General features: G+C 36.9%; 5 protein-coding genes and 1 non-coding gene across 7 annotated transcripts; 4 read left to right on the forward strand and 2 right to left on the reverse strand.

The window, feature by feature from the left end:
• Window positions 1-2,807: 2,807 nt before the first annotated feature.
• On the forward strand, window positions 2,808-3,785 carry LOC115980960. The gene is made up of 2 exons (XM_031103156.1): window positions 2,808-3,185; window positions 3,321-3,785. The coding sequence occupies exons 1-2, from the start codon at window positions 2,808-2,810 to the stop codon at window positions 3,783-3,785; spliced, it is 843 nt and encodes a 280-aa protein (XP_030959016.1).
• A 29,840-nt stretch (window positions 3,786-33,625) lies between these two features.
• LOC115981919 (dihydroorotate dehydrogenase (quinone), mitochondrial) lies at window positions 33,626-50,340 on the reverse strand. Its single transcript, XM_031104357.1, has 12 exons — window positions 50,008-50,340; window positions 49,588-49,761; window positions 49,405-49,487; window positions 46,390-46,713; window positions 45,872-46,127; window positions 39,496-39,576; window positions 39,300-39,407; window positions 39,190-39,219; window positions 36,580-36,717; window positions 35,703-35,740; window positions 35,486-35,585; window positions 33,626-34,139 (listed from the first exon to the last, which is right to left on the reverse strand). Exons 2-12 carry the CDS (start codon window positions 49,708-49,710, stop codon window positions 34,065-34,067), a joined length of 1,356 nt encoding a protein of 451 aa, XP_030960217.1. The 5' UTR covers window positions 49,711-49,761; window positions 50,008-50,340; the 3' UTR covers window positions 33,626-34,064.
• A 19,055-nt stretch (window positions 50,341-69,395) lies between these two features.
• LOC115981920 (probable prefoldin subunit 5) lies at window positions 69,396-78,062 on the reverse strand. Of its 2 annotated transcripts, none has more exons than XM_031104358.1 (3): window positions 77,731-78,058; window positions 77,552-77,629; window positions 69,396-69,708 (listed from the first exon to the last, which is right to left on the reverse strand). In XM_031104358.1, exons 1-3 carry the CDS (start codon window positions 78,025-78,027, stop codon window positions 69,625-69,627), a joined length of 459 nt encoding a protein of 152 aa, XP_030960218.1. In that variant the 5' UTR covers window positions 78,028-78,058; the 3' UTR covers window positions 69,396-69,624. The 2 variants fall into 2 exon arrangements, with proteins under 2 accessions (XP_030960218.1, XP_030960219.1); XM_031104359.1 differs by lacking the exon at window positions 69,396-69,708 and adding an exon at window positions 70,066-70,673 and having other exon boundaries at window positions 77,731-78,062.
• An 88-nt stretch (window positions 78,063-78,150) lies between these two features.
• TRNAT-UGU lies at window positions 78,151-78,222 on the forward strand. Its single transcript has one exon. It is a non-coding gene; the product is annotated as a tRNA-Thr (tRNA).
• Window positions 78,223-84,129: 5,907 nt separating this feature from the next.
• Window positions 84,130-85,734, forward strand: LOC115980961. Its single transcript, XM_031103157.1, has 2 exons — window positions 84,130-84,890; window positions 85,026-85,734. The coding sequence occupies exons 1-2, from the start codon at window positions 84,130-84,132 to the stop codon at window positions 85,732-85,734; spliced, it is 1,470 nt and encodes a 489-aa protein (XP_030959017.1).
• Window positions 85,735-97,099: 11,365 nt separating this feature from the next.
• On the forward strand, window positions 97,100-99,595 carry LOC115981758 (sugar transport protein 10). The gene is made up of 4 exons (XM_031104105.1): window positions 97,100-97,412; window positions 97,597-97,916; window positions 98,153-98,782; window positions 98,993-99,595. Exons 1-4 carry the CDS (start codon window positions 97,280-97,282, stop codon window positions 99,461-99,463), a joined length of 1,554 nt encoding a protein of 517 aa, XP_030959965.1. The 5' UTR covers window positions 97,100-97,279; the 3' UTR covers window positions 99,464-99,595.
• The last annotated feature ends 44,584 nt before the right edge of the window (window positions 99,596-144,179 follow it).

The raw sequence follows: 144,179 nt of genomic DNA on the forward strand, positions 1-144,179 counted from the left end.
GTGTCTAGAAGGTAGAGATCATACCTTGGCTATACATATTGTAGTCAAGTGTGAAGACATGATTGTCACAAGGGTGCTAATCGACAATGGATCAATCCTAAATGTTTGCCCGATGGTCACTTTTGAGCACCTGAAGGTGGATATGTCTATTATTAAGCTTAGCACTATGATCGTTAGAGCCTTTGATGGCATGCATCGAGAAATGCAAGGCGAAATCGAGCTAATGATTGAGATCGGTTCAAGATCCCTCATGGTCAATGTCCAAGTGATTAAGGTTGACTCTCCATACAACATGCTTTTAAGGAGGCCTTGGTTGCATACGGCAGGTGCAATTGCGTCTGCCTTCATTGGAGACTTAAGTTCATCTCCAAAAATCAATTGATTACCATTATTGCTGAAGAGCCCATGACTATCTTCCAAGAGACATCTATTCCTTACATCGATGCTAACGCCTTCCCTAAAGCGTCTTTCCATAGCTTCGAGCTAGTTTCTACGATTCACGATGCCTTTGAGCATGAGTCCAACTAGCCCGCAGCAATTCCAATGGCCATGAAGGAAACGCTTAAGTTTGGCTACAAATTAGGCTAAGACCTTGGAGCCATAGGATATGGGAGCCCTGCTCTCATTAAACTCTCAGATAACAAAGGAAGGCTTGGCTTGGGGTACGAACTCACTCATGAAGAACTCTTTCAAGCTTCTAGAGGCAAGAAGAGGATGTGCGACACTTCAAGGATGTCTATTCCCTATATTAGAACCATTTTTCTGGATCCAGCCGAGGTTATTATGCCATAACCTTTCAAGGAATTGGAAGATGAAGAGCCTGATCTGGCTTGCATTATTTGGCTCTGTCCCGAAGAGTTCTCCGTGAACGCTATCATATCTCCCAAAGATAATCTGACTTCTACCATTCGACCAGGGATGCCAAGTGAGACATCAGGCCTTTGGACCATCAAGCCTTGCTTTGTGGTTGCATCGACTGAGTAAGGAGTATTCCATCATCGAGTGATTGGGCCTCTCGACCACTCGAGAGGGTTAGAATAGCCTATCTAGTTTGTTTTGCATGCTTATGTTATTTCCTGCTTTATTTGTATTCCCTGTTCATTTCCCTAGTTTGTTTTCCTAGAAGAAAAAAAAGGCATTTCCCTTTTATCATTATCAGGCATAAACTTTGTTTTCCCCCTACCCATAATCCATTAATGAAATATTCAGCATATTATTCAGGAAATTCTTGCATCTCTCTTTATTTGCTTTCCTATGAATATGTGTGTGCAAATTATCTTATATTTCTTTGTATATGTTTTGCTCTATAGGATCTGTTCTGATTCCCAAATGGGTACATTGTCCCTTTGCCATAACAAGGATGTAGATGATGTGAATGAGAAAATAGAGTTGGATCATGATGTTGAAGGAATGGAAGGGGTCCCGAATTTACCTCAAGACATCCTAAAAGCTCTGAATAGAGAGGACGAATGGTCCAAGCTTAATATAGAAGAGACAGAGGTGATAAACTTAGCCGACGAAGGCGAGACAGAAAAACCTGTCAAGGTTGGGGTAAACTTTCCTAAAGACATGAAAGACAAGCTCATAGCTTTGCTGAAGGAATTCAAGGAAATCTTTGCTTGGTCTTATTAAGATATGCCAAGAATGGATAAAGAGATCATTGTCCATAGGATTCCAGTTAAATCTGAATGCCCCTAGTGCAGCAAGTCCTTCGAAGGATGAAGTCAGAGATTATCTTGAAAATCAAAGAAGAAGTGGAAATGCAGTTGAAAGCCGGTTTTCTTACTGCCATAGCCTACTATGATTGGGTTGCCAACATTGTTCTCGTGCCAAAGAAAGATGGGAGTGTACGCATGTGGGTCGATTATAGAGATTTGAATCAGACCAGCCCGAAGGATAATTTTGCCCTGCCACATATCAATACCCTGATTGATAACACCACGACTAACATGTTCTTCTCCTTTATGGATGGGTTCTCGGGTTATAATCAGATCAAGATGATTGAAGAAGACAAAGCCAAAATAGTGTTCATCACTCATTGGGGAACTTATGTCTACGATGTCATGCCATTTGGCTTGAAGAATGCTGGGGTGACCTACTAGCGTGCCATGGTAACCCTGTTCCATGATATAATGCACATGGAGATCGAAGTCTATGTGGACGATATAATCACCAAGTTACGCACTCTTAGAGATCATTTGATAGATTTGAGAAAGCTATTCACGTGCCTTGTCAAGTATAGGATGAGGCTTAATACTAACAAGTGCGTCTTCGAAGCCAGTTCAGGGAAATTGCTTGGCTTCATAGTCAGCTAGAGAGGAATTGAAGTGGACCCAGTAAAAGTCCAGGCCATCAGGGACATGCCTGCACCGAAAACCGAGAAACAAGTTCGAAGATTCTTATGAAGGATCAATTACATAGCCCACTTCATAGTGCAGTTAATTGCCACGTGTGATCCCTTGTTCAAGCTCTTGAAGAAGGATACGAAGATAGAATGGATAGATGAATGTCAAGCAGCCTTTAACAAGATTTAGCAATATTTATTGAACCCTCCTATTCTGGTTCCTCCGACGCCGGGACATCCATTGATTCTTTATCTAGCGGTGCAAGAGGCATTTATAGGTTGCATGTTAGGCCAGTTAAATGAATCCAATCAAAAAGAGAAGGCGGTTTACTACCTGAGTAAGAAGTTCACCATTTGTGAGATCAACTATATCGCCATTGAGAGGACGTGTTGCACCTTAGCATGGACCTCGCGCAAGTTGTGATTGTACATGTTCTACTTCACCACGGGGTTGATTTCTCACATGGATCCTATCAAGTACATCTTTGAGAAGCTTGCCTTCACAGGGAAGATCTCCTGTTGCCAGATGTTGCTATCTAAATTTGATATCGCATTTATGATGAGAAAGGCCATCAAGGGCCAGGCCATAGCTGATTACCTAGCAGACCAGCCATTGAATGATCTAGAATTTTTAGAATCCCTCTTTCTAGATGAGGATGTTTTGGCAAAAGAGCTAGAACCAAGCAATGTAGAACCATGGCGTTGGAAACTTTACTTCGATGAAGTTGCCAATAGCATTGGAAATGGAGTAGGAGCAGTTTTATTATCCCCAAAGGGCCAACAAATCCCTGTTTCAGTCAAGCTAAATTTCGATTGCACCAATAACGTCACAGAGTACGAGGTGTGTATAGTGGGCCTGCAATTTGCTTTAGAGTTTGGCGTGAACGATCTAAGCGTCATTGGAGATTCCTTGTTGATCATCTCCAAAATAGAGGGAAAGTGGCAAGCTTGAGACACTAAGTTGATTCTGTATCAGAAATGTCTCAGCCATTTAAACCTAAAGTTCCAGAACATTACCTTTGCTTATTTGCCCCGAGCACACAACCAGTTCGCGGATGCTTTAGCAACCCTGGCTAGCATGGTTAAGTTGGCTGAAGGAGATAATATGCGACAATTGCGCATAAAGGTTTGCGGCGTGCTGGCCTACTACATGAATATCGAAGAATGTATGAATATCAGAGCTAAAGTCGATGGAAAGCCATGGTACCATGATACCAAGGCTTATATCAAGAATAGAGAATACCCATCTGGAGCCACAGACAGTGAAATGAAGTTTATTAGGTGCATGGCGTGCCAATTCTTCTTGAGTGGGGAAATCCTATACAAAAGGAACCTCGACACAACTTTGCTTCGATGCATAGGTGCCCCGGAGGCTAACCATTTGATGAAAGAGATGCATGAAGGCTTGCTTAGAGCCCATGCTAATGGACCCTTGTTGTAGATACCGCATTTTGTACCCATTATGACTCGACCCCCATTCCCTAATGATGCTTGAACTCTGAGGCCCAAGCCAGTTTAGGGCCTAATCAGATATCAAATTGACTTAAGGAGTGTTAAAATGAAAAATATAACCTTTTAAATAAGTAAATATATATATATAAATATATATATTAAAATAAAATAACCAAAGTGGCCTTCAGCTTGTGTACGCAGGTCATACGTGGGTCGCGATCTGCGTATGCGGGCCAAAGCATGCGCATGCAGGCACATTCTTGCGTATGTAGCTAGGGCTTCAGAAGCATAAGAAATGCAAGTTTTCTACAATAATGACTGAGATTTAGAATGAATTCCACATAGTTTGGGAGCCATTCCAAACCCTAATTTTTCAATTATAAAAACCTTTACATGGTACATTTTCAAAAGACATAGAAATCCCATGGGAAAAACCTAAGATTCACTAGAAAATAGTGAATCAAAAGGGAGTTTTTCACAAAACACCCTCAAGTTAGTTTTATTTGACTGGGACCTTTTCTAGCCCCAATCCTTTTAGTTTAACATTGTTAATCACTTTCTTATTGGTTTGTGAATAGATTTAATTGAGGGGAACGGTTAAAAATCAAGCCTAGGAGCTTTTTGCTTTAAGTTATTTTTTCTAGTTTTTTTTTTTTTTTTGTGTCTTTCTTTTCTTGTTTTAATCTTGTTTTTGGTTTGGTTTATGTTTAAGCATGTTTGCCTAGGGTATCATATAGTTCTGTTTATGTTCAGAGCATGCTAGGTTGTTAGAATTAGGTTTTTCTTGCTTATGCTCTGTTTCTGCATTTTTAGGTTTTCTAGGCAAGGACTTGCGTACACATAATCTTGCCTGCGCACGTAGGCCTGTTCTAGCGTGCATGATGCCGTTGCCCAGAAACCTTAATTTATGTTTATTTGTTTTATTTCTGCTTCCACATGTTTGTTATGTTTAGCCTCTTTTTCACATGTTTTAGGCTCTATAAGTTCTTGTTTACTTCTTTCACATGCTTGTTTGCTATCACATGTTTAGATTAGGGTTCGTCTTAGTTTTGAATTCCATTCATTCACATGTCCATGCATTGATGCAATAGGTGCTATGTTGCTACAAGGTAAGTAAAATGTAAGTCATACATTAGAAATGTCCATGCATTTGTGTTTTGATTTTATTTTGATGATATGATGAAACATACTTAGATGTATGATTAGGTTTTCTAATTTGTTAAATGCTTTGATGCCATGATTAGATGAATGCTAGGGTTTTCTTATGTGTGTTTGGCTCTCTTTTCGCTTTGTGGATAGATTAGTATGTTTGTTTAGGGTTAAAGATACCATGTTTTATGCTAGATGCATGTTAGTGTGTGTGTGAGTCTAGGACATAAGTGTTGAGCTAGTTTTTAATAGGGTTAAGGTATAAGGCACAATGAAGGGAGACCAACCTTAAGGTTGGGCGATCTTGGGTGCCTAACACCTTCCCGAGAGCGTACCTAAACTCCGAGCCCATACTCTGGTAGTAAGATGAATGGTCCTTTCTTGAAAAGGACACTATATATATGGTTCCTAGACCATTGCAAAAACTAGGTGGTGACTCCCCCATTGTGTCCACAATGGTGACTCCGCTAGGGATTATGAGTTTGATTCCTATGTATCTTGTTTCTTAACCTTAATAAAAATCATTTCAATACTCGTTTGCACACAATTCACATTTTCTTTTTCCCCTTGACCTTGGTTAGTTATGAATGGGAAGATGGAAGGCTCCATTTGGGCCCAAGTTTTTTGAAGTTCATCCTACCAACTCACAATCAGTGCCATCACCTATAATGAGCTTTGAGTACATTAAAGGTTTTCTACCAATTCACTATGGGGTCCACTTAGGTCCTCGATTGGAATCATAGCCCACCCAGTTGTGAGTGACCTACTTATCTATCCCTTTAGCCTTAGGGAGCCTACCCACACTAGAGAGATCCTAGACCCTATCATCAAGGATATCCTTTACATATCTCTTGTTTGTTCAATCATATACCATGTGTTTACCTAATTCTAAAGGACGAATAAAAGGTATAAAAATGGAAGGGATGGCCCTAAAGTTATGGTATACTCTACGATGTTGTGGGATAAAAGAAAAAAAGTTCTCACATATAAGAGACTTGTCCCTAAATCCAAATGCATATCTTAACTTGAAAGGTTCATAAGACCATAGCTTAATTGCTATTGTAGGCCCAAGTGGGAAAAACCCTTTTGAATGCCTAAGATAACAAATACACTATAGACTTAGCATCCAACATCCTTCAAAGCCAAAAATGAAACTCCCTAATCTTGGGTCTCTTTGTTGCATGCCTAGGCCCAAAATGATGAGAATTTCATAGGCTTTGAGAGGAAGGCTGCAATGTATTCTAGCTAGAGGGCTCTTTCAAGAAAAAAAATGACGAAATAATGAATAAAGATTGAGAAGCCCAAAAGTGATGAATACATTGAGAGCCCAAGTTTGAGACAAAGGGTTGAAAAATTCCTAAGTACATTCTAATGAAATCCCATGAGAGTAAGATGAGAGCTTTATTGTAAATAAACCAAAGCCCAATTAAATAAGGGGCAAGGATCCTTAAGAGGAAAGGGAGTGACATTGTAATTGGGCCTTCATTAAATGAAGTTAATAATTTTCTAAGGACATCTAAAGTTTAAAAGGAACCTTTAATTGGGATATGAACTTAATGAAAATGGGGCTTCTTTTCAGACATCATTCCAATCCAAAAGGAAGATTTATCAAGAGGGAAAGATGGACATTGCAAGTGAGAAGGTCCTCATGCAAAAGATGCTTGAGTGTGTGGAGGCACAAGTTGAGGTCCTTAAGAAGATAATAGGCCACCTCTTCGAGATAGCAAAAGAAGAAGCTGAAAAAGACAAGGCTGATCGTGAACAAAGTGAGTTGACTCAAGAGGACATCAAATGCATGATGGTAGAAGGGAAAGTCTGCCTACTTCTACCTAACTTTAAGCCACAACTAAAGAGTGCTCTGGGACCAGGGACTTTCAAGAAGGCCCATGTCTATGACTTTTCTGAATCAGGAGACACGGGATCGTGGGAAGACCACGATTGGCCAAAATGGACCTCGAAGGTGAGAATAACTCAGGTCACCCCAGCTCGCTTCATGCTTGAACGCAACATGGACCCTTCTTCTAACGAAGACCAATATCTTGTGATGAACAAAGAATAAGAGGGAGATGATGAAATGATTAGCTGTTGGAGTGGGGATGATGGCAACTGGTTCCTTGACGAGGCAAGGAAAGACTTCCCCAACGAGGGCAAGGATCTACATGACATGAGTCGAAAATAACATAGGATCATCATTCCATGTCAAATGATGACCCGAGTGAGTGTTACACATTTATTGCGCGCATTGATGATGAAAATAATGAATGGAGCAATGGTAACAAGTGAGTTGTGTACTTTAGAGCTCCCATTGATGACACACTAGTTGTTGCCTATAAATGCTGAGATTCATTACCCATTAAGACAGGAAATAACTATAAAAGGAAGGGACAACACAATCCAAAGGTACACACAAATATTCACCCAAAAATCACTCCAAGTCATTTTTCTTCCTTTCTAACTTAAGTATCAGAGTGTTTTTGGCAAACACCATACTGGTGTATTACACTTCTTTCTCAAGCTTTTTTGTAGGTTTGGACCAGAGACACGACCCATCACAGTATCATCCATCTAGTGAGACAAGGTCCACAACTTGGTGATTTTTTGCATCATCAGTTTGGCGACGTTTGTGGGGATCGTTGATCATTCAATGCCATCTTCCCTAAGTGATAAAAGAGAACCTTGTAGCACTTCTTCCATGCTATCTCCTCACTAAAATGAAGAGCTGAGGAGATCCATTGAATCCCAAAATGAGGAACGACAGCAGATCATAGGGAACCAAAATGAAGAAGAGCGTCGGAGGATCAAAGAAAATCATAATGAGGAAGGATCAGATAGCCAACGAACAGGAGGACAAGAACACTAGAAGAAAACCCATCCAGAGTGGAGAGCAAGCTTTGCGACATGAGGAGGGAGATGGACAAACTCAGGAATGCGGAAAAAGACAGAGTCGTGGAGAACTTAGATGAAATGATCCGAAGGACGGATTAACCATTCACCACAAAAGTGTTGAGCCGTCCACTCCCACCAAAGTTTCCTCTTCCCCAATTGGAGTCTTTTGAAGGCTCGAGAGATCCCTTGGATCACATTGAGTTGTCAAGACTTTGATGCTTTTATAGATGACCCCAGATGAAGTAATGTGCAGGGCCTTCCCAATTATGTTGAATGGTGCAACTAGGCTATGGTTTGGCAAACTGCCCTTAAGCACCATTGCAAACTTCGATCTGCTCAACGAAGGTTTTGTTCGTCATTTCATTGGCGAGCAACGACACAAGAAGCCAACGAGGCATCTTCTCAACATACGCTAGGCAGAGGGAGAATCACTAAGACAATACATAACGCGCTTCAACAAAGAGTTATTGTAGGTGGACAAGGTGGAAGACCAAGTGATCCTAACGACCTTCCAAGTAGGATTGCTACTAGGAGATTTCTTCTTCTCAATTACCAAGAGTCCACCGAAAACAGTAGTAGAATTACTTCATAAGGCCTAGAAGTATATGAACACAAAGGATGCAGTTATAGCTAATGGAATGGTGACTAAAAGGAAAAGAGACGAAGGAACCAATCACAACCCTGATAGGAAGAAGGAAACATGAGGTACTGGGCATGCATTGGACAAAAGGAAGAACCTTCCAAATCGAAGACCTAAGTTTACTAGCTTCACTCCTCTAGTGATGCCTATCAAGCAAGTATTGATGCAGATAAAGGACGAACCTTCTCTACAATGGCCTAGACCCAATCACGCTCCAATAGAAGTAAGAGACAAACGCAAGTACTTCAGATTCCACCAGGATTATAGGCATCGCATTGACAAATGTAGGCATTTGAAGGACCAAGAAGAAATATTAATTCGTCAGGGAAAATTGCAAAAGTTTGTATGAAGAATGGACCTGTATAAAAGACAATAGAAGGATAAGAAGGAAAATGAGCCAAAGACGGGGGGCAATAAAGCACCCATAGGAGAAATAAGGATGATCTCAGGAGGATTGGTAGTGGGAGGATCTTCCAAATCACTGAAGAAGGTGTATGCAAGAGAAGTAAACAGCGAACACTCGCAGTTCCCACCTTCAAAAACACCTAGATACAACGAACCAAATATCATCTTTTCCGAGAAGGATGCTTGTGGTGTTAGACAGCCCCATGACGATCAGCTAATTATAATGCTTAGGATGGAAGAATTCAAAATGCATTGGGTACTGATAGATAATGGAAGCTCAGCAGACATCATCTATCTACCAGCCTTCCAACAAATAAAGCTGAACAAGGAAAGGTTATAAGCATTCACTTCCCCATTGGTGAGTTTCGCAGGGGACAAGGTTATTCCCAAAGGCGTTATTAAGCTAACCATAATTTCAAGCACTTATCCAACACAAGTCTCCAAGGAGATTGATTTCCTCGTGGTAGATTGCCCATCGACATACAACGTCATCCTTGGACGACCAATGCTCAACAAGTTGAAAGTGGAAACGTCGACCTATTATCTAAAGGTTAAATTCCCTACGGCCCACAATATAGGGGATATCAGAGGAGACCAATTCTTTACAAGAGAATGCTATCAAGCTGCCCTAGCATTAGGGGAAAACCACATATGGATGGTAGACGAACTTGAACTAGTCCCTGAGCCAATAGAAGTGCCACAAGAGGTTGAAGTCGTCCCTTGAGATCCATCCAAAGTCTTAAAGATAGGATCAGCACTTTCAGCCTTAAAGAAGACAAAGATAACAAACTTCCTGAGAGAGAACCAAGACATTTTTGCTTGGAAGCATGAGGATATGCCAGGAATTGACAGAGGAGCCATCTAGCATTGTCTCAATGTTAATCTAGAGTGCAGACTAGTGCAGCAAAGACGAAGAATATTTGCACTTGAATCCAATTAGGCAATAGTAGAGGAGGTTAAGAAACTTCTAGAGGCAGGCTTCATAAGGGAAGTGTTCTACCCTGAATGGCTAGCCAACGTAATGATTGTAAAGAAGAATAATGGCAAGTGGAGGATATGTATCGACTTCACAGATCTCAACAAGGCATGCCCGAAGAATAGCATCCCCTTACCCAGGATCGACTAACTAGTGGATTCAACTACTGGACATAAGCTTTTAAGCTACATGGACACCTTCTCTGGCTACAATCAGATCATGATAGACAAGGAAGATCAAGAGAAGACCTCATTTATCACCAGCCAAGGGTTATACTGCTATAAGGTGATGACTTTTGGACTGAAGAATGCTAGGGCCATATACTAGAGGTTAGTGAACCGCATGTTCTCTCATCAGATAGGAAGAAATGTGGAAGTGTACGTAAATGATATATTGGTGAAGAGCAATGACAAAGCGGACCACTTGGACGACCTGAGGGAAACCTTTGACACACTGCATAAGTATAAGATGAAACAAAACCCTACAAAGTGTGTCTTTGCTGTCTCATCAGGGAAATTCTTGGGATTCATGGTATCTCAACAGGGCATAGAGGCTAATCTAGACAAGATAAAAGCAATGATGTAGGTAAAGTCCCCTAAAATAGTAAAGGAAATACAGAGCCTATTAGGAAAATTTGTGGCGTTAAACAAATTCGTCTTTTAAGCGAGAGACAAGTGCCTACCCTTCTTCAAGGTCTTGAAAAAGGCCTTTTAGTGCACAGACGAATGTGAGGAAGCCTTGACAAAGTTAAAAGAGTACCTAATGAAGCCGAGTATGAAGCCCTTCTAATAGGATTGAGCCTAGCAAGAGTCCTCGAAGCCAAGACCCTCATCGTCCAAGCCAATTCTCAGCTTGTAGTTGGCCAGGTAAAAGGAGACTATGAAGCGAAGGAAGAAAGAATGCAGAAGTATCTGAAGATCGTCAAAGAACTCCAAAAACACTTCAACATTGTTGAGTTCTAGCAAATCCCTCATGTGAAGAATACTAAAGTTAATTTCTTAGCATGTCTAGCCTCGTCAGACGAAATGGCATGTCTCCAGAGTTATGCATGGAAACAAAGGGATAACCCAGCACTAAGGGAGAACAGCTGATGAAGATACAAGAACAAGACGAATGGATGACTCCCATCATCCGTTATTTGAAAGAAGGACGACTTCCAGAAGATAGGAATGAAGCACAAAAGGTACAAATCAAAGCTGCTCACTTTTCCTTATTGACGATGCCCTCTACAGACGAGGACACTCTTTCCCCTATCTCCATTGTGTTAACAAGGAAGAAGCCAACTACGTACTTTGAGAGATATACGAAGGGGTTTGTGGTAACCATGCAAGAGCAAGATCTTTGGCAGGAAAAGCACTTAGTGCAGGATATTACTAGCCAACGCTACAAAAGGATGCATATGACCTCGTCAAAGCATGTTACCAATGTCAATGCTTCGCAAACGTCCAAACGAGACCAGGTGAGCCAATAATGCCAATACTCACTCCATGGCCTTTTGCCCAATGGGGGATCGACATAATGGGACCACTCCCCATAGGAAGGAAGTAGTACAAGTACCTCATCGTCTAAATCGACTACTTCACAAAGTGGGTTCAAGCCGAGCCAACAATGACGATCACAAAGCCAAGATTACCATCATTGTATGGAAGAACATAATCCACAGGTTCAGCATTCCAAACATACTCATATCAGACAATGGGAAGTAGTTTGACAACCCCAAGTTTTGTAAATTTTGCCAAGATCTAGGCATCAAAAACCACTACTCCTCTCTAAGACACCCTCAAGCTAATGGCCAAATCGAAGTAACGAACATAAGCTTGCTAAAAATGATCAAAACTCGACTTGAGGGGGGCAAAGGGTGCATGACTAGAAGAGCTGCCTAACGTTCTATGGGCATATAGGATGACCACAAGAGTGCCAATGGGAGAAACACTATTCAGACTGACATTTGGAACTAAAGTCATCATATTAGTGGAAATAGGACTGACGAACATCTAGACCAAAGCATACGAAGAGCAGAGGAACCACCAAGAACTCAACAATAATTTGGATCTGATCGATAAGGTGAGAGACAAAGCTATGAAGCGGATGGAAAAATACAGGGGAGTAATGGCCAAATACTATGAAAAGAAGGTGAAGGTGAGAAGATTCAACATCAGTGATCTCGTCCTTAGGAAAGCCTCACAAGCAACATAGGACTTGTCCTAAGGGAAGTTAGGCCTAGCATGGGAAAGACCCTACCAAGTCATTCGCCACTCCAGAGAAGGATCATACTACCTTAAGACCTTGGACGGCCAAGAGCTACCTTGTCCATGGAACATAGAACAATTAAAGAGATACTACCAATAAGAATAATCCCCAAATATTACAAAATGCTTACTTTTATTTAGATGTATTTCCTATTTTTATTATTATTTGCCTTACATAGACGAAGGACTATTTGTATCTCTATCAATAAAACATATGCAGAAGTACTATTCAAGAATTATACGTAGCAGATTCTTCCGTCACGAACTATTGGCCAAATCATCATTAATACATGACGTTGAAAAAGTATTAATACGTATGAACAAATACCACTCATGAATGAGAAAAGTTATTAATACATAACAAGATCGTCATTCATACATGACTTAAAATGAAGTTATTAATACATAACAAAATCGTCATTCATACATGACCTAAAGTAAAGTTAATAATACATAACAATATCGTCATTCATACATGAATTAAAGTTATTAATATATAATAAGATCGTCATTCATATATGACTTAAAGTTATTAATACATAACAATATCATCATTCATACACGACTTAAAGTTAAGTTATTAGTACATAATAAGATCATCATTCATACATGACTTAGAATAAAGGTATGAAAACATAACAACTTCATCATTTATACATGACTTAAAATGAAATTATTAGTATGTAACCAAACCGTCATTCAAACATGACTTAAGAAGAGTTGTTAATTCATAACAACACCGTCATTCATACATGACTTAAAGAGAAGTCGAAAGACTTGGGAAAAGTTGGAGTTGTTAACACATAACTCAAATCACCACCCAGGCATGACTTAATCAACATATGGCAATAGCGTCATAAAAACAATTGCCAAACCAATTAAAGGATAAGCATTCATAAATTTGGACAGAGGAGCCCAAGAAATTGCTCAAAAGATTGTTCAAAAGAAAAAGCCAGTGGACATGCTCAAAACAGCGAGCCCCAAAAATAACAATGTTTTTACCTTACAAATTTTTTTTTTAAAAAAAGGAATTTTTCTAAGGCAAAGTAGAAGATGACGAATCAACATGAACAACTTCGTCAACAGCAACCATTTCACCACCTTCTCCAACCCTCTCTGCAGATTAATGATCAGATAACACCTCCTTTTCAACAGCTTCTATATCAAGATCGGCAAAGTCCAGCTCTGGATGATGCTTGGCTAGTGATAGGCCAAGAATGTATTGACCTCTTTGTGATGAATTAACCAATTAATTAGCCAAGTTAATTAATTAATTCAATTAGCATGCAATAAGCATGGTAGCACAAACAAATCACTAACTAAGTTAAAAATGCAGTGGAAACTAAATTGACACGGTGATTTGTTTATGAATGGGGAAAACCTACACAACAAAAACCCCACTGGGTGATTTTAAGGTTACCACTCCCGAGAATTCACTATTATCACAATAAGCGGTTACAAGTAAAGGAATCCAAGTACCTTATACCAACCTACAGTTGAACCCTTATCCCAATACCCAATTGGACTTATTCTGTAGTGACAATCTCTCCTTTTCAATGCACGGCTCCTAGTATGTGACCAACCAATTTGATGCACGGATCCTAGTACGCGGCTTATTCACCAACTTGAGAAAGATGTTGGCTGCAAAGTTCTTCAGTTCATCAACACGATGAAGATCACGAAGCTCCTCGGTTACAAAACCCTACGGTGCACAAACACAGTAGCTTCTTGAATAGAAAGATGAACTAAGGCATATGTCTTCGGTTCGCAATATGCTTGTGAAGAACTTTTGCATTGAGTTGCATTATCTATGATGACTCTTAAAACAATCCTTATATATGTTTAGGGTTGTGAGAAAAGAAAACCCAAACATCTATCCATGGATTGGAGTGAAATCAAATCTAAAAAACTGATTTTCATAAACCTCGACAGATAACCTATCTATCGAGAAGCAATCGAGCATCGGGCTGAAATAGCTTTTTAAAACTTGATAGATACTAGCTATCGAGTTTTAAAATCCAAAATTTTTTCACTTGATTTTTGGACAGACTTGCATGGCTTTAATATTTGAACTTGAAACCTTATTCCTTGAAGCATTAAACACATCCTAGATCTACCCAATTACAAGTAAAGTGCGTTTTGTCAAAGGATTAGCCAATACTATATTGCCATATGTTCCTAACATTGATTCACATATGTCCTAACAATCTTCCCCTTTGGCAATCCGTGACAAAACCACAACAAACAAATTAACATATGAGAGAAGTCATAAATCACTCAACTCATACTCACTTGTTGAATACAATAAAATCTATCCTAACACAAACTCTTGAAAAACTTTGCAAGAAGAGAGTTCATGGCAAGAAGACTTTGACAGCCTGTATTTATGAAACACTTTAAACAAAACTCATCACGGCATTTTAGTGTGAAACGGAAATAAAAAATTGCATACAATATATAAGAAGCATGTGCATAAAGAGAGAAAAGAAACAGCACATGTAAAGATAGGTGAAATAACTGTAATAACAACCTCATCATATATATAACATCATAAGTACAAGGTTTGCTATCACAATGTAAGAACAATATATCTCTAAAAGAAGAAAAGAAAAAAAATACATAAGTCCTCACTGCATCCCTCAAAGTATAAACAATTCCCCTATCACAAAAATCTCCTATGCTAACTCTCCCCCTATGTATCTGACTACTCTCACATCAAAACTACTCCTCCTTTTTGTCACGAGTGACAAAGGGCAAGTAAATCAAGTAGATATCTCATCGTCACTGGGTGAGCTAGCACCATTGTCCTCATCAGCATCATCATTGTCGAAACCATCATCACTCTCATCCTCTAAAGCTGGTGGAGATGGAGAAGTATAAGCAGTGAAACCACCCATGGCAGCCTGTCATCATGCGATACAACCAACACGGGTGTTCACCTGACATAACTCATCACTGAGTGTGTCAAGGTGAGCATCCATGCACACAAGCTGTGCCATGATGGCCTTAAGAGTAACTCTACCTACAAAAGACGAAGGAGTGGAGGTGGAAGGAGCAGAAGAATCTTGAGGAGTCACTATCTCGGTCCGTGGCTACCTCGGTTGAAGTTGGGCCTCACTCTGTCGAATGGTAGCAGTGTCTATGGCACACATAACGGAAAAGTGTGTAGACTCTGGATAGGAGACAGAAAAAGGGCAAAGGATCCGCGTGATAGTCGAAGGAAAAATGAGCTTATTACAGGTTGTTGTATCCTTATAGACATCTATAAGGGATAGAATGAAGTAAGAAGGGAAGTCAATAGAAATGTCCTCTAAGAGCGATAACAAAAATAAAGCACAAGGCACTGTGATAGAGTTATAGTGAGACAATGGATGGAGAATGAAAGTCATCACCATGTTAAGGAATCTCGGACCTTTTGCAAAGCCCAAGCAAGGGTTGTTTTGATGATCACCCCAAGATGAAGGTGTCTCACAGAAAAGAGACGAGAGTTCGTATTTGGACACAGTCCTCAGATACTCACAACTGGGGTAGTCAGGATGCTCTACCCTCAATACGTGTAGTACCTTGGATATAAGATCTGGAGTAACTACAATGCGCGTACCTTAGACACGAGTGACAAAATGAGGTACTGAAGTATTGAATCCATGCATGTTAGAGTAAAACTCCTGTATGATCACAGAGGGACAAGTGACTGGGATGCCACACAGTGACTCCCAACCCCGACTGTAGATGACAATGGAAAGGTCAGTATCAAAAAAATCCAATAGAACGACTTGGCGTTCCAAATGAATGCCTCGTCATGAAAAGTTCTTTGAAAATTCCTTACGGGCTTTATCATTACGGAATCGTACATGAGAAGGAGTGGAGTTAGAAAGTGAAAAAGAAGATGGCCCAGAATGAAGAGGGTTCTGGGACGGAGTGAATTTTCGTTTAGGTGCCATAGAGCAACTAACAAAAAGAAAGAGAGAGAGAGAGAGAGAAACATGCAGAAAAGCACCAACATAGATCAATATCAAAATAAAGATAAATGAAGGTATGTATGCATGGAAAATGCATGAACATGTGACATGCAAACTCAAAAACATCATGGGCTCAGCCCAATCTAAACCTACCAAAACACATCATTGCAACAAAGTAAACATACATCTAAAATGCATAAAACATTGTTATAATGCAAATGTGATGCAATGCATGAACATTTTGGATCACTTAAACAAAAACCATACCAAAAATTTAACAAAAACTTCATCAATTTTGAAAAACCCCAAAAAATTTCAAAAAACCCCAAAAATTTTCAAAAAACCCCAAAAGTTAGGTTAGAATGCATGGAATGTATGATAAAAAGATAAAAAGAAGATCATGCCATAGTAAAAATGCAAGGATTAGACCGAAGAAAGAGTGGGGAAGATGATAGAGAAGTGTTTGGGAGAGAGATGTGATTTTCTGTCGAGAGAGATCAGAGAGAAATGAGAGAAAATCGCACTGAAGCATATATATAGAAAATCATAAAGCTCGGTGGATCAAGAGGTGTTGAGCTTTAAAAACGCGAGAATTAGCTATCGAACAGCTATCGAGGATTTATCTAGAGGTTTCTACAACAAAAGGGGCTCGATGGATCGAAAAGCTATCGAGCATCTAGAAACCTCCTCGATGGATCGAGTAGTTGTTAAGAAGCTATCGAGAATGCGATAAAAAGAAGCTAAAAAGGCTCGATAGATAGCCTAGCTATCAAGAGATGTCCAGCAGCTATCGAGATTGCTTAAAAACAGTTTTTCAAGAAGAGAAAAGACACAGATATGAAAGCAATCAAGCATGCTACCCAACCAAGGATCCAAACAAAATTTTAAGCTCTCAAAATTATCTCTCAACAAGAAAAAAAAAAAAGTCATCCACATAGATCCAAAATACACACACACACTAAACAAGTCTAACCAATTTTATATTTCAAAAACAAGTTTAGACAATTTAGTGAGCATGCATTAACACATGTATTCCTTGTGATGGCCAAATCACATTGTACCTGTACATGTATCAAAAGTAGCAAAGAATATTGCATGTTGTGTGTGAAAAAACATCGCAAGATTGCATAAGTATCTTCATGTTATAACGATTTGAGATATGAGAAAATTACTTTAACTCACACACAATCATAACTATTTGATGGGGACTATCACCTTCAAGGTACATCCTATAACTCTCACATCTTCTAGAAGACACGTTTGCAATCATATATAAAGCATTTTATTTTTCTTGCTTTTATTTTTCTTTGCATATTTTTCTTTTATTAAACATATCATGCATGGGCATATAAGAGAGAGAAAAGAGGTACCCAATGATGTTAAGTTTTTGAAATTGCACTTTTGCTATGCCGAAGCATACAGATGTCATTTCATCATTGGTGGGCAACAATGGTGAGATGGTTATTTATACCTTTCTCTTAGGATTTTCTAGTCCTTCCCGTCAAAAAGAGTGATACGAGTGTTAAGTACAAGAGATTACTTAATCTTACTCATCACAAACACGAGCCATAAAGCTCACTTGCTTAGTTGTGCATAGAGATGCTCATCTAAGCTACAAAAGATACAAAATTTAGAAAACTTTATTTCAATGACCATCTAAGGTACACAAATACCAATGTACACAAACACACTCTTTTTTTATTTTTCTGAATTTTCAAAATTTTTTTTTTATGAAAATCAAAATAAATCAAACCTAAAAACAAACAAACAAAACACTTTAAACAAAACAATGCATAAAACTAGACTGACTCAAAATATGAAAGCAAAACACACAAGTAATGCAAAAATAAAAACCAGAAAGGGGAGAGAGAAAAAAAGTGACTAAATCACTTGGAGCCTTTTTCCTTCCACACCTTGGAAGAACCTTTTCGTTTAGCAAACCCTTGATCCGGTGATGAGGGGAAATATTGAAACCGTTCAAGTTCGAAAGGAACATGAGGGCTTTGAGAAGATCTCCAAGAGGAGCAAAGGAGGATGGAAACTGATTCTGGTTTCCCAATGAGATCATACTGTTGCTCTGTTGAGTGGCTAACCACTTGTAGCAATTAGGTCGAGTATGTCCAGTTGCTCCACAATGATGAAAGAGATGCTCCTTCTTCTGTTTAGGTTTTTGAGTGTTTCCCTTCTTAGTCGTAGGGTTCTTAATCTCTTTCTTATCAAGCTTAAGGAGTGCTCCTAAGATAGATTTACCCTTATCTATGTTCTCACTAGCTAACACATTTTTCACATCATTGTTCTCAGATTCAACATTATTAGTAGGAGAAACAAAAATAGTATTACTAGCAAAAGCAATACTAGGAGAAGAGAAATCATACCCTAAACCAATTCGATCGAAAGTAGATTTTTGAAGACTGAGCATCTCATCAAGCTTTGCACTTGAAGTCCTTTTCAACTGAGCTCTGACTTGGAACAATTCTGCCTCAAGCTTTTTGGTATTCTCAACCAAGAAATTATTCTTAAATCTCAGTGGTTCAATGGTCTGTTTGGCTTCATCAAACTTTGTGGAAATTTCTTCTTGTTCAAGCTTCACTTCACTGAGCTTCTTAGTGGCCAACCTATACAACTTCTCAAGTTTTTCCAAGACCTTGTATAATTTTGCATAAGTTATGTGGATGTCATCTTGTTCATCCATCTTCTCAAATATAGACTCCACTAAGTCTTCTTCTTCATCCACATCTTCAACAATCCTTTCAGTAGGATTTACAGTGGTAGTGAAGGCATTTAGGATTCCATCATCCTCATTGTCGAAATCATCTTTGGGCTCGGTGTCGCTCAAAGTAGCAGCAAGTGCTTTGCTCTTCCCAATGGTCTTAAGATTTGTAGGGCATTCTTGTTTCATGTGTCCGAAGCCTTGACATCCAAAGCATTTTGGTCTTGAAGGAACAGTGTACTAACCACCATCCCTACCATCCTTCTTTCCTTTGTCCTAGCTCTTGAACTGAGACAAGCTAGACTACTTGCGATCTTTGTCAAATCCTTTAGCATTGGCATTCTTCATAAACTTTTTGAATTGCCGAGTGATATAGGATTTCATCTTAGAATCTTTATCGTTTGAAGATTCATCAGTGTCACTACTCTTGGCCTTTAGTGCCTTCCTCTTTCCTTTACTAGATTTCCCTATCCTTATCAAACCTAACTCATAGGTCTGCAGATTACCAACCAACTCTGTTAAAGTAATTTTGTCAATATCCTTTGATCTTGGCATGAAATCTCTCGGGAAGAGATCTAACCACCTTTCTAACAATCTTGGGTTCAAGAATGGTTTCCCCAAGATTAAAGGCCGAGTTCATTATGTCCTTGAGCTTGGCATAGAACTCATCAAATGACTCATCCTCCTCCTCCATCTTAATCTCTTCAAAGCTCATGGTAAGCCTCTGAAACTTTGAATCCTTGACAACCTTGGTTCCTTCATAGGTTGTCTAGAGGATGGTCCATACTTCCTTCATAGTTTCAGTAGAGGATATCTTCTTAAACTCCTCATTCGTGACTGCACTGAATAACGCATTCAATGCCCTACTGTTGAAATTTGCTGCCTTGATCTTAGCATCATCCTAATCGGCCGACGCTTCCTTCAGCTTAGTCCAGCCTATCTCCACAACTTGCCTCACCTTTTCATCTAATGACTGCAAGAAAGCTCTCATGCATACTTTCCAGTATGCATAGTTAGTGCTATCAAAATAAAGGAGGTATAATAAGAGACTTTCCTTTATCCATGACAAACAGGGGTCAATGGATCACACAGTAAGGATTAAAACCTTAATTAATTCAATTAACATGCAATAAGCATGGTAGCACAAACAAATCACCAACTAAGTTAAAAATGTAGTGGAAAATAAATAGACACGGTGATTTGTTTACGAATGGGAAAAACCTATACGGCAAAAACCCCACTAGGTGATTTTAAGGTCACCACTCTTGAGAATTCACTATTATCACAATAAGCAGTTACAAGTAAAGGAATCCCATACCTTCTACCAACCTACAGTTAAACTCTTATCCCAATACACAATTGGACTTGTAATGTAGTGACAATCTCTCTTTTTCAATGCACGGCTCCCAGTACATGATTAACCAATCAATGCATGGATCCAAGTACGTGACTAAAACACCAACATTCCCAGTAATGACAATCTCTCCTTTGCATTGAGTTGCATCATTTGTGACAGCCCATAAAACAATCATTATATATGTTTAGGGTTGTGAGAAAAGAAAGCCCAAACATCTATTCATGAATTGCAGTGAAATCAGATCTGAAAAACTGATTTTCATAAACCTCGACAAATAACCTATCTATCGAGAAGCTGTCGAGCATTGGGTTGAAACAACTTTTTAAACCTAGATAGATACTAGTTATCGAGCTTTAAAATCCAGCACTTCTTCACTTAATTTTTGGATAGACTTGCATGGCTTTAACACTTGAACTTGAAACCTTATTCCTTGAAGCATTAAACACATCCTAGATCTACCCAATTACAAGTAAAGTGCATTTTGTCAAAGGATTAGCCAATACTATATTGACATATGTTCCTAACATTGATTCACAGATGTCCTAACAACCAAGTATTTTCTGAAGAGTTCAAAACCCTCCACGTAGTAGTCTCACAACTTGTCCAAGTACTCGTCAGAAGCCTTGAACTTCTCCACCACCTCTATCCCTACCTTCTTAACCTTTGAAAGAGCCTCATATATTTGCTTATCTTTCAACTTTGAGAAAGCCTTCTCAGTATCAATGCTCTTCTCCAAAACTATCAGACGATCCTTGTCCTTCTTGGCTTCATCAATAAGAGTAGTGACTCATTCTCGGTTAAAAGAGACTTGGTTTTGGATTGAGCCTCAGCCAACTTTCCTTCATAATCCAAGCACTTCCCCGAAATGTACAGGGATACACCTAACACCTGCAAAGAAGAGAAAGAAGCATGAGAAAGCAAAACACAACTAAAAAAGAAGAAGGCCTTCCTTCATAGTTCGTACCTACATAACCTTGTGCACATAAGACGACATCCACTCATGTGACGATATCATCCCCAAAGGAGAAAGACCATTGATTGATATCACTTTATGGGCCTTCAGCACTGCGGCACCTACATCGTCCCAGAAAGAACTTGGGAAAGCCTTGTCCTTTTTCTTGGCTTTGGAAGCACCACTAGTAGAGGCAATCAACTCTAGAGAAGAGGTAGGTGAGGTTTGATGCTGGGGGTAAATGTAGCAACGGGCGAAATCACCATGGAATCGTCCTTAGGTGGCTCCACATCCCTCTAGCATTTTCTCGTCAGAAGGCTACCAGTCAAGCCAGCCTTAGCCTTCTTCTCTTGAACTTCGACCAATTTGGCTTTGCTGAATCTAGTCATCATTACTATAAACAAAGTGAAGGGAAATAAGTACAAGTACATTAAGTCTACCCAAATGACAATTCAATGAACTTACTCTTCTTAACAATCTCAACGTTCCTTTGGACGTACTTGGAAGGCTCTAGTCCAAGGAAATGCAGAAAAAGAGATAGGGGAGAGATAAGCTCGTCAAAATCCTTAACTGTCTTAAGATATTCTCTGACTTTCTCAACACGAGTGTGGTACCTCCTTTTCAGACGAGGATGAGTGGAAGCCACAAAAACAAAAATATTAACATAAGCATCACAAACATCTAGAGAATTAAGTGCGTATAAATAAAATAAATTGAAAGACACACCAGACACAGGAATTTCCCAACTATGAAGCAGCTTGGGGGCATCGTCTAGGCCTTCACCTAGAACGAACTCCTAACCATCGCCAGAGACGAAGAAGATATCCATGTTACCATACAACATACCACTATCCTCCACGAGTTTGGTACTAACTGGGCTGGGGCAAGTTGTAAAAGGAAGAAAAGCTCTCTAATGAAGAAATGGACTAGAAAACAGAGCCCACTGATGAAGTCAGCTTCGTAAAAGCACAATTTGTCAGCATAGGAGTGACATGCCCTATCGTCACTATCTGGTATCCTAATTTTAAAAAGGAAGGGAATTAGAACCTATCCCTAATCCTCTTCTCATCCTTTTCCTTAAGAGAACAACATATACCCCAAGCCTTATATGGAGTAGAAGGAGAACTGACTTTAAGGACACCACGATCGTTGGACAAAGACAAACGCGTCTCGAGCTCGCTAGACCTAACCTTACCTCCCTCTAACATTGTCAAAGATTGGGCGATCCTTATAAAACGATGAACTAAGGGAAATAGAAAAAGCAAAACAGACCTATATGGAAAGTTCTTCTCTACAAATAACCCAACTCTAGGACGTTTTCTACCTACAATCCCAAGCAAATTACACAATCGAGCAAAGAAAAAAGAAACTGAGGGACAGTCTAACCAAACTAAGAAGTAATCTTCCATGAAAAACTTACGAGAAAATAAAGAGGAAACGAAGAAGAGTCAGGAAGAAGAAGAACTCCAAAGTAGATGAAATGCCACAAAGAAAAAACTAAAAAAAGAATGAGAAGAAAAGGAGGCAAAAGACACGAAATAAGTGGGGGTCATGCATGGGGAAATCAAGGAAAACTGACACGACGAGGACATCCTGACCATACACGTGGCACGCGACAGACAAGACATCATTTTGCAATAAATGTGCCGAACACAAAACATGAAGCGACGGACAATTATGTTCCTACCTTATCTCAAAGACAAGAACACAAACAGGGGGGCAGCTAATAAGTCTAAAATAACATGGGATCGTCATTCCATGTCAAATGACGACCGAGCAAGCATTACACATTGATTGCGTGCATTGATGATGAAAAGTAACGGATGGAGCAACGGTAACAAGTGAGTTGTGTACTTCAGAGCTCCCATTAATGACACACTAGTTGTTGCCTATAAATGCTGAGATTCATTACCCATTAAGACAGAAAACAACTACAAAAGGAAAGGACAACACAATCCAAAGGTACACACATATACTCACCCAAAAATCACTCCAAGTCATTTTTCTCTCTGAATCATTTTTCTGCCTTTCTAACTTATGCATCAGAGTGTTTTTGGCAAACACCAAACCAGTGTATTACACTTCTTTCTCAAGCTTTCTTGCAGGTTTGGACCAAAGACATGACCCATCACAAGATCATCCATCCAATGAGACATGGTCCTCAACTTGGTGATTTTTTGCATCATCACCTAATGTAGGGCTCAATAATAATTGGACTTGGGTTGGGTTTTCTGAAAACATGGGAAAAAAGTTTTGTGATGCAAGTTCCAATGTACTTTTCAATATTTTCAATAAGATGAATTCTAATTTGGCTTACTTTGATGTGTCCTATAACATTGAAATTTTGCACTTAAATGATTCAAATGAATTTGAAAATGAAATTAATAAACAATTGGAAAAGAGAATTGAACCTATGGAACCAACTCTTTGAACTATTAATTTGGGCAATGATGAGAATCCACGCTTAATTAAAATTGGCTCCACTCTAAATGAAAAAGAAAGAAAAGATCTTCAAAAACTCCTCATGGAATTCCAAGAGTTGTTTGCATGGTCCTATGAAGATATGCCTGGAATTGACCCCGAGATAGCTCAGCATCACATTGATATTCATGATCACATGGTGCCCATCAAGCGAAAATTAAGAAGAATGAGGACCGAATGGCTCTTAAAAATCAAAGAGGAAGTCATAAAGCAATTAAAGGTAGGGTTCATTAAACCTATGCACCAAGCCAAATGGATAGCCAATGTCATGCTCGTACCTAAGAAGGATAGGAAGGTGAGTCTTAGTGGATAACACAACAGCAAGTGCCTTGATGTCTTTCATGGATGGTTCCCAAGGACATGACCAAAACCACCTTCACTACCGAATGGGGAATCTATTATTGTACAGTGATGCCATTTGGCCTTAAGAATGATAGAGCAACCTACCAAAGGATGGCTACAACCTTGCTACATGATATGATGCATAATGAGGTAGAGGTGTATGTTGATGATATGATAGTGAAATCCAAGGATAGAGGTAGCCACACCATAAACTTGAGGAAGTTTTTCGAGTGGATTAAAGAATATAGATTGAGGTTGAATCCACAAAAGTGCACCTTTGGAGTAACCGCCGGAAAATTGCTAGGCTTCCTAGTGAGTGATAAATGGATAAAAGTTGACCCATCTAAGATTAAAGCCATATTGGAGATGCCTCCACCCAAAAGTGAGAAAGAGATTAGGGGTTTCTTAGGTTGATTGCAATACATTAGTCAATTCATTGCCAAGCTCACCTCTACTTGTGAGCCCATCTTCAAACTCCTAAGAAAGAATGAACCATATACATGGAATCATGAGTGCCGAAAAGCCTTGGAACTTATCAAGGAATATCTTCTCCACCCACCTATCCTAGTGCCTCCACAATATGGAAAACTCATACTCCTATACCTCTCTATCATAGGGGATGTGGTTGGAAGTATGAATGCAAAAGAAGACAAAGACAAGAATTACAAGACTATTTACACTCCCATAGAAAAGTCATGCTTTGCACTTGTTTGGGCTATATAGAAATTCAAACATACTGTCTTACCTTTCCAAATATGGGTTGTAGCAAGAATGGACCCATTGAAATATCTCTTTGTGAAAACCGCTTTGAGTGGAAGATTGTCAAGATGGTTGATCTTGTTGGTAGAATTCGATTTGAAGTATGTGGCTAGGAAAACTATCAAAGGAAGTGTCGTGTCAAATTTCTGTGCCGAGAATCCTATAGAGGGGGAGAATGGTAAAGAAGACTTTCCAGATGAGGACATTTTGAATGTTGAGTTAGGGGCATATAAGATGTACTTTGATGGAGCCGTAAACCAATATGGGAATGGGATAGGAATACTCTTGATCACTCTCGAGGGATCTCACATACCTTTGGCAATCAAGTTGAACTTTGAAGTAACAAATAATATGGCTAACTATGAGGCTTGTATTACCGGAATGGAAGCTCTTCGAGAATTGGGGTAAAGGAGGCTGAAGTCTTTGGAGATTCAACTTTGGTTATAGCCCAAGCACAAAAATTGTGGAAACTGAAGGAGGAACACTTGAAGCCTTATCAACAATACTTAGAGGACTTGACCAAGACCTTTGACAAGATTATGTACACAGTCATCCCTAGAGCTCAAAATCAATTCGTTGATGCCCTAGCTACCTTAGCCTCCATGGTTGAAATACCCAAGGGAGTATGGACATGGCCCTTGGAGATTGAGAAAAGTTATGAGGAAGTGCGCAAAGGGAAAACCAAAGTTTAAGTAATGACCGTAGAGGAAGAGGAAGTTCCATGATACTATGGCATTATGAAGTTCTTGGAACTAGGGGCATATCTGGATGGTGCTGACAAGAGAGAATGTCGTTCCATTAGGATGATGGCAACTCAATACATCCTATATGGGGGACAAATCTATAGAAGATCATATGATGGCATACACCTTCGTCCCTTGAAGAAGGAAGAAACCGAGAAAGGAATGGAAGAAGTTCATCAAGAGATTTGTGGCCCTCATATGAATGGGAGAATGTTAGCCAAGAAAATCCTAAGGATAAGGTACTCCTAGAATACAATAGAGACCGATTATGTGGACTATGTGAAGAGTTGCTATAATTTTCAAACACACGCCAACTTGAACCATGTACTGCCAAGTGAGTTGTATAGCATGGCTTCTCCCTGGCCGTTCTCGATTTAGGGCATAGATGTGATTGGAAGGATAGCCCCTAAGGCTTCAAATGGGCATGAATACATTTTGGTAGCAATTGACTATTTCACCAAGTAGGTAGAAGCAAGCATCTATGTCATGGAACATTAGATTTGATTAAGCAATCAAGTCATTTTGGTAGTAATGTTCCTAGTGCTTTATGTTGATGATATTCTACTTATTGGAAATGATGTAGGGGTAATGTCATCAGAAAAGGTTTGGTTGTGAAGCCAATTTGATATGAAGGACTTGGGTGAGGCTAACTTTATTCTAGGGATTAAGCTTTGGCGAGATCGCAAGAATAAGATGTTAGGCTTGTCACAAGCTGGATATATAGATAAGGTTCTGGAATGGTTTAGCATGCAAAACTCCAAGAAAGGATTACTTCCTTTCAGACAGGGAGTTCCTCTATCTGATGACCAAAGGCCTAAGACTATTGAGGAATAAAATATGATGAGACAAATTCCCTATGCTTCTAAAGTGGGAAGTCTCATGTATGCCATGCTTTGTACTAGGTCAGATATATGTTATTCAATTGGCATGGTCAGCCGATATCAATCAAATCCAGGACTAAAACATTGGCAAGTTGTAAAGCATATTCTCAAATATCTACGAAGAACGAGAGATTATATGCTTGTTTACCGATGTGAGGATTTGATACCTATTGGCTATACAAATTCAGATTTTCAGTTAGATCTTGATTTTAGAAAGTCCACTTTAGGTTGTATATTCACCTTAGGAGGTGGAGCCATAAGTTGGAGGAGTGGTAAGCAATCTTGTATTGTTGAATCCATCATGGAGGCTAAATATGTTGCTGCTTGTGAGGCGGCAAAGGAAGCTACTTGGTGTTGTGAGAATGGAGCAAGTTCCTATCACATTGTTTTGCAACAATAGTAGAGCAGTTGCACAATCCAAAGATCCAAGGAATCACAAGAAAGAAAAGCACATTGAAAGAAAGTACCATATCATTCGAGACATTGTTGCTCGAGGAGATGAAGTAGTAGCAAAGATTGATAGTGCAAATAATCTAGCAGATACCTTTACCAAAGCCTTACTCCAAAGGATCTTTGAGTCACATTTGGAGGGAATGGGAGTTAGATTAATGCACAATAATCTTTAGGGCAAGTGGGAGATTGTTAGGATTAGTGCCCTTAAATCTTATTGTATGATGCTATAGATGACATTATGTATGACTTAATGTTGTGATTAATAAAGTTGTTTTATTATTATCTAAAATAATGGTAACATGAATATTTGGACATTATCATATTGTCCATGAGATGCATAGTATGTGATTTATGTGATTTAATCACAGAAGATATAAACCACAAGTTCTTTGTAAACTCAAAATTTTAGTTCGTAGTCGGTGATGAAATTCGACATTTCATCTGCGAAGATTATAACATATCAACTAGGATGATTTGTCTTGATCATGGAAGTGGAGACTTCTAGTTGATATGTTGATATATGCTTTAAGAGTTAAGACATATTAAACTAGATCACTGTGAGATTTATTATTCTCCTAATGATTGTCAAATGAATAATAAATTTAACGACTTCTATTTACATGAACTCTTAATCTTGAGAGAATAATGGACCTGATCATGAAGTGTAGGTTGCTTTGATATATCAGGAGTGAGATCTGAAGTCACGATCAAAACCTCAATATGTTGGGCAGCCACATTTAGTGTAGATGGAACATATATTCTCAAGATGGAATTCATAATCTCTTAACAAAGATATAAAATATTCCTTTGAGATAAGTTTAGTGGGTTTGGTTATTTAGAATGTTAGGCCTAACTACTTTAGTAAGGAGTTACTAAAGCATTTATTTATGAAATTGGATTTCATAAATATATGATGAATAACTTAAAGGATTAAACCAGGTACTCAAGGATTAAAATGTAGTAATCTTCAAAGTGGCAGTCAACCTACATGACTTTGTATTACTATGAATGTTTTATGAAGGGGTTGCATGTATAATAAAGTCTTAGGATATAATTTATTAATAAGGTCTAGAGTGCAATTATATTTACATAGTAGCATTAAATATAATTAATGGTAACTTTGGACTTGTCAAGAGTTGACAGAAAAGCCCAAAGCCCAAGGCCCATTGGAGCTAGAGTCTTATTTGTTCCATTTTGGTCCCATTCCAAGCCACATACTAAAGTCTAATTAGAATGGCCCAAAAGGCTAGCCCAATTAGATAATCAGTTATAATGAGAGAAATATACAGAATTAATTGAGTGAATGAAATTATTTGTATGTGAGTGTTAGACACTCTCTTATTCTCCCTTGAACACACACATATAAACTGATTGAGAGATAACACTTCTTAAGCACAAGTGGAATTGGAGTGAAGATTAAAAGTGTCCCTAAATACTTCTAATCTTTGGTTTTGAATTTCACCGCACCAAGGTACACTTTCTTGTTCTTATATTTTGAAATTTACATAGTACATGTTATCAGTTGCATATGAAGTAGATCCGTTATTTTTCCCGCTGTGTATGTTTTGTATGCAATACAAACATGTATTTTTCCAACATTATACCTGAAGAAGAAGAGGACTTCCTGCAAAGAAGCTTCCTTCCTTCCTATGAAAGGCATCCAAACCATTAAGGGTCTCCACCAAGATCAAACTCATTAGGTTACCTCTCTTTATCTCATAAGCTTTCATGCAAATCCGAAAGTCCACACAATACGAGTTTTAAACCAAGAAATACCTTGCAAGAGCACTCATGCAAAAGGCACGAAGAAAGTACGAGCGTGGCCTGTCACCCACAGTGAGGGTTAAACCGGATAAGTACTCAAAAACTAACTTAAGGTTGAGCTTCCTAAAGACACACCACTTATTTGCCATGGTGGAAGGAATGTCCGACACGACTTGCGGCAAGGAGGTGAGATCCCCGCCCATGGTAGGGAAGATAAGATCATCAATCTCCAATTCACCCATGATAGCAGCAAATTCCTCGATATTGGGGCATAGTTCTATTTCGTTGAAATGGAATACATGCTGAGAAGGAACCCAGTAGTTAACAGCAGCACAAAGAAGAGGCTCATCCACCCTAATTTGATGGTAGGGGAAGATGCAAGAAAGACCATAAGGAGCAATGGAATCCTTGAAATCGGGACCAGGCTTCCTAATCCAAGTAGAGACATCAAGAGGAAAGTTTTCTGCTAATAGGAGGCCTCAAAAAGTATTCTCTGGATTTGAAATACGTGGGTGAGGGTTTTGAACTCAAACGGCTGCTTTTATACTTAAGTGAGTCAGCTAAGGTTTTTTTTGATTTGCGTCTGATGTACACAAATTCAACCTTGCGTATGCAAAGTCAAAGCTGTGTACGCAGGCCCATCCCCACGTACGAATAGTGCTTGGCAGAAGCCCATTCTCCCCTGTTTTGAGCATGGTTTTCACTTCAAGGCATTCCTAGGGTTCCTACAGCCTAAAAGAATCATTCAAGACACATTCCAAGCACAAAATTGCAAGCATCCAAGAAGAAAAGTTGTATTGAAACATACAATTCATCACATATCTTGTAAATTAAGTGCTAAGTTTCAATCAAAAGCATAAGTGTAAAGAGATGCTGTTAAATACAATCCTTTGTCTCAAACTTAATTCAAAATGTTTTCTAAAGGGAATAAAAACAATTAATAGCAAAAAGGAAGAAAAAAGCTTTGTGTTGTACGCCTGTATGTGTCTTGAACTGCAGGTAATCAACAATGCTGCCTCTTCCTTGGTTGGTAGCTAGGAGTTGCCTCCGAGTCCTCCTCCTCACCATCACCATCATCATCACCACTGCATGGATGGGCCACTCCTCCAGGACCGTACAGCTCCCTTGAGTAGTTGGTCACCTCCAACTTGAGATTCCTGGCCAACCACACCAATTCCTCATACTCTTGGATAGTGGGCTACAAATCAAAGAGAGAAGGGTTAGTGACTGAAACAAAAGGAGAGGAATGGCAAAAAGAAAAGGACAAAAAAAGAAGAAGAAAGAACTCACTGCCCGAGTGTTGGGAGGGAAGGGATAGCCCATGACATTAGGATTACAAGGCATGGCACGCTCTCGAGCAAAGCCATCAGGGCCATAAGCATAGACCGTCTCGGGGAGATGTGGAGGGTCAATTGGCTCACCCCCAGCCGATACCCCTTATTACAATTTCCCACATTAAAAGTCATGACCAAAAAAAAAAAGAAGAAGAAGAAGAAGAAGAAGAAAAGGAGACTGAGCATATACCTGAACAGTAAGGGAAGGCATGAGGTGAGTGATGTTGAACTCCTCATAGTCCAACCCCTCAAGAAGCCACTCAGCATAGGAAACATCACTCCCTCACGAGTTGTGTTCAGCATCAATTATGGAGTGTAGGGTAAGCATGAACTCAGGAGGGTCCATCGGAATCTACGGGTCATCCCTACCCACCAATTGGCACCTCACCCGCTCCGCCAAATTCAGCACCCTTAAACCCGTTCCTTCAAGGGTTCGGGTAATCTCTGAATCAATGAGAGTGGCAAGCTCCAAGTTTGGAGTTGCAAGAAAGGGTCGGCCGGCCCATGGGGCCCAATTAACCTATAATGGCACAAGGTTAGAAGAAGAGTATTCTAAAGGAAATGTATGAACAACTAGAACTCTTAAACTTACCTCATTCGAAGTTAACCTAGCAAGATGGGCCCTTACTTGAGGAAACCCTCTCAGAACTAGATCAGTGCCTGGAGTTATGAGGCCATACCTAACAACTCACCACTGCAAAGGAAGCACAAGCCATAAGTTAGATACAAGATGACAGTTTGCAAGACGATAGATACAAGATGATAGATTTCGAGATAACATAGTTTGCAAGACTACAAGCTACAATTGAAAGTAAAAAGAATGAAAAGATAACTAACCTTGTGGAACTTCCAAGGCCCCACAAGTTGTCGCAAGGTGCCCCGACTAAAAGTATCAAAAGTGGAGTAGAAATAGGCAAGACGTGCCTACCCCTAGTTGGCCCTCCGTGCCTCTCCAAAGTCCTAAAAGAGGGTCAACCACCTCAATGACACCGTTTGCCCACCATTGGCAAAGAGATAAGCCCTCAACAAGTGGAGAAGGAAAGCCCTAGCCATACGGACACACTCCTCCATGGTCCTCTTTGGGAGGGACATGTAGCAGATGGTCTCAGTGGAGTATTTCCTCCCCAACATGTCGAGACCCAACTAGATGCCCAACACACCATCCAAACTGATGATGGCCCCTTCGAAGCTATGATCGGTCATGCGGAAAAAGTCGTAGGGAGTAACCGTCATCTCTCGCTCAGCGATATTAAAGGTGTGGGTAGTGTTCCACCACCTCTCAATGAGGCACTGCACCAAAGTAGCACTTATAAACTACTCCGAAAGAAGACCAACGATAGGCTCGAAGCCCGCCTCCCGGATATAGCCCCTGGTTTTGAGGACAAGAAGGTTGTACCACTCCACCACCTTATTGGTGCTTCCCCTAATAGCATGCAGGGATGATGACTACAAAGAAGAAAAATGATGTTAGATTCCTAATTGAAGTGGAATTCAGAAAAGATGATGTTTTCAAGCAAGAATGAAGATGAAAATAGGGATATAGTGATATTCAGATGCAAAAATGACAAAAAGATGTGTCAGGATTGCACATGGAAGTGAAATAGGTGAGAAATAAGTGAAAATGGGTAGAGTTAGGCTTTTGCCAGACGTCTAACGTATGCAGGTCAAAGCCCACGTACACAGACAAGACCTCACGTACGCAAGATCATTCCCACATTCGCAGAGCCTCAAGAGCAGACCCACGTACACAAGAACAGAGTTGTGTACGCATGAATGTAAGCTGCGTACATAGGCCTGAGCCCACACACGCAAGAACACTTAAGTTCATGCATCCTTTATAGAGAAGATAAAATGATCCCACGTACACAGGATCATCTCTCTCTCTCTCTCTCTCTCTCTCTCTCTCTCTCTCTCTCTCTCTCTCTCTCTCTCTCAAGCACACAAGGCGTTATTTATTTTACGCAAGAAATAATTTACGCAAGAACTTAAGTGTTATCTTCTCTCAAAGAATAATTTACGCAAGAACACTTACGCAAGACCCTATCCTTTATTTTTCCAAGGTGTTATCTCTTATTCCTGACATACCTTGGAGGCCTCCTTATTTGCTCAACCAGCTCCAGAGAGTTCGGCTATATGGGCCTGAATTGGGCCGAGGTTACAATGAGTGGGCTTGCTGTTCGGGGCCAGCCTGCTATTCTTGGTTCGTATAGATTAGATTTTTTTTTTTAATAACTAAATTTTTTATCAATTAGATGAGCATATATATATATATATATGTGTGTGTGTGTGTGTGTCTACTTTTGGGGGAATTAGATAATGGTCATTAATGTTATCATTCACATAGAACATACCCTTATTTTATTCTATTTGTGGAGAAAATAGAAACAATAACTTCATTTCATTTAACTTGAAAGAAAACATTACAAAGCTCACTTGGCAATTATAACAGCAATACAGTAAGTATGGCAAAATTTGGTATTTAGACTGTTTTTAGAAATTTTTTTTGTGAATAGCATGCGCGTCAAACTATTTAGTTAGTTGGACTGATTTTGGAACTTGAGTTTGCCAAACTTGACTTTGGACTGGAAAGCAAACATTATAGTGGCGTTTTTTTGTGCCTATAACAGCGTTTATAGAAAACGCCACTATAGACTACCTATAGTGGCGTTTTTGACAAACGCCACTAAAAAAAACGCCACTATAGTTTGAATTTTGAGCTGGAACTCGAGTTTGGCAAAATCAGTCCATCTAACTAAATAGTTTGACGCGCATGCTATTCACAAAAAAAAATTCTAAAAACAGTCTAAATACCAAATTTTGCCCAGTAAGTATAGTTCCCAATCCATAGATTCTCTAAATCAATTTTTTTTTTTTTTTTTTTTCAAGCCATCCAATAAGCACCTTCATTAGCCTGCCTTCTCACATGCAAGAATTTCCATTCCTACTGAGGTTAAGCATTCCTCTTGATCATTTAGAGCATTAATAACATAAATAGAAACTCCCCTGAAGATGACAAAATAGAAACTTGTTTCAGCCGCTAGAATGGTAGCTTTTCTCATTTCCAAAGCTTTAATTGTTTCAGCTTCCTGAAGATTGTCCATCACAATAGAAGGGCAGCCATGACCTGACTTTTATGATTCCTAAAAACAAAACTTATGCCTCCTTGTTGCTCTATCCACATTGGCTTAAATTTGATAAGTTTCAAATTTCTCATATATTAAGGAATAAGAAGATTTTGTCCCAAATAAAAAAATAAAAAATAAAAAGAAAAAAGGAAGAAGAAGATTATTATGATAATCTAAACTCGCCAAAAATAATTACAATGTTATTGTAACCAAAATTTGAAAAAATAAAACCAAAGGAATAAAATATAAGCTTTATAATAATTTATTGCCCAAACAATTGGTAGACATTCAAATTCATAGCAATGTAGATTGTGTTTGATATAAACTCAAATTCTCATTTCCAAAAAAATTTAAGTATTAACCCATACCAAAATCCAACTAAAACTATAAGAGGGAGAGACAAGACTTTAAGATTGGAAAAAAAAAAAAAAATCAACCTAAACTGGCTTTATAAGAAAGAACAAAAATCCACCAAAAGAAAGAAAGAGAGAGCTCACATTTTTTGCGTGGAAAAAAATGGATCGAATAGGAGAAATAATACCAAATTTATACAAAATAAACTGAGAAAAAGAAGAATCAAAATATAATAAAGAAAAAAGGATGAGTGTAACAATAAAGTAGAGAGAGAGAGAGAGAGAGAGAGATGAGGCAAAAGCCTAAAACCAATTATAAACTATCCGCTTTCATTTAAAAATTCTATCACAAACATTCAAGCCATTATAATTGAGTTTACGGAACACGAATTGAGGAAGTGGGTACTTATCATTCATGGCAACTTCTATACAATGACAATTTTGGAGCCTCATTACATATAGTCCTCTGAAAACTAATGCCAAAACAATGTCACGTAAACCTGCATGACAGGACTGTAATATTTCACTTGATTTTCATGGCCGCAACTTGGGGAATAAAGAAATTAATGACTACAGAGATAACTTAGAAAAAAATGTTTGCCGAGTCACTTCAAAACTTCTCATGTCAAACAAGTCAGAAACTCCATCCCCACTTGAAGGAGGGGAAAAAAATTAAGGATAACCAACCCTTTGATGTGAGAAAAATGCTCCAGGATATGTTCATAATTGTGGTCCTTGAGACTAGTACGGTTATCTGCAATCTGCACCAACTGCTTCAATGACAGACTTAAAACCATCCCTTTCTAAGCATTCGGCCAGTTCAGCCTAAGAACAAAATCACAACATTAGACAACAAGAAAGAAGGGCAAAAAAGATTTTCAGAATATCCTCAAAATACAAATTAAAACTTAAGAGAGAGAGGAAAAAGAAAAGAGAGCTTCTGAAAACAAAAAACAACATTTTGCTACCCACAAATAATACCTCCTTTAATAAGATTATCCCCTGCCAAAATATTTCCCCATTCTGCTACCCACTAATGGAAAGCAGCATTCTTTGGAGCCTTGTTACACTAAAAGCTCTTCCAAGGAAAGCATATACCATTGTAACCTTTTAGATACTCGTCAAATGAGTAAACATTAAACTTGTCATTATCATTCATCCCCACAAAAACAATCGAAATATTATTGAACTTTCCACCACGCAACCTAAAGTCTTAAGTTTTTAGAACATTGTATTAGTTGATGGTTGCTTTGGGCTGCATCCAATTTTCTTTTTTAGATTTGTATAGATCCACTGAATTTGCGTATACTCTTAAGGTAGACCTTTCATATATGAATGGCATACTCAAGGTTTTCCTTCTACCAAATAAAATTTATCAAATACTTTTAAAAAAGAAACCACATAACACCTCGAATCAGGAAAAATTAACCAAACTACATTATCGGGAGAAAATGAAAAAAAGAACAAGATTATACAATTCAAATTATCTCCAAAAGTGCCCCAAAACTAAGTTGAGTGGAGCAACCAAAAAAGTCCACAAATTTAGATTCCACAAATTTAGATCTGAATCCCACCCATATTGCTTGCTCCATTAATTACATAAACCTAAGACCAAAGAGTTGGTTACAAAATACAAACTTCCAAAAGAGGGGCTAAAATTTTAATCTACAGTCAAATGTATCATCATTTCAATAACAATTATATTATAAAAGAAATTAATCACTAAAATTTCCCAAAATATTTATAAAAAAAAAAAAATTGAGCTCTCCTCTGTGGAAATAAGTTTTCCAGCTATTCTCATCAGTACCGAATTTTTTACTAATCTGGCATACTTTCCATTTTTTATCTCCCCCTTTTTGGGCCCATAAAAGTAACGCTCTGGAGTAAAAATTTACCCCAAGCCCTGCTAAGAGCTTATAGCTCAACTGACATTTTTTTGGTATTTCCCAAGGAGATGTCCAGGGTTCAAATCCCCCCTCCCAACTATTGAATTATAAAAAATAAAAATAAAAACTTTTCCCCAAGCCCTAGCCCTAGACAGCTCTATTTTCCTCAAAACAACATTCTTTTAACCTTAAATGCACCATCGCAGTACATACACATATTTTATTTAAGTTTCAGTTTTCCCATAAGCTCCAAAATACCATAAAGGCATAACAAAAAAAAAATACCTTGATCTGAGGAATAAGGGCAGGTCCCCCATAAGCAAATGCCGTATAAAGCTGAACAAGAGTTGCACCAGCTCGGATTTTTTGGTATGCTTCCCTACCACTGAATCAAATGCATACCTTAAGGTTCTAACAAAGTACTTTTAAATTAAAGCAGTTGCATATATTGTCAACAAATTAATATGATGCTGAAAATGTTGAATGGGTGTTTTGCTTTTACCTGCTAACACCCCCACAGCCTATTAAAGGGATCTTTCCCTGATACAGAAAAATAAACAGAATGTCAAACTCTCATGTATGACGCACGAGCATGAAGAACCGCAAAAGTGGGAAAAAAATCCAGATTTAATATAGAAGGAACAGTATCCCAAAAAGTGTCCAATGCTTTGTGGAAGACAACTAAAAACTCAATAAATATGAATCTGCAGCGCATATAGAAGATTAACATATGAAACTCAGCAAGAAACCAAGATAAACTAAGATTCATGGACACAGGAACTTGTATATGGGTGTGTATCTCAGTGTCATTTTCATCTCAGTCTAAGTTCATATAACACAGGCAGAGATTGAAACATCCTAATTTTCAACTTTCTTCTGCCATACCCCATGAAAAATTATGGAACAGCACACTCATTGTATAATATCACCTACATCAATACTTCATGCTTTCTGAGTGAGTTTTTGGCCCAAGGGAAGAGGGAAGACACTTTCTGAACAATCCTAGTAAAAGGCAAACATTATATGTAAAGTGTCTTGTAGAACCTTTGATGAATCCTCTTCTTTAGCACAGTCTGACATGTCCAACAGAAATTGTCAAACACATAGAGATCCATATCCATTTCAAGGAGTATATCATAGTGTTCAATACTTTTCAACTGTGCACTTGAAATTGATCATTTAGGTTTATCTTTTGGAGTCCAAGAGGAACAGAGTAGCTATTATCAATCTTCCATGTTCATGTACTTGTGCCAAACATTAGGGAAAGAGAAGCAGAGAGACAAACAAACAGGGTACACTTTGTGTTTATCTATGTAATCCTAATATAGGACAGCTTAATGAAAAACAAGTAACATGAATTACTGAAGTAGCCAACATACCCTTGTTAGAACATACATTTCCTTCAAGATGTTGATAGAGAGATTAAAAAGAGGCTTCCCACTTAAGCCACCAACTTCCACAGCCACTGGGTTTTTACTTACAGGATCTGGTCTTGAAACAGTTGTATTTGATATTATCTAAACCAAAAGAAAAATGATAAACTTAAAAATAACAACCAATAATAATATTAAAGAAAAAAATATTGGAACCATTACAGGGTAGTTTTCACCCTGCAAGACAAACATAAAAAATTGAAGCAATGGTGGATCCTAGAATCATCAGCTTATAAACCACATTGACATCCCAGCCAAAAACATACACCATAAAGGTAACATTTTCCATTATGGAATAAGGGACTTCAGTACCTTTTTCTGAAAAATGAAACAGGGGAGGGGATGATGTTTGCTCACAGATTAGAGCGATAAAGAGTCCACTGGTGGAAGAGTAATCAGTTTCTTCATATATAACAGTGGAGAAAAAAAAGATGCTAAAGGACCGTTTGGTATGTGTTTAAAAACTGAAAATTTTTATTTAAAAACATTTATGAAAATACGTGTGGATGAAAAAGTGTATGAAAATGTGTAAAATATTGTTTAAAAACTGAAAATGGTTGTTTGAAAACACAAACCAAACACCCCTTAAATTCCCAAAGGCTGAATGAAATAATAAAAACACCAGAGGATATTCATCATACCTTGATCATAATCTGTAATATCAATTAAGTTGTGGAATTATTAGGCATTAAAGAGAGCACAATTCAAGTCCAAATATTGAGGCCTTTTAAAAAAATAAAATAAAATCATCATTGTTAAAGTGTTAGGTTTATGTTGATCTAATAGCCCAAGAGGCCCAATTATGTTGTAAGCCCATATTGGGCTCTCTCTCTCTCTCTCTCTCCATATATATATATATCCTAATAAGGGTTCATTGTAATCATTGACTTAAGTATACAATAAAGATGTAACTGCTAGGGCTTTATTCTGTGGATGTAGGCTGTTGGCCGAACTTCTCTCTTTCTTGCTTCCACTTCTCTATATTATTTTATTCTTGTCTTTAAGGCCTCGTTTGGGAGAAGGGAATGGAATGGAATGAAAAGAATAATTTTACAATATTCTTCCCTTCCCTTGTTTGGGAGTTTTAATGGAGGAAATGGAAAGTCCATTCCCTTATTTGGGAGTTTAAGTGGGAGGGAATGGAATGGATAGGAGGGAATACTCATTCCTCTCTATTTCCTTAAAACCTTAAATTTTCATTCCTCCCAAAATTGGGAGGAATGGGAGGGAATAAATTTAGATTTAATGAATTTTTTACTAAAACTCACAAAATACCCCTATATATTCAACTCTTTATTTTAAAATAAAGATCTAATAGTAATATTATCATAAAATGATTCCATTCCATTCCCTTCATGTTACTCCCAAACAAGATTACTTACATTTCATTCATTTTCATTCCTTTTCATTAATTTATTTTAAAGCATCCAATCAAGGTTACTTAATTCCATTCCATTCCATTCTTTTTCATTCATTTCTCTTACTTAAATACATTCAATTACATTACATTACATTCTATTCCCTTATGATCATTCCATTCCATTCTCTTATGAACTCCCAAACGAAACCTAACATGATATAAGAGTCAATGGTTGCCAGTGGTTGTTTGCTTGTGCAACCTTCATATCTAATTTTGTTGGTTGTTCTCGGTAGTTGTTGATTGGTTGCTGTTGGTGTGGTTATGGTTGTTGTTGGTGATTGTAGTTGTTGGTTGTTCTCGACAGATTGGTTGTTGTTGCTGCCGGTTGTTATTGTTGTTCTTGGCTTCTTGTCTTGTTGCCGTGGCCGGTTGTTGTTGCCGTTGGCTTTTGTTGTTCTTGTCGTTGGTTTTGTTTGATATTGAAGAACTTCAGCCGATTCATCTCATTTTTTTGGTCGATTCAGCTTCAAATTTGGCCAATTCACTTCATTTTCAGCCTCTTCAAGCAAGTTGGCAGTTGTGTTACAAGTTGGATCTATATGACTATATGCTCCAGCTTGAAAGGGAGTGTTAAAGTGTTGGGTTTATGTTGATGTAATGGCCTAAGAGGCCCAATTATGTTGTAAGCCCATATTGGGCTAACCCTAGCTTCCATTCTCTATACATACCCTATTAAGGGTTCACTGTAGTTGTTGACTTGAGTATACAGTAAAGATGTAGCCGCCAGGGTTTTATTTTGTGGATGTAGGCTGTTGGCTGAACTTCTCTCTTTCTTACTTCTGCTTCTCTATATTATTTTATTCTTGTCTTTAACAATCACTTTGAATCAGCAATGTTAGATAAATTCTGAATAACTTCATAGATACAGCACTCAAAATTCTCAAACCTTATTTTTTGCTAAAGTTTGTACAAAATCATGGTAGACCAGAAGTTTGATGCTGATCAGAATAAGGTAGATGGTTTTATCTAAAAATGTAGTTACAACTTGCAATATCATCTATGGAACTCCTACATTATTTCACAAAGTTGGGCCTCCTAAAGATACCAACACCATCAAAGCCAATTCAAGCAGAAGTAACAGGCAAGAGAGACATTTAGGAAAAAGAGAAAAACTTTATGATGGGGAGAAAACATACCAATCCATCCAAGCGTAGAGCGAGGGCAACCTGTAACAATAAAGAAGGAACTATGAGAACATCCTATTAGGAAATAGAGGGGCTATTTTAAATCTTGCACAACTACATACTGCTGCAATATCTTCAAGGTCTTCTTTAGACAGGTCTGGAGCGATTTTTACAAGCAAAGGCGGTGGGCCCTCCTCTCCCCATTGCATTTCATCACGAGCAGCTTGAACCTTGACAAAATTACAAAAGATCTAACTTCTGGTCACATACTGTGTTAATTATATAAAGAAGGAGAGGGTCATGCCATGACAACCATACCTTCTTCACAAGGTCCTTCAATTGCTTTCTTCCCTGAAGCATACGCAATCCTGGAGTATTCGGAGAAGAAACATTAATCACCTACAGAGAAAAATATACATGCATTGTCAGAGAAAAGAAAAAGAACTTAAATCTGAAATATCAGAAGACACGACGGACTCATCATGTGTAGAAATGAACTGCTATTTGAAAATTTTCCTGAAGAATAACATAAAAAATACGAGGCAAGATTCTAGTGTAAAGAAATTGGTTCTGAGCATACTGTATGGCTGTAAAACACGGATAACCATCCCCGTGTGCTCTGCAATTCAGCCTTAACTACCTTAAATTTCTTATTGGATCCAGATCAATTCTAGATACAGTTTCTCAGCATTCATATATCCTTGAAAAATAATAGAATTATAAACATCCCAGATGCTCCCAACATGATTTATGATAAAATAATTTGCTTAAGACTTGATATTGAAAGATCAGGCTCCTCCAAAAAGAAAAAGGATGTAACTTCTCATACAAGTTACGCTCTGTTTGTTTCACTGGAAAACCTTCTGTAAAGATAGTTTTCCACATTTTCCAGTGTTTGGTAGCACAAAAAAAACTGGTCAATGGAAAACTATCTTTGGTCAACGGAAAACCCTAATAAAAATAAGGCTTATTTTCTATAGGTTGTTTTCCAAATTTTTTTTTTGGAAAACAATCTCTCTCTCACATATTACATCTCCTATAAATATTATCTTTGTTTGTAGCCATGATAAACATAATTTTTTGGCGTCTTCCCTCTCTCATGGTAAGATTTCTCACTTTTACTCTCTTCCCTTTACTTTTTCTCTCCTCACACCCTCATTGTCACTAACTTTGGTGTCTCCTCTTCCCATAGATTTTTCCCTCTTCTCTCTTTTCTTCATGTTTCTTTTCCCCTCTATAACACAAATTCTCTTATTAGATTTTTTTTTTCCTTCACTGATCGGTCAATAGCTTAGACTTGCAAAGGAAAACAAATTTGCAATGGTAATTATTTCATTCCTCTACCAAAATCCCAATTCTTTGCCTTGAACTTCAAGCTTGATTTTCTTTTTTCTCTAAGAAATTTTCTGTTTGATGGATTCCAGGCAGAAGTTACTTATTTTTCGTACATAAAGTGCAAAAAAAAAAAAAAAAAAAAAAAAAAAAAAAAAAGAATAAAGTAAAAGATAAAAATTTTAAACATAGTACCTATATTGCTCTAAATTGCTTTTACATGGGACAATCTTTACCTTGGATAAATAATATTGTTATATAATAAATGATAATTGTTTAGGGAATTGCATTTGTTGGCAAATACTTTTTTTGATGGAAGATACTTTATGCAGATATTATGCAGTGATGATATATTATGCAGTATATTATGTAAATACATAATTTAGAGTAATATTGAAGACTTGTGGTTGACCATAATAGACAATTAGTATACCAACAAAAAGAGTAGACAATTAAAAGTTATTATTATTTATACTTATTGAAAATGTATTCCCTTGTTAAATATATATATAGACAAATGGTTGATGTATATGTGTGTATGTGTGTGTGTGTGTGTCTATACGTTATTGTATTTATATATGAGCAAATGAGTGGTAGAGATCATAAAAATTTGACAACTAATTAATTTTGATTGTATCTATTATCAAAATTTTAGTACGAAAACCAAATTCATTCTTGGTTTTTATTTATTTATAATGATTACATTAGTTGGTTTACATAATATACATGTTTTAAATTATACAAGAAATATTTTTAAAAAAAATGCATACCAAACACCAGAAAACATTCTCAAGCTCATTTTCAAAGTCGTTACCAAACACTGGAAAATGAGACAGTTTTCTACAAAATGATCTTTGGAAAATCAATCATTTTCTAGAAAACGTTAATGCTGAAACAAACAGAGCGTTACAATACAGGCATAAGTTGACAGATAAGAAAAGATGTTGCCAACTGTAAACTAAGTTAATTAAAATAAAATAAAAAATAAAAAATCCTGCATCAAATAGGCATTAAGGCCCACTGCAACTTATGTCCTGTGTCAAACAACCCCCCAGGCCCCAACCTCCCCCACCCCACCCCACCCCACAAAACACACACACACGCGCACATATAAACCACATTTGTTTTTTGATAAAATAACAATATTTATTGATCAAAACGGTGTGTGGCCCAAATGCGTAGGATGTATACTCTGGGTACATCAAAATCAAACAATTAAAATATAATGATCAATCAAATCTAATAGGTTGGAAACGGAAAATGATCCTCATCCTAACATCCAAAAAAATTAAGAAAAAATATGACAGCCCCAAATCAAGTCTAACTAAACAGAAGAAAATAATACACGGCACCATACACTGAACACCTCTAAACTGGAGAGCAAATGAACCAATTGAAACTAAAGACTTCAACTCTTCTTCCACATTCAACATGTAAGACCAAATTGTTGAAGTCTGGCATTTATTTCTTCATATATTGCCCAAGACAGCACAAGAGAAGAAGCATCTGATAAAATTTTCTTTGCATCCAAAGCCCCAATTCTTTAGCTTACCAGAAGGTTTTGGTCTAACCTAGTAATCTTACTAGGGGTAGGGAAAGCCCAATGCTAATTCTTGCCATGCAAGGAAGTTGACTTGTAGTTAGGAGTAGAAAAAAACTGCAATCCATTGGAAGGGATGAACAAGTTGGATGAGAGAGGCACAGTATGTGTGAGTAAAAATACACATCATAAAACACGGTAAACAACAGCAAGTCTTTTCCAAGTCTCTAAACTTAAATAGCAAATTTTATTAGGAGAGATTGGGCAAACATTTTGTGTTTCATCAAGTTTGAGGTGGGTGATGGTACCAAAGTTATATTTGGGTATGATATCTGGTGTCGTGATCTTTCTTTGAACGCACTCTTAGAATTGTTTAGTCTTGCACATGTTAAGGAAGTTTCATCAAATCATATGAGTATCACAATGACTCTGTACATTGCGTTTTGAATTTTATCAGAACAGTACATGACTGGCAGCAGGAGTCCTTACCGTCTTTTTTGGACTTATTTTATTTAATTTCAGTGCGAGGTAGGGGAGAGGGTAAGATTTGTTGTTTGACATCTGCACAAAAGGGGTTTTAGGTCAAATCTTACCATAGATCTTTAGTTCCTAATAAAAATGTGAATTTCCCCTACAAAAGTATTTGGAAACCTAAGGTCCCAACAAGAGTTGCTTTCCTTTTGTCGACTACAGCATTGGGGAGAACCTTAACAACCACCACCACACTACACAATTTCAGAAAAATGAATATCATTGCGATAACTGGGTGTTGTATGTGCAAAAGAAATGGGGAGACAATTGATCACTTACTCCTTCAATGTTCCATTGCCAGAGAGTTGTGGACTATGGTTTTAGCCTATTTGGGGTTCAACTAAAAGCATATAGATTTGTTAGATTGTTGGCAAGCTTGCTTCAGTCAACATCAGAACATAGAAATTTGGAAGGAGATTCCTCATGGCTTAATGTGGTGAATATGGCAAGAAAGAAATGCTAAAAGCTTTGAGGGATGTGAAAGGACCATCATTTTAGATCTGAAACTATGTCTTTTCAAATACTTGTTTGAATGAATGATAACGCCAGAATTATTTCTTTTTAGAATTGTTAGATTTTATTGGTCATTGTAATAAAATAGTTTAATTGTGGGTGTACCAATTTTATAATTCCTTTGCATTTGGACTACACCCCTCATTAACTAAATAAACGTTGTTACTTATAAAAAATGGCGCACTTATGTTCCTCAATTTCCAACAGGTTTCAATTTCTATCTTGTTATTCCAATAGTGTCAATATCAACAACAAAAACCAAGCCTTGGTCCAAAATTTTGGGGTCAACTATGTAAAGAAGAAAATCCACTGCCTCCACTTAGCAGAGGAGGCACGGTGCATAATATTGATTTATTGTTGACTGTACTTGGCTGCAAGCAAGGTACTCTTCCAATGAAGTATTTGGGTCTTCCTTTGTGTGCTAAATTCAAGGATAAGACAATATGGAACCCGATTCTAGAGAAGATGGAAAGGAGATTAGCGGGATGGAAACGTTTGCACTTATCCAAGGGAGGTAGAGTCACTCTAATCAAAAGCACTCTATCTAATTTACCCACATATTTTCTATCTCTTTTTCCTATACCTGCTGCTGTGGCTAACCGAATTGAGAAACTTCAGCGGAATTTCTTATGGGGTGGCATTAGTGATGAACCTAAATTTCATCTGGTAAAATGGGCTACTCTCGTTCCCCCATTTCTTTGGGTGGCTTAGGGATAAGGAAGGTAAGACTTTTTAATGAAACTTTGCTTGGGAAGTGGCTATGGAGATTTGGGATTGAGAATGATGCCCTTTGGAGGCAAGTGATAGAGGTGAAATATGGATGTGTATGGGGGGGCTGGTGTACCAGATTTGTTAATGGTCCATATGGTGTTGGTTTATGGAAAAATATCAGTCGGGGATGGCCTTTTTTTTCACTCGATATTCTGCATGATATTGGTGACGAGTCTAGGGTGAAGTTTTGGCAAGACCATTGGTGTGGTGAGACATCCCTTGCAGTCAATTATCCTGAGTTATTTAGATTTTGCAGGGATAAGGAGGCTAGTGTGGCTGTGCTTATGAAGTACACCAATGGCGTCCTCGTTTGGGATGTTAGTTTCTTTAGGGGTGTGCATGCTTGGGAATTAGAGGCTATGTTAGGCTTCTTGGATAGCATATACGGTTCTTCAATGAGGGGGTTTGGTGAGGATAAGATGTGTTGGAAACCTAGTAGAGATAAGGGGCTTAAGGTTAATGATTATAATAGAATTTTAGTGGGCTCTACTGACTTCTGTTTTCCTTGGAAAAGCATTTGAAAACAGAAGATTCCTTCTCAAGTAGCTTTCTTAGTTTGGACTGCTGCTTAAGGGAAATGCTTGACAATTGACAATTTACAAAAAAAGAAGGTTTGGATATTGGATTGGTGTTACATGTGCAAGTGTAATGGTGAATTAGTTGACCATCTCTTCCTTCATTGTCCGATTGGTATGGATCTGTGGGCTATGGTTTTGGGTTTATTTGGAGTAAGTTGGGTTATGCCACAATCCGTTTTGGGGCTCTTAGAATGTTGGCAAGGCAGGTTTGGTCGTCATCGAAATGGTTTTATTTGGTTAATTGTACCCCATTGCTTAATGTGGTTTCTTTGGAGGGAGAGAAATAGTAGGTGTTTTGAGGATATTGAGAGATCCATACCAGACCTCAAGTTATTTTTCTTTAGAACTTTATTGGATTGGTTGGCTGCTATGCAAACCCAATCATTCCCTTCTTTTCTTTTTTTTTCCTTGATTCTTGTAGTTTTGTACTTGAGTTGTTGACCCCTTGTACACTCCTTGTGTACTAGGGTGCTCCTTTTTTGATATCAATAAAACTTATTACTTATCAAAAAAAAAAAAAAAAAAACTATGTAAAGAAGATTATGCCACAATAGCAAACCAACATTGACGGGTTAGGGATGTCAAAGAAGTTGATAAAGTATTAGGCATTTGAGGTGAAATTGAAATATGTCAGAAACTATAAGGCTTCATTTGGGAGTTCATAAGGAAAGGGAATGGAAGGGAATGAAATGATCATAAGGGAATGGAAATGAATGGAATGGAATGTATTTAAGTAAGGGAAATGAATGGAAAAGAATGGAATGGAATTAAGTAACCTTGATTGGATGTTTTTAAATTAAGGAATGGAAAGGAATGAAAATGAATGAAATGTAAGTAATCTTATTTGGGAGTAACATAAAGGGAATGAAATGGAATCATTTTATAATAATATTACTATTAGACCCCTATTTTAAAATAACGGGTTGAATATATAGAGGTATTTTGGGAGTTTTAGTAAAAAAATCATTAAATCTAATTCCATTCCCTCTCATTCCTCTCAATTTTAGGAGAAATGAAAGTAGGTTTGAAATGAATAGAGAGGAATGAGTGTTCCCTCTTATCTATTCCATTCCCTCCCACTTAAACTCCCAAACAAGATAATAGACTTTCCATTCTCTCCATCAAAACTCCCAAATAAGGGAATGGAAGAATATTCTAAAATTATTCTTTTCACTCATTTCCATTCCATTCAATTCCCTCCTCTCAAACAAGGCCTAACAGACAAAAGAATATTTTAATGAATTTAACATACACATTTTCAACCCTATCAATCAAGATGTAATTGCCAGATAGCAAGATGCAAGATTTACCCATATTGATACAAAATTGTATAGAACTCCATTATCTATTATGTACAAGTCAAAATATTAAAATCCATCATAAAACAAAGAAATAGATAAACCAAAATAAATCAGAAGAGAATATTTACCAAGTAATCAGCATACTGAGACAATGTATGAACCCCTTGTGCATAATCTGCAGCAGCATCTTCACTTGTCTTATTCTTTCCAAGATTGACCCCAAGAATTCCAGGTCCAGCTTTGCCTCCATGTTTTACTTCATCAGTGGAGGAAGATGGATTTCTTGAAGTTTCATCCAACTTCCTCTTACCATGTTGGGCACCCAACCGCTTCGCAACAGCAACAATTCCTTCACTATTGAAGCCACACCGATTGATGATAGCACTGGTCACAAATCAAGCAGTGTGAGGGCACATAAATCAGAAAAGAACTTTATAAGAGTTTAAGCTACAGAAATCCAACGTTTTACAGTTCCACCTTCACCAACTTCCCAAAATGCATGGTCAATTTGACTCAATAAGAAACCCCCCCCCCCCCAACCCAAAAAAAAAAAAAAAGAAAAAAAGTATCAACTCAAAACAATACCGTCTATAAAGAAGATATGCAATCAGAATTTGAGAAAATAAGCGAAGATGCACATTCTTACCCTTCCTGAGGCAATCTAAAGATACGAGGCTTTGGATTACCCTCTTGTGGAACAGGGGTTACAGAGCCAACCTCTACAAAGCCAAAGCCCAAAGCCAGCAACCCATCAACAGCCTCAGCGTTCTTATCAAAGCCAGCAGCAAGACCTATGGGGTTGGAGAACTTCCTTCCCCAAACTTCTAGCCCTATATTTGATGGATCAGGCCTCTTCTCCCTTGGAACCCAACCACGAGCTGCTGCTGAGACAGCTAGTCTGTGAGCAACCTCTGGGTCTAGAAGGGCAAAGAAAGGGTTTACAAGTTTCGTTGCTGAGAATAGCCAACTACTGCAAAAATTTGATCACCAAAAATTAACAACTGAAGTTACTAATGTTTAAAATTCAAGTTAACTATGAAATTTGGCCATTGAATGATTTTATTTTTATTTTTTATACAGGTAATAAATATATTTTATTAGAATAGAATAAAACTCGTAAACAGGAAATATCTACAACCTTTCCCCCAAAATAAAGAAAGATTAAAATGTAGGTCTACGTAAGATTAAGAAAAAGGTCATATTCAAACCTAGGAACAGGCAAAAGGTTTCAACTTGAAGAACATTAAAACTTTGCACTAGATTTATAACAAAAAACCTTTATCAGGACAAAAGAAGAGGACCAAAAGCCCATTCATGGATACCACAGATTATAAAGGGACACTCAAGTTAAGGAAAAATTACAATTTGGAACTACCAATTACTTTTTTTTGATAAGTAAGAATGATATATATACAAAAGGCTGCTATATGCATGAAAAGCATATAGCAAACCAACATTACAAGAAAAAAACAAAAAACAAAAAAAAAAGAAGAAGAAGAAGAAAACCAAACAGCAGACTAATTACAAAAGAGAAAAGAACTAAGAAAATAAGGAAGAGAATCACTAGTCGTGAGTTCCCAAGCCTGAGACCAATTAAAAAGAGTTCCACTAAAAGAAGCAAGAATCTGATCTCCGAAACTATCCAAGTCCTCAAAAGTCTACCGATTCCGCCCCTTCCAAAGACACCATAGTAAGCACAACAGAACTAAATTCTAGATGTTAGATGAGTGCTTCCCCAACCAATTCCACCAACCAAAAAACAAATATGGAATCATTCTAGGTATGACCCACAAAATTCCAAAAGATGTAAAAACAAAATTCCACAACCTATAAGCCTTCTCACAATGAATTAGTAAGTAATCTACCATCTCCCCACAACAACAACACATAATGCACCAATCCACAAAATCAAAACCCCTAAGTCTCAGGTTTTCACCCTTGAGGATCCTATTCCAAGCAATAGACCAAACGAAAAAGGAAACATGCCCCAAGGAGCTTTAACTCTCCAAATACCTTTCCAAGAAAAGACAACAGAGGGAGAACCTCGCAACTTATTATAAAACGACCGGATGTAAAAATCCCCATTAGGCTTCAACTTCCATCTCATCTAGTCTCCAATATCCATTAAAGGCATATTGGCTCCCAAGATACGAAGAAAGGTCACCATTTCATCCATCACCCAATCATTAAAGTCCCGGATGAAACGAACATCCCAACTTCTTCTCTCCCCCGCCCCAGCCTTATCAAGGAATATTCTACAGAGGCCTCCCTGTCAGTGGCAATAACATACAGCCTCGGGAAAGCCCGTTGGAGAGGTTGACCCCAAACCACCCATCCTACCAAAATCTCACTCTGTTCCCCAGCCCAACAACAAACTGAGTATTTTTGCTAAAAACTACCAATTACTAGAATCTTGTTTTACTATTTGAAAATTTCCTTCACTACAAACATGGAGACACAACCTAAATTTCAGCACATCAACGGCTACTAACCCAACACACAACCTGAATTTCATTGATAGAGAGGGGGCAGGTAAAGAGTTGGGCATTGCTTACATAGACTTGAAAGAAGGGTTCGTCAACTAGTATATGGCTAATTGTTTGGAGATGATTAGAGCCATAGTTACTGATAGCAGGAAAAAAAATCAAATAGCACTGTCTCTACAATAGGTAAAAGCCTCTTTTACACAAAGATTTGGGGAAATATATTGCAACAGATATTTCAGTTCAAGCATCGGAGTCAGGCTAAGAGAACCCATAATGATGCAGGAGGCAATGGGAAGACAGATCTATTATATTTTATTTGATTTTATGTATCAAGAGCAATTTTGTAATTTCATAATATTCTAGAATGGGCTATGCTAACAGTCCATTAGATATTCTTTTGGGCTTTATTTTAAGTTTGTTTATTTACTTGGGTTTAGTAGTAAATGCCTAAGGAGTCCAAAGTCCGAGTCTTGTTAGGGTTTTAAGAAATCCTAGTTCAACTAGGATTAGGTATTAGTCTTCTATTTAAAGAGCTGTAGTACTTTCTATTGAGTTGATTATTAATGAATGTTTTTAGAATTTAAGAGCCATGCTTTCTTTTATGGTTTGTGTGATGCAACCTTCAACGAGGTGTGATACCAAGAAACCCTAAGTGTGATGCTTAGAAAGTCTAAATGTGATTCCTAGAATTTATCTATTTTCTTTAAATTACTATTCACGGTTACTATTCACTGCACTGTTCACAGCAACCCAAATCTTAATTTTCACCTTTGTTTTCATTCCGAAACCCTATTAATCCTTGTCCCCTTTGAAAACCCTACTATTTTCTAGCCTATTCCCCACCAAAACCTAACCTAATTCTTCAAAACCCAAGTGTTCTAAATCAGATTTTGTTGTTCCCCTTGTCCTACGTCACATAATGTGTTGTGTTAAATTAATTTTTCGCTCAAATGATAACCAAGAGTTGGTCTGCTTAAATATATAAATGCTTCTAAAGACAAGAGCCTAGTAGCACAATGGCATTGCCTGGTCTCCATTATAAGGAGAAGCAGGGATAAAATCCCCTCTCCCCCACTTATTGAAACAATTATTTCAAAAAAAAAAACACAGCGAATCAAAGCAAAGTTTAAATGTGAGGCAAGCAAAAGTATGATTCAGAGATGTAAATGAAGTACCAGAAAGTTGCTTCATCCACAGTACTCACATAAGCTCCTCCAGCTATAACTAGGCCAATTGTGACTCCTGTCAATAACCTTCCCTATAATTCAAATAAGCAAAGGCTCTACAGTTGAGAATCAAACAAATGTGAATAACAGCGACCCAACAGAAAATGAGAGAGGCAGAGAAAGAAAGCATACTTTTTTAGCAGAGTGAGGGATATTAGGAGCAGCAGCAGCAGAAGAGCAATGTCTGGCAGTTAAAAGAGGAGGAAAGAGTACCCTTTTGTTCATAAATTCTCTAAATATTTTCCTTAACGCCATCTATAAGAAAATGCAGGGCCGGCCCTTCCCTTAGGCGAGTTAGGCAATTGCCTAAGGCCCCCAAAATTTTAGAAAAGAACCAACCGGGTAGTAGAGGATTTAGTTTCAAATGAATTACAAAAATAATCTGGCACATCCTTTTAACCAAAAAAACAAAAATTTTGGTAAATCCTATAAAACATTGGTTCTAAACAAAATCATTGACCAAAAATCAACCAGATAAACTACAAATCCAGTCTAAGAGATTAACCACAAAACAATCACAAATCAAAACACTCAAAACCCTAAAAATTTTACCTTTCTCTCTAGTCTCTAGTCTCTGCTCTCCGCCTCTCTCTAGTCTCCAGTCTCCACTGTTCAGTCTGTTCTCATCTGCTCAACAGACAACAGCTCAAGGCTCAAGCAAGGCAGCCTCAGCCTCTCTCTGATTCTCTGCTCTCCGCCTCTCTAAAGTCTCAACTGCTCACCTCACCGTATCAGGTTCTGAGGTTCAGGAATCAGGTATAAAATTATAAATATTTGGGCACAGGGCACTCCATTTTATTTGTTAAGAACTTAAGATAACTTTGTTTATTCGGCTGGTTTTGTAACTTTGTTTATCACTTATCAGTTTATCATTATGGCTGCCTGGACCCTCCCTGGACTGGGCGTTAAGTTTGGGCCTTCAAGTTTTTTTTTTTTTTTTTTTTTTTTTTTTAACAAGCCTGCATTTTATTTTATTTTTTGTTATAGATAGGATTTTTTTTTTTTTTTTTTTTTTTTTTTTTTTTTTGTGGGTGGGTCTTATTAATAAGTCTTGTGTTAGTGTTATGGCTATGCTTACATTTTTGTATAAATGAGGTTCTATTTCTTATTTGCTCTACATTTGAAAGTTATTTTTTATTTTAGTCTTTATAAATATATTGCTTGATTAAAAATGTCTACTAGAAAATATGCATCTGGATATGAAAAACTTAAAAAAAGAAAAAAAGAAGAAAAATTAATTGAGTCTAAAAAAGGATCAATGGATAAATTTGTTATTAATAATAAACAAAATATAACACAAAATTTAGATGAAAGTATCACAAATGAGCAAGAAATTCACCAAAATAATTTAGAAGAAAATGATGTTCAATTTTGCATACAACAAATCTTGATAATGAACTTCAAAATAATTTAGAAGAAAATGAAAATAATGATGAAAAATATAATATAAAAATATTAAATAAATATTAATTTAATTAATATATAAGTATAAAAAATGCCCATTTTTTATAGTTCTCGCCTTAAGCCCCAAAATATCTAGGGTTGCCCCTATTTCCCTCTCATCCTCTCTCTGCCTCAACCCGCGTCACACCATGCTCCATGGCTGACCACCAAACTCTCCTTCTAAACCTCCATGGCCGGAGATTTTCAAACTCATCACCTCCAACCACGCACCACTATCAAAACCCAGCCAAAATCAAATCATGACCACCACTATGGCCAAAACCCAACCAAAATCAAATCGCAACAAAAACCCAGAAGCTCACCAAATCACAAATCAAATCACACCTACCAAAATCAAAGTACAAAACCCATAAAATAACCAAAATCATAAAATGAAAACACTGAAAGTGAACCCTCCGTTAAAAAAACATATATAGGTTTTGTTATTATATTTTAGAAGAAAAATCGTCTTGTTGAACTAATTTTAAATCCAAATTAATCAAACACATACCACAAGCAAGAATGATAGACTGAAAGCAAAGCAAAAAAAATGGTATTTCCCAGAAAAGTGTTTTCAGAAAATAGAAAGGGTAAGCAAAATATAAAAACTATTTGTTTCATAATCTCAAATAAATAAATAACCAAAAATCACATACCATAATCCATTGAAACCTCGTGGGCCACAATTTCACCTAAGATGATCGTCTGAGTTAAGAGGAAGAGATTTTCATAGTCTTTGGCTCGGCAACACAATCTTCGATTTCCTTTCTTGACGTGGCTTTCACTCGCTCCTCTCCTGTCAGTCTAGGCGATGTATAAAGAGAAATAAAAGGAAGAAGAACAAAGTACCACGTAAAAAAGAAGAAAAGAAAAATAGTGAGAGAAGAAAGACGGATTGAGATCAGGTACACTGTCGTAAGTATTTTTTTACATTTTTTACTCTTTTTTTTTTAACTTTTTAACTCTCCTTTAATATATTTTAAGAATAAAACCTTTTTTCTTCTCTACATTTTCACACGATTCTCACTTTAGTCTCTAACTCTTTTTTTCACCGTTTTTAGTCCTTATCCTAGAAAACGCTTAACATTTTTGTCCCTGCCGTTATATCAAAGATGGAACTTGCACAGCTGGCAGACAGCTTAAGTTAAGAACATTAAAATAATGCCACATAAACCACGTGGCTTTCCACGTCAACATCTAAATTAAAAAAATAAAAATAAAAACAGAAATAAAAACCAAAAATTACATTAATTGAAATCTAAGTGTGTCTTGAATAAGAACACAAACCCAGATCTAAGAACACAAAATTAAAATCTAAAAATCATAAACCCAGAAACACAAACACAAACATAAACCCAGCAACATATATTCTTTGTCAACCAAACACAAAAATAACAAACACAAACCCAAACCTAAACATCAGTAAGAAATGGGTACAAGGAGCTGACTATAATGGATTTCTTCAAATCCGTCTTCTTCGAAGACCCAGACCAACCCTAAAACAACGACACTCCTGAACCAAACTTGGACCCAAATTCGAACTAGGACTCCACCGCGATTTGGAGTTTCGGTGGATTAATCAAAACAATCGCATCAAAATCAAAGTCAGTGATCTAGACCTACCGGCACGATGTAGAGAATTTGGGTCCGGGTTGAAGAAAGAAACATTAGTGATCCGAGAAGTCGCGTTGCGCGCCGTCATGGATTTCTCGACTTCGCTCGACGCCGACGCTTCCGTCCCTCAGGAATCGCTCAAGTTGGTCGGTTAAGCCATCGACAATATCAGCTCCTCCGTATGGAAATCAACGGCAGAGATCGTCACTCATGACGCGGACAAGCTCTTCGTAGCCGTCGCCGCCGGCTCTGATTCCGATTCTGATTCCAATAACGGTAAGCAATTAAGTAGTAGAAGTCAGGTTTGGATTTGGATTTGTGTTTGGACTTGGGTTTTCTTAAGATGGATTACAAGTTTTTTGAAGATGGATTGCTGGGTTTGTGTTTGTATTCTTACTGTTGTTTGGGTTTGTGTTTGTTGTTTTTGTGTTTGGTTGACAAGAAAAATTTGTTGCTGGGTTCGTGTTTGTGTTTCTGGATTTGTGGTTTTTTAATTTTAATTTTGTGTTCTTAGATCTGGGTCTGTGTTTTTATTCAAGACATACTTAGATCTCAATTAATGTAATTTTTTTTCTGTTTTTTTTTTAATTTAAATACTGACGTGGAAAGCCACGTGGTTTATGTGGCATTATTTTAATGTTCTTAACATAAGCCGTCTGCCAGCTGTGCAAGTTCCGTCTATGATGTAACGGCAGGGACGAAAATGATAAGTGTTTTCCAGGATAGGGACTAAAAACGGTGAAAAAAAAAAGTTAGGGACCAAAGTGAGAATCGTGTGAAAATGTAGGGACGAAAAAGGGTTTTATCCCTATATTTTATTTAATGGTTGAGATTGAAAGTTGTTTTTTCAACTTTTAATCTCAACCATTAATTATAATTGCATCAGGGTATTGCACCTGAATCTCAAAAAGACAAAGAGACCTACACATACACATACACATACACAAACACAAACACGCATAAACACATACACATACACATAAATATACATAAATATAAGTACGCATAAACATACATAAATATAAGCACGCATAAACACATATACATACACATACATAAGCACACATACACATACACATACATAAGCACACATACACATGTACATAAACATACACATACACATACAAATACACATAAACATACATACACATACACATAAATATACATATACATAAACATTAACACATATACACATAAACACGTATAAACTCACATAAATGTAAACATACACACACATAAATTTAAATATAAACATAAACATACATAAAAACTCGATTTAGCACACCAAAGTAACTAACAAAATTGTTTGAGGATTGGTATTAGTTTGCAATTTTTTCCAGTCTATATGAGGGTTTAATTTTTCTCAGTCTGTATGTGTGTTTATGTATATGTATGTTTATGTTTATGTGTGTGTGTTTATGTGTATGTGTGTTTATATTTGTTTGTTTTTGTTTATGTTTGTTTATGCGTGTTTATGTGTATGTGTGTTTATATTTGTTTGTTTGTATTTGTGTTTATCTATGTTATGTGTGTTTATGTTTATGTTTATATTTATGCTTATAAATATAAACATACACACATACATAAACATGTATAAACATAAACATAAACACACATGCACATACACATAAATATAAATATACACATAAATATAAACATACATATACACACACATAAACATACACATACACATATACACTCATACACATACACATAAACATACACACATACATAAATATACATAAGCATAAATGTGTGTATGTGTGTTTATATTTGTTTGTTTGTATTTGTGTTCATCTATGTTATGTGTGTTTATGTTTATGTTTATATTTATGCTTATAAATATAAACATACACACATACATAAACATGTATAAACATAAACATAAACACACATGCACATACACATAAATATAAATATACACATAAATATAAACATACATATACACACACATAAACATACACATACACATATACACTCATACACATACACATAAACATACACACATACATAAATATACATAAGCATAAATGAACATAAACATAAACACACATGCATATACACATAAACATAAATATACACATAAACATAAATATACACATACACACACATAAACAAACACATACATATACACATACACATACACATACATACATACACATACACATACATTTTTAGTTATCGCCTTAGGTCCCAAAATGTCTAGGGCCTCTCCTGAGAAAATGCTACATGATATTTAAACTTAAACCTACCAACCTAGAAATAAAAATAAAATAAACTCACAACAATTTCACAAATGTATAATCAAAATGAGAAGGAGAGGGAGAGAATGAAAAACTTAAAACTACGTATATAATTTGATGATGAGATTTCATTTTTAATGGAGAGATTGAAGAGTTAGAAACCCTTGGGGGTTACTGCTTGCTGATGGCTTGTACAGTTGCACTTTGCCAGTGCCAATTCGTCAACCAAGGTTTTGCAAATAAATATCACTCACGTCACACTGCCCAAACCCAAACCAAAACCCGAACCCGCTTAAAGAAGCTCCGGCTAACTATTCTTGGATTTTGGATCTCCGACCCATCTTCATTACTGCTGTGTGTTAAGAAAAATACTTACAACCCTCTCTCTCTCCCTCTATATATATAGTCAAGCTTAGAGAAAATCTCAATTAGATTTTGATTGAATTCTCAATTTTGCAACATGTATCTTCAGTTTTTGCAAAAATAGAATACATGTTGCAAAATTGAGAATTCAATTAAAATCTAATTGAGATTTTCTCTAAGCTTTGGCTATATATATATGAAAAACCATTATATATTTTAGAAATACACGGTTTAAAAAGAGTGTAAGCTAATCAATATATATATATATATATATAACCAAAACCTTTGAAGTTCCCACAATTTTCCACTTCATTACTATTTTCTTTTTCTTTTTATTTCAGATTCTTTTTCCACGCCGGCATTATTTAAAAAAAAAAAAAAAAACTAAAATTCTGATTTTATATGATAGATATTAGAAGATCATATACAGATACGTATAGTAAGATTAACACCATTTAGCCAGTTGCCATGTATTAAGAGTCCCATTAGGAATTGGATTTTATTGGAGTGGTGTGGAAGTCTCTAAATCATGTTTGTATGCAATGCAAACTCCTTCACAGTGAAGGAGGTGCCGACTTACTCTCCTCTATATGTATAAACCTACATGTGTTGCCGCAAACTATTTTTTTGTTACAAACACTTCTTTCTCAAGGTACGAAAATTTCTCTCCATTGCTTTCTCTCTTTAGTTTTTGTATTCTTTATTTAATAGTAGTTTGTGTATGTTTTTCCTTTAATGGTCTGTGTTTGTGTTTGTTTTCCCTTTAATAGTCTGTGTGAATATATTTCTTGGTATTTATGCAAAATTTTTAAAGATGCCTTCATATTCTATGTTTCCTTTTCGTTTGCTATTTCTTGGCTTATATTATAGATTGTAATGTATATATTCATCAAACAATTTAGTTAATTGGTTTTTACATCCTTAAACATCACCCGTTCATGAATGGAGATTCTGTGCAATATACCACTAGGTTATTGTAGAGTGAAATTCTCTCACAACAATTTTGACATTTTGACTTTTTTTTTTCAATTTTTTTTATTCAAGGGTTTAGATTCAAAGTTACAAAAGCAACTTTCAATCCAAACCTTTCAAAAAAATTCTATTGATGAATTAAAAAGCTGGTGATTTTATTTCATAAAGTCATTTTTTTTATTCTTAAGTAGAAAGGATAAGATTAAAAAAAATGCAAAAAAAATATTTTATAAGCGTGCTAATTACATGGAAACATAATTCAATTAGAAGAGAAGTTAAATTAGAATTAGGAGAAGAAGCTACAGGTCAAATTGAAACCTAATTCAATTAGAATTAGGAGACATAAGTTATCACATAGAATAGAAACCTAATTCAACTAAAATAGAAACCTAAATTCAATTAAAATTAGTAGAGATAGAAGTTCCCAAATAGAATAGAAATCTAATTCAATTGGAATTAGCAGAGATAGCTAAGAACCTTGTATAATATAAAATCTATAATAGTGTTCTGTATTATATGTTAATATATTTATATTTGATTTTGAAATTTGCTATTATTGTTTTAAAGTGTTCCAGATCCAAAAGATACGCTTTAACCTTCTATTCCAAATGTTAGTTTTATTACTTTTATAGTTTTACTTAAACTAAGTGATATTTGAATGTCGATAGAAATTTTAATAGTGAGGTTGTGTTTGAAATTGTAATTTTTAAATCAGTATGCTAGATTATGATACTTTTTTGATTACTAATATTATTTGGTTCCTTAGCATAATAGTTAGAACTTAGAAGCTATATAGGCGTGGTTATAAGAATATGTTTGTTCTATACTTTGCCCTGTACAACACTTCAATATATAACATTGGTTACACATTTTTGGATTGAATATTCACTTTAGGATTTTGATTATAATGAGAAGAATTTTGTGTAACAAGTCGCCTTCTTTGAACTCTACCATTGGGCCCAAATATTGGAAAAAATATTTCTTATAGGACCTTTAATCCTTACTTAACAATTGTAGTTGCTCTTGCTTGTGCTAAAATTTCTGACTTTTTAAATCAAATTGTTTTCTTCTAAAGGCCTGTATTATTACCCTATCCATTAAATATCATTATCTTTGTTTTCATACTAAAAGTTTGTGTTCTGGTAAATTTATATCTTTTTGGTGGGAAGTTTAATGAAAAGTTTTTGAAATCTCATATCCAATAGCTTTCCCGTGCATCGCACGGGTTAGCGACTAGTACTATATATAATTTCAACATCTTCTAAAAAAAAAGAATAATTTGAACTGTATAATTGTGAGTATTTTTAATTGTACTCATGTATATGCACGGAGCCGAGGCAACCCTAATAGGCATGCAGCCAAGGCCAAGGCTAAGGCATGCAGCAGCCAAGTCCAAGGCACGTCGCCATGGGTATGCTGCCAATGCCATGGCATGCTGCAGCCAAGGCCAAGGCACGTCGCCATGGGCACGCTGCCAAGGCCAAGGCATGCAACAGCCATGGCCAAGGCAGTCCTCATGTACACACTAGTATATATAATAATACTTGTAAAAATAAAATTATCCTTTTCGTCCCTAAAACTTGCTTTATGTGTTAAGATGATTTCTAACCTTTCAAATGTGTTAGTTTAACCTGAACCTTCTTCTCAAAAAATAAAAAATAATTTAGCCTTAATCTTTTGGTATTGTATTAAAATAATCTCTAAGTGGTAGGAGCAAAGCTAACGTGACAATGAAAACAATAATTTAATTATACTGAGCATTATGGTAGCCGAAAAATTCTTAGGCATTACCAGAAGATGAAGAAATAGTGTTTTCTTCTCTCAAATTCATGGTGAAACCCACCATGAATTCAATGAGTCGACTCCACTTACAACGAATGTGAGAGGAGGGAGTATCATTCTTCATACTTCCGATAATACCTAAGAATTGCTCATGGCAGCCCACCTAGAAGCCCAAGTGTCATAAAAATTATTATTTAAAAGTTTAATTTGCCACATTATTAAAAATGAAAACAACATAACACCATACTTTAAACTTATTGATGCCCACTTTGGCAAGAAGGCCAAATAACAAGAAAAAGCCCAACAATATGGAAGACAATAAGGGAGAAAAATTAGCAAAGTGAGAAGAAAACCATTAAGCTCGAATGACAGGAATAATGGTCCATGGGTGTGTGAGATATTCAAAAGGCCCTAAAGGGAGCAAGCGAGCCTAGGGGAGCTAAAAAAAAAGTAGTAAACCCATGGAAATTATGAAAAATGGAAAGCAAGCAAAAATGAGCTAGAGCCCAAAGGAAAGAATTAGTAAATGGGTTGGTTAAAAGGCTAATAAACCCCAAAAGTAAATGATATAGTAATTAGGCTAGGGAAGCCCAAAAGATTTAGCAAAAGCCCATGGAAATGAAGGATTAGAATGGGCTGAAAATGCCCAAATGAATGAAGCGGACCGAGGATGCCCAAAGGAATAAAACAAGCCAAGGAAGCCCAAAATAGTATAAGAACAAGCCCAGTAGTAGTACTGGCTACATGAACTAAGTAAAAGAGGGAAAGTGCGCGACAGGCCTAAAGGAGGCCTAGCGAGCACAAACCAAAATGCAACATGGTGAAGGCAATGAGGCAGCATGACAAAAGTGTCAGCTGACCCACAAAGAAGACAAGGGCTGGATTAAAAAAAGAAAGGCCCATGCCTAAGCAAAACCCAGCCCAGGGAGAAAGTAAGATACAAAGAATGAAGACCCAGTAACTCATCCACGCCACAAGAGGTTAAGAATGTGTGGCAAAACGGGTAGCAAAGACCAAACAAGCCCCTAGGACATGGCAAATGCATGAAATGCAGACACGCCCTGGACTCACATGGAAGTGGAGTACGCACAAGTCTCAGGCACCACCCACTTGTACCCAGCCAATACAGGAGCAATGGGCCATGGGTCAAAGGTAAGAGAGGGTATGGTCTGGTGGTGGGGAGAAAGGGTGAAGTCTATTCTGGGGTTCCCGTTCTAGCTCTTTTTGGGGGAAATGTCCTGCTGGAATGACATACCACCCAAAAGAGGAAAGGATGAGCTAGAATCACTAGGTGCATGCCATAAGAGTTAGTAATAGAGAATGTCTAACCCTTATTCGGATGGGAATGCAACGGAGAGCAAGAAAACAAAACACCACTCTTTTATCTGGGAATGGAACATGGCACGGCCAATACAACGAAGTGGTGATGGCTAGGTAGCTGATAAACCAGTGGGTGGTTTGGGAAGGATACCCATACCTGAACAAAAGTAGTTGAGGGGTAACACAGTAAAACCCATCACAATAGGCAGTATAAAAATGCCTTGGCTATGCATAGTAGGGGGAGGAGGGCAAACACAAGAGATAACAGAGAGAAATAAGTAAGAAAGAGTGAGAAAGAAAAGAAGCAAAAAAAAGATAGGAAAGAAGAGAGGTAACACAAAAATCAAAAGAAAAGGGAGAGTGAAAGGAAGAACAGAGAGTGAAAGGAAAAACGGAGAGTGAGGAAACAAGAAGTATAGTAAAGGCATACACCAATAGGCTACTCCCTTCTCTCACTCTCAATAGCCTACTCTTTAGTAAGAATTCGGAGGTAAGCCACCTAGGCCTATTCTTTCAAAGTAAGCAATTTCTGTGGCAAGATTTCCCCTGTGAGATTGCCCACATTGAAGGGTGGTTCCCTTCTTGGACTTTAATCTCTTAAGAAACTAAGCATGATAGACTAACCATTTTTTTTTTTTAAGCATTAATATTGTTTCCTTTTCTTTTATTGCTGTTAGTAATCTATTTATGCCGTACTCATATCACTATGTTCTGTCCTCCTTTTACTAAGAGAATGGTTTAATAATTGTTTTTGGCTGACAGCAAGCATATTCTTCTTATTTTTATCATATTATACCCTTCTGCTTTAACATTTTTGTGACAGCAACTTCTGTTGTGGGCACTTGACCAAGGTCCCAACAAAGGGATCTCAGCTTGTGCACAAGTTGGCTTGAGGTGAGTTCTAGTCAAGTCAATCCCAACTCACTTACTCCAGAACTATTGGGCCATAACGTGGCAGGAAGCAATCTAGCCTAGAATTACAAAAAATTCCCACCACATTTAAATTGGTGACTCTGCTAAGGAGTTGGGAAAAAGACAGGGAAGGTAGATAAAAGCCTTTGCAAGCTATGCCCCCGAGGTCAAAGACAACGCGAAACATGAGTGTCGTGCCCTCGCAGGTTGAGTCAAGGCCAACAACACCTTATCAACACCAGCCCAACAAGGCGGAAGGTGTCAATGGAGCAAGGGCTGAACCTCAACAACAGCAAAGAGTCCCCACTGACAATGCCAACGTCTTTATCGAGGTGTTGGAATCATTGCAACATTCACAGCAGCAGAAAAAGAAGCAAGCGGGCCCAAGGGAGCCTAAATAAAGAAGTAGTAAACCCATGAGAATTATGAAAAATGGAAAACAAGCAAAAATGAACCCATTCTAATCGTTCATTCCCATAGGCTTTTGCTAAATCTTTCAGGCTTCTCTAGCCCAAAGGAATAAAACAAGTCAAGGAAGCCCAAAATAGTATGAGAACAAGCCCAGCAGTAGTATTGGGCTACACGAACTGAGTAAAAGGGAAAGTGCACGGCAGGCCCAAAGGAGGCCCAACGAGAACAAACTGAAATGCAACATGGCAAAGGCAATGAGGCAGCACGACAGAACTGTCAGCCAACCCACAAAGAAGACAAGGGCTAGATTGAAGAAGGAAAGGCCTATGCCCAAACAAAACCCAGCCCAAGGAGAAAGCAAGATGCAAATAACGAAGATCCAGTAACTCATCCACGCCACAAGAGGTTAAGAATGAATGGTAAAGTGGGCAGCAAAGACCAAATAAGCCATCAGGCCATGACAAATGCATGAACGGTTGACAAGCCTTAGACTCATATGAAAGTGGAGTACGTACAAGACTCAAGCACCACCCACTTGTACACTGCCAATATAGGAGCAGTGGGCTAAAGTCAGAGGTAAGAAAGGGTATGGTCTGGGGTTCCCGCTCTAGCTCTTTTTGGGGAAATATTCTGCTGGGATGACATACCACCCAAAAGAGGGAAGGATGAGTTGGAATCATTAGGTGCTTACTATAGGAGTTAGTAAGAAAGAATGTCCAACCCTTATCCGGATGGGAATGCCACGGAGAGTAAGAAAACAAAACACCACTCTTTTGTCTAGGAATGGAACGTGGCATGGCCAGCACAAGGAAGTGGTGATGGCTGGGCAACTGACAAACCAGTGGGTGGTCTGGGAAGGACACCCATATCCGGACAAAACTAGTTGAGGGGTAAAACAGTAAAACCCATCACGACAGGTAGTATAAAAAGGCCTTGGCTGTGCACAATAGGGGGAGGAGGGCAAGCGCAAGAGATAACAGAGAGAAATAAGTAAGAAAAAGTGAGAAAGAAAAGAAGCAAAAAAAGATAAGAAAGAAGAGAGGTAACATAGAAATCAAAAGAAAAGGGAGAGTGAAAGGAAAAATAGAGAGTAATGAAATAAGGAGTATAGTAAAGGCATGCACCAATAGGCTACTCCCTTCTCTCCCTCTCAATAGTCTACTCTTTAGTAAGAATTTGGAGATAAGCCACCTAAGCCCATTCTTTCAAAGTGAGCAATTTCTGTGACAGGATTTCCCTCGTGAGATTGCCTATATTGAAGGGTGGTTTCCTTCCTGGACTTCAATCTCTTAAGAAGCCAAGCATAGAGACTAACCATTCTTTTTTCTTTTTTCTTTTTTTTATGCATTAATATTTTTTTCCTTTTCTTTTATTGTTGTTAGTAATTTCTTTTTGCCGTACTCATATCACTATGTTCTGTCCCCCTTTTACTAAGAGAATGGTTTAATCATTTTCTTTGGCTAACAGCAAGCATATTCTTTTTATTTTTATCATATTATACCCTCTTGCTATAACATTTTTGTGACAACATCTTCTGCCGTGGGCACATGACCAAGGTCCTAGCAAAGGGTCCTAGCTTGTGCACAATCTGGCTTGGGGTGAGTTCCAATCAAGCCAATCCTAACTCTCCTACCCCAGAACTATTGGGCCACAACGCGATAGGAAGTAGTCCAGCCCAGAATTACAAAAAAGGGCCACCAAAAAACTTTAAAGGCTAAAATTAGATGTAGGGGGCTAAAACAACGACCCAACCTAAGTTAGACAAGTCGGTACTATGTGGTGACCCAATACAATTAATTTGTAGAGGTAGGTTGTCAAGGCCAACCTTTCAAGCCTTGTTAGTTTCATTCTACAATTTAGAAAGAGGTTCAATGCTAGAGTTATTAGATTTAAGAGAGATTAACAATAAGAAAGACAAAGATTTCTAATTCAACTCTTCCTCGACTCCGTCCGAGGATCGCTAGTACATGTAATATTCCTTTCTCGGTTACAGAGTTTGTTATTACACTCTATACTTTTCTCTTTTTCTTTTTTCTATCCCCCATTTTAGAGGAGTCTCTTTTCCTTATATATTTACCAGGAGTGCATCTCAGCCTTCCACTTAGATAGCCACTAATCTTCACTTGGATGCTTGTCCAATCAGGGCCTTGCTGGAGGTTGTAGAATGTGCTACAAGCTATGAGGGCAATGCTAGAGTTATTAGATTTAAGAGAGATTAACAGTAAGAAAGACAAAGATTTCTAATTCAACTCTTCCTCGACTCCGTCCGAGGATCGCTAGTACATGTAATATTCCTTTCTCGGTTACAAAGTTTGTTATTACACTCTATACTTTTCTCTTTTTCTTTTTTCTATCCCCCATTTCAGAGGAGTCTCTTTTCCTTATATATTTACCAGGAGTGCATCTCAGCCTTCCACTTAGATAGCCACTAAGCTTCACTTGGATGCTTGTCCAATCAGGGCCTTGCTGGAGGTTGTAGAATGTGCTACAAGCTATGAGGCCATTGTTCAAGGGTCATTCTGCCATTAATGCGGCCAGCTGAATTGGTTTAGTGCATTTAATGCGGAGATGATGGGTACTTTACTTGGAAACTTCCCCCTTTCTTTACTTGCACGTCTCTCCTTCCCTCCTTGGCTCTTGGCATTGTGGACTTGATGGTCATTCTCTGGTCCCCCAAGGAGTATTTTTCCCTCAGGTTCCTCAAGCATACCGCTCTCCTCGGTTTCTCAACCAATCTTATCTAGATTGATCCGGACCTATCCTAGCACATAGTCAAGACATATTACCCCTTGGATCGGTTCTATTCTATGGTTTTCCCTCTTTGGTTCCTCATCCCCTACAGTAGACATGGCAAACGAGCATGTCTGGTTAGGTTCAAGTCGAGTTAATATGATTGCGGGTCAAAACGGGTTCGGGTAAAAAACGGGTTATTTTAAGTAGGTTAGAAAGAAGTTGAGTCAATTAGGTTGCGAGTTGGGTCAGGATGACTATATTTTTCACATGAATTTTTTATTTTTAGGAAAACAAAATGTATTTTCCATTTGGAAAGTTATATAGCAAATTATTTGATGTAAAATGTATTACTTTGAATTCCCCCCTCATATAAAGAATGAGCTCGACTAAATAAATTAACACTTGTTCAATAATTTTAAAATTATATAAATCTCAATATTACTAACGAAAACAAAATAGCACAAAGGATAAGTAAAATAAATACACAAGTTTCATTTCTATACAATATCTGTTAGGGTTTGTGCCCTAAAATCCAATTTATTGGCATGTTATAAATAATTAAATTGTTTAATTATATGAGACTATTTATAAATGAACTAATGGAACGTTATCATAGTCCTTGAGATGCATTGTATGTGATTTAGTTACAGAAGATATAAATCACAAGTTTCTTATAAACTCAAAATATAGTTCGTAGTCAGTGATGAAATTAGGCATTTCAACTATGAAGACTATAACTTATCAATTAAGATGGTTTGTCTTGATCATAGAAGTGGAGACTTCTAGTTGATGTGTTGATATGTCTTAAGTGTGTAAGATATACTAAACTAGATCGCTGTGAGATTAATTATTTAATTAACAACTGTCACTTGAATAATTAATCTCATGACTTTTAATTTCATAGACTCTCAATCTCGAGAGGATAGTGAACTCAATCATGAAATGTAGGTTACTTCGATATATCAGAAGTGAGATCTAGTTTAACAGTCAAAATCTCAGTATGTTGGGTAACCACACGTAGCGTTGAGGGAACACATATTCTCAAGATAAAATTCATAATCTCTTTCTATAGAGATACAAAATATCCCCTTGAGATAAGTTTAATGGGAATTGGTTATTCATAACTAGCCACTTTAATAAAGAGTTAGTAAAGTTTATATTTATGAAATTAGATTTCATAAATATGAATAACTAAAGGATTAAACTGGGTACTCAAAGAATAAAATAGTTGTTTACAAAGTGACAGTTTATTATGACTTTATTTACTATGGATATTTAATGGTGGGGTAAAATGATATCATATTAGAGTCTTGGGATATAATTTATTAATAAAGCCTAGAGTGCAATTATATTTCCATAGCGATACTTGTTATATAATTAATGGTAACTTTGGGCTTGTCAAAAGTTGACAAATAAGTCTGAGGCCCATTGAAGCTAGAGCCTTATTAGTCCCTTTGGTCCTATCTCAAACCACACACTTAAGCCCAATTAGGTTGGCTCAAAAGGCTAACCCAATTAGATAATCATTTATTTATTTAATAAGAGTTATTAAATAAAGTAACTACCAAGGCAATTAAAACGTACGTATGATTAAAAGGATGAAAAAACAGTTTTTCTCTACAGAATCTTGGAAATACACTTTTCCAAAGAAAAATCAACGTACACAAGACTGATTGAGAGACCACTCATCTTGGGCACCATGTGGAATTGGGATGAAGATTGAAAGAATTCTCAAGTCTTGTTTTTGTATTTTACTGCACCAAGGTACGCTTTCTTTTCTTTGTTCTAGAATTCAAGGTTACATGTTATCTTTCATAAATGAAGTAGATCCTTGTGTTGCTTCCGCTATGATTTTTGTATGAGATGCAAAACCAGTTTTTCCAACAATATCAACATCCCAAAACATAAAACAAAATTACAAATTCCTTATTAGATAACTAATTTGACATAGAATAAAAATATATAAGAAATTTCCATCTTGAAAACTAATTTTATAATCTATTATCAACTACGATTTACACTCTATATTGGTTTGAGAATATACATTAAAGTTTGATTGTTTACTTATTTATACATGTTTTTTTTTAATAAACATTATTTAATTATTAAGTAACACACATTCTAGGAAATACCATAATTTATTTTGAAAAACCATTTATTTTGGACATAAATTGTTAAAAAATAGGTCTAACATTAATAATTTATGTTAATTTCATTGATACTTTAGCTTTACTCTTTTCACACTTATGAATGTTTGTCATACATATCTATAATTTTAAATACATACATATCTATAATTTTAAATATAAGTTTTTAAGTAACTAGATTATTGTGGTGGGCCTTTTTTGCGTCTTGGGCTAGATTGCTCCTGTCATACTGTGGCCCTATGATTTTGGGGTAGGAGAGTCGGGACTGGCCTAATTAAAACACACCTTAGGCCAGCTTGTGCGCAAGTTAGAGCCCTGGCAGGAATCTTGGGTGCATCATGTGCCCACGGCAGGAAATATTGTTACAAAATGTTATAGTAAGAAAATGTTACAACAAGATAACTAAAGTGCTTTAACTAAAATATTTTCTACTAACAACGATAATACTTGAACAATTCCACAAAGGAGAAGTATGATAACGTAATTACAATAGGAATAGATTAATAGCAAAAAAGCTATGTTTGTCCTTGATCAACCATGACAAAAGAAAAGAGGATTAGTTTACTAAAGGAATGGATTTGACTCTTTGGTAGATTCAAGTCCAAGAAGGGAACTAATCTCCAATGTGGGTAACCTTAGAGGGGAACCCTATTGTGGAAGTTACTCACTTTGGAAAGTGGACCTAAGTGGCTTGATCTCAAATTCTTGACTTGATCTCAAATTCTTGACTTGTTAGAGTGTGGGCTATTAAGAGGGAAAGAAGTGGGTAACCTATTGGTGCATGATTTTACTCCTATCATTCATATTTTTCCTTCCTCACTCTCAGTTTCCTTGTTTTCTTTATTTTCTTTCTTTTCCATTGTTGTTCCCTTTCCTTCTCCGTTTTTTGTTGTTCTTTACTATGCATGTGTATGGCCTTTTATACTATCTATCATGACAAGATTTACCATTTTTATCCCTTAACTACTTTTGGCTTGTTGTGGGTGTCCTTCCAAGACTACCCATTAGTCTGCCGGCTGCCTAACAAACACTACTACACTATGTTGGTCGTGTCATGCCTTATTCTAGACAAAAGTGGTTATGTTTTGTTTTTTACTTCCCTTGGCACTCCCATCCGAATAAGAGCTAAGCTTCTCTCTTACTAACTTCTATAGCATGTACCTAGTGATTCCAGCTTATACTTGCCTCTTTTGGGTGAGATGTCATCCAGCAGGACATTTCCCCCAAAAGAGCTTGAGCGAGAACCCCAAAATAGGCTCCCTCTTTTCCCCATCGCTAGACCACATCCTCTCTTACCTTTAACCCGTGGCCCACCTCACCTATATTGGCTGGGTACATGTAGGTGGTGCCTGAGCCTTGTGTGCGTGCTCCACTTCCATATGAGTCCATAGTTTTTCTGGCGTTTATGCGTTTGCCATTGCCTACAGGTTTTTCTGACTTTATTGCATGCCCTGGTGCTTGTTTAACTTTTGTGGCATGGATGAGTTCTTGGGTCTTCATTCTTTGCATCTCATTCATTCTTTGGGCTGAGCATTGCTTGGGTGTGAGCTTTCTCTTCTTTAATTTGGCCTATGTCCCCGTTCATCCCTTATCCGTGGGCTGGCTGGTGCTCCTGCCACGCCACTGCATTATTCCTACTATGATATCCTTTACCCTTGTTTACTTTACTACTTTTGGGCTTGTGGGTAGAAGTGTTTGCCATGTCAGTTTCATATGTTATTCCTTCCTTTAGTTTCACTGCCCAGCATTCTTGTTGGGCCAGTTCATATAACATCTTGGGCTTCCCCGGTTCATTTTATTCCTTGGGCATCCTCGGGCCGTTTCATTCATTTGGGCATCCTCGAGCCGTTTCATTTTTTGGGTATCTTTGGCCCGTTTCATTCTTTCCTACTTCTTACATTCTCATGGGCTTTTGATAAATCTTTTGGGCTCCCTTAGTCCAATTACCACATCCTTTACCTTTGGGTTTGTCGGCTTTCGAACCAATCCCATTTACCAATTCTTTTCTTTAAGCTTCTCTGGCCCGTTTTTGCTTTCTTTTTATTTCTTACAATTTCCATAGGCTTACTACTTCATTATTTGGGGCTTTCTTGACTTGTTTTCTTTCTATAGGGCCACTTTACTATTTTATAGGTCTGTGAATCATTATTTTTGTCATTCTGGCTCAATGATCTTTATTTTGCTGTTATCTTTCTCCATCTTTTTCATATTGTTGGGCTTCTTTTGCCATTGGGTACTTTTGCCAAAAATGGGCATCAACAATTATCTTGGCATATATTTTATTATTTAATATCTAAAAATCTTTACTTATTACAGAATGCCTCAACCATTCATCTTTCAATTAATTTGTATACAGTTATATAAATGTCTCAATTATTTCCTTAAAACTCACAACAAACAATTAAACCAACATTGTTTTAATTTTATTATATTTTTACCAAAAAAAAAAAAAAAAAGTTCTGAAATTTGGTTTAGGTCATGGGTCGGATTGGGTTAACTCGCAAAAAGGACTCAAGTCACGAGTCAACTTGTTTTTGCTTCGGGTCAAAAAATTTAGATTCGAATAAGGTATTTTTGGGTTAGATTGGGTCAACAAATTTTAACTCATTTTGCCATATCTAACTAATAGCGTACTTAGCCTTCTCTTTCTCTCTCTCTCTCTCCCCCCCCCCTCCTCCAAAAAAAAAGTGTTAATAGTTGACTTTGAATTATTATTTTTGTTTAATAATTATATTAATATACTGTTTTTTTTTTTAAAGAGAGTTTCAACCTATAGCGTTCACTCCTAATGATATCTCTTTATTATCAGACCAAGACACCAATTAGTTTTTAGTGTAGGTGGGAATTGAACTCCAGATCTCTTATATAACTATTAGAAACTTTATCAATTAAGCTAATTGAAATCTATAATATACTGAATTTTTAAAGATATTAATATTATATCATATTATGCAAAATGATTCAAATATATTTTAAAATAAGAGAATATTTACCTAATTCTTCAACCTCTTTATTAAATATACTGTTGTAGTTCTTATACACATTAATTTGATATATTAATGAATTATAAAGACGAGTATTACGTCATAGTGGCTCCATCTATCTCTGATCAACTCATGTCCGACCTTAAAACGGTGAACCCCTTCTCTTTGAACAATTTGCTCCCGAGCTATCCATCAGCACTATCTTTTCTTCTCCTCGCTCTTTTTCCCTTCCACAGTCAACGACTTGGTGTTAAAATTTCTGCAAAACTTTGCTTTGGTTGGCTTTTAAGTGTTCTTTAAAAAATAAAAAATGTCACCTCTTTGTGAATTGATCAATAAAATGTATCGCTTTGTTAAAAAAAGAAAAGAAAAGAAATTTTGAGAGTTGCTTTTGACCTTACAAATACAACGAAGACGCAAAGGTAGCAATGGCTAATTAGATTGAGAGGATGGAAAATTCTTTGGAGTATCATAAATATATACCCCTCACTTTTACATGAATTATAAGTCTCACCATAAATTTAATTAGGGAGACTCAAACACATTTATGGGAGTACCCAATAATTACCCTCGAGAGAATAAAATACAACCTTGATGAATGTGGACCAATAGAAGCCTCAATCCAATCCAATGTTCATTACGTAGTTAGTTGACTTTTGATTTGAAACAGAGTCAGATCATGGATGGAACCCAGTAGCTTTTAGTTCAATTCAGTGTGTCATTCATTCTATTGAATTGAATTTCCAGTTTTCAACTGATCTTTTGTGAACAACAAAACAATATGAATGCTTTGTCACGTAACTGCAAGACCTATCTAAACAAACCTACTGACAAATATATATATATATATGCACTGATTTAATGATATCCACTGGCCTCGGGTCCCATAAATTTGTTAACATAATAAATAAGTTTAGCCCTCATCATTTCTCCTCGATTGTTTGATTGCTTCCTCTGTATGGCGAAGGCTGCTTAGAGCTGAGTTGGTCTTCAGGGTTTTATAATTATTTTGTCCGTAGGCAAAAGAGGAACCCATATCATATAACAACATTGACCTCTAAATTACAAATTGCATACAGGACTGATTTGATAAGGTATCCCAAAAGAAAAAGAGGTAAAAGAACAAGGCAGGAAGTCAAAACTAACATCAGCTCCTTAGCGTTTCTATAAACAAGTCTTCAAAAAAAAAAAAAAGGACATTGGAATTCAATAACTTAAAATAGTACCACAGATATCATGGAATCCCTATGTTGAAGGAGCCAGATGCTTCAATTTTGCCTGTAAGATTACCGCAGCTTCATCTGCTATGCTTTTCTTTTTAGCAGCCACCTGCATTTAGCATTTTGCAGTCCTTTATTAAAGGGAACAAGAATACAATGTAAAGCCAATTTTTTTTTAAAAAAAAATTGTCCCATTTTGCTGCGTTTTTCTACTTATCCAAAAAAATAGTTGCATTTTTACTATGATATTCCTTTCATAATCTAATAATAAATATAAAATCTTAAGTCATTCTCCAGCGCCCCCCCCCCCCCCCCCCCAAAAAAAAAATGACTAACCTTTTCTTCTTCTTCTTTTTTCTTTTTTTTTTTTTTTTTTTTTTTTTTTTTTTTTTTTTTTTTTTTTTTTTTTTTTTTTTTGAGAGAGAGAGAAATTGGGGGTGGCGGGTTGCCAATGACAGTAGGACACACAAGAGGGGGTAGGACTCCTGCCAATACATAAGGCTATGCAAGGAACATACTAAAAAAAACTAATGTTTGAGAACCAATCTAGCCAAAAATAAATTGGTTGATGCTAAAGCTCCAAACTGGGAAAATTTTACAGGCAAAATGGATCCTAAAATTTTGATTTTTGTTTGATTGGTGATAGTCGACCCATTTCAACATTCATGGGAAATTCAGACACAGGATAATCAGAATATTTTGGAAGGGGGAAGAGGAAATGAGATGGATAGCAGAAAGAATCAACAAAACATGCCCAAAAAAAAGTCAACCAAGTCATTCATTAGGCACTTCCATGATGGGTATCAAGGCCATTCATTTGATTCGTTGCAGAAATAGGAATGGAAGTTCTTAAATTGTTGGAATTCTGTAGTCGGCCTCACCAAGGAGAGGTGTATATTTTGGAAGGCAGAGAAAGATGAGGTTGGTCAAATTTCATGTCATCCATCGGAGGTTCAATTCCTGTAAGAAAAGGGGTGCCGAGATGGGGGTGTGGAAGGAGGCATGTATGTTCACAAGGGCTCAAAGTGACGATGGAGGAGCCGCATGGAGTCTCCCATGGAAAAACTAGTCCAACTGTGGAAAGAGATAAAAAATCAACCAAAATTGAGGAGGGCACTAATCGTGGATTCTAAAAGCAAGGAAGAAACAAAGCCTCAACAATAATACATTTATATCCAAAGCCTCAACATTACAGCTATAACAAGTCAAAATTAAAAAATTCTCATTCCAAAATGTTACTGATTATGTTGTTGTTGTTGTTGTTGTTGTTGTTTTTTTTTTTTCGTAATAAAATTTTATTTAAAAAAATTTACTTCATGGTCACAAAGATGAACACATAATCTTTAAAAAATTAAAGAATTAGACAGAAAAATGAAGTGAGTCGTGGAAATCTAGAATAGAATTACAATGAGTAAAACCCCACACATGAGACTAATCAAACAAAGTTCAGGTCAACGAGGATTGTAGCCGATTCTAAGAACTTTCAGTTTTCTCGAAAGTGTTTTTTTTTTTTTTTTGATAAGTAATAAGATATATTGATAAAAAGGAACACCCAAGTGCACCGGAAGTGAACAAGGGAGAGGAAATCAAATACAAAAATTGCAAGAGTCTAGGAAAACAATAAAAGAAGGGAAAGATTTATTTTGCAAAGCAAACAACCAATCCCTTAAAGTTCTAAAAAAGAGAAGCTTGAGGTCCGGAATAGATCTCTCAGAATCTTCAAAACATCTACTATTCCTCTCCCTCCAAAGGCACCACAATAAGCAATGAGGAATGATAGACCAAATAAAACCATTTCGATGACGACCAAAGCTGCCTTGCCAACATTGCAGCAGCCCCAAAACAGAATGTGGCATAACCCAAGAAACTCCAAAAAGACCCAAAACCATAGACCATAGATCCGAAGCAAAAGGACAATGAAGGAATAGATGGTCAATCGATTCACCATTTCTCTTACACATGTAGCACCAATCCAAAATCCATACCTTCCTTTTACGTAAATTATCAATCGTCAAGCATTTCCCTAAGGCAGCAGTCCAAACAAAGAAAGCAACTCTAGAGGGAATCTTCTGCTTCCAAATACTTTTCCAAGGAAAACCAAAGAAGGCGGAGCCAGCTAAAATTCTATAATAATCACTAACCAAGAAACCCTTAACTTTGCTAGGAATCCAACACATTTTATCCTCACCTAGCCCCCTTATAGAAGAACCATAAATGGTTTCCAAGAAATCAGCCATAGCCTCTAGATCCCGAGCATGCACACCCCTAACGAATCTCACATCCCAAAAGCGGACACCATTGGTGGACATCATAAGCTCAGCCACACTGGCATCCTTATTCCTGCAAAATCTGAACAAGTCCGGATATCTAACAGCAAGAGTGTTTATTACATTCCTTCCACACTATCCACATCAAACATAATGGAGCAAGGTTCCAAACATCTGACAAGTGCTTCCCAAATCAATTCCTCCACCCAAACGGTATTTTAGGAGGAAACAAAGTAATGTTATGGGCTGACTTGAATCCAAAAGTTTTACACCCAATGGGTAAAAAAGCCTTCCTAGATAGTAGAAATCCAACACCAGGTTAGAGACAGACGAGGGCCCTGTTGTGGCAGCGCATCCATCAAGAGAAGCTTACAATTGTGACCTTGTTAGCAGAGAACCCCTGCCGGCACATGATTGTCCACAACCAACAATGGGAAAGTACTGATCAGGCTTGAAATAAGGTTGAGAACTGCCCTAGTTGCACTGGAGACAATGTGAATGGAGAAAATAAGTTCTTTTATTATTGGAAATTGTGGCGCAACAGAAAATTCCATTTTTGATACAAATTGGTGCCTGGCAATGGGAAAGCTATAAAGGAGGAAGGCAAGATTTGGAGGAATTGAATGCACTTTTTAAAAGATCCAGACCAATTGCTACTACCCCCTCAGCTGCACGATTAAGAAACTTGTGAAGAGCAATGAGGTTTTTAATGGGCCAATAATTAAACTCAGTATAAAGGAAGGATGCTCTGGGTACTCACCAAGTGCTGTAAAGATACAGTAAGTGAAATTACTATGGAGAAGAATCTAGTCTTCTTCTGTGTAAATCCAACAGAAGGGAGATGGGAAAAGAAGCTGGCCCAAGGTGTTGGGAGGGATGGATGCTTCCAAATGGGTACTGACACGAACCAATGAACTTAGCAGATATTTGGGGGCACCCATTAAGGTATTTGATGTGCAATCCAAGGCGTTGTTTTTAGTTACTGAGGAGAGATGGAGAAACTCAATGGAAGATAGGAATATGAGGTTTACAGTTAATCCAATCACTAAAGGTGCAAGAGAACTCTAGAATCCATTTCGACAATTAACTATAAGGAAAGATGACCCAGGAGGAATAGGAGAGGCGTAGCAAGTATGGATCAGGGCTTCTGACATGTCTCTAATGAAGCTATGATCTATCTCTTGGAATATAAAAGGGTCAAATAACCCCAATAAAAGAATAGAGAGGTTATTTAGCATGCTTGTGGGAAACCAAATTGGATATGATGTCTCCAAGAATTGTTTGAAGCCTATGGGGAAGTCCGTTTGAGAATTGGGTAAGCATTGGATGCAAAGGGCATGACAGGGGGTGCAACTGGTGTGGGATAAGTGGGTGATGGACTTTATCAGTGTAGTTGTGGGAAGCTACTCCGTTTCTTTTTTGTTGCGTAATGTGGAGGATGGTTTTATCTGGGTTCTCAGTGGGGGCTATGACCCAAATGATGATAGGCTAAGGGGCAACATGTGGGAAGAATTAAGACATGTTACACAGAAATGTGAGGTGGTGTTATGTGTTATTGGGGACTTCCAATAAATGTAGTCAAGTTTCCTAGATAAAGGCTAGGATGTGACATTTTCACTCCAGCTATGATAGAGATCTAAAACTTCATCACAGATTTGAGGATGACAAAATCTGCTTTCCAAGCACCATGAATATAGTCTCCATGACGGATCCCTAGTCTATGGTTGTTGCTTGTGTTTACCAAATGCTTCCATCCATGACTTTGTTTTTTCAAAATTACATTCAGGAGGACTTGTTGGACATTTTGGAAGAGATAAGATGGCTGCTGCCTTACTGGAGGACACATTATATTGACCATGACTTTAGAGGGATGTTGAGAAGATTGGACATATTATATTGACCACGACTTTAGAGGGATGTTGCGAAGATTCTTAAGCATTGTCATATATGTCAAGTCTCCAAAGGACAAAAGCAGGGTTTTATCCTCCAATTCCAATACCTCAAAAGCCTTGGGAAGATTTGAGTATATATCTTGACCTAGGGCTTCAAAGGACATCAAGAAGGTTTGACTTTATTCTTGTGTTGCTGGATAGATTTTCCATAATGGCTCATTTTATACCTTGCTGAAAGACATCTGACGCATTGAAGATCATTTAGGTTTACTTCCAAGAGGTTGTGCGATTGCATGGTCTTCCCAAGACTATCATTTCAAATTGTGATGATAAGTTTATGAGCTACTTTTGGAAAACCTTACAGATAATCTTGGGCACTAAGCTAAAATTTTCAAGTTCCTACTACCCTGAGACTGATGGTCAAACAGAAGTTGTTAACCGAAGTTTGGAAACCTTTTTATGTTGCCTCGTCAAGGAATATGTTCCATCAGGATGTGATTCTGCCTGCAGCAGAATTTGCTTATGATAAATTAACAGAACTATATGTTGACACCGTTTGAATTGTCATAGGATTGATGAAAACCTATTGACCTTATGCCTTTACCAACTGATACTAGGACAAGAAAAGAAGCCGAGGATTTTGCAGGACATCAGGATGTGAATCTGCCTGCAGCAGAATTTGCTTATTATAATTTAACAGAGCTACAGGTCGACACCATTTGAATTGCCACAAAATTGATGACAACCTATTGACCTTATGCCTTTATCAACTGATATTAGGACAAGAGAAGAAGCCGAGGATTTTGCAAGACATATCTACAAGATCCATGAGGAAACTCAAAAGAAGATTGTGATTAGCAATAAGCAGTATATGTCTCATGCAGACTCACATATAAGGTTTGGACAAAGTTATGGTAAGGCTACGACCTGAATGATTTCCAAAAGAAGAATTTCAGAAATTGCATTCAAGGAAAGCTGGACCTTACAAGGTCCTACCTACTTTCTCTCTCTCTCTTCCCTATTCTGGTGAAGATGGACAAACGTATTGAAAAACTTCTGAGAGATTTTTTATGGAATGGGATTGACAAGGAGTATAAATTCCATTTGGTTAGTTGGAATCAGATTTGTAAACCAGTTTGACATGGGGGGATTGGGTATAAGAAACTTGAGAAGATTTAATCAAGCTTTATCAGAGAAATGGCTGTGGAGATATAGGACCGAGAAGGAGCATCTTTGGAGGAGGTTTATTGAGGCTAAGTATGGGAATGAATGGGAGGGTTGGTGTTCTCATTTTGTGGAGGATCCCTATGGTGTGAGAATTTGGAAATTTATACGACAGGGATTGTCGAACTTTTCCTGGTTTCTTCATTTTGATGTGGGGGATGGTTCTAGAGTGAGGTTTTGGCATGACGTACAGTGTGATGATTGCCCACTTAAGGTGGCTTTCCCAGAGTTATTTAGTATTGGTCGCCAAAAAAAAGCCTCAATAAATGATGTCCTACATCTTTCTAATGGGATGTCCCATTAGGATGTTCGTTTTTCTAGATTGGTCCAAGATTGGGAACTAGAGCCTCTGGTTTCTTTTTTTGGATCTTATCTATTCCAAGCTTGTTAGGGGGGAGGGTATGGATAGACCCTGTTGGAAACCTGCCATGAGCAGGAGTTTTGAGGTTCATAGTTATAATCACTCCCCATCAGCTCTTAATAGAACGCCTTTCCTGTGGATATTGGTGTGGCATTTGAAGGTCCTGCCTATAGTGGCTCTCATTTCTTGGGCTGCTTCTCTAGGGAAGATTTTATCCATTGACAATCTCCAGAAGAGAGGTAATATTGTATTGGATTGGTGTTGCATGTGTAAGAGGTGCGCGGAGTCTGCAGACCACCTTCTCCTTCATTGTCCAATAGCTTACGAGCTGTGGACAATGGTGTTTTATTTATTTGGGCTCCAATGGGTTATGCCAAAAGGGGTTATTGATTTGTTTGCTGCTTGGTAGGGATCTTTTGGAAGACATAGAAATATTTCCTTTTGGAAGGTTGTGCCACATTGCATCATGTGGTTCCTTTGGCGAGAGTGGAACGCAAGAAGTTTTGAGATTTTGAATGGTCTATCCTTTATGTTAAAGCCTTCTTCCTTGATCCTTCATACCTTGTTAGATTGTAGCATTCTTTTCTTTGTCTACTTCTTTAGGTAAGATTCTAATTACATATAATCTTTGGAAGAGGCATATTCTAGTACTTGATTGGTGTTATATGTACAAAAGGTGTGTGGGAATCAGTAGATCATCTTCTGTTTCATTGCCCTATAGCAGATGAACTGTGGTCTTAGGTTTTTTGCTTGTTTGGTATCCATTGGGTTATGCCGCATAGGGTTATTGAGTTGTTAGCTTCTTGGCAGGGCAAGTTCAGTTGACATTGCAATATATCTATCTAGAGATTTGTATCGCATTGTTTGATGTGGTGTATTTGGCGTGAACAGAATGATAGAAGCTTGGAGGGTTGTGAACTGTCCAATCTCTCTCATTGAATGGAGTCTAGTTTTGCCAACTTATTCTTGTTTTTCCCTTCTTGTTTTACTTGATGATTGTTATTTGAGCTCTTGATTTTTACCCCTATAGTCTATGAAGTACGGGTGTGTTTCCAAATTTGAGTGCAGGTGCGGAACTCAGCAATTTTTGAAAAAGTAGGGTGCGGGTGCGGCAATTAAAAAATTATTAAAAATATTTTTATTTATATTTTCTATATATTTTTACTATTAAAATATTCTTAAAAAACACATTACTATGGCCTTGGCTCACAAAACAAAGAATGAAGAAGGCAAGAAACACAAAACAAAAAAGAGAACACAAAAGAAGCAACAAATATTCAAAATAAAATTGAGGAAGGACAGATTTAGGATGTTTGGGCCTCATTCAAAGCTGATTTTGGCTGTTCGGGCATGATTCAAGGCCGATTTCGGCCTTTTTTGGTTAGTTTTGGCCGCTGGCCAATATGATCTGATTCGGCCAATACAACCCGATCTCGGTGCAAGCAGCAGTGTTAGTTGCCACACCCCGCATCGGACTCCGGTGTGGCACCCTCCAGTTGGTGCTTCCTAGCCTATGGTACATTTCCAGTGGTTGGCTATTTCTTAATAAAAGTCTTTTTGTTACTTATCAAAAAAAAAAAAAGGATTTGGTTGAGCATTGTAGTTTGAGAGCAGTTTGTAATTCTCCTTGAGAACACCCCCGGTGTACTTTGTTTTTATTAATAAATTTTTGTTACTTATTAAAAAAAAAAGTACTAAAGAAGCTTGGGCCAAGCGCATATTACTTGTTTAATATGGAGGTTATGGAGGGAGAGGAACAGCCAGACATTCAACAAGAAGCAGTTAACTGTTTTGGAGCTAAAATCTAACTTCTTGATATCGATTATTGAGTGGTCCCAAACCACCGGCATTAGTGATTTGAAAAATGTTAGCTCATACCCCCAAAAAAGAAGAAAGATTTGAAAACTAGTACAGATTTTATTGACATTCTCAGTATGTAATGTATGGTGTTTGATTTATTTATTTTATTAGTGATGGTATTTTATTGATGAAACAAACTTAAGTACACAGGAAGTGCACAATGGGAACAAATTTTAAACCTGGCAAAGAATGTTTAAAAAAGAAACCTGTGTGCATGAAGTTTCTATCCTCTATGTCAATAAAAATAAATGAGCTATTTAAGAGCCAACTACTGATTGATTTACAACCTGAATTGAATGCTACTACACAAGGTTCAAGTGGAAACGGGAATGGGCTATCAGAACATACCTCTACGAGTTGGTCAAAGTTGGATCTCAGCAAGTTGATTTTACGGTCACAATAATCTTTGCCTTCAGCTGTTGTTTTCTGGTTATAACACAATAAAATTCATTACTCCTTAATTTAAAAAAGAAAAAAAAGAAAAAAGAAAAACCCTAGTTAGGAATTGAAAGCAGAGAGAGAGGTACCTCAATGAAGTATCCAGTGCCAACATCTACAAGGACTTTATCAGCATCATCAAGAGTTCCAGGAACATAAAGAGAAGCAGTAAGAGGTACGAGCAATTTCTTTCCTTTGGGACGGAGAGAAAGGTCTTCGAGGGCAGAGGAAGCGACCTCAAGCCGACTGGTGGCGGTTCGTATATTGTTCAGACTGTCCTGAAGAATATTAACTTCCATATCAGCCTGCTCCTTCACTGCTTTCACCTGCTCCACGCTCATCTTCTCCATCTCCGCTGCCGCTCCCGCTCCCGCTGCCGCTGCCATTCTCAACACCTCTTCTCTTCTTTACTCTCCTATAATATATATAATATATGATATTTCATTCGTATACTACTTATTACCACTTCCACTTATATTTTCCATAAAAATTTAGGACCCATAAATACGGCCCCTATAGCTCAGTGGTAGAGCGTCAGTCTTGTAAACTGAAGGTCTGTAGTTCGATCCTGCATGGGGGCATTCGTTTTTATTTTTCCCAGTCCATGCTTGTTTATTTATTTTAAAAAATTTGTTACTTCTCTCTCTCTCTCTCTCTCTCTCTCTATATATATATATATTGTTTAGCCTTTTTTTTCCTAATATGGCCATGTTTGGAGCTCCTTAATGCTATTACATTTTTTTTTTTTTTTAAAAAGAGAGTTTCAACTTATAACATTCACTCTTGATGATGCTCTTTATCATTAAATCAAGACATCAATCGATTTTTGGTATAGACGAGGATTGAACTCTAGGTCTCTTATTCAACTATCAGAGATTTTACTAATTATGCTATCTAAAACCTACGCTATTACATTGTTAGTTACCAAAAACCTTACGTGTAATTTTGATGCAATAAAATAATTTTATGTGGGGTCGTGTTTAGCGTTGTCGTATGCTATTACATTGTTAGTTACCAACTTACGACTAAGGAAAAGTAAAAACTTGAATGTTGTGTTTGGATGGCAACAATTGGAGTTGGATTTGGATTTGGATTTGAAATCCATTGATTTTTGAATGCCTTGATTTGTAATCCATTGAATTCCTTGTTCAAGTCTTTTTAAACAATGAAAGATTTGAAATTCATCATTTGAAATTCCATTGTTTGGATACCTAAATTTGAATTTAGATATGGATTTGGATTTACGATCAATAAAATATATTTTTAATTATTATTTTTTCTTAATCCTTCTACATTTTAATTTTAATAACAATTTTAATAAATACATGAGGTAATAAAAAGGTCATTGATAATCCAATTGACAAGATGATGACGAATAGCTACAAAACTTGTTAATAACGAATATTGCCATGGTTGTTGTGCAATGGGAGAATTTACCCCATTTTCTTGATGTCTTCCCAATTGTCAATAATTAGAATTCGCCGCATTTTCAATTTGTTTTACAGAAGCATTACAGAAGCTAAAGCGAGAGACTTTGTAACTCTACTTTCATGAACAAAAAGCACAAAAATCCAACATGTGCAGCTTGATATTTGGGTACAAAATAACCAACAACCACATCATCATGCTCATACTAGAGGAAGTAGGATAGGATAGATATAGTGTATGTATATACATATACCTAGTCTATATATCTATATATAAAACTGAAGCCTCTAAAACTCTCACAATTTTCCACGTCAACATAATATTAAAAAAAAAAAAAAACTTTTCTAAAACCAAAAAAATAAACGCAAAAAAAAATCTTTTCCAAAACCTGATAAATACAAAACCAACCTTCTTCTTCCTCCAAAACGCAGACCCCTGCTGGTCCTCTCTCTTCTCTATTTCTCTACCCTCTCCTTCCCCAAAACCCAACACTGAAAATCAATCTCGCCAAGAAGCCATCCTCACACTATCAGGTCCAAAATAGAAAGAAGGCATCACTGATCTCCACCTTTGAGCGCTAACAACAACCATCAAAACTGGGCAGATTGCATTAGATGGTTGAATTAGAACTTTGTTTCAGAAAATTAAGGTTCGTTTTCTTCTTCTTCTTCTACTATTTCTTATTTTTTGAGATTTTCAATCAAAATTGCATAAAGTTGATTTTTTTTTTCCATTATCAAACCTAGGGTTTGATTCGATTAATTAGCAAAAATCATTGGTTGACTTAAGAGTACATATCATTACATGTTTACAGAAGTAGACAATTATCCGTACAGCTTAAATATAATTCACATAGCATACAAATTTAACAACAATGAAGCCTTGCTTCCAATTTCGTAGTTGCCAAATCCTCATACTAATTCCAAACGATAGCTTAATTTATTATATACATATAGAATTTGTTCACAGCACCGACAACTGAGGACACATTACTAGTGCTCTGCAATATTATACATAGAAGTGACGGTACAATAATCTAGGGGATATTTGTAGACTAGCACAGTGAAATGATAAAATATAGTAAGTTAGCACGGGTATAGAAGGAGTTTGCAAACTAGCATCTCGAGTTTTAGAAACTCGAGTTCCGTATAAAACTCGAGTTTTAAAAACTTGCTTCCTACTTGCTGACTTGGACAGGTTTTTGCCACATAGATCTCGAGTCTTTTACACTCGATTTCAAAATACAAAGAACAAAAAACTACAAACCCAGAAAAAGAAGAAAACCCAAAAGAAAGAAGGAAGAAAGAAGGAAACCCAGTAGAAAGAAAGAAAGAAGAAGAAGATCCACAATGTCGCAAGACCCACGAAGCAGTCGTTGGAGCTAGTCGACGCCTCTAGCCCAGTGAACCTAGGTTCGTTGTGGTTGTTGGAGTTGGAACGTGGGATTGGTGATGGACGACAACAACAAATGTGATCTTCGGTGATAGGAAGTGGATAGGTTATGGTTGTGGGGTTAATGGCAAAGGGTGGACAGGTTTCTTACTGTTATGCCCCTAGCTTTATACCCATTTTGTTCAGATCTGGACTCATAAAGATGCGAATGATTTGAAAGAAAAAGCTATGAAAGAGAGATGAAATTGAATGAGATTTGAGAGGTTACAGATAGTTTTGTTTAGGTCTTCTTCTTCTTCTTTTTTTCTTCTTCTCCGTGGATCTCTTTGTCTTCTTACAATGTCAGTACCCACTAGAACTCGAGTCTTAAAAACTCGAGTTCCATGTGGAATTTTTATCCAGATCACTAAGTCAGAAGTCTGGAACTCGAGTTTTAAAAACTCGAGATGCTATAGAACTCGAGTTTCAAAAACTCGAGATGCTAGTTTTCCACTTTCTTTCACAACTTGTCAAATCACAAAATTCTTCTAATAACAAAGTTAAATGGAAAAAAAAAATTCAATAATCTACCATAGTTGTTTGTCTCTGTAATGGAGTCTGAAGGTTGTTAAAATCTTTATTAGGATCTTGAATCTCATAACTACACAATTCTAGAATGTCAATGATTTAAACCGCAATTAGAGTCTTCTAAGATTAGGATTTTTAAAAATCCCAACCTAGATTGTGGTTTCTTTTAGAGAAACCTTTAAATTTAACGTAGAGCTAAAATAGGGACCCCAATTTGGTAGCATCTTTTTGGACTTCTTTTTTGGGTAAAGGGTGGAGTGGGGGAGAGCAACAACCCAAGTTCCAATGATAGTAAGTCCATTTAAGTTGTAAAGGAGGCCATAGGCCTTAATGTAACAGACCATGGGTCTGTGGTTTGAAAAAGAGTAGAAGACTGTTAAGTCTGTTTGACTAGGAAAAGGCTATAAGTCTCTTTTGAGTTCAAAAAAGACTACAAGTCTGTTTGAGTTGAAAACAAGTGAATCTCTTTGAATAGACTTTGGAGAATGTTTGCACATGTAAGTGGGAAAAGGAAGAGCTTCCATTTTTCAGCAAAATCCCCAAAATTTTGGTGGAACGTAACGATACATACTAGACTTCAGAGATTATTAATAGATCTTTTTGACTTTTAGCTTTGTCTTCAAAAAATATTTAAACTTTGTTTTGAACTTTTTAAGAAACAACATTCTTTTGGCTTCAAAAAACAAAGGTAGAGTATTCTTTTGAGTTTTATAGATTTGTCTTCAAAGAGTATTAAAAATTCTTATATTCTTTCTGAGGAAAAACTTTGTTTTCTTATGAGTTCTTTCCTACAAAGATTAATAATTCTTTTGGTTTTAGCCTTGTCTTTTAAGTAATATTAATAATTATTTATCTATCTAAATCACTAACGTTTTTTTAGTTGTAAAATTTTATGATCTTCAATCAAATCCAAAGACCCTCACACAGATGATGAAACCTTTGGATTGGTGATCTCTTTAAGCCTCACAAAACCTTGATACAATGCAAGGTTAGTTTTTCAAAGAAAAATTTATCCGAAGATTAAATACACATAAAAACCACTTTGATTAGGTTAAAATGTACCCACAAAGGAGTATAACAAGTCTTGAGGTGCAAATTAACACAAAATATCCTGGAAAAACTTGCAAGATCAAATAATAAGGTGCTGTTTGGTAAAAAAAAATGGTGTATTCAATTTTCATTTTGATTTTTGTGTTTTCAATTTTTGAATTTGGATACACAATAAAGGACCCATTTTCACATTCATTTTTTATACATACCAGCCAACCTTTGAGCTCTCTCTCCGCTTTGTCTTGGGTTCTTCTGTTTCCCCATTCTCTCTTCATTCCTCAAACCTCTCCCTTACAAGCCATCCCCATTCACTCATTTGCTCAGTTTAAAGCTTTATCTCAGCTTGCTTTGCTCTCTCTTTGTTGAATTCGATGTATGTTCAGGTAATCTATACGATTTCACATCGGATCTGAAATTTTCAATTGATTTGAATTTAGTTTCTGCTTTTTTTCATTAAAAAATATACAGATTGCATCAAATGGTTGAATTAGAACTTTTTTTCAAAAAATTAGGGTTTGTTTTCTTCTTCTTCTTCTACTATTTCTTATTTTTTGAGATTTTCTATCAAAATTGCATAAAGTTGATTTTTTTTTTCATTATCAAACCTAGGGTTTGATTCGATTAATTAGCAATTGATTAAAATAATTAGATTTTCTCTTCTCTCACTTCTCTCACAGTCTCTCTCTTTTCTCCTCCGATATTTTCTTTAAACAAAAACAATGCTGAGTACTTTGACTTTTTGTGTGTGTGTGTGTTCGGATCTGTATAACTATTTGTTGATTTGAGTAAAATCTGTATGGATTTTCAGTGGACTAGAAATTTAACTAGGGTTTTGTAAATTTTGTTTGGTTACTGATCTGCTTGATTCTGATTTGATCATTTTTTTGTTGTTGAATTTTTTCGATGAACAATTTGGTCTTCACTACTCATTTAATCTGTTGAGTTGATTTTTCTTTTGAGTCTGTTTGATCTGTATGTATATTTGTGTTCTGTTTGTGTGTATATGTGTACATACTATGTATGTTGATGGTGTTACAAAAAGCACCAACTCCTAAACTCGTCCATATGGCTCGTCCTTTGAAAGACCAATTAGGACGAACCAAGCACATGAGGTGATCATCCCAAGCGTCCTTAATGACCTCGTTTGTCTTTGGACAGACGAGGTCCCATGAGAAGCTTGTCCATCCTCATAATCGTTTCGATGGACGAGCTCTACACGAAATTTGGAAAAAGTAAATACACAAGGAAAAGTCGTTCCTAATAGCCTCGTTTGTCCTTAATAAAGGATGGACGAGTTCATTGGGTTAGACTACTATGTGCCAAGTTCTCCATTAACTACTGTGGAACACAAGTCCAACTGAGGTAACTTCCATGGCGGTTATGGAAGTTACCTCCAAATCCTCCGGACTCCTCGACAATAGGAACGGTTATTAAACAGATAACCATTTCACACATGCTATATAAACATTCTTTGATGAGAAGGTAAGGATTCATTCAAACATTTATTTTAGAAATCACTTCCTTCTTACTGGGAATTACAAATTCACTGACTTCATCATCGGAGGACTTTTGGTCGGTCCCCTCTGACTTAGAATTTGTTTTTAGGATCAAGCCCTAAAATCATCAGCGCCCGAGACTTATCAACCTACTGATTTCCAAGGAACCATCAGTTGGCGCCGTCTGTGGGGAAGAGATTGTTTTGCAGTTTTCTTTTCCGTGACAAAAGGTTGATGGTTTGGACTAGATCGAGGGCTACTAGCCCAGGCCATCAGGGAAGTAGAGACGCTTCAAGTAACCTTCATTGCGATCGCCAATCTGCACCGATCATGCAGACATCATTTGTCCAACATGTGCAATCTATGGTGGCCGCAATAGCGGAGTTGACTCGCCAAAACTAAGAGTTAAGAATGGAGATTAATCTGAGAAGGCAGACACGTGAAGAACGTGAAGGAGGATGACAAACACAAAATCATGATGATAGAGAAAATACTGAAATTGGAAGTCAGTTAAGAGACACCACTTCACAAACGGTACCACACTTGAAAGAGGAGATGGACCAAATGAAGAAAGTCATGGAGGAAATGAGAGAGAACATGAGAAGGGCGAATCTGATAGAAGATTTGGTCCACAGAACTGATTCCCCTTTTACGACTTCCATTAACGGTCACTCTCTACCATTAAAGTTCAAGTTGCCTTCTTTTGATTCGTATGATGGAACATGCGACCCGTTTAATCACATTGCCACCTTTAAGACCACTATGCATCTTCAAGGGGTTCCCGATGAAATAATGTGTAGAGCCTTCCCTACTACCCTCAAGGGCCCAGCACGAGTTTGGTTCAGCAAAATACCCCCGAATTCGGTAAATTCTTTTGAAGAGTTGAGCAAGTTGTTTGTTAATAATTTCATTGGGGGACAAAGACACAAGCGTTCCTCGTCCAGCTTGTTAACCATAGAGCAAGGGGAGAATAAGAGCCTACGGTCATTCATCACTCGTTTCAACAGAGAAGCCCTGAGTGTGGACGAAGTAGATGATAAGCTTCTATTGACAGCCTTCCATAATGGGGTGAATTTGGATTTATTTATACATAAACTCTATGAAAAAGAGCCTCAGTCCATGGTTGAACTTGTCCATTCGGCCCAAAATTTTATGAATGCAGAAGACACGATCATCGCTAAGAAGAGGAAGAGATCTGAGAGAGTAGAAGCAAACCCCAGTCTTCATTCTGAGCAAGGCTCTCGTCCAAAGAAGGGACGGACGGAAGAAAGGAAAGACCGAGATAATAAGAAGCCAGGCTCTTCAGCATGGAATCAGTAATATACCCCTTTGAACATGCCACTTGAGCAGGTCCTTATGCAAATCAAGGATGATCCTTCCTTGAAGTGATCGAAGAAAATGAAGGGAAATCCCAATAAGCGCAATAGGAACAAGTATTGTCGCTTCCATAGGGATCATGGTCATGATACAGACGAGTGTTTTGATTTAAAGCAGCAAATTGAAAATCTCATAAGGCAAGGGAAGTTGAGGAATTTCCTTGGACGAGAATACAAGGACGAGAAACTGAAAGGGAAGATGGAAGAATCATCGCGACCACCACTCGGAGAAATAAGAGTTATCATAGGGGGAAGTTCGACAGGCCAGTCGTCCAAATCCAAGAAAGCATACTTGAAGGTAGTGCAGAGCGTCCAACTTTCTGGACGATCACCTAGAGCAAGGTCCACGGACGAACAAGCAATCACCTTCACAGATGAAGATGCTGAGAGAATTCATCACCCACATGATGATGTTATCGTCATCACCTTACTTATTGCTGACTACAGAACTAGAAGAGTGCATGTGGACAACGGAAGCCCGGCAGACATTTTATATTATCCAGCTTTTCAGCAGATGAGGTTAGAACGAGACCAGCTCCGTCCAGTAAACTCCCCCCTAGTAGGTTTTGATGGAATGAAGGTACAGCCTATGGGTACTATTTCCTTATCAGTGGTAATGGGGACATACCCACGACAAATCACCAAGGATGTGAACTTCCTTATGGTAGATTGTTCATCCTCATATAACGCCATAATTGGAAGGCCAACTTTAAATAGTTGGAAGGCAGTTAAATCTACCTACCACCTATCAGTCAAGTTTCCAACAGAACATGGAGTAGGATAGGTACAAGGAGACCAACTAGCAGCAAGAGAATGTTACCTGGCCATGTTGGCCATGGATGAACAGGTTCAGACCATGAATATTGAAGAAAAGAGAATTGTAGCAGAGCCCACCGAAGTGTTGGAAGATATTTCCTTAGATGAAAATAACCCTGAGAGGTGTACCAGGGTTGGAGCAGATCTAGAGGAGAAGATTAAGAAGGATCTTGTCCATTTTTTGAAGAAAAATATTAATGTGTTTGCGTGGAGTCATGAGGACATGTCGGGTATAAATCCTAGTGTCATTACCCACCGTCTGAATGTATGTCCTTCATCCAAGCCAGTGCAACAGAAGAAAAGGGTGTTTACCCCTGAGAGAGACAATGTTATCAAAGATGAAGTCCAAAAGTTAATTGTGGCGAAGTTTATTCGAGAAGTGTACTATCCGGATTGGTTGGCCAATGTAGTGATGGTCAAGAAGGCAAATGGCAAGTGGAGAATGTGTGTAGACTTCACCGATCTAAACAAGGCTTACCCAAGGATAGCTACCTGCTACCACGCATTGACCAGTTGGTAGATTCCACTGTGGGACACAAGTTGCTTAGCTTCATGGATGCTTTCTCTAGATACAATCAGATAAGGATGGATGAGGTAGACCAAGAGAAGACGTCCTTTGTCACCAGTCAAGGCTTGTTTTGTTATAAGGTGATGCCCTTTGGCTTAAAAAATGCAGGGGCGACAAATCAGAGATTGGTCAACCACAAGTTTCGTTCACAGATTGGGCGGAATGTGGAAGTCTATGTAGATGACATGCTGGTAACAAGTTAGGACAAGGGAAGACATCTAGATGACCTGCAGGAGACATTTGACACATTTAGACAGTATCACATGAAGCTGAACCCTAGCAAATGTGCTTTTGGAGTATCATCAGGGAAATTCCTTGGATTTATAGTCTCCCACAGGGGAATTGAAGCGAACCCTGATAAAATTCAAGTAATACTAGACATGAAGCCTTTGCAAAATACCAAAGAAATCCAATCCCTCACTGGATGAGTTGCTGCACTTAACAGGTTTGTCTCTAAAGGCACTGACAAATGTTTGCCACTTTTTAAGGTTCTTAAAAAAGCATTCGAATGGACCGATGAGTGTCAGAAAGCTTTCGAAGATCTGAAGGCGTACCTTACCATGGCTCCTTTGCTGAGTCCGTTCATGGTAGGAGAAGAGTTGTATTTATACTTGGCAGTAACCCCGCATACCGTGAGTTCAGCATTGATAAGAGAAGAAGACAAAGTGTAAAGGCCTGTGTACTATACAAGTAAGGCATTGAGGGGAGCAGAAGAACGATATCCACAAATGGAGAAATTAGCCTTTGCATTGATAACTGCTTCTAGAAAGCTAAGGCATTATTTCCAAGCACATGTCATTAATGTCATGACAGATCATCCGCTCAAGAAGGCAATGAACAGATTGGAAGCTGCAGGACGATTGATCCAGTGGGCTGTAGAGCTCAGTGAGTTTGACATTAGATATCAACCAAGGTATGCCATAAAAGCTCAAGCCCTAGCAGATTTCATTACGGAATTTACCCCAAATCATGATGAGACGGAAAACAGTAAGAGATGGGTCGTCCATGTGGATGGTTCATCTACACGGCATGCAGGTGGAATTGGTGTGGTCCTACAATCCTCGGAGGGAGACAAATTGAAACATAAGGTTCTTTTGCAGTACCAAACAACTAATAATGAAGTCGAGTATGAAACCCTTCTCAAAGGGCTAGAATTGGCTAAGCCTGTGGAAGCTAAGTCTATACTCGTCTTGGGGGATTCTTAGTTGATCATGGGGTAAGTGAATGGGATGTATGAAGCTAAGGAAGAACGGATGAGGAAATACCTTAGTAGGGTGATGCGCCTTATGAAAATATTTGAAAAAGTTGACTTTGTTCAAATCCCAAGGGAGGAGAACGTGGAAGCTCATACCATAGCAAAAGAAGACGGACGACTCCCAGAAGAGAAGGACGAAGCCAGGAAGTTGAGGGTAAGATCGGCTAGGTACGTTCTTATGGACGAAGTGCTATACAAAAGAGGTTTTTCTCAACCTTATCTTAGATGCTTGGCTCTGGACGAAGCAAACTACGTATTGAGAGAAGTTCATGAAGGAGCGTGCGACAATCACTCAAGAGCCAAGTCACTTGTCCATAAGGTCGTCCGTGCAGGGTATTATTGGCCAAATATGCAAGCTGAAGTTAAAGCATACGTTAAGGTCTGCGACCAATGCCAACGGTTTAGCAATGTCCCTAGATAACCATCAGAGTACCTCACCCCGATGATGGCACCGTGGCCCTTTGCACAATGGGGACTAGACATTTTGGGTCCCTTTCTGCTGGGCACAAGGCAGATGAAGTTTCTAGTGGTGGGCATCGATTATTTCACCAAATGGGTGGAAGCTGAACCGTTAGCAAATATCACATAACGAAATGTTAAAAATTTCGTGTGGAAGAACATTGTGTGCATATTTGGAGTGCCCAAGGTATTGGTGTCTGATAATGGACGACAATTTGACAATGCACCCTTCAGGTACTTCTGCGTACACTTTGGAATTCAAAATCATTATTCCTCACCCGCTCATCCCCAAGCCAACGGTCAGGCTGAAGTTGCAAATTGATCCTTGTTGAAAATCATCAAGACTCGGCTTGAGGGGGCAAAGGGAGTATGGCCAGATGAGTTACCAGGTGTTCTATGGGCGTACAGGACGCCAGTGAGAATCCCTATGGGAGAAACTCCTTTCAAGCTAGCCTATGGAAGCGAAGTAGTCATACCTGCAGAAGTACATATGGCCAATCACAGGGTGATGATGTATCAAGATAAGGATAATGAGGAGCAACTCTGTTGGAACCTCGATCTAATAGACGAAGTAAGGGCAGATGCAGAGCATAGGGCAGCAAAGTAGAAGAACCTCATGGCTAGGCAATATGATGCAATGGTGAAGCCAAGGCGTTTCAATATAGGAGATCTTGTCCTGAGAAAGGTCTCTTTGGCAACCAAAAACCTAGCTCATGGGAAATTGGGCCCAAATTGGAAAGGACCCTATAGAGTTATCAACTGTAAAAGGCAAGGATCCTACTACTTGGAGGCCCTAGACGGGAGAAAATTGGAACATCCTTGGAATGTGGAGCACTTGAGGAGGTACTATCAGTAAAAGTGAGTCTGGACGAAGTATTACTATGGACGAGCTTGGACCTCGTCTGTCTACTTACGTTCTACTCATGTTTGATGATGTTTGTGTTTGATACTACTACTTTATTATTTATGTTGTGTCGTGATTATGGACGAAATTATGGAGTTTGTACTTATTAAATAAAAAAGGCATTAGTATGCATGTGCCTTATCTGTAAACGATATTTATGTTATGTACAAAATGTTGTGTGAATTTCAAATCTCCATGCTATTTTCGTTCAAGCTAACCCATAAGGGGGCTAAAAGATTCAAGACGAATAAATTCTCTAGACGCAGAGATGTAACGTCTAAATTTTCCTGAGTAAAACAAGGAAAAAACTTAGGCATACTCGCCCAACTCATGGACGAGGAAAAGCCTTATAAAGCATTTCCGTCCAATTTAAAGACGAGAATCAAAAGCCAATTGAAACAATCCAACCTTTGGATGAGTGCAAAGTTAGGCAAAAGAAACAGGATAGTATGTAAAATCAGCTTGCAAGTCTTGAGATGAATAAAGCTGAATAAAAATACTACTTGCAAAGATGAGCTAGATTAACAAAAATAATATGAAGAATATATATATATATATATATTTATATATATTCGCCATGGACGAGCCAAAGCTGGAGTTGATACAGATAACAGCATTCGCCCATGCAGAGAGAAAATAAACCTACGTCCTACGTCCAAAAGCCCTTGTTAAGTCAAAAAACTGAAATGATTGTTTAAAACCCCATCCTAAAAAAACATGGATGAGGTAAATGTACTTGGGTTACATAAAAAGGTCCCAAAACAAAGGACCAAATAAAAACCAGATGAAAGGAAAAGAAATACAAGGATTGTTGTAAAAGTCTCGTCTTCAAGCAGGAGGGGCATTGACTTTGGGATCGTCCAGGGGCAGCTGAGTGGTAGCATCGTCTTCAATATTGACGTCATCAGAGCCGATCTGAATAAGAGAACTAGTGGCAGCAGCAAGATTAAGTTTGATTGAGCTAAAGTCAACTTTAGGGAAGTTCTCAATAGCATCTATTCTGAAGTCCTCAAAACTAGCTGCATAATTGCGATCCAGGGCGTTCGTGTAAAATTTGGACGACTTGAATTCAGCCACAGTGTCCTCTTTTGCCTTGGAGAGACGAGTACTTAGCTCGTCGTTCACCTTTTGCAAATGGTCAATACGAGTATCTTTCTCCAATGCATCAGTCCTTAACTCCTCGATCAGCTTTTTATGCTCAGTGGCTTCCTCCTTAGCTTTTGCAGCAACCCTAGCCCATTTTTTGCAGTCGGCATTCACTTCTTGAATCCTTGTCTTCAACAGGATCCTCATCTTGTCCAGTTCTGTTGCCTGTCTAGAGACCGCCATAAACTTCGACATGGCTTATATAGAGGTAAAAAGCAAAGGATGGTTAAACAAAGAAAAATTGTTAAATGAACAAGGACGAGAAAGGAATATGAACATACCTTAAAGAGGTCATGGACGCCAGAGTGTTCGAACTCCTTTAAGCCCATGTTGTAACAGATGTTTATGTCTTCGTCCAAGACAGCCATCTGAAAATGCTCCCAAGCTAGATCTTCATTTTCAATGATGTTTGTAGAGGTCTTTTCAGAAGGCTGGGACGAGCCAGGCGCAGTTGACTTGGACAAAGGAATCTTGGACGGAGGAGTTTTAGACGGGGTGGACTCAATCGGAGTGGACGAATCCACATTAACTATCTGGATGGAAGGTTGGGACTGGGGAGGTTTAGACTTAACCACCTTGGACGAGCTGTGCTTCACTCTTTTTCTCGACGACTGGGGAGCCCTTCTAAATCAAGGTTTTTTGGTAAGAACTTTCTTTTATCCCCAGCCGTACCTGTGTTTGAATGAGCCTCAGGACGTTTTCCCTCACCCACAACTTCTTTCCCTTTGTTTTCTTTCATTGTTGACATTCCTAAAATGAGATAATAAACATATCAGGAATGTATAACATAGAATTTTCAAAAAAAAAAAAAAAAAAAACCTTAACTTAAAACTTACTTTTGCGCACAGTAACCTCGTGTGCAATAGCCTCATCTGATGGCTCAGGACCTAAACCCCACTTGGCAAGACGTCTAAGAGTGACTAGAGAACGAAAACTCCTGTCTGTGTGAAGACGAGCCTTGTGGACGCGGTCACGATGAAATTTGCTTAAAGACGGACATTTGGTGGCTACAACACAATGAGTAAACAAAGGTTAGAAATTGCAAACAGATCAAATAGAAAGAGAAAGGTAAACAAGGGGAAGGGACGTACCTTCAGGACGAAGGTTCCTTAAGTCCCTAGAATGAGGAGGAAAGGGATCCTTGCCCAAAAACCAGAGACAAAGATGTATTCCGTCTTCCATTTCATATCAGATGAAGGTAGGGACTTGATTAACCTACAATTATCCCCCCTAGCAGTGAACTGGTAAAAACCGTCGGACTGACTTATTTCGGAAGGTTTATAACAATAAAGGAACTCGTCCACAGTGAGAGGACGATTCCCACCAAAAACTTCCCTCCACAAAATTTGCATGGAGATAACTAATCTCCACGCATTAGGATTAAACTGACAAGCACCTAAGCCTAACCTAACTAACAACTCTCTGGCAAATGCGTTTAATGGAAACCTAAGGCCACATAGGAAATAAGCTTCATAGACGCCTATTCCAAATCGAGGATTACAACACCACTCTCCACGGACGGGCATCCTAGGGTTAAACTCGTCCGGAATTTGGTATCAAGATTTAAGATTACTAAGTCTTTGTTCATCCGTCTTGGAATGAACGCCTATTGCACAACTAAAGACGGTCTCCTCCTCGTCGTCAGATTAGATAGGGGGACACTGGACGGGGAGCCAGCTTGAGAGCCAGAAGCTCTTCTAAGTTGCTCCTGGATGACTTCAATAGGAAACCCAGGGGCCCCAGAAGAATAATCCTCATTTATACTTCCTCCACTAAAGTCACTAGTACTGCTAGAACTAGACCTATCACTACTATTCTCATAATACTCGTCTATAGCCTTATCAATACTATGAGTAGACGAAGAAGCGACTGACATTTTTGACAAAAGAAACTTAGAACCTAAAGACGGAGAGAAGAAGAATACCTGGCTCTAGACGGAAGAGGACTCTAGACGCAGAGAAACTCCTAGACGAGGCTCTAGACGATGGATGTTAAGGAGGAAAATTTCTGAAATGAGAAGGGTTAAGGGAGGTATTCCACTATTTATAGGATGTTGATCTAGGCATTTGAAATGACACCACCAATACGAGAATGACACGCGGCACCTACCTCGAAAAACTAAATCGACTAGACTAGTCGCCAATAAAAAAAAAAAAAAACACGTGGCGCATTGATTTATTGACACCAGTTATGTACGTCCAAGGACGTGTCGGCAGGTCACCCAATTCGTTGGATGACCCATATGGACAAAGGGGCAACTGATGGTGTTACAAAAAAGCACCAACTCCTAAATTCGTCCATATGGCTCGTCCTTTGAAAGACCAATTAGGACGAACCAAGCACATGAGGTGATCATCCCAAGCGTCCTTAATGACCTCGTTCATCTTTGGACAGATGAGGTCCCATGAGAAGCTTGTCCATCCTCATAATTGTTTGGACGGATGAGCTCTACACGAAATTTGGAAAAAGTAAATACACAAGGAAAAGTCGTCCCTAATAGCCTCGTCCGTCCTTAATAAAGGATGGACGAGTTCATTGGGTTGGACTACTATGTGCCAAGTTCTCCATTAACTACTGTGAAACACAAGTCCAACTGAGGTAACTTCCATGGCGGTTATGGAAGTTACCTCCAAATCCTTCGGACTCCTCGATAATAGGAACGGTTATTAAACAGATAACCGTTTCACACATGCTATATAAACATTCTTTGATGAGAAGGTAAGGATTCATTCAGACATTTATTTCAGAAATCACTTCCTTCTTACTGGGAATTACAAATTCACTGACTTCATCATCGGAGGACTTTTGGTCGGTCCCCACTAGTCCCCTCTGACTTAGTATTTGTTTTCAGGATTAAGTCTTAAGATCATCAATGCCCGAGACTTATCAACCTACTGATTTCCAAGGAACCATCATATGTATTTAAGCTTCGCTGAAATTAATGCTATATGTTTCATATTGTTCTGTCAGTTTTGTATTCTGTGACTAGGTTTCTGTGTTTGTACGTGGTTGGCTTCAATGTTTTTCTTAATGAAATGATTTGGGACATGAAATTTTCTGAACTCTTTTTTTAGTTTTTAACTACCTTGATTTAAAGCTTCGAGAACTTCTGATTTGTTCACTTGATTGTGATTTACTTTTATGGCAAAATGAGTTGTGCTTAGAAAAGATGTATTTTCTTTTGGGGAAAACAAAGATTCTAATGTAAAGTTCACATCATTTGTAAATCTTTGTAAGCTGAAATTTTATTTTAGTCTATCACCAAGAGTATTTTTTTTTTTTTTTTTTTTTTTTTTTTTTTTTTTTTTTGGGGTTGATTGCCTTTGATTTAGGTATTTGGGGTATTGGTTTAAATTTACCCTAATTAAAAAGATAATTACACAAATTACTCATTGAATAATTAATGTTTGATTATCTAATTAATCAAGTGTGTGCAACCTTATCATAAGATGTAGTCCTAGCCAATCAAATTATGACACGTTATTAATTTTAAATTGATTATACTTATAATCAATTGGAATCAATTGTTCATAATCACATATAGTTGGACTTAATTTGTGATAGTGCATCTCGACCATTAAAACTTGATTTGATGATAACTTTTGATCTGATGGTTCGATTAAGGCTTATGACCAGTCAATTTGATCGTTATAACATCAAGATCATTTTGATGAAATGAAATTAAGGATCTAGTGGCCACAATTAAGATGCCTATTTCCAAGGTGAAATTACCTTTTTACCCTTCATGTGAGGTTAAATGCGAGTTGCAAAATGGAGTGTCAATAATTAAAGATCCAAAACTAATCAAGAACACAAAACATGAATCATGAATATCCAAAATAAGGAAAAGCCATGAAAGAGACTCACCTAGCTTATGGATCACAAGTTTGTAGAGATTTAACCGGCCCCTCAATGCCTACTTAGCATATTTAGATAAGAATCAAAGGAATCAAATATATTAATAATCCATTAGTAATCACAACCCAAAATAAAAAGGATTTTTAGAAAAGTTTTGAAGAAAAGGTTTGATTTCAAGAATGAAAAATAATTTCTGCCTTAAGACTACTAGAGAGAGGTTTTGAGGGGATCAAAAAAACGTGATAACTACTGTGACTTAGAAGATTCAAAGGGAAAAGATCTCTTGGATGAGTGGAGGTGAAAAATATCTCTCTCTAGCTAGCTTTTGAGTGTGGAGACAAGGTTGTATACGTTACAATTAGGGTTTTCGGAGCTTTTTAGAGGCCTTTAGACGTTTGCAAGGGTTTAAGGGCTAGCCCACATCAAAGAATGAGGTTTTGGGCCCAAAAAACTAAAGTTCTGAGCTACTAGAAACAAGGCTGCATACGCAGGGTTAAGGGTACGTGCACGCCCTTACCCCTATGCCAAGGACGGACTTAGAATTTTAAGCTAACAAGGGCCAAAGTATAAAGGAAAAGAACTCCAAATAAATATCCATATAGTATTAAAAAATTATAAATATACAAAATTGTTATTTCTAAATACATTAAGATGCAATCATCTATTAACAAGAATAAAAACAAAAACAAAATAATGTTTTTTTTAATACTAGGTTGGCTAGGATTTTATTTTTATTTTTATTTATTTTTTTGAAGTTAGAACATTCGCATTGGTGGTGCTAAAAATTTTAGCTTTTAGTACCTCAAAAACCTACTTTATTTATTTTACCACCTCACTTTACAATACACCCAACATTAAATGTTTTATTTTTTTTATCACTTTATTTAAAATAATATAAACAACTCATTAAAATAATAAAGGAGAGAGAATTTGAGTTTTTTAATTAAAGTAAGAGATATAGTCTTAATAAAATATTGTATTTTATTTTTAACAGCATGCTATAGTCAACTAGTATTTATACTAGTTTACTGTAATTGCAAAAAATTTTACTTTAGCTTCTCTAATAACGCATGATTTAAAAAAAAAAAAAAATTTCTTTGGTGGCATTTTTTTTTTTTTTGTTGCTAAAATACAATCACCATTATGAATATTTTTATTGTTTTTGTTAAGTTTTTGGGTAGGATAGTTGCTATTTGGGTTAGGCTAGCTAGATAGATTGGGGAGAAGGGGAGGCCTAACTACAAAAATGAAATATAAAATGACTTAAAAGAAATTTTGGACCCGGGGGGGCCCGGGCCCCATTGGGCCCCCACTTGGGTCTGTCCTTGCCCCATGTGTACACATGCTTCCAAAGAACCTTAATTTTGACTGCATTGTTGGCCCAACTTCAAAAGGCCATAACTCATTCAATATAAATCCAAATCATAAAAAACACGTGTTCAAATTGAAGCCCCGGATGTCTATTTTCAAATGAATCAAACCTCACCAAAACTTCTTTATGGTTCAAAAGTTATGATCAAAATAGTGAGCAAAAGTCATTTTTCAACATCGTTTTTAAAGCTATTTGAGTACTTTTGAGTTGTAATTACTTCCGAACTATCAAGAAAACTTCAATTACCCTTTGTAGACATATCAAGCTTATCATTGAAATCGGAGAACAAAAGTTATTAACCGAGTACAAAATAAAGTGTCTACACATATATCCAAGTTTAAAGAATTCTCTAATTTCATTTATTTAATAGCTAAATATCTGCTTTAATCTAAGATGAAATATGTAGTTTCAACATTCTTTGTGACAAAACTTGTTAAATTTTACACAAAAGATCCTTAAAAATGAACCAGATACATATATTATGAAGCATTGTATTACGGTTAATCACTTCTTATAATTTTATGTTATATGAATGCAATACATATGAGCGTGATGAGTGAGAAAGAATGAGTACTACCCAAAACGTGTGTGAGTGTGGAATTTTTTTTTTCTTTCACTCACAAACGTTTTGGGTATTACTCACACGTTTTGAGGGGTGAAATGGTGTATGAAGTGAGGTCAGGTCATGTGAGGTGTGAAATTATTTTTTTGCCATTTTTGGAGACTTATGCCCCTTTTACTAACCATGAATTCGATTTTGGCAGATGAATCAATTTTGTTGGAATCCTTTGGACAAGCGTTCTCATCCTATGCCACCATGTGTTAAAAGTTTTCATGGTTTGTTTTTTCAAAGGGAAGATTCTAGAGTCTAGACTTGGAAACTTGTCTCAATCATGGGCTACCATGTGGCACAACTAGCGATTACCACTTGGCAATTAAATGTGGGTCACACCAAATTTCGACATGCATTTCCAAGGCATACGATCGAAATGAACATAACATAATAGAAAGGAAAATTGATCCCAACTTAATTAAAATTTGGACATGCCCCTAATAAATAATGAAAATTAAATGCATTTTCAAGGAACAAGATACGTGGTTTTAGAAGATAATGATTGGAATTGGATTTTCAGCACAGTCCACATTTTGCACTTTTTAAATGCATGAGTATGTATAATAAATTCCTTATTAGAAGATAATGGTTGGAATTGGATTTTACTTTCAAATTAAAACTGAATTTTAATTCCTTAACCAAAAAAATGGGTTAGTTGTAAATCTGTGGTTTTCTTTTTCTTTTATTTTTTATTTTTTATTTTTATAAATGGATTGGCTAATGTGAAATTTAACTCAAATGGATTGGCTATCTGTTTTATTTTGGATCAATTACCTCCATTGAAAATTTGATCGATTTTATCCAAATTCTGTTATGTTGTTTCAAATAACCACTTGTATTAGATGTCCTAATTGGCAGATGAGATATCCTGCCTAATTACATCTATTTGTGGCTATAATTTCCAATGTTAAAACTTAATAGTTTCATAAGGAAAGACATGTGGCTAGTATTTTGCCTGTGAAAGTAACCAAACAATCTCTGTAAATACCAAATCCAAACCATTAATACAGTACACTAAATTAGGTATAACGTAGGGTGCAAAGCCATCCAAAAGGAGATGGAGAAATAAACCCTATTTTTATATATAAACATTTTTTATGGTCCCCATTTAAAAGCCGTTGAGAAAAGCTCTATATATTTGCAACTTCATTGTAGATTGACAAGAGAAAATAACGAAAGGAAGAAGTTTGAAAGAAGACGGGACACATGTGACGGAGAGCGCTGCCCAAATTACTCTTTTGGTGGATATAAGGATTTATCAGTGTTGAAAGATTTCTGAAAAATCTGAAAGATCCACCATAGAGATATAATAAAAGTGAAATAGTTCCTTGTTGAGAGATGGCAGGCGGAGGGTTTGTTCCACAAGTTGGAGGAAGGAACTACCAGGGTGGTGTTACCGCCTTCGTGGTGATAACATGTGTAGTTGCTGCAATGGGCGGTCTGATTTTTGGTTATGACATTGGAGTATCAGGTTAGTTCTTAATTAAAGTCCAGTACTCTTGTTTATTAAACTTAATATGATATGTACTGTTATGTCTCTAACACTTGCAAGGTTTTAATGCTGTTTCAAAGACCCAAACCTTACCTTAATTAGCTGGGTCTAATTATTTTATGTAATTAAACTTTGGGTGGCAATGGCATATATATGTATGCAGGAGGTGTGACTGGAATGCCCGAATTTCTGCGTAAGTTCTTTCCAGCAACGTACGCAAAAACGAAAGATACGTCAGAAAATGAGTATTGTAAATATGACAACCATCTCCTTACCATGTTCACCTCATCCCTCTACCTTGCGGGGCTGGTTGCTTCTTTCTTTGCTTCTGGAGTAACTAGGGCCTTCGGCCGTAAGATCTCCATGTTGTTTGGAGGTCTAGTCTTTCTACTTGGAGCTATTCTTAACGGAGCAGCCATGAACCTTGCAATGCTTATCATTGGCCGTTTATTGCTTGGGGTTGGGGTTGGATTCGCTAATCAGGTACCTCATTTATATTTTCACACTCATTCACATCTACTATTACATAAATATATTCACAATTAATACATGAATGTCTACATTTTAACACGTAAGTATGAAAAAAGAAATGTGAATTAGTGGAGAAGAGACAATCAAAACTCAATCCAATAATCCCATATCCAACTTGAACACACAATCATATATAGATTATGCTTGTCATTGATTTCTCACTCCATGCATACATATATGTCACGCAGTCTGTTCCCGTCTATCTATCCGAAATGGCACCAGCCAAGATTCGAGGAGCACTCAACATGTGTTTCCAGATGGCCATTACAATTGGAATTCTAGTTGCACAATTGGTGAACTATGGCACGGCGAAGATCCAAGGTGGATGGGGTTGGAGACTTTCTCTAGCTCTTGCAGCCGTCCCAGCAATAATGCTGACAATTGGATCTATTTTCCTACCAGACACTCCAAATTCCATCCTTGAGAGAGGCCACACTGAAAAGGCCAGAAGAATGTTACAAAAGATCCGTGGCACTGACAACGTCGACGAGGAATTTCAAGACCTTATGGACGCTACTAAGGCTGCAAAGAAAGTGGAACATCCATGGAGGAACATCCTACAACCCAGATATAGGCCTCAACTCATCATGTGCACTCTCATCCCATTCTTCCAGCAGATCACTGGCATTAATGTCATCATGTTTTACGCACCAGTTCTTTTTATGACATTGGGTTTTGGACAAAATGCTTCACTTATGTCTGCGGTCATCACCGGTACTGTTAACGTACTTGCCACACTAGTTTCCATCTACTCCGTTGACAGGTTCGGGAGAAGAGCCTTGTTCCTTGAAGGGGGTATGCAAATGATTGTTTGCCAGGTACATAACTATGTAACTGAATTTAAAGGAAAAAAAAAAAAAAAAAATACAACTAGAACTTGACATGTGTTTACTTTTGATTACGAGTTATGATCCTAACAGATCTTATATAAGTTTGAACCCAAGCTTTGCTCAAATAACTAAAAATTTATTTAATTTTTTTCTTGAGATTCTCAATTTGCTTTTAATTTTTTATTATTCTGATCTCAGATTGCTATTGGCATCATGATTGGTTTGAAATTTGGCGTGAGTGGAATAGGAACATTGTCCTCATTCGAAGCCAATTTAATATTGTTCTTAATATGCGCATATGTAGCTGCATTCGCATGGTCTTGGGGTCCATTGGGATGGTTGATACCCAGTGAAATTTGCCCTCTAGAGATCCGATCAGCTGGCCAAGCCGTAAACGTCTCCGTCAACATGTTGTTCACCTTTATTATTGCTCAAGGCTTCCTCTCCATGCTTTGCCACATGAAGTTTGGTCTCTTCTTCTTCTTCGGTGGCTTTGTCATCATTATGACTATCTTCATATTCTTCTTCCTTCCGGAGACTAGGAACGTCCCCATTGAAGAGATGAATAGAGTGTGGAAAGCACACTGGTTCTGGGGCAAATATATTCCTGATGATGCTGTCATTGGTGCCACTGCCACCTCAAACACACTAAATTCAACACTACCGTAGAGAATATATTGTTGTAGAGATTCTAGAGGAAGAAATTACTTTCCACTTCTATATATATTCATGTATTTTATGCTTTCTTCATATCATACGTGTATCCATCAATATGGGGATTAACATTTACTTATTCAAACATACAATTCTTTGTCATATATTAACAATTACTAATTATGTGCCAGTTCTTTTTATTTTGTTAATGGGCATAATTAACTATATTCAGCTACTAATATTTAACTAACTGAAAAACACTAAAATTACCGTTATTTTTATTTTAAAAATTCACGTGACAATAAACTTGATTTATGCAATATCAACAACATAATTGTTTAACTAACAACTTTGTAACTCAATTGAACACCTCATGGTATCAAATTATTTATTAAAAAAAATTGTAATTAAATCTCCTAATTACTTTTCTTTGTTTATATTTAAAAATTGACATCTTACTTTTTATATTAATTTTTACAAATTTATCATCAATTTTTCACTTAAATAACTTTGACGAATTAATTTTTGCCTAAGATCTTATGCATTCCGTAACCATCTTAAAATAGAAAGACAAGGCAAAATAATATCTCAATATTTATTTCACATTACGAATCTATATCTATATAATAACTAATAGTCAAAATGTTTGACTTTTTGTTGACCACTCCTTATTGCACCACGTGACTACGTAAATTAATGCCATGTTTTCCTTTAAAAACACAGAACAATGTATCTTTTCATTTGAAGGAATAAGATAAATGTTTCAGTGATAGTTTCTCTTGGGTAGTAGTTACCAAATAGCAACATTCCAGATAAGTTTTATAACATATAAAAATCGTTCATATCCCTTCATTATGTTAAACATACACAAACACACACACACACACTCTCTCTCTCTTAAAACTAGCATTATAACCTTTAATATTCCTTACTCAATTCTCTACTCTGCATTCTCAACGTCTCCACCACCACCTTTTTTTCCATTTCAACTTCCAATCATGGTGTTTATCAAAAAAAAAAACTTCCAATCATGGTGTTTTCAACTTCCTGGTATTGGTTACATTCTCTCCGTTCGGCAGGCCGCAAAAACGGAAGTTGGAACTTTTTCACTTAGTGGGAGACAATACGGTGTGTTGGATTTTGCTCCTCTTACTCTGCTTTGCTTTTTTGTTTGATCATTTTATTTTACTTTTTGGATATGGGTTTGCATTAGAGATTTAGAATGTTTACAATTACTTTGTATTGATTCTGATGTTAAGTTTGTCTCATAATTTCACAATATCAATTATGCTTATATACCATACTGATTGCATTGGCAAAAATCAATATTAGTTAGGTTTCATCAATTCCATTTTGAGTTTGACCCGAAGCAAATGTGAGTATGTGTCATGTAGGTAAAGCATCGCATGGGTTTTTGAGGGCAATTTGTGATATTAAGATGAAATGGTGCAATCTGTCATCAATTCACAAGTAAAGCCACTTAACAAAATTTTAAACTTTTTAAGAAAAATTGTAGTCCCACATATAAAACAACTTCTTCTATTGTTATGAAAAAAAAAATTATATTCACCATTTTTCCTGATTCACATATTGACCTTATTAAAAATTTATCCCTTAAAAATAGAGATTAGTGACTCTTATATCATTTTTTCCCTAATAGGAATGAAAGCTATAATTGTTTGTGCTTTAAAATAGTGTTGTTCATCTTTACGGAATCAGATCTCATACGATTAATAAAATATATGTTCCATTCACTTTGGTCTACGTTGTTTTAGATTTTATATCATTCTAATTTCAGTTCTGTCATAGGAGATACTCTTAAATTGACAGCAACATATAGTATATTATTAATATCATCTCCTATTTCTAAGCATTTTATGCATTTGTTATGAACCAAATGAAAGAAAAGAAGTTGAGAATAAGTTACCAAATGAATATGAACCACTATTTATACCTAAACGATTATAACCCATCAACAGACATTTTTATTCAATATGCACATTTTCGGTCAATAGGCACAATTTCATTTAATAGGCACCTTTTTATTCAAGAGGTACCTTTAATATATATTTAATATGAAGGGTTATGGCCTTTTAAGGTATCTTTTGGTATATCCAATTTGAATGGTTGTGACCTTTCAATAAGCACCTTTTAGTATATATATTACAACTTATTTTGTATATACCTATATATACAACACAAACTAAATTAGAGGCGCAACGTTATGTCTCTTATTCTTTCCCACAAAAAACCTAATAAATAAAACAACATTGTTTTTTCCCCCTTGAAAATCATTCAGTAGCTATTCCCATGCATCGCACGGGTTAACGACTAGTAATAACTAATAGTCGAAACGTTTGATTTTTTATTGACCGCGTCTCATTGCACCACGTGGCTGCATAAATTAATGCCACGTCTACCATTAAAAACATTATCAATTGTGTCTTTTGGGATCTTAATTTAAGGTTTAGTTCAATTTTGTTTCAAAACACCTTTTAAGTTTTAACTATAAATAACACAAAATGCTCTCAAACAGATTCTATTCTACAAAAAAAAAATAGAACCGCCGCATAAAAAAAAAAAAAACACAGAACTGCAAAATGCCGAAGACAGCGATAGCAATTTGATTTTGAGGGTCCTTCACCATTCTCTTTGATTTTCGGGTTGTGGCCTACTTTCTCTCAAAAAGTAATATCCTCCGCCCATAAACACCGCCGTTGATGGGTTCCTACTCTTTCTCTGATAAAAAAACTTCCTTCACCCATAAACAACACCTCTGATGGGTTCCTATTCTTTCTTTGATTTATTTATTTATTTATTTTTATTTTATTTTAAAAAAAAAAAAATCTAAAAGGTAAATTAGATTTGTTATACGTTTTCAAATTTTACAATTTCAATTGGCTTTGGTTCTAGATTTAAATTCAGAAATTAGGGCTTAGAAAATAGGATTCTGATGTGACTTATTAAATGTTTTCGTTTATATATAAATATATATATATATATATATATATATTAATTCGTCTCTTTGGATTTAAATTATTCAGTTTCTTTGCAGAGATAAAGTGGAATTTTTCACAATGTAGAGACTCTAATTTCATCATAGCAAAGGTATTAATTTCTTTTTCTAATATTCTCTTCAATTATGGTTTGTTGTCAATTTATGAATTTTAGTTCATACCCCTTTTCCTCTCTATTTATTGATATGAGGGAAAACCCCTAGAAGATGAAATCCTATTTGAGTATTAATGGTTAGTGATCTTTTAAACTTAATCATGTCACTTTAATTTTCAAGTTTTGTTTTCCCTCTTATTTGTTCTGTTATTCGTAAGGGGGAGTGAAATTGAGGAATTCTGTTGGTTTGATCTACTTTTGGTTTTTTGGGTTGCTATGGTTGAATGGTTGGCCTTTGGTTCAACGCCCTTAACAAGGGGTTTTTAGCAAATTTTTAATTGTGTAGTTTTGGTATTTGATGTCCACCATAAGAATTCTCAGTTTATGCTCTATTTGTATTAATATGAGACCTTTATTTTAATTGTTTTTTTTTTGGAATTTAATTAAAGTTTCTAGGTTATCTCAAGCTTTGGTTTCATGTTTAGTCTCTATTTATTTTGTATTTTAGTTTGATCCGAATCTTCTTTAAGAGTAGCATCTAGATTTTTGAGGGGTTTTGTTTGATTCTTTGTTTGGTTGCAGACCTCAACTTCTTTTCCAATGTCCTCCTTCAGTAACCCACAGATTATTTTCTGCTTTCTGTTATGCATAGCGAAAGACCAAATCTATATAGTTTAGAAGTTGTCTGCAAATTCCAGCAATAGCAAAGTGAAAAGGTAGAGCTGTTTAAGATAGAAATTATGAGAAAATTTTACTAATGATAGAGGATTTTCTGTTGTGATTATTTAATGCAAATTGTTGGTATGGGTTGCAGGGATAAGAAAGCTATGAGTAATGGACACAGACATGAGTTATTAAAACACTAAACAATTGTATCTTTTCGGTGGTTTGCTTATTTAGTTTCAGTGGGTAACTACTTATTATTGTTTATATACACTGTTTACTTTTTGTTTTCTTCTTTCCGTTTTTCCGTTTTCTGTTTTTTTCCCCTCTGCGAGAACAAACCCAGCAAAGGTTATGGACAAAAAAACAGAGTATCCTTGACGCTACTGCTATTGGTAATTCTTTTCTTCACAATCATGCTATTGTTTTCTGTTTTTAATTTTTAATTTTTATAATAACAAACATTTATAATTAAGGCATTGAAATATTTTGTGCACACCATGTGTTTGAGAAAATTCCTTACTTACTCTTGCATTAGTTTGTAGCCACTTTATGGTTTGTGCATCTTGGTTTTAATTGCTACTGGTTATTGACTACTTTTTGTTATGTATCAATCATAAGTTATGATGATACAAAAAATATTCTGTTTGTACCCAACGACTGGAAAAAAATATGTTTGGCCAAGTCATTGCTGTCTACATTAAAGGATGAAGACACTCTTAGATGTTAGTTCTGCTAAATAGCCAATGTACTTAATCAGCAGATTTGATTTCAATTGCCAGATTTTCAATGGATATAGAAATAATGGAAGGATGGATTGTTGTTCTTTTCAAATTTTTTTATAATAAAAGCCTTATGGTCAAAGTGCAGTTTGTCAATGGTACTTTCAACTTTCAAGCATTCAAATTTAGATAGGTGCTTGGTAGAACTTTGTTTCTAAGGTATTTAATTCAATGCGTTGAACAGTCTTTTTTCTTCTTTTCTTTTTTCAAATAATGCAGTAGCCTGGTATTCATATTGATATTTTCAATGCTTCGTTCTTTGCTCTCTTTTTATTTTAAAAAAGTTTTTCCTGAGCTAAATGAGTTGTCTACTCTATTAGGGTTACAATTGAGACATTATATAGCACTTACATCCATTCAAACGCCTACGTAAAGCTTTACATGAATCATTCTTCTTTTTTCCTTGCTTTAGCCTCTTTCTTTATTTGCTAAGATAGAGTAAATTTATGGTTTGGTAACAGTACTTGCAGCATACAATGAAAATTACTATAGTTCACAAACGAATGAGTTTTACTATAGTTTACAAATTAGTTTCTTTTGGAACATGTGACTCCTCCTGCCAACAGTTTGAAGCTATGTCATATCATGTACAACAATGAAGATGACAATGGGAGAGATATTTTCCAAAGATTATATTGAAATTTTATTGCTTAATAGATTGTGCTGATTTTTTTTTTCGACCCAATTCTTTTTATGTAAATAATTATATTAGAGGGTACTTGTGTCCATTTTGTATTCTATATTTGATTAAATTGTAGTTTAGATGAGTCTTTGGGTTTGGAACAGCATATGGAGTTCATACATAACCCATTTTGGTCCTTAATTGTATTGTGGAAAATTTTATTGCAGAGAGATAATTAGAGTCAAAATAATTATGCTGCTACTGAAATTCTTATAATTCTTTTCAATTAGAGTATGAAATTGAAAATTTGAAATTGTTTTGCCTATTTGTTGTTGGTGCTTCTAACTACCGGAAAATTTCATTTGTTGTTGTTTTCGTTATCAACCTGTTCTTGCCAAGCTTAAAAAACACTTTAAAGCTTTTTTTTTTTTTTTTTCAATTTATTGGAAATATTGATTAAGTAGTTCTTCAAATTTGTGTTTCATACATTTTATGGATAGTTGAGGATATTTAAGATTTAATTCTTCATTTTATTTTAAACTTAAGTTTGATTTCTATTTTTCATTAAGTAATTTAATGTTTCATCTTTATACAAAATAGTTTTCCCGTGCATCACACGGGTTAGCGACTAGTATATATAATCCTCAAGACCGGAACCAATATTTCAGTTGTGGGTACCAAATTATGAACCAAAATATTATGACAATCTATTCTTGCATACAATAGTATTAACAAAATCAACAAAAGGAAACAAAACACAAAATAATATTTTTCTAATACATTTCTATCAACATGGAACCTAACGTTCTATTAAAATAAATTACTAGATAATCAGACCGGAGAAAGACAAATTTAATCACACAAGTAAAACATTTAATTGGTAGATTAAAAAAAAAAATACTCCAGCAAATAAGTATAAAGTTTGAATGTGACAACACCAAATAAATTTAATCATTTAAAAGTAAATTTAGGTAAAATTTCTTAAATGCAATACATTAAGCTCCCAATACATAACTATATAAAATTTTATTTTCCTTTGAAAAGATAATGGGTTAAATTTTGGTACAACTTTTTAAGTAAAAAAAGTACAGAATTTTAGCTAAATGTTGCCTTGACTTAATTTTTTATTTTTTTGAAAAAATAAGCCTTTTTTTTGGGAATACTGATTTTCAGTATTTGTACTCTACTGGTCAATACAATCATATATTTGAATTCAATTTAATAACCTAATTTATTGATTTTGTTTCTCAAAAAAAATTAATAACCTAATTATATACTTCCTCTGTCCCAATTTGTTTGTCCTCTATTTCATTTAAAATGTTCCAAAATATTGTCCTGTTTCTAAAATTAAAAACCATTAATTTACTAATGTTTGTATTATACCCCTATTTTACTTCCAAAACTATTTTTGATAAATTTATTTAAGGGTAGTTTTGAAAACTTATATATTTTTATATAACAGACAAAACAATAAATAATATTCTTTTAAAAAGTTGAATTTTTGAAATAGGACAAACAAATTAGGACAATGAGAGAGTATGTGTAAATAATTGCATCTAAAGTTCAACAATAATTTATTATTGAAATTTTAAGGCATGCGCCCTTCACAGAGTCTCATTCTCATTTTTTCCAAAATCTCAGAAAAACTCTATATATAATACATATAGTCTACAGAGCAAAATTTGCTAAATAGCACCTTTTTGGAAAAATATTAGCAAAAAAGCATGCAGATGAAACATTTTAGTAAGTTAGACTATTTTTATTTTTTTTATTTTTTTTAGTGGAACTCAAGTCTATGAAACTCGAGTTCCATAATGTAACTCGAGCTTCCTAGACTCGAGTTCCGAGTGTGTAAAAATTATTCACAAGGAACTCGAGTTCTATTCAAATGGAACTCGAGTTTCTTAGACTCGAGTTCCATGTATTTTTTTTTTGGTCCATGTCAGACTTCACCCAAGAGGAAATTGAGTTTGAATGGGTTGGAACTTGAGTTTGTTAAACTCAAGTTCAAAAAACAGTCCAACTTACTAAAATGTTTCATCCGCATGCTATGTACCAAAATTTTTTCTAAATAGCTACTATTTGGCAAATTTTGCTAAGCATTTTTCCTTTAACGTTTTCTTTCGTCTCAATTTTGCCCTTGACATAAATCAGAAAACCTCTTTACTATTCTTGAAAATCAACCATGTGTCCATATAACTACAAACCACTTTCTTTTCTTTTCTTTTTTTGTCATTTTCCAATTACAACAAAGTTTAATGGGTCCCGCTTTTTATTTTGATAGATGCAGTAGATTTTCAGTATATGTCGTCTACTTTATAATAATTGGTTTTTATCATTAAGTTATGACACCAATTGGTTTTTTTTGATGTAGATGGTATTTGAATTTTAGATATCTTATTTGACAATAAGAAATATTACCAATTTAGCTAATTAAAACCCAATTTTAATGAATTGGCTTAACACTCACTGTTTTGTGCTTTTGATAGGTTTTCATGCCTTCAACCATTTGACGTTTCTTGCCTCAATTCAAAGATGTTTAATATTACTTACACAATTTTTTTACAACAAATTTCATTATTGTTAAAGGAGCAATGTTTCAAAATATTTAGGTGAAACTACATTATTAGTCCCTGAAGTTTACTCTATGTTTGCAATTGGTCCCTTAAATTTCAAATGAGTAGTATTAATCCTTCAAGTTTTAAAAATGAGCGGTATTAGTCATTTTATTAATTGTTGTTAATTGAATTGCTTACGTGGCTAATAAAAAATAACTACTTGACATTTTTTAATTGATGTGGCATTTTTTAATGAAAAATTAAAATATTAAAAAAAGAAAAATGTTTTTACAAAAGGACATGGCAACTTAGGTGTCTAATGACACATTAACTATTTAATTATAAGCTTGCCAAGTACATATATATAAAGACCTCCATCCAAGGGAGTCAATATAGTACTGGAGGCTGTATCGGTTTGGCCAGCGGTACGATATATTTCGGATACCGGTCAATACCGGTGTACCGTTTCGGGTTTACCACTATTTTTTATATTTATAAATAAATAAATAAATAAATAAATAAATAAATAAATAAATATATATATATATATTTATATGTATGTATGTGTGTGTGTGTGTATATATATATATATTATAATAAATATATAAGTTTACCATAAAACATTTCCTCAATTCAGAACTAATTAATCATGGTTTTAGACTTTAGTATCAATTAAAAGAATATATATATATATATATATATATATATAATAGAAAGCTTAAAAGTTACCATTGCATACTAAAAAAACAAATAATACTAATAAGTTAATGCAAATAAGTTATCATTTTGGTCTAACAAAAATTCAAAAATTACAAAACTTAAAAAAAAAAAAAAACCTTTTTCTATATCGGTCGGTACGCCCAGTACTGGCCGGTATGACCGGTACATGACCGGTATTTAAACTAGTACGAAACGTTGATGTTTCGATACCGGTATACATACCAGTATGGTACATACCGGCCGGTACCGGTACGGTATTGACTACCTTGCCTCCATCTCCACCCTAATTTTTCTTTTCTCCTGCTTCTCTTGTCTTCCACTCCTGCCATTGAGTTACTAGACCACCTCAAATCCAACAAAAATGGGTTTGTAAATAGTAAGTACCGAGTTCAAGAGATCCTCCTTTGAGAATACAAAGTTTTTCAAAACTCTATCAACTTTCTCTCTCATTTATGGATTCATCTACCCCTAATTGACTGTCTCTATACTTTTTTTTTAAACGTTATCCTAAAACAGAAGTACCTTAAAAATGATGAATTGATATTTTGATAAGCCTCCTTTTTTGTTTCTAGTTCAAAGGACATATAAAGAGAGGAGAGAGATAAGGTTGGGTGCAGGACTTGTTGGGGACCAAAAGAAAAAAAGAAAAAAATTTCTTTGTTGCGGCAAAATCTGAATATAATACTTAAAATAATTCAAACTTTTGAAGATTTCAAATGAATCGGATTCAATCCTTTTCATGTCATTTATAGATTCATTGGAAACTAAGATTAAGAAATAAGAACCAAAAAACATAGAGATGTTGGGAGATTAGCCGGTGGTAGACTGAGTCATGCAAAGGACAGAGAAAGATGCTTGTGCTGATAGAGGTGACAATAACAGTCGTTGAGAGGAGAGCATTGTGTGGCTAGCAGAGGAGGCAGAAGCCATAGCAGCAACGACCATGGGAAGGAGAGGGAGATGAAGCGTTAGGTTGGAGGAGAAGAAGGAATAGTGAGGAAATTTCTTAAACAAAATGATTAAAAAAATAAATGCCACATCGTTTTAAAAAAAATGCGAATTCACTATTACATTAGCCACATAAACAATACCACTAACATCAATTAATAGAAGGACTAAAATTTCTTATTTTTGAAATTTGAGAGACTAATACCGCTTATTTAAACTTCAGGGACCAACTTGAGGGATTAATTTCACAAGTTATTACAACAAAATTTACTATTGATGAGTTGCTATTAATTCTCATTTGGGTCCACCATTAATACCATTTATTGTTTGCAATTTAAAACTCAATGATTGTGAAGAATTTTGTGAAGAAAAAAATTAATTTTAAACTTATTGTTATTGAAGTGATCTACTGTGAGTGGTAGAAAAAAAATAGTAGGTGTATTAGAGTCTTTTTTTTTTTTTTTTTTTTTTTTTTTTTTTTTTAAAATTGTGTAAATCGAATTATTATTCAAAGATTTAATTAGTGGAGGTGTGAGAACTTGTGAAAGCACTCTCCTCTTAGTACGCCTCACATAATCATAATTATATATACTAGCTTCTGAGCACACACTCATGTATGTGCTTAAAGGCTTTTCTATTTTTTTGGGAAAAAGCTAATAATTTGCAACCATTATAATTTGGGATTACTATATTTTCCAATCACAAAAAAAATCTAGGGATGTGATGAGTATTATGCGTTTGTAGGTGAAATAAATTTTCATCACACCCCTATATATATATATATATATTTTTTTTTTTTTTTTTGTGATTGGAAAATGTAGTAATCCCAAATTATAATGGAAGCAAATTATTAAATTTTTCCCATAAAAAGAGAAGAACCTATGAGCTTGCGCGTGAGCACATGCTCAGAAGGTAGTATTCTATAATTATCATCCATTTTTGGCAATTTTGTTAATGTAGTAATCAATGTCTTGATGATTGGAAGATGCTATAATTCAGTATTAACCATTAGGGGAGGAAAAAAAAGATCTTTTGAATAAATCATATAAATTTACATATATTGAAAATGCATAATGATATTGTAACTATAAAACTACTTACAAATCACATGTGAAAATATTTACAAAAGCTATTATGAAGAAGTTAATGGATCAATGTAGAAACTTGAAATATTTACATTAGGTAAAACTATAAAATAGTTCACTACATTAGAAACATGGAATAAGTCAACTTATTAAAATTAGCCACTTAGTACAAATCCATAATAAAAGTAAAAAAGAGCTTAAATTCAGGTTTTAACAACTACCTTTAAAACCAAGAAACTATACATAACATTTTTATGGAAATAAAAATAGATGTGTGTGTTTTTAGAAGAATGGACATAGTTGTAAATGTAGCCACTTAGTACACATCTATAGCAAAACAAAGTACAAAATTTTAATAGTTTTTAATTAATTTTTTTACGGTAAAAGGCTAAAATATTATTGTGTTAGGATTTTTTTGTCTTTTTATTTTTGTTAAATGAAAAGCATCCAATATCCACGTTTGTTTTTGTTTGGGTGTTGTTTATTTTTTAATTTTAACTTATTTAAAATATATTGTTTTAATCCTAAAATTTAGCCATGCACTACACATCCATAACAAAAAAGTTAAAAAGAGCTTAAATTTAAAATTTAACAATGTCGACACAACAGGGTGTTTAGAAGTCGCCACTTAGTTTTTGCAATGGTCTAGGAACTCTATATATAGCATCCTCTCAAGGAAGGACCACTAATCTTACTACCGGAAATATGGGTTTAGAGTTAAGGTACAGACTTGGGAAGGTGTTAGGCACCTAAAACCGCCCAACCCTAAGGTTGGCTTCCTCTCATAGTGTCTTATGTCTTAACCCTATTAAAGGCACACTCAATACTGTTATTCTAAACTCACACACACACTAACATTCATCTAACAATCAACATGGCATCAAACATCTCAAAAAGAATTAATCATCTATCATGACAATCAACCAAAGCCTAACATTTGTCTATCATGGCATACCCTAACATTCATCTAACATACATGTCAAACCAACCTAGCATTCATCTAGCATGGTATGGCATAAACCCTAGCATATATCTATCATTATGTCATCAAATCACATCCAAGGCAGAAACATGTAAACAACAATATCAAAGCAGAACATAGGCAGCATGTGATCATGGTATCATCAAGAGATAATGGAGAACATTAAGAACACAACATGCTTATTCAATCCACCACATCATGTTCATCAACCCTAAACAAGATTGCAAACAAAATGCATGTACATGTAAATGTATGACTTACCTCACTTACCTTGTTGCACTTCAGCACCTATGGCATTCATGCATGGACATGTGAATAGGTGTTCACGGCATTAAAATAAGGAAAACACAAGATAAACCCTAATTCTAACATGTGGAAGACAAACAAACAATCGAACATGTGAAACAAAAGCTTAAAATCATAAATGCATGAAAAAGGGTCTAAAACAGAAGCATTACATGTGAAATAAGAAACAAAAACAAATGAAATAAGATTAGGATTTCTGGGCAAAATCATGCGCACGCATGAACAAGCCTACGTGGGCATAATCTAGTCTATGCACGCAACCAAGATTATGCGCACGTGGGACTTAGCCCAGAAACCCTAGCAACACAACAGATATAACAGAACTTCAAAATGATAAATCTAACACCCTAACATGCTTTCAAATGTAAAGACTATAAGAACCTAAACTATATAAGCATATTAAAACATAATATAACAAAAACTAAAGCAAACAGAAAGATTAAAGTATAAAAAATATAGAAAAAGAAAGTTTAGACTAATACCTTAAAAACAAAAGCTCCTAGGCTTGATTTTTTACTATTCCCCTCAGTTAAATCTATTCACAATTAATAAAAAAATGATTAGTAATCTTAAACTCAAATATCAAGGCCAAAAAGGACTCCAATCAAAAGAAAATTGACTTGAGGATGTTTTGTAAAAAACTCCCGTTTTGATTCACTATTTCTAGTGAATCTTAGTGTTTTCTCATAGGATTTTTGTGCCTTTTTGAAAAGGTACAATGTATGGCTATATATATTATGAAATTGGGGGTTTGGAATGGCTCCTAGATGATGTGGGATTCATTCCCAACCTCAGTCTTTAATGTAGAAAACTTGTCTTTTATAGTTTCTAGAACCCTATATGCATGCACAAGATTGTGCCTACGTGCGCACGCACCATGGCTATGCTTGCAAGTTGATTCCCGCGTGCGCATGCCAAGGGCTTCCTTGGCCTTATTTTTCCAAAAAGATTTATTTGCTTATTAAAATTTATATTTTTCATTTCAATATTTCTCAAGTCAATTTAACATCTGATTAGGCCCTAAACCAACCTTGGGTCTTAGAATTTCAGCATCATTGGGCAATGGGGGCTCGAGTTGTAAGGGGTACAAAATGCGGTGTCTATAGATGCCCCTCTTTTGATTCGTGAGCTTCACTAATGGAATCAAAAGAATAAGAGATAAAACATTTTGTTTTGACATACGACTCGGGCCCAACCCACGCACATGACACACATCACGCATACAGGGGGCGAGGTGCAATTCTGAAGAGTTGCGTGGGATTCATATGTCCGAATTCCCACCTTTGTTGCTCGGGAAAAGAGCAACGACAAGTTCACTATCCCAGAACCTGTTTTGCCAATTGCAAGCAAAAGGCGAGTGACTTACTATCCTAGAGTCACTAAAAAGAAAAACAAATAAGGCTAACGGCCGCAACCATCAACCAAACAAACAAAGGTGCTCTTGTGAGCTCAAAAGGATACATATATATATATATATATATATGTGGTGTCCATCTAGGGCTCTTGCCTCAAACTTCTCCAGGTTGCTTGCGCCTTTGTGTAATACTTGTCTTCTCTTTCTCTATCTCTACCTTTTCTGCTGAGGTTCTTGCCTCGGGGTAACCTTGGTCTCTATCTTTGTCTCTACATCTTCCATTGTGCTTGCATACTCAATTCCCTCGAGATATGTGCACAATTTCCATATTATGTGCTTGCGTATTCAATTCCCTTGGGATATGTGCACAAGTATGTGTTATACTTTTCTGATTTGCATGGGCTTGTGTGCTGGCATGTTCAATTCCCTCAGGATATGTGCACGAATTCTGTATTCTGACTTGCTTGACTATTTCCTAGATGAAAGACCCACTAGGGATGTTGGAGAACTCACTGGGGAGTATGAATCTACTGAGAAATGTTTAGGAGATGATTTCGACCTACAATGAAGTCTTGTACGGTCCACTAGGGAGGGGGTGGCTTGCTGGGGATTTCTTGATGGTATGTTGCTCACTGGGGAACTTTCCTCCATTAGGGAATAATTACCTTCTTCTTTCTTATGACTCACTGTGGATTGATGTTAACTCCACCCTCGAGGAGGTTTTACCAAGCTTTGTTAGGGAAATTTTATTCCGCAACTCTCGAGGGGGTTGCTTCTGTGTCTTGGACCCACGAGGGAGTCCGTCTATGATACTAGATTTACTTGGGATTTAGTTGATGATCTTGACTCGCGGAGGAGTTTTCATGATGATTTTTGATCCACTAAGGGGTGTTTTTGATGCTTTCGATCCACTGGGGATGCTTTTTAGGGTCTTTATGTTCCTTGCCCATTGAGGGAATTCTTGTCATTTTTGGATGAATTTAAGAATTTTCTTTTGCATTTTCTGCATCCTGGGGACTTTCGGGGGATATTTTATTTTTATTTTTTATTTTTTGCTGAAATACACATAGTTTACCAGGAAGGCCGAAACTACATGTAGTTTAGCCATCAGGTGTGTTCCCACCTCTTTATCTTTTTTTCTCAATAGTTACCAACCATTTCTTTTTCTTTTCATTTTCTTCATCTCCTCATCTCTTCACATTCTCTAACTCCCTCTACAAAAACCTTCTTCCTCTCTCTCATTCCCTTACAGTCTGACCCTCATCTTCTTCTTCAATCTCAACTTCTCTCTCAAACTCTCTCATCTCCTTAAATGGCACCCAAGTCCAAGAAGAGTTCCTACATCCTCTCCACTGATGCCTTCCATCTCACTCTTTGGAATGGAGCGGTAAGGCTGATGACGGCTCCTCCCTTGACCTACAGATCACAACAACATCTTTCGGGGGGTGCAAGGGCTGGATCGGTGAGTTTTTTCACTTTTTTCCCTTTTCGAGTTTTTCCTTTGATTTTATGTTTTGATATGTTTTTAGGTCTATAAATGCTTGGGTTTTGCTGTAGGATGAGTTTAGATGAAAACCTGACACTTTAGGAGGGGTAGGAACATGTTTAGGTTGAGTTTTGATTGAGAAAACTTTGAAAATGTCAAAGAATACTCCTCTATGCTGGGTCTTGTGTGCTCAGGTTCAAGTCTGCGTGCGCAGGTTCAAGCCTGTGTGCGCAGACATGTTCTTACACTCACAGCCTATATTCATGCATGCGTAGGCTTGTTCTTGCGTGCGTGTATCTGTTCTTCAATGTATGCGCACAAAGGTTCCAACCTGCGTACATGTGCTGCTTTCTACGTACGCTGGATCCTTCCTGCACACGCATGGCGCCAGGTAGAAACCCTAGTTTGGGCATTTGAACTCCTTTTCATCTGTTTTTCATCCATTTGCAATTCTAACATCATTCTTCACCATTTTTGTATTCAATTGCATGTTGCATCTCATATCTCATCCTATTGTGAATCCAATATCACTTTCCCATTATTCTTTTCACCTTAATCATGAATTTAATTCCATTCTCTTTTTGCAGGTTTTAGCCCTATATTCTGGTAGAGGAAGTACTAGCCGGGTATTGGTGTGGTACAACATCTTTACCGAGGAGACTCGAGGTCACATTCATGTTGTGGGCTTTGAGCCCGTCCTTTACTTGATGCTTGAGAGGTTTGCTAATGCTGTCTTGGCATAGACCCTAGCCAAGAGGTGGCGGGACACTACCCACACCTTCCGCATTGTTGGCTGGGAAATGACCATCATTCCCCACAACTTCCACCATATGACTGGCCTGTGGTTCAATGGAGTCCCGATAAGTCTAAAGGATGAGTCAAGTACTCAGCCTGGTACAAAGCTGCTTGGGAAGAGGTATGCTACAAAGGCGATCCATTACACCAATCTCGAGGTAGATTTCAAGCATCGTCCATAAGGGACGGCTGAGGAGTGTACCCGAATGGCTAGGGTCTTTTTACTGTATCTATTGGGGGTGTACTTATTCACCAATGGTGGGCAGACAGTGTCCTTGAGGTGGCTGGCCCTTTTTCGAGACTTTAAGAGGGCTCGAACTGCCAACTGGGGGCAGGCATGCTTGGCCTACTTTTAGTCTTCCTTGGACACATTTAGCCAAGGGATTCTGCGCCAGCTAATGGGGCCTTGGAAGCTCTTCGAGGTTAGTTCCTTTCCCTTTTTTCTTGTAGCTCATGCATTCTCACTCTTATGGTCATATGTCCATATGCCACTTAGGTTAAGACTATGTACCATATTCTTATTGACTGCATTCATACCCATATCTTGCCAATTGTCATCTTGCAAACTATCATATCTGTGCCTTGCAAACTGTACCATAACATCTTGCAAAATGTCATCTTGCAAACTGTCATATCTGAATCTTGCAAACTGTCATCTTGAAAACCATACCATAACATCTTACAAACTCTCATCTTGCAAATTGTACCATATTCTCTTGCAAACTGTTATGCCTTTTCAGTGTTGGGTCATGGAGTACGGTCTCATTGCTTGGGGGACTTAGGTGGAATTGAAAAATGTCACTGTAGAGAGGGAAAAATTCCCGACCTATCACAAGCTGACACGTCACATTACCAAGTCTACAAAATACAGCCAATTACAGAACACCATGTATTACTGCTAGGTTTTGCTATCACTATTCAGAAGCCAACAGAAATTTGCCAAGTGTCATGCAAGAGTCAATCACGCATCAGCGCACGTGTAAGCAATGACTCAAGCAGCCTTGCACGTGTAAGCGATGACTCAAGCAGCCTCGCACGTGTAAGCAATGACTCAAGCAACCTCGCACGTGTAAGCAATGACTCAAGCAACCTCGCATGTGTAAGCGATGACTTAAGCGGACCAATCAAGTTGTGACATGTGTCACCAATCAAGCTCTGCCACCCACCCCAAAACTCCTATAAATAGAAGCCTTCCTGAGACATTTAGGAGGACCAGGATTCAGAAGGGAAAAAGCTCTGCTGGAATCAAGCTCTAAAGCCTCCAGGAACTTCAAGAACTTCAACCCCAAAATCGGAGAACATTCAAAGCAGAATCATCCAGACCATCTGCCTAGATCCTAAAGTTTGCGGGAATCAAGCTCAAAGGTCTGAAAACATCAACAAATCATAAATCAGCAAAGCTCTACGGATTCAAGCCTTTAAAGCCCCGAAGAACTTCCACCACAAATCTTCAAATACAAAGAACATTCGAAGCAGAATCATCCAAATTATCTGCCTAGATCTCAAAGTTCACTGGAATCAAGCTCAAAAGCCTCCAGAAACCTCAAACAACCACAAATCAGTGAAGCTCCATGGAAGCCTCTAAAGCCCCGGAGAACTTCCACAACAAACCTTCGAAGACGACGAACGCCAGAAGAACACACGAAGAACACGAAGAACACAAAGAACACGAAGAACAAAGAATTTCTAACAAGCTCATAGCCAGAGATTCATTGTAATTCTGTTCCAAAGATCTTCGATCCATTCCTCAACCAAATTGAAGGATATCTTGTGTTCAAAACAAAATCACATCATCACAAATCCAATCAACAAATCTTTTAAGGAGATCGAATCAGAGGATAACTCTTTTGTAATCACAGAGAATTGTACCACACAATCATCAATACAAATTCGCATTTGTGAAACTATTTTCACTTGTTTGATTTATTTCGAACCGAGAAATTTAGTCGCTTACAGTCACCTCGATTTGAGCCCACCTCAACAGGCTCTATCCTGATGATGTAAGTTAGGAATATATTGTTTTCCCTTGTTTGCATGCTTCTTAGGATTCTCTTTCTAACCTCATGTGTTGTCACAAATTATGTGGAGTCCTTAAGCCGGTGCTGATCCTATGGCGGACCCGAACTTGGACGCAGCTGCTATCGTTACTTCTAGGCTCTCCTAACCCTTTAAGGGTGGTAGGTTGAGGGTGATTTATTTTGCGGAGAGGGTGTGCTGCCAGCTGGCAGGTAAGGATGCACCCCAGGTTCCCATGGATCCTCTAATGTTCATGCTTGCCCCTTGCTGTAGTATGGGGGTTGGGCATCCCTTTCATTGAGCGAGTCACGACTGAGCTAGACTATGATGAGTTCAGTGGGACTCGCCTTATGCCTTCCTTTATTGCTGCAATATGTGTTCTTGCTTCTCTCATTCCTCTTTAATCAGTCATCATTTGCATTCTTTGTACATTAGTAACATTCAAACGAAACACTTGTGTTAGACTGGCCTTGCTACTGGTGCTCTCATTTGTTAAGACATATGTGAATCATGTTAGGAACATATGTCAATATAGAATTAGCTAATCCTTTGACAAAACGCCCTTTATTTGTAATTGGGTAAATTTAGGATGTGTTTAATGTTTCAAGGAACAAGGTTTCAAGTTCAAGTGTTAAAACCATGCAAGTCAATCCAAGAATCAAGTAAAGAAGTGCTGGATTTTAAAGCTCGACAGCTAGTATCTATCGAGGTTTAAAAGGTTGTTTAAGCCCGATGCTCGATAGCTTCTCGATAGATAGGGTATCTGTCAAGATTTATGAAAATCAGTTTTTCAGATTAGATTTCACTCCAATCTATGAATAGATGTTTAGGCTTTCTTTTTTCACAACCCTAAACATATATAAGGATTGTTTTAAGGGCTTTAACAGCTGATGCGACTCAATGTAAAAGTTTTTCATAAGCATATTGTGAACCGGAGACATATGCCTTAGTTCATCTTTTTATTCAAAAAACTGTTGTGTTTGTACATCGTAGGATTTTGTAACTAAGGAGTTTTGTGATCTTCATCGTGTTGATGAACTAAAGAACTTTGCAGCCAACATCTTTCCTACAGTTGAACCCTTACCCCAATACCCAATTGAACCCTTACCCCAACATCTTTCTCAGTTGAACCCTTACTCAAGTTGGTGAGTAAGTTGCGTACTAGGTATTGGGGTAAGGGTTCAACTGTAGGTTGGTATAAGGTACTGGGATTCCTTTACTTATAATTGCTTGTTGTGATAATAGTGAATTTTCGGGAGTGGTGACCTTAAAATCACCCGATGGGGTTTTTGCCGTGTAGGTTTTTCCCATTCGTAAACCAATCATCGTGTCAATTTATTTTCCACTGCACTTTAACTTAATTGGTGATTTGTTTATGCTACCATGCTTATTGCATGCTAATTGAATTAATTAATTAACTTGGCTAATTCATCACAAGGGGTCAATACATTCTTGATAATAAAAGGCTTAGACCATCTTGGCTTTGTCTTTCCTCTTAGATCAAAAGTTTCATCTCTAAGCACTTTTAGGACCAAGTCCCCTTCCTTAAGGTTTCTAGGTCTCACATTTTTTGTTAAATGCTATAGCAATCCTCTTTTGATATCTTTGTGCATTGTATTCTGCCATAGCTCTCTTCTCATCTATCAAAGTCAATTGCTCATATCTTTGTTTCACCCAATCTTCCTCTAGGACCTTGGTTTCTACTAACACTATCAAAGATTATATCTCCACCTAAATGGGAAGTATCGCTTCATTACCATAGACCAAAGAGTAAGGGGTTGCCCCAGTTAATGCATGGATAGAAGTTCTATAACCCATAAGGCATATGGGAGCTTCTCAGTCCAATCCTTGTATGTCACTACCATCTTAACTAGGATTTTCCTGATATTCTTATTGGCTGCTTCTACATCCCCATTGTTTTGTAGTCGATATGGTGAAGACTTGTGATGCTCAATGTTGTACAATTCCATGATCGTTATAACCTCTCCCTCAAAGTGGGAACCATTATCGGAGATAATGTCTTGGGGTACCCCATACCAACAAATGATGTTATTTTCTATGAATCGAGCCACATGCTTGGCTTTTAACACAAAGTAGGAGGCCATTTCCACCCACTAGGTGAAGTAGTCAATTGCCACTAGGATGTATTCGTGTCCATTAGAGGCCTTAAGGACTATTCTTCCAATCACATCTGTGCCCCAAACTTAGAAAGGCCATGGAGAGGTCATGCTGTATAGCTCACTAGGTGGCACATGATTCAAATTCGCATGTGTTTGGCAATCGTGGCAACTCTTCACAAAGTCTACACAATTGGTCTCAATCGTGTTCCAGTAGTACCCTATCCTCAAGATTTTCTTGGCTAACATTCTCCCATTCATGTGAGGACACAAATCCCTTGATGGATTTCTTCCATAACTTTCTCAGCTTCTTCTTTCTTTAGACAATAAAGATGTGTACCATCATAGGATCTCCTATAGAGCTGACCTCCGCATAAGATGTATTGCATCACCATCATCCTAATCAAATAACGCTCTCTCTTGTCGACACCATCTAGATACACCCCCAAAAATTTCATGATGTCATAATACCAAGGAACTCCTTCCTCTTCTATAACTAAGATTGAGGCTCTGGCCTTCTCTTTGTGTACCATCCCATAACTTTGTTCAATCTCTAAGGGTCATGTCCATACTTCTTCGAGTATTTCAACCATGAAAGCTAAAGTATCCAAGGCATCTGAGCTCTAGGGATGGTTGTATATTCAATCTTGTCAAAGGTTTTGGTCAAATCCTCTAAATATTGCTGATAGGGCTTTAAGTGCTCTTCCTTCACTTTCCACAACCTCTATGCTTGAGGTATAACCAAAGTCAAATCTCCAAAAACCTCAACCTCTTTCACCCCCAATTCTTAGAGAGCTTCCATTCCAGCGATACAAGCCTCATATTCTGCCATGTTATTGATTGCCTTGAAGTTCAACTTAAGCCTTAAAGTTCAACTTAACTGCCGAAGGTATGTAAGATCCTTCAAGAGCACTCCTTTCCCATTTCCATATTGGTTCACAGCTCCATCGAAATACATCTTCCATGCCCCTAGCTCAATGTCCAAAATATCCCCATCTAGAAAATCTTCTCTACCATCCTTTCCTTCCACAGGGTTCTCGGCACAAAAATTTGATACGATACTCCCTTTGATAGTTCTCCTTGCCACATACTTCAAATCCTATTCTGCTAATAGGTTCAACCACCTTGACAATCTTCCACTCAAAGTAGGCTTCTCAAACAGGTACTTTAATGGATCCATCCTAACTGCTACCCATATTTGGAAAGGTAGGATAATGTGTCTCAACTTCTGTATGGCCCATACGAGAGCAAAGCATGATTTTTATATGGGTGTGTATCTAGTCTCATAATCATGGAAGCTTTTGCTCAAATCATATACGGCTTTTTCATCCCTATCATCGTCTTCTTGTGCAAGCATACTCCTGATTGCATCTTCTATGATAGAGAGATAAAGGAGTAATAGTTTTCCGTGCATCAGGGGTACCAAGGTATGTGGATGGAGGAGATGTCATTAATGAGCTCAAAAGCCTTCTGACATTCATCATTCCATTCATGAGGTTGATTCTTTCTTAAGAGCTTGAAGATAGGCTCACAAGTGGAAGTGAGTTTAGCAATGAATCGGCTAATGTATTGTAATCGACCTAAGAATCCCCTTATCTCTTTCTTGTTCTTGGGTGGAAGCATTTCCAATATGGCTTTGATCTTTGAAGGGTCAACTTCTATCCATCTATCACTTACCAAGAAGCCCAACAACTTCCCACGGTTAATCCAAAGGTGCATTTCTACAAGTTCAATCCCAATCTATACTCTTTGATCCTCTCGAAGAACTTTCTCAAGTTAACGATGTGACCCTCTCTCTCCTTGGATTTCACAATCATATCATCAACATACACTTCTACCTCATTGTGCATCATATCATGTAACAAGGCTATGACCATTCTTTGATAAGTTGCACCCACATTCTTGAGCCCGAATGGCATCATGGTGTAACGAAAAATTCCCCATTCTATGAAGGTAGTCTTGGTCATATCCCTAGGAGCCATCTTGATTTGGTTATATCCTGAGAAACCATCCATGAAAGACATCAAGGCATTACCAGCGGTGTTATCCATTAAAACATCTATGCAAGGAAGAGGGAAATCATCCTTAGGGCAAGCTTTGTTCAAATATCTAAAATCCACGTACATCCTTACCTTCCCATCTTTCTTAGGTATGGGCACAACATTTGCTATCCATTTAGCTTGGAGCACAGGCTTGATGAACCCTACCTACAATTGCTTGGTGATCTCTTCTTTGATCTTTAGACACCATTCAGTTCTCATACATCTCAACTTTTGGTTGATTGGTACCATGTGAGCATAAGTATCAATGTGGTGTAGAGCTATCTCGGGATCAATACCAGGCATATCTTCATAAGACCATCCAAACACTTCTTGAAATTCCGTGACCAACTCTTTGAGATCTTTTCTTTCTTTTTCTTTTAAAGTTGAGTCAATTTTAATTAAATGTGGATTCTCATCATTGCTCAAATTAAGAGTTTCAAAAATTGATTCCAAAGGTTCAGTTTTCTTTTCCAATTGTTTATTAATTTCATTTTCAGATTTATTAAAATCATTTAAATGTAGAATTTCAATATTATATGACACATCAAAATAAGCCAAATCAAAATTCATCCTATTAAAAATTTTGAAAAGTACATTGGGACTTACATTACAAACTTTCTTTCCCCCCATTTTCAGAAAACCCAACCCAAGTCCAATTACTATGTTGCCCCATAGCAGGCACGATGAATTATGTCTTCTTTCTTCTTTAGGGCATGTCACTCTTTTTCTCGTCCTCCTCTTCGAACAAAGTCTTCAGCTCAGCGAACTGGTCTTCATCCTTTACAGGTTCCCATATGCGCATAGCCTCAGTTATGTCATACTGAACCTCACCCTCGTTGGGAAAATCTCCTTCCATCTCGACAAAAAACCAATCACCATCATCTTCACTCCAATAGCTTATCACTAAATTATCTCCTTCCTCTTCTTCTTCATCTAGAGTCAAAACGAGCTATTGATTGCCATCTGAAAAAGGATCCATGTCTCGTTCAAGTATGAAGCGAGCCAGGGTGACTTGAGTTGCCCTTACCATCAAGGTCCATTTTGGCCAGTCATGATCCTCCCAAGATCCCGCATCTCTCGCTTTAGAGAGGTCATTGACGTGGGCTCTCTTGTAAGTCCATGGTCCGGGAGCACTCCTTAATTGAGGCATGAATTTGCGTAGAAGTAGGCAAACCTTTCCTTCTATCATCATCCGGTCGATGTCTTCTTGAGTTAGCTTGCTTCTTTCATAATCATCCTTGTCCTCTTCATCCCATTCTTCTCCATCCTTTAGTTCATCTTCTTCTATCTTGGAGAGGTGGCTTATTATCTTCTCAAGGAGTTCCTTGTGTCTCCACACTCTCAAGTAGCTTTTGCACGAGCACTTCTTCACTTGAAGCGTTCATCTTTTCTTCTTAAGGGGTTTCCTCTTGGAGTATCTCACCTTCCATTCTTCTCTAGGACTTGAATTGGAGTGAGGACTTAATTTTGACCTTGGTGGTACAATGGTGCCTGAAAAGAAGTCTCATTTTCATTAAGTCCATGTCCCATTTAAAAGGTTCCTTATTTCATTGGGTTTTGGTCCATTTACAATAATGCTCTCATCTTACTCTTATAGGCTTTCATTAGAATGTGCTTACAGATTTTCAACCCTTTGTCTCAAACATGGGCTTACAATATGGTCATCACCTTTGGGTCCTTTTTTTTTGAAGTAGCCCTTTAGCTAGAATATATTGTAGCCTTCCCCTTAAGGTCCATGAAGTTCTTATCATTTTGTGCCAAGGCAAACGACAAAGAGGCCCAAGATTAGGGAAATTCATATTGACTTCGTAGGATTTTGGATGCTAAGTCCATAGCACACTTGTTATCTTGGGCCCAAAGTCCTCTTTTTCAAAAGGCTTTTTGATTTGGGCTTATGATAGCAATTAGGTTATGGTCTTATGAACCTTTCAAGTTAAGATATACCCTTGGATTTAGGGACAAGCCTCTTATATGTGAAAACTTCTTTTCTTTTATCCCAATTGTCTTAGGGTATCCCATAACTTTAGGGTCATCCTTCCATTTTTTACATCTTATATTTGTCCTTTAGAATTAGGTGATCACAAGATATATGGTTGAACAACCAAGAGATATATAAAAAGGGTGTCCTCTTTTGATAGGATCTAGGATCTCTCTAAGTGTGGGAAAACTCCTTAAGGTTAAGAGATAGATAAGTAGGTCACTCACAACTAGGTGGGCCATGATTCCAACCGAGGGTCTAAGTGGACCTTAGTGGATTGGTGGTAAACCTTTAACGTACTTAAAGCCCACCATAGGCAAAGGCACCAATTGTGAGTTAGTGGGAGCTTTCCATATTCCCACTCATCACCAACCGAGGTAAAGGGATAATATAACCAAGTGAATGTGTGTGCAAACAAGTATTGAATGAGCACACATAGGAATTAAACTCACAATCCCCAATGGAATCGCCATTATGGACACAACTAGGTGTTTAGGAGTCGCCTTTTAGTTTTTGTAATGGTCTAGGAATCATATATATAGCGTCCTCACGAGGAAAGACCATTGATCTTACTATTGATACCGTATTTTGTCCGCCCTCGATTTGCATGCTGGACCCCGAAAAATCCAAAGATATTATTTTCTCTCCATAGGGTCGCGATAACATCTAGAATAATGTGGCACAACCCGTTCAGACATTGAAGTGCTCAAAATGCCTTTTTCAGCCAAAATGACCAAAATGCCCCTAGTCAACCCTAGGTTGACACTGAAGGTCAAACAATGTCAAAATCCTTACAAAACAATATTTTTCATAGTTTTACATCAAACCCGAGCTTTTCGGAGATTTTTGGCAAGTTTGACCAAGTTAACCTGGAGCTAACTCTTAATGGGCCCCAAAAACCTTAATTTTGATCCGGCTGTCAAAATGGGTTGAAACTAATGTCATTGTGAAGATTATCAAATTCTCAGTCCAACAACTATTCATGGGTCAAAATCGGAGTTCGAACGGCCGAGATATCACGAAAACTAGGATAATGCACCAATCGATGCACCGCTAACTTCCGAGAGCCATAACTTTTGATCTGACCGTTGGATTTTCAAGTTCCTTACCTATTCAAAAATGGGAAGTTAATATCTTTCTAAGGGTGTCAAGATCAACCCAATCCAAAGACCTTTCGAAGGTGGTGGCCCTACAAAGGTCACTACCTCGTAAAGCGTGCCAAGGCTATAAAAGGCCCCAAGCACCCTCCAGACCAAAAAACAAAAAGAGACTCCTAAGGTCCTACTCTTTGCCTGGACATTTTCTACACCTTTCTCCCCTCTTCCAAACACAAAAAACATATCAAAGCCTCTTGATTCTTCTCTTCACCAAAAATACAAGGTATTGTTCTTATACCCAATCTTCTTTTCCTTGGTCCTACATCTTGGATTTGGGGTTTAGTGGTGTGGATGTAGATTTTTAGCTACTATCCACACCTCTAACTTTCTAAATATTTTTCTAACATTTATCTTGCTCTTTTAGCCTTAATAACATGATTTATTGCTTTCCTTACATATTTCTTGCTTTATCTTTCTCCTAGCATGTTCTTAGTTTAAATCCATGTTCTTCCACGCTTGTTTACGTGTTTTTTTTTTGTCTGGATCAACATGTTTTATGCTTTTTGTCAAGCTTTAGATGCTTAGATCTTCTCTTTCCCATATGTTGATGTTTGGGTCTACATGCTCACATGCTTGATATTATGTCTCCGGCCATGCCTTGTTTAGATCTACATGTTTGTATGCATGTTCTATGCTCCTATGCCTATGTCTATGCCTTCACATGCTTGTATGCTTTGATTTGTGTTCTTCCATGCTTTTATGCTTACATCCACATGCTTAGATGTACTTTTACATGCCTACATGCATATTTCCATGCTTATATGTGTAGATCTGTGTGTTTATATGCTTAGATCGATGTTCTCTACATGCTTTATGCCATCATCTATGTGCTTGTGTGCTTCACGCCTTGTTTATGTGCTTAGGCCTAGACCTTGTTTGTCATGCCATGTGCTATTATAGCCCTTTTCCTTTTTATCGCATTTTCTTGTTTTTTGACCTAATGGTTAGGACTCGATCTAGACCCTATGGTCTTTGTCATCGTCCATACACCAAGGCCCACATCAAAGGGTTTGGATCATCCTATTTGCATGTCTATGCTTGCTTGCTTCTATACTTTATGCTTGTGCTAGCCTTTTTTGTTCTAGGCTTTACCACGCTTGACGCCCTTAGCGGGTTTATTGTTACGTGGTTACATCCAACACCCATGAGGCCTTGTTTGAATGTAACCACTTGGGATGCATTACCATGATGCCGGTTGCTTCATGCATACCTTTCCCCTTTTCTGCTCTGTGCGATGATATGCTTGCCATGCTTGTTTGTGCCACCCGTTGGCTTTCTATGCATCTTTACACGCTTGCTCACATGTTTATGCATGAGTCTTACTTGCTAGTTTGTCGTCCATGCTTCAACACAATGAGTCTTACTTGCTTGCCTTCTCGCTTGTTGCTTACTTTTTCGTTTCTTTACTTACCATGTCTATCATGCTTAGTTGCTTTATGCCTCTTTCATATGCCTTTTGCATCTTTTTCCTTTCCATTGCTTGCCTGCTGGTTTCTTGTCTTTGCCTTTGCATGTACCCACATGGAGCGAGGACGCATGGAGCTAGGGCACGGTCTCCAAGGCATAAGCAAAAAGAGCGAGGATGCGAGCATGTGGATATAAGCCAAGCAGCTATGTTTGGTAGATTTAGGGGTCTAGCTTCTCCTATTTGGTTATGTACTCTTTTAAACCCCCTCCCTTCCACCCTCCTTTCTCTCTTAGATGGGTTGTATTAGGTATATCATGACATGTACCACTCATCCTCATCTCTAGAGTATGGCGACCCCTATTTACTTTCCTACATCTATATTTTTGGCCATGCTCTAGGGATGTAGGCATTTACTTTCCTGCTCTGTGTGTTTGCATTGTGCATGATGTATGTATATATATACCTGTTCGCCCTTCCCGATGTGATTGTCACAGTCCATGTCACCTAAGGCAAAGCAATTCCTAATTTCTGCCGCGAAAGTGAAAAGTGAGGTGACGTGTTGCCGGATTTTCACCGTGGAAATCTGGTACTTTGCCTAAATGCCTTAGGAAAGCATAGATTGGGACCACACCCATTCAAAAGCCAAACCTCAAAACCCCCTTGCATGAAAAGCCTCGAAAGCCAATGCTAAAATCATGTTTTTACTACCAATCTCTGAATATTAAGGTTTTATCAAAACAGATGACTGTCCTTGGATAGGCATTGTGGGGTGCCTAACACCTTCCCCACATGTAACCAAACTTTCGGACTCAAGAATCAAGATTTTTTTGCCATCCACATTAGATTAGGAAAAATGCTCTTTTTCTTAGCCTAGGATTGGTAATAAAATCAACTAGAAATAGGTGACCAATCACACTTTAGAAAAACCCAATGATTGGTGGCAACTTCACTTACCATTGGTAATTCCCTTAAAATTTGGCCAAGATTCCTACCACACCTCCAAAGGTAGACCTACCTTCCTCCATCGAGAGAGAGAGAGAGAGAGAGAGAGAGAGAGAGAGTACCCGAAGCTCCACGTGAACCACGCAAATCATTAAAAGGGGCCTCCAACGGGCCCCGTATGTGTGGGAGCGTCGCCATGGCGGGTGGTCAAACAAAGGCCCACGACGGCGGTTTTTTGCTTTGATCAGGGTCGAGCGTCGACACTTACTACCAAATATATGGATTTGGAGTTAAGATATAGTTTTAGGAAGGTGTTAGACACCCAAAACCGTCCAACCCTAAGGTTGGCCTCCTTTCATTGTGTCTTATGTCTTAACCCTACTAAAGGCACACATAATATGTTTATGATAGTCCTAAAATGTAGCCACTTAGTACACATCCATAACAAAAAAAAGTACAAAGTTTTAACAGTTTTTAATTATTTTTGTTACGGTAAAAGGCTGAAATTTTTTCGTGTTAGGATTTTTTTTGTCTTTTTCTTTTTGTTAAATGAAAAGCATCCAAGATCCACGTTTGTTTTTGTTTGGGTGTTGTTTATCTTTTAATTTAATTTTATTTAAAATGTAGTGTTTTAATCCTAAAATTTAGCCATGTACTACACATCCATAACAAAAAAGTTAAGAAGAGCTTAAATTTAAAATTTAACAATGTCGACACAACGGGGTATTTAGGAGTCGCCACCTAGTTTTTGCAATGGTCTAGGAACCATATATATAGCATCCTCTTGAGGAAGGACCATTGATCTTACTACCAGAAATATGGGTTCGGAGTTAAGGTACGGTTCTAGGAAGGTGTTAGGCACCCAAAACTGCCCAACCCTAAGGTTGGCTTCCTCTCATAGTGTCTTATGTCTTAACCCTATTAAAGGCACACTCAATACTGTTATTCTAAACTCACACACACACACACACATGCTAATATTCATCTAACAATAAACATAGCATCAAACATCCCAAAAAGACCTAATCATCTATCATGGCAATCAACCAAAGCCTAACATTCATCTAGCATACATGTCAAACCAACCTAGCATTCATCTGGCATGGTACTGCATAAACCCTAGCATATATCTATCATCATGTCATCAAATCACATCCAAGGCAGAAACATGTAAACAACAATATCAAAGCAAAAAATAGGTAGCATGTGATCATGGTATCATCAAGAGATCATGGAGAACATTAAGAACACAACATGCTTATTCAAACCACCACATCATGTTCATTAACCCTAAATGAGATTGCAAACAAAATGCATGTATATGTGCATGCATGACTTACCTCACTTCCCTTGTTGCAGCTCACTACTTATGGTATTCATGCATGGACATGTGAACGCGTGTTCATGACATTGGAATAAGGAAAACACAAGATAAACCCTAATTCTAACATGTGGAAGACAAACAAACAATCAAACATGTGAAACAGAAGCTTAAAATCATGAATACATGAAAAAGGGTCTAAAACAGACGCATTACATATGAAATAGAAACAAAAACAGATAAAATAAGATTAGGGTTTCTAGGCAGACTCATGCACATGCATGAACAAGCCTGCGTGCATATAATCCAATCTGCACACGTAGCTAGGATTATGCACACATGGGACTTAGCCTAGAAACCCTAGCAACACAGCAAATATAACAGAACTTCAAAACGATAAATCTAACACTTTAATATGCTTTCAAACATAAAGACTACAAGAACCTAAACTATATAAGTGTATTAAAACATAATATAACAAAAACTAAAGCAAACAGAAAGATTAATGTACAGAAAATAGAAAAGAAAAGAAAAAGAAAGTTTAAACTAATATCTCAAAAACAAAAACTCCTAGGCTTGATTTTTGACCGTTCCCCTTAATAAAATCTATTCACAATGAATAAAGATTAGTAATCTTAAACTCAAAGATCAACACCAAAAAAGGCCCTAATCAAAAGAAAATTGACTTGAGGATGTTTTGTGAAAAACTCCCTCTTTGATTCACTATTTCTAGTGAATTTTATTGTTCTCCCATAGGATTTCTGTGTCTTTTTGAAAAGGTACCATATATGGCTATTTATATTGTGAAAATAGGGGTTTGAAACAGCTCCCAAACGATGTGGGATTCGTTCCAAACCTTAGTCTTTAACGTAAAAAACTTATCTTTCATAGTTTCTAGAACCCTACATGTGTGCACAAGATCGTGCTTGCTTGCGTATGCACCATGGCTGCCTACGCAGGTTAATTCCTGCGTGTGCATGCCTGGGCTTCCTTGACCTTATTTTTCCAAAAAGATTTATTTGCTCATTAAAAGTTATATTTTTCATTTCAACATTTCTCAAATTAATTTAACATCTGATTTAGCCCTAAACCAACCTTAGGTCTTGGAATTTCACCATCATTGGAAACAGAGGCCTGAGTCGTAAGGGTACAAAATGTGGTATCTACAAATAACTACCCTTTTTTTTTTTTTACAGTAAAAGGCTAACATTTTTTGTTGTTGTTATTGTTGTTGTTGTTGATGTTGTTTTTATTATTATTTTTTTTAATATTATTTATGACAGTTATCGAGTTTTGTTTAATCGTAAAATGTAGTGTTTTAATCTTAAAATTTTGTCATGTGCTACACCCATAACAAAAAGTTAAAAAGAGCTTAAATTTAAAATTTAGCAACTACCTTCTTTTTTTTTTCTTTTATGGTAAAAGGCTCAAATTTTTGTTGTTGTTGTTGTCTTTTTTTTTTGGTTAAAAGGAAGGCTCCAAGATGTCTAGGTTCTTTTCTTTTTGGTGTTGTTGTTGTTGTTCTTTTTAACAAATTTTATGTATGACAGTTATCAAGTTTTGTTTAATCCTAAAATGTAGTTTCTTCATTCTAAAATTTAGCCATAACAAAAAGTTAAAAAGTGCTTAAATTTAAATTTTAGCAACTGCCTTTTTTATTTCTTTTACGGTAAAAGGCTCAAATTTTTGTTGCTACTATTGTTGTTGTTGTTGTTTTTTCTTTTTTGTTTTTTTTGGTTAAAGGAAAGGCTCCAAGATGTCCACGTTTTTTTCTTTTTCTTTTTGGTGTGTTGTTGTTGTTCTTTTTTACAAATTTTATGTGTGGCAATTATCAATTTTTGTTTAATCCTAAAAGGTAGTTTTTTAATCCTAAAATTTAGCCACTTACTACACATCCATAACAAAAGTAAATAAAAGCTTAAATTTAAAATTTTGTGTATAGCAGGATCCACGTTTTTTGGTGTTTTTGTTCTTTAAAAAAAAATAATAATAACAGTTATCAGTTTTTGTTTAATCCAAAATTTTAGATTTTTAGTCCTAAAAGTTAGCCACTTACTACATATCCATAACAAAAGCTAAAAAGAGCTTAAATTTAAAATTTATCAACTACCTTTAAAACCAAGAAAAGGTACGTAACATTTTTGATGGCATAGTAAATTAATGCTTATTAAAAAAATGTAAATTGAATTTTACATAGAATTATACAAATGATAAATATAGTTGCTATTACAAAAGAAATTTTTTTACAACAATTTCTTAGTTAACAACCACTTCATGTGAGGTTTGAATCATACAATAATTCTTGTAAAGTCTCTCACCCAAACTTATTTAATATTCCATTCTAATGCCTCCTCAATGTAATCTAAAAAATTTGTGTGCATGAACCTAAGAGAGATAAATGAATTTGGGTTAAATCAAGTATTAAAAAAAAAAGAAAAAGAAAAAAAAGAAAAAGAAAGAAACTTTAATCAACAAACCAAAGCTAGCGTGCATGTTATTAAAGAAAAAGAAAAAGAAAAAAAGTAGCTATATTCTGAATAAAAAAACCAAAAAAAGAGTTTGCGTTTGATTGCAGGCCGAAACAAAAAGAAAGAGCCTTTACCAATATCCATTCTCAAGTAGCCAGTTCAAGCACAAACCCTCCTTTTTTAAATTTCTAAGTTAGCCATGGGTAATTAGCAACCGTCAATCACTCTTGAATCCCTAATCACATTCACCCAAAAGTAAGTACTCTTCAAACTATGAATACTAGGCAGCCATGGTAGGTAAGAACTCAAAGAAAGTCAATGATAAATAAAAGAAAAGAAAAGAAAGAGAAACTTGTAAAAGATAAAACCTGAAAAGCCATTGGAGCCTCTGACAAAGTCTGTTTAAATTGTTTAAAAACCAAATCTGGAAGTAGAAGAAGAAGAAAGAAGATGATGTAGAGCTAAACTAAATGTCTTTAATCTGAAGAAGAATGAGAGAAATTGGCAAAGTGTATGTGAGTTTGTGGGTCTTAAAGTATAGGAGTTTTAATTTACATATTTATCCCCGTTAGTTGAAAACTTGTAAGTGAGTATGATGAGAGTATTTTAGGCATCAAAATTGAGGAACCCAAATTAGAGAAGCCCCTTAAAAAGGTAGTGCGTGTATATATATATATATATATATATATATATATGATGACTATTGTGGAAGCAATATAAAAAAAAAAAAAAAAATCATATTTTCATTTAAAGATCGTTGTACCACACAACCATGGATTCTAAATGGAACAAAAATTGCGTACCTCTCTTAGCAATCCAAGCGTGTTGCCTCCCAAGGTATCACGTCTCTCTCTCTATTTCTTTTGAGTTTTTAGAAGACTACAGTATCACACAGTAGTTCTGATGGCCAACCACTAAATATGATATTATAAAATCTTATTTTATAGTAGACTTCTAAAACCCTAGAGAGAGATTGGACGTGGGATCCTAATCTTCAGCCGTAGGATTTTATCAATAACCTTCTGAACTTTATTGACTTATCTTGAAACACTTTCCAAAAATATTTCTTAATTTTCTCAACCATATTAAGAAAATATATGAACTTCTACATATTGCAATAGTGTCCATCAATACATTGCAATTGACCCTTGAAGATTAGAGAATTACAAATGAGGTCCCATTTCATACAATTTTATATCTATGTCCTTCCACCATACTATACCCGCAAGCCACTAGGACTGGATAAATATCATTGTCATGTCCCTAACTTATGTGACCCTTAATTTCTTGATTTCATAATTTATATTGGACTCCAAAATATCTTTAAAAAACTCTTTAAATAGATATCTACAATATTATATATATGAAAAAACATTTTTGAAAAATGTCACCGGCCGGTTTTGTTTTGAGTCCAACTTCAATATGAAAATCAACTGAATATACTATCTTCTTTAGAGACTGGTGGATTCATTGTTGAGCATTTATATATTTCACTCATTACACACATAACCCAACGTGTTTGTATATAGCCTTTAAAATTGGCATCACCAGTTGACATTGTCAAAGTTATGTGCATAATAAATAAATATACACAAACCCCTTATGTTTGAGGACAGTAGAAAAATTGTGATAGAACAACCTTTTAATTAACAATGATCACTCCATAAGGTGTCCTTGATCGGATCCAATTCAGTGTATGTATTTGTTACATTACACCCACTTGTTTGCTTAAAGTCACTACTTCAATGATGGAGTAAATCATCCTATCATATAGCAGCACAACAAGTGTAGGCTTCAGTGGTAATATTCAATTAATATCTACAGCCTAGAACAATTTAATAATATATGAAAAATCATTACTCCTTGCCTTTGGTTCCTTAACCATTTACATGATTTTTCCTACAGAGGTGACATCACATGCCACATTTAAACAATGAAATATACCTATAAAAGTTATGAATGTGAAAATAAAATTTTATCATCAAATAAAAATGCATAGTATTGTTTTTGAGGGCACATAATTCTAACAATATATATAACCTACTTCTTATGTCCTTTTATATGAAACAACAACCCTAGCCTCCACTCCTTTATCTTTTCTATTGGTTTTATTTTTTTTTCCTACCTCAAACTCAGTGTTTTTGCTATAGAACCAAATTCTAACTTCTTTTAACAAAAATTGAAAAAGAAATGTTGAATTCTACATTATTTTTAAGAGCATTCAAGGTGGTGAAGATACAACTTTCCAAGTACATTGTTATATTTTTAACTCTTTTACATTAATTTATTTTTAAAAATCAAATTACTTATTTAAAATTTATGTATTTATATTTAACCTATTAGTTTGATTGTTATTTAATAAGGAATTGATTATTTTGTTTTATTTTATTTTAATGATATGAAATATATACTTATAGTCAATTGAGATTATGGAGAAATATAATAATTCCATACTTCCATTAATATATAATCATTACTTTTATTTTATTATTAATATCAATTAATATTTTTTAGATTAATTTCACTTTCAATCTTGCTCCCCTAAATTGAAATCTTGACTCCACCATTAAGCATATAACACAAGTTTTTAACTCTTGTCATTCTCAATGCAAAGATTTGTGGTTATGCTTATTCTTTGTTAAAAATATATAATTTACTTGAGAAACTATATGAACTATTGATAATTCGTAAATGCAAAAAAGATTGATAAAAACAAATAAAAATTGCTGATATTCATAAATGAAAAAAAAAATGACTTGATCATATTGTTATTGAAAAGATAAAAATTGATAAAAGTAATAAAAAAAATAAAAACTAATTCATGAGAACAATAAGCTAATAGTAAATGCAAAACAATACACATGGTATATAATTAGGTAGAATAGACACTTGAAACGACCACAGCTTTTAGTTTTTTTTTTTTGAGAAAACCATAGCTTTTTAGTTTTCGGAACCAACTGTTATTATAAAGTATATTGTATTTTCCAGTGAAATAGATTAGTTGATTGTTTTAATAACTAAATCAATATTTTTAATGAAATTATTATTGTGGGGCCCAAATAATTTATGGGCCAGGCCCATTCGCCCTTAGAGAGTCCGAAGGCCCGAGCCAAGGAGAACTACGGCCCAAGCTCTACAATACAGAGCACCTAACAGTTTTGTGATGTAGCCGAGGACAACTCAGTCCTCGGCAGATCCAAAACCCCACCAGAAGAAGAAGGGTAAAACTGGTATAGGGCCAAACTTAAAAGAGAATCAAGGAATATCCGGGACAGCTGCTCTCATTGCCATTCAATGCGCTGCCCCTGACAGAGCCGTACTCTCCAGTTTTATCAACCATCCCCAACAATTCCGGGATTAGACTGATGGGACAAATGTCAGTTTTGTAAAGATTGACCCTACACGTGGACGAAGGACAGCGAATGCAGGCTAGTATAAAAGAAGAAGCAAATGAATCTGATGGGGGGGGGGCGATCTCCAAAAAAGAAAGACTCCATAGGGGGAAACACCCTAATAACATGTGCAGACCATAAAAGGACCCGCCGTCGGGTAACCTGGGAAGACCTTAATGGTTCTTGGACCAAGTCCGAGGAGCCCAATCACAGTGGACGCCACGCTTCACGGCTTAAATGGTCAAACCCAACTCTTTTCTTTTACTGGAACCCCTCTAAAATTGAGCCCGGAACATCGCCCTGTGACCAACGGCTAGCTTTTCAAGCCCACTCTCTACAAATCATATTGTGAGGGATCTTTCATGCGCGAGCCCAACATCCTTATTGGGCCGCTAGAGAATTGTGTCCTTACAATTGGCGCCGTCTGTGGGAAAGCTTGTGCGTTGGCGCAGGTGGTGGTGGAGTCAGCTCTCTAGCAAGCAGAAATTCCTGGGGCCTCCTCCGACTCCGGTGACATACAGTTGTTGCTCCGGCATAAGCTTCTGCTAGGGGCTACGCCTTACAGTGCCAAGGGCGTGGGCATCTCTAGGGGCTTCCGGCCTCAAGCCAACTTTCCCCGCCCTGGTATAGGGGTTTATGGTCGAAAAGTAAACCGAATAAAAGAAATTTTACAAGTTTTGGACAGAACCAAGGCCTTACATGGTCCTCGGACTCAAGCCTATGGGGAAACCAAGTACATAAAAAGATCATAAGTTTTGGACAGAACCAAGGCCTTGCATGGTCCTCGGACTCAAGCCTATGGGGAAACCAAGTACATAAAAAGATCATAAGTTTTGGACAGAACCAAGGCCTTGCCTATGGTACCATCAGGACTCAAGCCTATGGGGAAACCAAGTACATAAAAAGATCATAAGTTTTGGACAGAACCAAGGCCTTGCATGGTCCTCGGACTCAAGCCTATGGGGAAACCAAGTACATAAAAGATCATAAGTTTTGGACAGAACCAAGGCCTTGCATGGTCCTCGGACTCAAGCCTATGGGGAAACCAAGTACATAAAAAGATCATAAGTTTTGGACAGAACCAAGGCCTTGCATGGCCCACGGACTCAAGCCTATGGGGAAATCAAGTACATAAAAAGATCATAAGTTTTGGACAGAACTAAGGCCTTGCATGGTCCTCGGACTCAAGCCTATGGGGAAACCAAGTACATAAAAAGAACTACTATGGCACACAAACCTCAAGATCCATCCGAAGAGAACTCCTCGTTAACAGTTGGGTCAATCCCTTAATTGCACGGGTTCCCCTGTCTACCCTCGGATCCCCCGTGCCAAAGGGAATAATGTGATATGGTACAGCATATTACCGGAAAGCACAAAGTCCTTCGCTACTCGACTATCATCTCAGACGAATTGTTTAGAGTTTATCGTTCTCGGGAATTGGTCTAGCGTGCATCGCGCAGCACTCAACAGCTATCCCGGTTAGTTCCATGAATTTAATCTATTGAGGATTACCATCGTTATACTTGATAATATTTGCGAGTTTAAACTAATAGGGATTTGTGTTAAAGTATTCTTCTGCCCAGAATATTGTTGAAGGCAGGCTTAGACTTAATATTCAGGCCCAAAGTAGTTATTGCAAAAAAAGTATGTATAAAGAAATAAACACATCTTTTATTAAGACAAAAGAACAGCACAGTGTACAATCAAAAGCTAAAACAAGCTTACATTAGAGTTAACTGCGTAAGCAAAAGAAAAGTACAAAAGAGTGAAGATAAAGCCGAGGAGATAGCTCAGAGGAGAGATTGGCTACTGTTCCAAGATGCCATCTAAGGAAACTATTCCTCGACGCTTCTACATGCCCATAACTCAGGCAGCCAAAGAACCTGACCTCAGGCTAACACCATCTACAGAAAAGGTGCAGGGAGCCGGAAGTTGGGAAGCCCCCGCAAAAATTTGCCTGCTACAAGGCAGACGGCGCTGATGGCGGAAATTCCTTCTTCGGACATACCAAAAATCTGGCATGACCAGAACCTGCTTCGGATTTTGACTAAAAGAGGAAGGAACCCCATCTTCCTCCTGTCAAAACGGAGGACTGGCTTGAATCTGTGCCATCCTTGTCCATACCGTATCACCTTGAGGATTCGGTGCCTCTGAAGCGCGCGGAGACCTTCCACCCCCATCCACGCCTCAAACATCTTGTTTTAAGGCAGTGGCACTAGAAAGAGAGATCGCGGATATGGAAGAAATATGGTTCCGAAGAGAACAGGAGAGTTCATGTGCAAGTGAAGTGATCCCCTATCCTATTTATACCCAGAAGTGAACCGGTGGCATTTAATTCGTGCAAGTTTCCAAGGAATGCTACGGACGAAGCAGACTTGGCTCAATTTCCAACTTCATCCTCAGCCGTAGGATTTGAAGATCCTCGAGAAGGCGCACCTCGAACACTGGGACGCCAAAAAGTACCGCGTGACCAAAGACTACGGAAATGCCTCTTAATTTGTGGGCCTGGTAAATTCACGGCCCAGGCCCGTTCTGCATGGAAGCCCACGGACTGTGGCCCACACCAAGGAATAACCGTTACCGAGGACAACTTCCTGCTCGGCAGCTTGTGAGACACCTGAGGAAAGGCCAAGTGCATAAAAAATAAAAAATAAAAAATAAAATAAAAAAAAAGTTCTGGACAGAACCAAGGCCTTGTATGGTCCTCAGACTCAAGCCTATGGGGAAACCAAGTACAAAAATATTTATTATTACGAGTTCTGGACAGAACCAAGGCCTTGTATGGTCCTCAGACTCAAGCCTATGGGGAAACCAAGTACAAAAATATTTATTATTACGAGTTCTGGACAGAGTCAAGGCCTTGCATGGTCCTCGGACCCAAGCCAATGGGGAAATCAACTACTCGGATAAGAAAAGGTTTGGATTTCATAAGGTGGGTTACTTGATAAAAATGTCAGATCACATGACCCACGGCTTAAACACCATAAAAGGTTAAGGACAACAAATTGTAAGGAAGGTGGTGGAACGCCCCAGTATTCAATGGCCTAAGAGGGCTGTTCATTTAGTGGGTGGTATGTCTTCAAATGGTTATTCCTCACACGGCATCAAGCCTTCGTTTCTCTCCTCGGCTAGCAGGGAGTAATTATTACTTTTTACTGGTCTGCCTTATTGTGCCAAGCACTTCTATTAAAGTTATGGCCACATCTTTTTATTATTAAGTATTTTGGTCTTAGTCGTCATTGATTTAGATGCGATATTATTGAGCCGAGCAGCACTTGCAAATTTATAAAAACAAAGAGACAGAATATGCGAAATGAAATGACAACAATTTTTTATTAATATGAAAAATTATTACAATGTACAAAAAGGGGCCTCAACAAGCCTATACAAAAGAGGGGCTGCCGAGGCAGCACTAACATCCGCAGTACAGATAAGTAAATGGTCAGTCGCCTTTTAAACTCGTCTTCAAAGTCTCTCCAATCTCTGCCCTATTGTTGCTCATATTAAGAGAAGGACCCACTTCAAAAAAAAAAAAGGTGAAGAAGAAGGAAATAGTAAGGAAGAAATCAATGAAGAAGATGGAGGAGATGAATGAAGAAGATGGAGGACATGAGTAAGAGAAGGAGGAGAAGAAGAGGGGAAGAGATGAAAAGACAAAGAGAGGAGCAAAAGAGGGAAAAGAACAACACCAGGGCGGAGCTGGTGCTGGGAAGACTAGGAGAGGAAGGCGGGGGAGGGCACCAGTGAACAAAGAGGGGGAGAAGCAGAAGCACTTAGCCTCTGCCTCAGCCCTGACTCCTAACACACTGGTGCCGTGTTAGGTATGCTCGTGAGGAGCCAGGTGGTGCTGACATTGGGTATTCTCGACTCAGTCACGCCGAGAGTTTGACGTGACGAGCCCCTGTTTCGGATTTTGGTTGAGAGAGGCGGGACATATCTTAAGTCTGCGCCATCCTTGCCCTGACCGAGCCATTTCAAGCTTTATCAGAACATGGTGTTTTGAGGAGGGGCATGGTTCCTTCATCATTCGTTATGGTAGACGTATAATGATATGGTGTATAACAATCGGGTTAAGCAAATGCTAAAGGAGGCTATGGGTTTCAGATCTCAGAAGGATGGAAAGGGGTCTACACGAAAGTGATGGCCTCCTGCTTGCCTTCTTATAAGAAGAGCAAAACGGGGGGTATTAAATGCATTCAAATTTCCAAAAGAATCTAAAGAAAAAAGAGGTGTCCGTTCCACTTCCCCACCTTATCAGATGAGTCGCCGGACATAAATGAGCCTCGTAAAGGGGAGTCATTAAGGGCGCGTCTGGGACAGCAAAGCGGCAGGAGTAGATCACGAGCAGATTAAAGGGAGTTCCTTGAAGACCGGCTAACTTCCTGGACAGGTGGAAAACCGCCCACATTAATGCGGGGCTGAACTAAATAAGCCATACTAAAGGCTCGGGTTTACCAAAACCCTCCTTTCCAATCCAGAAGTCGGATAGCAGGGTTTTGAGGGGCTATTGTGGGGCCCAAATAATTTATGGGCCAGGCCCATTCGCCCTTAGAGAGTCCGAAGGCCCGAGCCAAGGAGAACTACAGCCCAAGCTCTACAATACAGAGCACCTAACAGTTTTGTGATGTAGCCGAGGACAACTCAGTCCTCGGCAGATCCAAAACCCCACCAGAAGAAGAAGGGTAAAACTGGTATAGGGCCAAACTTAAAAGAGAATCAAGGAATATCCGGGACAACTGCTCTCATTGCCATTCAATGCGCTGCCCCTGACAGAGCCGTACTCTCCAGCTTTATCAACCATCCCCAACAATTCCGGGATTGGACTGATGGGACAAATGTCAGTTTTGTAAAGATTGACCCTACACGTGGACGAAGGACAGCGAATGCAAGCTAGTATAAAAGAAGGAGCAAATGAATCTGAGGGGAGGAGGGCAATCTCCAAAAAAAAAAGAAAGACTCCATAGGGGGAAACACCCTAATAACATGTGCAGACCATAAAAGGACCCGCCGTCGGGTAACCTGGGAAGACCTTAATGGTCCTCGGACCAAGTCCGAGGAGCCCAATCACAGTGGACGCCACGCTTCACGGCTTAAATGGTCAAACCCAACTCTTTTCTTTTACTGGAACCCCTCTAAAATCGAGCCCGGAACATCGCCCCGTGACCAACGGCTAGCTTTTCAAGCCCACTCTCTACAAATCATATTGTGAGGGATCTTTCATGCGCGAGCCCAACATCCTTATTGGGCCGTCAGAGAATTGTGTCCTTACAATTATAGTTTATGTAGAGCTTTTATTCAAGATTTAAAAAATTGGAGACGCCATAAAAAAATTAACAAAAAAAATGTCGTGATCATAGTTAGTAAAATATGTTTCATATATAGTACAATAAACATACAGATGCGTATAGTTCAGTATCTTTCAAGAAAAGTACATTTCAAAAATACAGTATAAAATTACGGAAATGAAAAGAACGACATACGTATATAATACGTCTATTTTTAAAATTTTCGTGATAAAAGATACAGATTCATTTTCAAATAACGTAACATTGATAAATGATATAATATAATATAATATAATATAATTTTTTATAGAATATTAGAATCATATATAAACTAATTTCTTATGATTTTATTCCATTTTCATTGAACATATTCATATTATAACTAAACTAAGAATATGAAAAAGTATATTTATTAAATTAGTATATAACATAATATAATAAACTTGTCTACTTTTCTTGGGCCCGTATTTATCCATAATATAACAGGTTTGAAGTTTTTTACTATTCCAATTAGTGTATGGTTTGAAACATTTAAATATTTTTTACTACTACCAAAAATATTGTATATTAAACTAAATATTCAATAGAATATAATATTAGTTCATAAGAGGAGGAAACATATAATAAGTGTTGGGTTATAGATTGACCCCAATTAATTAATTCAATTACCCAAGTTGATTGATTAGGTCAAATTTACGTGTAAATCGTGAAGGCACCAACAAATCACCAAAAAAACTAAGTGTAGTGAAAAATAAATAGACACAATAATTTGTTGACGAATAAGGAAAACCTCTCACAAAGCAAAAACTCCTACCGGGTGACTTCTTCCTATTTGCACGGATCTCAATATGTGTCTAACTTCCAAGCAACTAATTAATTGCTGTTGGATGCAAAATTCTTCATTTGAAATCACGTTAAACATCTAAAAGCACTTGATTACAAAACTTTAAGATACAAAGAACGCAGTAGCTTCTCACAGAGTGTATGATTCATTATTTGAGTCTCTATATCTTTGATGACTTTAAAATAAAGCTTTTATATGGTCTAGAGGTTTAGTAAATGAAACCCTAGCAATCCAGGTCATCATGAGCCGAAATTCAGATATGAGAATTTTGAAATCGCAGAGCTTGATAGATTGAAAGGTGTCAATCTTATGTCAAGAACCCTTCATAAATAGATACTCATATTGAGCTAGTGTCGAGACTAGTGTCGGATTTCATTGAATCAGTTTTTCTTCACTTATTTCTTAGTTCAACCTTCATGACTTTAATGATACCACTTGTAGTGTAAATTTTACATACTTCTTGATACATGAAACCCAACTTAGATCTACCCAATTACAAGTAAAGTGCATTTTGTCAAAAGATAAGCCAATACATAGAAAATATGACCTCTAATGTTAGGTAAATATAATAATAGATAAAGAGTAAAGTTAAAAACTTTTTTTTTTAGGAGAATTAGTAGCTAGAGTTATAAAGTTGAGTGACTACTGTTGAGGCATTAGGAAGTGTTGTGAGGCACAAATTTGTTGTGTTGATAATGATATTTGCTGTCAAAACTAGCAACTGATGATTTTAGGGTGGAAAGCCCCACCTCCAGGTGTGTTCAAAATAAATGTAGATGGAGCCACCTCAATTGATGGCAGATTGTCTAGTATTGGGGTAGTCATAAGGGATAGCAAGGGCGACACCATAGCAACATTGTGCAAGACTTTCCTTGGCCAATATTCCAGCAAAGAGATGGAAATATTAGCGGTTGAGAATGGAGTGCTCTTGGCTAAGGAGTTGGGAGTTGTCACAAGTTTATATTGAATCAGATGCTCTTATGGTTGTCCAAGATATTCAAGCTGGGAATACAAATTGTAGCCTTGGCCATCTACATTAGGGGATTAACAGCATCCTTGAGACCTTCAATTGTTGGAAAATTCAGCATTTGAAAAGGGAATACAAGAAGGTAGCTCATGAACTAGCTAGTTATGCTAGATGTAATGGCACTTATCAAGTGATGATGCCAAAAATCGTCAGTAAGTCACACAATTCTCACGTGCTCGAGACAACACCTGTGAAACAAAAACAAAGATGACCTTGTAGAGTGTACCGGTGTGGTATCGGCCAAATACCCTCTGAAGGTCAAGTTAGAGAACTTTCACAACTCTAGAGTGCTAGAGCTGGAGGAAATTATGCGTACCTTGGTTTGTGAGAGTTTTGGGGGGGGGGGTTTAGGGTTTTTATAGTAACATAGGGTTGACATCAGTTCCTTGGCGTAGATGGCATTTCCTTGTATAGAAGATCTTCATTAATACACGTATCTTGCGGGATCCTTTCCTTGTAGGAATCTCCTTGATTAGGGTTAGTTGTGCGGCACAAGATGTTTCCTTATATACTCATGTGCGGAGGCCATGTAAGGCCATGTCACCTGTCAAAGGTTTACTTATCCTCTTCTACTTCCTTCCGTCAACTTCTTATCCTGTCTATGCATTCTGGTAGTCTCATTCAGGTGTCGTTGATCTCGAGGTGCAACCGTCGGCCTTGAGATGGAACCGTCGACTTTATGGTATCGTTGTTTATGCCGATGAATGCACAAGCAAGGTCAATAGGTTCATTAGGACCGTCATATTTGCCTTATGTGAACAAGTTTATCAAACTTTCAAAATTTCCCTTATCATCAAGTTTGGAAGAGGATTGATCCTCCTATGGTTCAACATCTCCTCCAACTAGAATGTGCCTAAATTGTACCCTTTGTAGTTTAGCTGCCTTGTTGTACTTCAATTTCATCTTAATGAATTCAGTTCCCTATCAAAAAAAAAAAAAAGGTTATATAAAAACGTGTATGTATCCGTACATATACAAAGTGAACACCAAACAGTGGAGTCTTTTTAAATGTTATGTACTTATGTGTATTGTTCGAGCAACATACGCGTTTTTACTAACCATGGTTGTGAGTCCTAATGACTTTTGGAGGAAAGTCCAATTAACTTTATTTTGTCCTTTTTTTTCTTTTTCTTTTTTTTTTTTTTGGATAATTCTATGCTTAGGAAAGGGGGTTTAAATCATGGATGGATGGAGTAATTAAGACTTTTTGGCTTGTACCATTTGTTCAAGAAAAAAAATTAAACACAAAGCCATAATTGAAATAATAGGTTAGTGGAATATTAGACATAATATAAGTGTAATCTCATTTAAACATTATTATATTTTAAAAATATTTTTTAGCAAATATTGTTAGTTAAAAAAAAGGGTAATTATAGGTTTACATTGTATTAGTAATATAAATCTAAAACCTCAAGGGCCAACTTAGTGATTCTTAATTCCTTCTCGTAATAACTTGGTGCATGTGGGGTGATGAGATTATGGGTCTATTTGGGATCCGTTTATTTTGCTGAAACTGAAAACTTTTTGCTAAAAGTATTGTAAATAAAGGTAAAAATTAGCTGAAATAATATAATGGAACTCATGAATAGTATCAAAAAGTGCAGTAAGGCCCATAAATAGTAGCAAAATTAAGCTGAATAGTAAAATAAGCTGGCTTTTTAATTTGGAGCCAAACACACACTACATACACCCAACCCGAGAGAATAGTTGAGGACACCCTCATTTGTAAAAAAATAAAAATAAAAATTAAAAAAAGTACAAATCTTACTAGCCTATTTGTATACACCCTCATTTTTAGGGATTTGGATCCTCTCCATTTCTTTTTGAAATGGAGAGTATCCATTTCATGGACAGGATGTATTTGAAATAAATCAATGGTGTAAGATGTGCCACGTCAATTAAAATCTAAAACACCTAACTTTGGAAAACTTAACTGTGGTTAATTGTTCAATTAACCCTCAACAAACCCATTTGATCTTAATATTTCAAAATCTCAATTTCTCTCTCTTCTCCATTACCTCTCTCTCTCTCAACTTTGCCGTCGCCACTGCCACAATAACCAACGTGCTAAGCCACTGTTATTGCGTTGGCCATGTCTCACACCAGCCCAATATTGCCGAACCCATTGCCCAGTTAGTTTTCTCTCTCTGTCTCTTATTTCTTATTGATAAGCTCTGTTTGGTTGCTTGGAAAAAGAAGGAAAATAAATTATTATGCGGCTATTTTTTATTGATTTATTCATGCTGATTTTGATCTTTTTTTTTTTTTTTTTTTTTTTTTTTTTTTTTTTGGTTTTAAGCTTGGGGATTGATTGAAATTTGTAAGAAATTGTCTAATTGAAAGGGAAGAGCTAGGAGAAATGAAGTGGCGTACAAATGAAAAGAAAGTGGCTGATTGAATCTTGGTGAGAAGCTGTATTTGTGAGTTATTTCGGAACATAGTAAAATACATTTTAAACCATTTTTTATTCTTTATCAGGAAAACTAATTTAACTAAAGGATATGATTATTTTAGAAAATTTATTAAAGTGGACAACAAGCCTATGAATCTCCATAATATATGTTGTTGTTTTTTATTTGTTGGTTTTGCATCTTGGCGTGCTTGAATCATACATTTACATTGTATCATATCCCCTAGCTAACTAGTGCTTGAATTTTAAATGGCCTTTGGGTTGATATGTCAAAATGCTTGTGTGAAGGGGTTTAAAGCATTGAACATTTGGCTTACTGCATATAAAAGCATAAATATTTATCATCAAAATATCTAGTATTAAATGGCTTTTGAATGCAGTTTCTTGTCTTGCTTTGGAGTCTAATGAGTGGATGAACATTATTATATTCTCTCTTTGAATTCATGTTCTTATGAAACAGAAGTGTTTGGAATTTTTTTTCGCTTCTTACCTAGTTTCCTTTCCGCTAGAAGGTATATTTAAAAGGAGATAGTGCTTTTGTTCTTATTTTGGTCCATTTTCATGGCTGAGTATGTGGACCACTTTCAGTTTGTCATGGTGTATTTGCAATATGTGTAGAACTTTTAATTTGATGGTATGGATTATTAAGGAATTTTATTGTTTTTTTCTTTTTCTGATGTACATAATGCATATGATTTTTATTTTTATAGAAAATGAATTGAAGACTTGAAGTAGCCTAGCAGCCCAACTGTAAAAAGGTTTGAAGAGAAGGGTATAAGTGTTATTCATGAAGTCAAGTGCAAGCTTTGTTATGCAAAGTTTCATGTACCAAATTTTGCTTGTTATCAAGAAAAGGCTTTGAAAGTTTTTTAAGTATTCCATGCCTCGTCGAAGACAATGTATCTTGAACTG

This window comes from Quercus lobata, chromosome 3, assembly GCF_001633185.2.
Source record: "Quercus lobata isolate SW786 chromosome 3, ValleyOak3.0 Primary Assembly, whole genome shotgun sequence".
In the NCBI taxonomy this organism is placed as follows: Eukaryota; Viridiplantae; Streptophyta; class Magnoliopsida; order Fagales; family Fagaceae; genus Quercus; species Quercus lobata.

Bases quoted from the DNA above. Each gene is read 5' to 3' on its own strand.
- LOC115980960 (XM_031103156.1), top strand. From the start codon at position 2,808: ATGGATCCTATCAAGTACATCTTTGAGAAGCTTGCCTTCACAGGGAAG. The intron at 3,186-3,320 runs GTGTGTATAGTG...ATTCTGTATCAG, and splicing joins ATAACGTCACAGAGTACGAG to AAATGTCTCAGCCATTTAAA.
- LOC115981919 (XM_031104357.1), bottom strand. From the start codon at position 49,710: ATGGCGTTAAGGAAAATATTTAGAGAATTTATGAACAAAAGGGTACTC. The intron at 39,220-39,299 runs GTATGTAGTTGT...TTATTGTTACAG, and splicing joins ACCTTGAAGATATTGCAGCA to GTTGCCCTCGCTCTACGCTT. The intron at 35,586-35,702 runs GTAAAAGCAAAA...CATTTGATTCAG, and splicing joins GGCTGTGGGGGTGTTAGCAG to TGGTAGGGAAGCATACCAAA.
- LOC115981920 (XM_031104358.1), bottom strand. From the start codon at position 78,027: ATGGCAGCGGCAGCGGGAGCGGGAGCGGCAGCGGAGATGGAGAAGATG. The intron at 77,630-77,730 runs GTACCTCTCTCT...TGTTATAACCAG, and splicing joins GCACTGGATACTTCATTGAG to AAAACAACAGCTGAAGGCAA. The intron at 69,709-77,551 runs GTATGTTCTGAT...TGCTAAATGCAG, and splicing joins ACTTTGACCAACTCGTAGAG to GTGGCTGCTAAAAAGAAAAG.
- LOC115980961 (XM_031103157.1), top strand. From the start codon at position 84,130: ATGGACCAAATGAAGAAAGTCATGGAGGAAATGAGAGAGAACATGAGA. The intron at 84,891-85,025 runs GTAATATACCCC...TCGCTTCCATAG, and splicing joins GGCTCTTCAGCATGGAATCA to GGATCATGGTCATGATACAG.
- LOC115981758 (XM_031104105.1), top strand. From the start codon at position 97,280: ATGGCAGGCGGAGGGTTTGTTCCACAAGTTGGAGGAAGGAACTACCAG. The intron at 97,413-97,596 runs GTTAGTTCTTAA...ATATGTATGCAG, and splicing joins TTATGACATTGGAGTATCAG to GAGGTGTGACTGGAATGCCC. The intron at 97,917-98,152 runs GTACCTCATTTA...TATGTCACGCAG, and splicing joins GGGTTGGATTCGCTAATCAG to TCTGTTCCCGTCTATCTATC.